General features: G+C 43.6%; 4 protein-coding genes and 2 pseudogenes across 7 annotated transcripts; 3 read left to right on the top strand and 3 right to left on the bottom strand.

Moving 5' to 3' along the window:
- Nucleotides 1-5,380: 5,380 nt before the first annotated feature.
- On the top strand, nt 5,381-90,258 carry TESK2 (testis associated actin remodelling kinase 2; the record flags this gene model as incomplete). The annotated part of the gene is made up of 11 exons (XM_080921530.1): nt 5,381-5,460; nt 30,778-31,077; nt 45,529-45,650; nt 62,594-62,642; nt 80,209-80,355; nt 87,455-87,537; nt 88,081-88,165; nt 88,366-88,449; nt 88,638-88,724; nt 89,141-89,258; nt 89,543-90,258. Exons 2-11 carry the CDS (start codon nt 30,859-30,861, stop codon nt 90,256-90,258), a joined length of 1,710 nt encoding a protein of 569 aa, XP_080777656.1. The 5' UTR covers nt 5,381-5,460; nt 30,778-30,858.
- On the top strand, nt 38,170-38,678 carry LOC308424544 (small ribosomal subunit protein eS10-like; annotated as a pseudogene). The gene has a single exon. The product of its transcript is annotated as a small ribosomal subunit protein eS10-like (transcript).
- Nucleotides 90,259-91,101: 843 nt separating the features above from the next.
- TOE1 (target of EGR1, exonuclease) lies at nt 91,102-94,626 on the bottom strand. The gene is made up of 8 exons (XM_080921532.1): nt 94,503-94,626; nt 93,679-93,821; nt 93,548-93,588; nt 93,309-93,405; nt 93,030-93,188; nt 92,530-92,789; nt 92,172-92,334; nt 91,102-92,092 (listed from the first exon to the last, which is right to left on the bottom strand). The coding sequence occupies exons 1-8, from the start codon at nt 94,552-94,554 to the stop codon at nt 91,472-91,474; spliced, it is 1,536 nt and encodes a 511-aa protein (XP_080777658.1). The 5' UTR covers nt 94,555-94,626; the 3' UTR covers nt 91,102-91,471.
- A 55-nt stretch (nt 94,627-94,681) lies between these two features.
- Nucleotides 94,682-106,184, top strand: MUTYH (mutY DNA glycosylase). 2 transcript variants are annotated; one of them, XM_080921533.1, is made up of 15 exons: nt 94,682-94,810; nt 101,352-101,463; nt 102,517-102,665; nt 102,747-102,786; nt 102,909-102,982; nt 103,077-103,118; nt 103,200-103,271; nt 103,348-103,461; nt 103,539-103,636; nt 103,716-103,860; nt 103,943-103,997; nt 104,138-104,329; nt 104,426-104,562; nt 104,650-105,042; nt 106,006-106,184. In XM_080921533.1, exons 2-14 carry the CDS (start codon nt 101,358-101,360, stop codon nt 104,953-104,955), a joined length of 1,530 nt encoding a protein of 509 aa, XP_080777659.1. In that variant the 5' UTR covers nt 94,682-94,810; nt 101,352-101,357; the 3' UTR covers nt 104,956-105,042; nt 106,006-106,184. The 2 variants fall into 2 exon arrangements, with proteins under 2 accessions (XP_080777659.1, XP_080777660.1); XM_080921534.1 differs by lacking the exon at nt 94,682-94,810 and adding an exon at nt 97,456-97,492.
- A 564-nt stretch (nt 106,185-106,748) lies between these two features.
- HPDL (4-hydroxyphenylpyruvate dioxygenase like) lies at nt 106,749-108,168 on the bottom strand. Its single transcript, XM_080921538.1, has one exon. It carries the CDS (start codon nt 107,972-107,974, stop codon nt 106,859-106,861), a length of 1,116 nt encoding a protein of 371 aa, XP_080777664.1. The 5' UTR covers nt 107,975-108,168; the 3' UTR covers nt 106,749-106,858.
- Nucleotides 108,169-111,154: 2,986 nt separating this feature from the next.
- LOC308424283 (small ribosomal subunit protein uS17-like) lies at nt 111,155-111,625 on the bottom strand (annotated as a pseudogene). Its single transcript has one exon. The product of its transcript is annotated as a small ribosomal subunit protein uS17-like (transcript).
- Nucleotides 111,626-143,644: the final 32,019 nt, after the last annotated feature.

A 143,644-nucleotide genomic window follows, 5' to 3' on the forward strand; every position in this document is an offset into this window, starting at 1 on the left:
TTCTGATCCTCTTGCTAAAACCTAAATACTAAAATTACATGTGTGTGCTGCTATACCCAACTTGTTTGCTAGCTGGCTGGCTTGCTGCCACCCACCTTTCTTTTCCTTGTAGTAGCAGGGACTGTTGAACCCAGGGCATCATTAAATGCTAAACAAGTACGTTAACCCCTGATCCATGTTTATTCAATTTTATTTTTAAAAAATACTTATGTATTTTATGTAAGTATACTGTCTCTGTCTTCCAACATACCAGAAGAGGGCATCAGATCTCATTACAGATGATTATGAGCCACCATGTGGTTGCAGGGAATTGAACTCAGGACCTCTGGAAGAGCAGTCGGTGTTCTTAGCTACAGAATCACCTCTCCAGCCCTCAACTTCATTTTTAAAAACACCTTATGCATATTTCACATAGTTATCTGAAATCATTAAAAATAAATAAAGGTTGTGGTACTAAACCCTGTAATCCTAGCACTAGAGAAGTAGAGACAAAAATCTGGAGTTTGAGGCCAACTTGGGCTGCATGAGACATCCTTGTCTCAAAACCAACAATAATGACAACAAAATGAAAACAGTCTTATGGCTAGCGGGGTCCTTAGCTTACTTTTTTATTGCTCTGACAAAACACTAAAAGCACCGGGAAGAGGAAAGGGTTATTTTATAGTTTATCCATCATTCAGACCTGAAGAGAAGTCAAGACAGGGACCTGGAGGTAGGAACTAACATGGCAGAAGGCAGCTTATTGGCTTTTTTTTTTTTTTTTTTTCAGAGCTGAGGACCGAACCCAGGGCCTCGCGCTTGCTAGGCAAGCGCTCTACCACTGAGCTAAATCTCCAACCCCTCAGCTGGCTTTTTAATTATAATCCCAGACCATTTGCCTAGGGCTGGCACCTCCCACAGTGGACTGGGCTCTTCCACATCAACCATTAATCAAGAAAATGTCCTCATAAACTTGTCTACTGACCAATCTGATGGAGGTATTTTCTTAGTTGATTTGCTCACTTCTTGGGCTGAAGAGATGACTCAGAGGTTAGGAGCATTGGCTGTTTTTTCTAGAGGTCCCAAGTTCAATTCCCAGTAACTACATGGTAGCCCATAACCATCTAATGATATCTTGTGCATTCTTCTGGCATGCAGGCATTCATGCAGGCAAAACATTATTTACATAACTAATTTTTGAAAATAAAAGAGATTCTCACTTCTCATAGGCATCAAAGGACAGTTTTACTTTCTCCTCTCCTGGACTTTATGTTTTAGAGGGTTCAGGGTTTCCTGAGAATCCGCAGCATTTCAGAGTCCTCATGAGGCCTTTTCTAGTTGTAACTGTAGACAAAAGATAATGTCATCCATCCACCAATTAGGTCTTTGTATGCATTTGCCTAGAACTAAATGTGCAGTCAGCTTATGGGAAGGTTCCAACTCTTAGTTCAGGCTGGCAAGAGGAAACAGTTATCTGAAATAAAAATAATAAAACGATGAGGTAGTAAGACTGGAGCTACTTTTAGTAACAGGGTATATTTAAATATCTAGCCCAACTAATAGCCAACATTATAGGGAGAGGGCCTTGGACATTGAATATTTCAGGGATGTCTTCCACATTGTGTGTGTGTGTAAGCGTGTGTGCACTTGCACCTGATAATGCTGAGCATGAATATGTAGGAAGGGTCTCTCAGTAGGTATGAGAGTGCACATCTTTAATCCCAGCTCTCGGGAAGGGAAGCAGGGGCAGGTGGATCTCTGAGTTCAAGATCAGCCAGAACTGTATAAGACCTTGTCAGAGAGTGAAGGAAGGGGAGGAGGGTTTTTTGCTTTTGTTTTATTATTTCATGTGAGTGGGTGCTTTGTCTGCATGTATGTCTGTACCAATGTGCTTGCCTGGTGCCTGCAGAGGGCAGATGAGAGCACTGGACCCTCTGGAACTGGAGTTAGAATTAGCATAGATATGCTGGAAATGGAACCAGGACCCACTGGAAAAGCAGTCTGTGCTCTTAACGTCTGAGTCATCTCTCCAGCCTTGTCTTTATTTATTATGTATTATATATTTACTTAGACTGGCTCAGAACTCTGTGTAGTTCAGATTGGCTTCAAACTTGTTTCAATCCTGCCTGAGTCTCCTGATTTCCAGGATTACAAGTGATACAGTGATATGCTGAGCTTCAGACCCAGCTTTATTTTATTGATTTATTTTGGTGTGTATAGGACAGAATCCTGTGTTGTCTAGGCTGGCTTAAAACTCTTTATATAGCCAAAGATGCTTTTAAAAAAAAGATTTATTTATTTATTATATATAAATAAGTACACTGTCATTGTTTTCAGACACACCAGAAGAGGGCATCAGATCTCATTATAGATGGTTGTGAGCCACCATGTGGTTGCTTGGAATTGAACTCAGGACCTCTGGAAGTACAGCCAGTGTTCTTAACCACTGAGCTATCTCTCCAGCCTGCCAAAGATGGTTTTGTTTTTTTGTTCCTCCTGTCGCCATGCCCCAAATGTTGGAATTATAGGTATGTACTGCTATACCTGGCCTGTTTGTGTACGTGACTAAGAGTGTGCATTCGTGTAACAGTATATATGTTGGGATTAGGAGACAATTCTGATGTTGGTCTTTGCCTCCCACCTCCCTCATGTGCTGGGATTACAGACTCCTCATGTTTGCACGGCAACTACTTTTACACACTGTGTTATTTTCCATCCTTCCTCTATTTTTTTTTTTTTTTTTATTTATTTTGAGGCCAGGAATCCAGTATCCCAGGATGGCCTAGACTTCATATCTAGCTGAGGATGACCTTGAACTCCCGACATCCTCCCTCCACTTTCTGAATGGTGGGTTGATAGGAGTGTGCCAACACATCTGGGCTTCATGCATACTAACACTCGACTGCATCTCCAGCCCCAAATTAAAAAAATAAAGTTATCTAGACCCACTTTTTTTTTAAAGAAAAAAAATTTTAAACATTTTTGCATAAATGTATACAAATACAATTGTGTCAGTGCTTGGCTTTTTTTTTTCTTTTTTTAAAGGTTTGATACTCTGCATTAAGGTCTTACTAGTTACAATGAGCAAAAAGTACATGTAAAACAGAATGTAACCCGGAATTAGTCAACGTTTTCTTGGTGTGTAAGGATTGAGCATGACTTTTTTTTTGTTTTGCTTTGTTTTTTTTTTTGTTTGTTTGTTTGTTTTGTTTTTTTCTTGAACTTTACACAGTCTGTGAGTTGTTTCTGGGGCCTAGACCCACTTTTAACACAAGCCTTTTTCACCAACCCTCTTTCTGTTTTCCCCTGGACAGTGGCATTATTTAACTCTGATTGCTACCAGTCGTATTTATCAACTGTGCATATCAGACTCTGGGAGACACACTTGCCTGGGTGTCAAACAGAAATGTTAGTCAACATTGGAACAGTAATGTCTGAACTGCCACCAGGTGGCAGCACATAATTTATGTCAGAATGACTCTGAACAGAGATTTAGAGATTCTGTGAGGTACTAATTACTATTCCTCAAACAATTCCCTGTTTAGGTTATGCTTCTGTTCAAGGACAAATCACACAGCATTAAAACAAAAAGATAATCTTGTTATTATTTAAGCTCACGTTCAGCCTCTTCCAATTTTATTTCCTACTAGACATTTTCTTAAACTCAGTTGCCAGCAGGACCACCTTCATTCCATTGTTGTTATTACTGACCGTGCTGGGGATCGAACCCTGTACCATATGGTACATGCTCTACACTTGCTTTCTAGTTTTATTTTAGTCATTGATGTCCCACTTGTAGGCTGATGTCTATATGCAGGTGAGGGCTGGCACTAGTTAGGTCAAGGAGATACATGGTTGGATGGCAGAGAGTGGGGCGGGGACAAAGTTTTGGTAAGGTAGAAGTGGGGGATTCAACATGGAAGACAAGGATGACCCATCTCCTCCTCATGGCCCTGAGTAACCATGGTTAGATATGTCTACTTTCTAGGGATAGATTTCTGTAGGTCAATGTATCTTATCTAGGTGGGGAGGATTATATCTTTGTCAATTGGTTGTTAGCTTATTGTGTGGAAGGATTGTGGATTGAGAATTTAACATATAAATCTGTTTGATAAGTAATGGATTGCTGAGTCATGATTTTACCGGGCTGTGGAGGACAGTGTGTGAAAGCAATTGGCTGAGGGGCAGCTGGATCGTGCCTACGGAATGAGATGAGTGAGTACCAGGAGTGGTAAGTAACCGCCTAGGGGACTGCATGGTAGAGAAAGAAACCAGACAGGGATCCCTCAGAGTGAGAGCTCCCTGGAGGGAGACCCTGTGGGACAGGTAGTAACAGACTTTTTAATATTTACCGCAACACCCACATACTAACGATTTCTGAAATAGGGATCCTAAACTTTTGGGAAATGGCCTATATCCCACTGTATCTGTCTATTGAAGTCTGCTCAGCTGTAAGATTATAAACCTTTAAGATCCATGGTTATGGAAAATCTGAGGAAATCTGTACCAGATGAACAGTTGGATAGAATTTTTAATCCCCCCGAAGATCTTTTATAATTCTTTTCCATCTAGCTGGTGATACCAGTCCTCTAAGCCTTTCCTGAATTCAATCTCTTCCTTTGGCATTTCGTTTATGTTACACTTATTGCTCTTTCTAAAGTCGCTTGGAACTATGTGCTAATTTTAGCTCGTTAGTATTCTGCGATTCTGCAGGACACAGCATTCCATCCTGTAGGACACCTTATTCAAAAGCCGCGCCAGTCTAGTGCTTGTTTAATTGGCTTAATTAATTACCAATCACTTCTGTTTGGGAGATTTTGATTGGTCTCTCTTGTGTCCCGCCCTCTGAGACTCTTTAGACCAAGTTTTCCCCAAGGTGAATTCTCTGCTCTCTGGTTCCGCTTTTTCAACACACTGTTTCTAATGTGTTTACCTCTACTTCCTTTCTATTGGTTCCCTTCATCTTCTAAGAGTTGGCGCCGAGCGTTACTGATTGGCTTTTCTGGATGCCCATTGTGCCCACCCTCGTACCACGTGGCCTTCCTAACTTTAATTGGGCAACTCTACTAGCTCGTTTGTCAAAGATTGACGATTGATTGGCTGCTCTGAGGGAGGCCTGTGGAGGGGGCGGAGTTCTCGGGGCCCCGCCCCCAGTCCCCTGCCCCCAGGCGTTTTAGACAGTCACCGGCGGGGAGCCGAGAGTTTCCAGCTGCCCTCTCAGTCCCAGCGGTGATCCGCCTCCCGGCCCCGCCGAGCAGGCGGGTGGGGGGAAGCAGCCCAGACCGCAAGGCCATGGCCGTAGCCTCCTGCTCCTGCGCCGCCACTGGCCCTGAGCAATCGCCGTCTTCTGCGCGAGGGACCCCCATCTCCTCCGCAGGCTAGACAGCCGCGGCCGGGAGCTGCTATGCTCGCTCTGGGCCGCTGCCTCCCTTGCCCTCCGGCCGGCGCAGACGCCCCCTCCGCGGCTCAGTCGTGCCTCAGGTAACGTTGGGAAAGTGCCTGAGGACCAAGGCTCGGCATCCCTGCCGCGCGCGCAGCCTTGGCTTATGGGTCGCTGAGCACTGGACAATCCAGTGACTTACTTGAGATTCTCAAAGAAGCAGGGGACTGTCTCTCGCCCCTCTCCCCCCTTTCTTTCCCTTCTCACTTCCCTCAGAGTCCCGGGACAGTCCCCACCTCGTCTTAGAGGCCGAGAACCCACTCGAAGTTATACTCGCGTTGAGGTTGGGTCTGACCTTTCTCACTTGTGAAGTTGTGGATTTCTTCATATCCCGCCCCCCTATTGAGTGTGCCTCACTGGTCAGTACCCTCAGCTCCTGGAGCTGTGGATTCCCTCCGAAGCGTGCTCATCTCTCCTAACCACCCTGACTCCTATCCTAAGAGACTTCTCCTTTTCAGTCATTTACTTTTTAACCCTTCTTTTTGAAGACTCTTATCTAAACTACGATTCTGATTTAGCTGGAAATAACATCCAGATTAGTCGAATTGAAAAACTTCAATTTATACCTCTGAGAAAGACTTGTTAAAGAATTTGGACTTTATTTGTTGACACACGGAGCCACTGAAAGTTGTAAGCAGGAGTCTGATATAGATTATCTTTGGAAAATGTGAAAGACTGAAAGTAAAACCGGAGGGCAGAAGGCCCAGGTAGGCAGGGAACTATTGTGCTTCCGTGCCTGAGAGAGGATGAGTGAACTGGAATAGTTGTAGGAAATGAAGAGAATGGCATGAAATTCCAAGAATTTTCAGAATAGAATGTAGAGGGTTTTTGTTTTGTTGTCTGCTTTTCTGAGCAAGAATCTTTCATTGGTGTATTATACTGGTTTGGTGATGTTAATGGAAACAACGTAAAGAAGCAATTTTGAATAATGATAAATATGGTTTCGGACAAGTTCAATCCGAGTTTTTCAAATAGGGGTGGAGAATTGGTCATAAAACTGAGAAAGTTGGGCTCTAAAGACGTAAATTGGGATTATATAGGAATACTCGAAACCTTAGTGCCTCCTGGTAGTCCAGAAAGAGGATTGGGCTGAAAGACCTGGATCCGAATGGCAGTGTCAGAGAAGCCAAAGGAAGGCAGTTTCCAGGAGGGAGAGGATGCCCAGGGCTTCAGAGGTCAAGTAGAAGGGGAGTGCAAAGCCAGGGTGTTATCACACTAGACTGGCCTTATTTTTGTTGGGATCTGTTATCTGTAGATAAATCAGATTTCTCAGGAACTGTGGTAAGTTTCTGACGTGAGCATGATAACCGCAGGAATCATCAGTGGGAAACAGCAAGGATTTTCTTTTTTTTTTTTAGATTTATTTTCATTCTATGTGATGGGTGCTTTTTCTATTGGTTTGTTTTCAGACAGAATCTCACTGTGTAGTCCTGAATGACTTGGAACTCACTATGTAGATCATGCTGTATGGTGTATAAGTAAGTGTTTGCCTGTGTGTATGTTTGTGTTCTACATGTGTGATGGTGCCCTCAGAGGTCAGAAAAGGGCATTAGGCCCCTGGGACTGGGGTAATGATTGTTGTGGCTGCCATGAGGGTGCTAGGACTCCAACCCAGGTTCTCTAGAAGACAAGTGCTTTAAACCACTGAGCCTTCTCCAGCACCAAGGATAAAGGAGTTTTCTTTCTTCCTTTCTCTCTTTCTCCTTTCTTCCTTCTTTCCTTCCTTCCATCTTTTTTCTTAAACTCAAATCCATCTGCCTCTACTGGAATTAATAGGGTGTGCCACCACCAGATTCTACATTTTCTTCAACACCCTAAGAACAGGCAGACAAAAAACAAAACAAACCCCAAAAGATTGAGTGGATCCAAAACTGGAATTTGCAAAGCAGAAATATAAAATGGGAACTACGTTACAGGGCTAATGATAGTGTGGCTCTAAGAGTGACTGCAAAGTCTGAATTGGAAGTTATAAGATGTAAAATCTGGGGTTGAAGAGGTGGCTTAGCTTTTAAGAGCACTGGCTGTTCTTTCAGGGGACACAGATTCAGTTCCCGGTGATTACATACAACTATGTGTAACTCCAGTTCTGGGGGAGCCAACACCCTGTTCTGGCTTCCTTGGGCAACGCATGCACAGGATACACAGACATACATATAAACAAGACACTCATGCATATAAAATAAATGCTAATGTACTTAGAGAAGGAGGAGATAACCAGAACCGTGACAGAAGATTGGATTTGGTAAGAATACATGATTGGAAAATTCAGAATTCTTTCAAGGCCAAGGAAGAAAAAAAGGTGTAAGTGTCTGTGCTGTTGAAGGAAAGTGGTGCTATCGGTTATTAAAATGGTTCAACAGCGCTAAGGGCTGTGTTGACTCTGCCATCTGTAGGGATGTCATAATTACCCAATATGATAGCAGGAAATGGAACACAGCAGGTATTATAGGTGGGGCCTATCATCACCAAGGAGGGACTCACATGTTAGAAACTAGTATTCAGAGGTACAGATGTTTGTGTCTAAATTAACAGTGAGGTTCTCAGGCATCTGAGTGATTTCAATGCGAGGTATGTTATTCTTTATAGAGATAAATGTTTGGGATGGTTCCTCAAACACTCTCCTGTGTGATTTGGCATATGAAGGTCTTGGTTCTGGTTTAGACATGTATTTGCAAGGAGGCTAATAATCTGCCCTCTCAGACACTGCAGTGGTGTTTTCTACTTACAGTTTTAGTTAAGGATAAGAAGAAAATTGTTTCCTGCTTCTTTAGAGTAAAAAGGTGACTCGTTTTTAAAAATGTTCTTCTCCCTGTATTAAAGTGGTTATGAATACATCGTTAATATCTCACATTTCATTTTGTTCTGAAATATGAATGTTTTATTAGAGTTTGAAATCTCGGATAAGGACTTCTATGGGAGTTTTTTATCTTTCTAGTAAATGGAACCTTATTATGTTGTTCGTGTGGGTGATGGTGAATGTTTTGGACCAACAATGGGTATTGTGCTATTTTCTGAGTCATCAAATGAAGATGACTTCAGTGTGGTCTCAGTAAGGTTATTTTTGCTGAGTGTTCAGAGGGGCAGGTTGTTAACATATTTGTAATGTATCAACTATCCACGCTTGACATTTTTTTTTTTTTTTTACTATTTGTGTGTGTGTGTGTGTATGTGTGTGTGTGTGTATAAGTAGAGGACAACTTGGAGAAGTTGATTCTGACCTCCTACCACATGGGTCTTGGAGAATAAACTCAGGTCATCAAGTGTGACAGCAGGTACTTGTACCCATTTCTCTGGCCCTCTGGTATTTTATAAAGGCAATATGAAAAAGGGAAAATATTGGACATCTTCATGGTAAATCAAAACTGAGACCGTGTTATTAACTATATGGTTATAGGTAAAATACTTATCTTCTGTAAACCTTGGTGCTTTGTTTTGTTTTTTCAGTGTAATGTTTGAAGCTGGTGCTGTGGAGCTCTCCTGCAATCCTAGCATTCAGGAGAGTGAAGCAGGAAGGAGCATGTGCTTTGAGTTAGCATCCTGCTCTGCAGAGTCAGGTTCTGTCTCAAAAAATAGCAAAATAGTGTACTTTCCTCACTTTTCCTTAATAAATGCTTGTTCTGCTGAACACACACACACATACACACACACACACACACACACACACACACCAAAAAAACGTCCAAAAAAGTTCCTAAAAAAACATATATATATGTGTGTATAATGTATTTTATAAATATGGTACTTGAAAATATATTCAAATAGTTAAATATGAAACTATTTACATATAACAGGATTTTAAATATTTATGTATTTTGTATAAACAGTCACAGTCTTGTGACTGCTGTGTCTACCCAGTTCCATGTTCCCTTCATGCCTCTCAACCATTTTCTTAAAACTCTTTGGGTGCTCAGAACTGAAAATGGACCCAGATTCTTAAGCATGCTAGTCAGGTGTCCTGCTCAGCTGCCCTTTATAGTAGTAGGCCCTCAACTCACTCCCATTTTTATTTTTGAAGAAGGGATTTTTAAGGACGACCTTCAGCTTCTGATTTCCTGGGCATACAGGCCAGACCACCACAACCCAGCTGTCTGTGCATTCTTTTAGACGTCATTTAGGCAAATGCTTCCAAACATGAATATATAATCTTTCCTAGCAAAAGCTAATGGTTTCTCAAAGTTTTGGCTGCACTCCCTGGGCCTGTCTTTCTTTTAGTATATCCTGGGGGTGGGGGGGCTTTTCTGATTAGTACTTTGAGAGCTTTCTCATTTATAAAAAAAAGTTTAAACACTTGCCTTGTGTCCTGGGGAATTCTTTTGGGTGTAGATAGTTGTGGCCATGCATTCTGGCATTCTTAGTATTCATGAGGCTGAGGCAGATAGATCTTTGTGAGTTTAAGTCTAACCTGGTCTCCATATCAAGCTCCCTGATAGCCAGGACTACATAAAGAAAAACCTTATTTCAAAAATAAAACAAACATCCCCCTCCCTTTCTAGAAAAAACCTCTTTTGACCCTGAGATATCTTCATAGAGCTCTGTGTGTTATGTCTGCATCAGGGACCTTCGATTTTATATATATATATAAAATAGAGAGAGAGACAGAGAGACAGAGAGACAGAGAGAGGCTGAGTTAAGTTGTACAGAGTGGATGGACATTGGAGAGCAAGGGGTTCACCTCTGGGGCCCCAGGGAAATCTGAAGACACCTAGTATGCTTTTTAAGTTGCTGTTGGCTGAACCCAGAATTTGAATGGAGGAGGATTCATGCAAGACAGAGGAAGGCATCAATGCTTCTTGGTGGGGTAGAGCAGTCTTCATAAATAAATGACACTGGTCCCTGCTGAGCTCGTCCCACAAGCCTTCTCTACTTGGCCTAGGACTATTCAGTATTTAACAAAGATTTTCCATAGGCTGGTGTCTGTGTGTGTGTGTGTGTGTGTGTGTGTGTGTGTGTGTGTGTTTGTTTGCATTTGGGGCTATCAGCACCTGAAGGGGAAGGTTACACACAGCAAAAGGGAGGCCAATGTAGGCTATATGAATCCCTGTTTCAAAAACCAAGACAAAAGCAACAACAAAATGGGCTGGTGATGTGGCTTGGTGGGTAAATATTCTCACCACAGAGTCTCACAGCTTGATCTCAGGGACCCACATGGTAGATGGAAGGAGAGAACCGATTCCTACAGATTGTCCTCTGGCCCTCCCTACACACAGATAAATGAAATGTAATAGAAAAAATGTTTAGAGAAACATCAAAAAGTCATTGAATTGGTATTATAACTTGTTCCCTATTGTGCACATCCCTTTAGCCTTTTACTATTCTAAGCAGTGCTGTAATGTGGACCCTGAACATGTCATTTTACATGTGTGCAAGGGGAATTGCAGAATAGATTTACAAAAGCAGAATTTTTAAAGTTGATATATATTTACTACCAGGAACTGCTCAGTTTCCTTCCTCGGGTATTTTCCCATCTACATTGCCTGTGCCATAGCTAATGCTTAACCAGTGTTTTGTACAGTGAATACCATTCTAGGAGGTTTATGTATATTGCCTCATTTAAACTTAGTAAAAGACTGTTGAGGTGGGCACTGGTACTATCTGGTTCATTGCGGCCGAGCTGCAGAGATGCCTGTAAGCACTGTGACTGGAGGCCCAGTGCTGTTAGGCTTGTGCCTGTTGTTATCAGTCTAGGAGTATTGCCAATGCGATAGAAACAAGCGATAGATAACTCTGAGTGGCTTAGTTGTTTTATTTTAATTATGCTGAGATGAAGCATCTTTTATGTTCAAGTCATAACTTTCTGATGGGTCAGGGATCTCTATCATTCTGATATTTGCCTTTCTGACGTCTTCTGTCTTCTATTCCCCTATAGAAGTTCTAGATTTCTGTGCTGATAAACTTTTCGATCTTCTTTTATGGCTGTTGGATTTTAAAATATAAGAAGACAGGCTTCCCACATTTCAGTCCTGCTGTCTAAATCTGCCCAGCTGGGACAGGGACACAGAATTGTAAGGGTCAAAGTGCTTTGTGAACTGTAAATCATTAGACAGATAAAATGTAGTGTTGTTTATTAATTTGTCTTCTGAACAAGTTGTACAGAGGCTGTCATGACTTCCTCTGTATTAAATAGAATAGAACGATATGATTTTTGTGCAGTATAGGAAATTAGGAGCCGGGTCTGATAGTACAGGCCTTTACTGGGCACTTGGGAGGCAGAGGCAGGCAGATCTTTGTGAATTTGAGGCCAGCCCGGTATCAAAGTGAGTTTCAAGACAACCAGGGCTCTGGAAAGAAACTCTCTCAAAAACCAAAACAAAACAAGAAAAAGAAGAAGAAAAAATTCTGATGATTTTATTGTTAATGTTTTCCTAGCACAGTTTGCATGGGCTCTTTTTTTCAAAATGATTTCCACAATGAATTCATTGTGATAATCTTGATAAATTTGCATATTTTATTTTTTAATATATTTAAATTTTTTCCATTCATTAGCTATGTATGGAAGCAACACATTTAAGGAGAAAAAGCAATACAATGTATACATCATTACTGAAAATTTTATGGTATCATATCAAAAAGGACTTTAGAAAAGAATTTCTAATTTCAGGAAACTTTTACATTCAGAAATAAATCCACAGAACACCACATTCCTTTCTTGACTGTCAAGTACCAGTGCTCTGGCTTTTGGAATGATTTCAGCCACTAGGTTATTAGCCATAATGTGTTCTGGTTCTTATTCTTTAATTACTTTTACAGTGTGCCTTCAGTTGATCTTACACATTCAATTAATTTAGTTGTTAGCAACTTTAAAAAAGACATTTAATAATTATGTGCTTGGGGATTGGAGAGATGACTCTGTGTTTAAAGTCATTGGTTACTCTTGCAGAGAGCCCAGATTCAACACTCACGATCCACATGGCAGTCTCACAACCATCTGTAACTCTAGTTTTAGGCCTCTGATGCTGTCTTCTGGCTTTGGTGGTCACTGTGTACATGTGATTGATATACAGACAAAATGTGCAGGCAAAACACCAATATACACAAAATAAAAATGAACCTAAAAATGTATGTGTGTGTGTGTGTGTGTGTGTGTGTGTGTGTGTACATGTGTACTTATGCCACATGTGTTCAGGTGCTCAAGGAGGCAAGAAAAGAATGTTAGCTCCCCTGGAGTTGGAACTGTAGGTGACTGCGAGTCACCTGACATGAGTTATGAGTTCTGAACTCAGGGTTCTCTGGAAGAGCATCAGGTGTTCTTAACCTCTGATCTCCTTCTTTAGCCCTTCTGAGATCATTAGAAGTATTTTTCTTCTTCTATTTCTATTAATGTGTGGTTAGTAGATGCCTTTATTTGTGCATCTTTATTCATCTTGCTAACTAGCATCATTTTGGGCTATCTCTTTGCACTGAGACCATTTCCTACCACTCTTTTCAGCTGAGTGGGCTTTTTTTTTTTTTTCCCTTTTTTTTTTCTTTTTTCATATTTTAGTTTTTTTTTTTTTTTTGTATTAGAATGTGACTAGAGGTTTTGAATTTTTACTCTCACATTAGCTAAGGTTCATAAATATATATGCTGCTTATTCTGAGTACAGTTCCTGCTGGTTGGCACAAATTTATAACATTGGGAAACTCAGAAAAATTGTGATTATCAAAGTAATGCAAGTAATGCATATCCACTAATGAATTGGAAAATATCAAAACCAAAGGCAAAGGAGAACACTGGGAAGCTAGTGTAGTGGCATGTGCCTGTGATCTCAGTACAGGGTCTTAGGGATCTTAAGTTTGAAGATAGCCAAGAGTACATAGCAAGATGTCTCAATCAAGCTGGGGATGAGAAAAGAGTTGGAAGCTGAGAGGATTTCAGAAGAAGATAAAAGTTTCTCATAGTCTGCCTGTCTTAGTGTTCTGTTCAGGTGAAGAGATACCATGACCAAGGCAACTCTGATAAGAATAAACTTGTTTTCTTTTTTCAAGACAGGGTTTTTCTATGTAGCCTTGGCTTTCCTGGAGCTCAGTAGACCAAGCTAGCCTTGATTTCAGAGTTTCAACTGCCACTGCCTCTTGAGTGTTGGGATTAAAGGTATGTGCTACTACTATATTTAATTGGGGGCTTGCTTATAGTTTTAGAGGTTTAGTCTATTGTCATGACAACCATTAGCCTGGGTTCTGGGTTAACAAAATATGGAAGACCCAAAAATTAGCATTATCTACTAAACCACACACACAATGAGAGAGCAAACAATTGGGCCCTACAGGGGTTTATGAAACCTCAAAGCCCACCTTCAGTGACACACTTCCTCCTACGAGGCCACACCCACTTGTCCTTCTGATCTTTTCAAGCTCCCTGGTACTAAGCATTCAAATATATGGAACTGAAAGGGCCATTTTAAAAAAAGACTTATTTATTTATTTTATGTATATGAGTGCTCTATCTGCATGTACACCTACTTTCGTGTCAAAAGAGTGCATCAGATCTGATTACAGATGGTTGTGAGCCACCATGTTGTTGCTGGGAATTAAACTCAGGACCTCTGGAAGAGCAGCCAGTGCTCTTAACCACTGAGCCATCTCTCCAGCCCTGTAGGGCCACTCTTATTTAAACCACCACACTGCCCAGGATTCACTAAGTTAGTAGTTGTTTTGAATCTCTATATATCCTCTTTTGTTTGCATGTCTCTCAAGGGCTTGCTTGGCATGGTGTATGGCCTCTAGGAGATGCTAAATAAAGAATTTTTTGATTAAACAAATGAAAGAATAAATATATGTCAACCATGAATTCTAGCACTCTGGAGGCAGAGTTCGAGCCAATCAGTAATACAGAGTAAATTCAGTATAGCTAGGGCTACACAGTGAAATCCTGTTTCAAAAACAAAAACAAGAAAAAAGAAAGAATGAAAAAATTTTAAATATAGAGTTTGAATCTCCATAAGGTGAGATAGCTCAGTTAATAAAGTGCTTATGGTACAGGCCTGAAGATTTGACTCAAGTTTGATCTCCAAATCTTATTTAGAAAGCTGGCATGTATCTATAATCCCAATGCTAGGGAAATAGAGAAGATAATCCCAGAGGCTCTTTGACCAGTCAGTCAGTCTAGTAAAATCAGCAAGATCCAGTCAGAGACTCTGTTCTCAGACAGAAGTAGACATGCGCATATGCACATGCACCAGAGCACACTTCAAACACTTGACAACAAAAAGCCAAACTAAATACAAAACAAAACTCGAAAATTTAAACTCAGTGTCTAAATTTTACCTTTCCCCCACAATCGTACATTTTGACTTCTATCCAATACTAAAATTTATGTACCATAATTCATTTGACAATGAGCGCGTTCAAGTTCTGGTCTGTAAGTAGCTCATAGTCCAGAAGAAAACAGATAAGCAACAGTTAATGTACAGTAAGATAACCGAGATAAGGATTGGAGCAGGACTGTATATCAAAGCACAGACAAAGGACATTGAAAGGTCAGAGAACGCCTCTCATTTCAGTTGATTCTATGTGGAAGAAACCAATAAAAACACACCGAGGAGAAAAAAAATGTCACATGCATGGGCACTGGCGTGCGTGCAAGCCTTACAAATAAGCAGCTCAAAAGAGAGAGGCTTCATTCTGGCCTGCAATCTCAGGTGAAGCCAAGGTGGGAGGACTTTGAAGCAGCCGGTCACATCTGCTCATAACCAGAAAGCAGAGAGAATAAGTTAGCATGCTATCATTCAGTTGCCCTTCTCCAGGGTCAAAGTCAGGAGTGGTGTTCTGCCCAGGACATGGGGCTTCTCACCTGACTAAGGCCGTCAAGATGGTCCTCAGGGGCATACCCAAATGAGGTGACTATCATATGATTCTAGATTTTGCCAAGTTGACAGTTAACAATAAGCACATAAGTAGATTGTGTCTATGGATAGAGTCAAGATGGATGAAATCGGAGGTAGGGGGCAGGAGAGATAGTTCAGCAGTTAAGAGATTAACTACAGCTGGGTGGTGGTGGTATGCACCTTCAATCCCAGCACTCTGAAGGCAGAGGCAGGCAGATCTCTGAGTTTGAGGGCAGCCTTATCTACAGACTGAGTTCCAGGACTAGGCGCTAGAGAAGCCCTGTCTGAAGCCCTCCTTCACAAAACAAACAAAACAATAGGAACAACAAACAAGCAGATATCTTTGAAGATTTTACCCTTCTTTGTTGAGACAGAATCTTGAGCTGTAGCTTGGGTTGGACTCAAACTCAGAGATCCAACCTCAGCCTTCTCTTTGGGATAACAGGTGTGAGTATTATGCCCAGCCCACTAAAGATTGTCTTGTGTGATATATGAAAACTTTTTATAGGCTGTAGTTCACTTCCAGCTAGTCTGAAATGCTGTTCAAGTCATTCATATCTATGAAATAGTGGGGGATATTATTAAAGAAAATATGTTTTGGTATTTATTTACTGGCTGCTGTTTTAACGATTACCTTCAGATCCAGTATTCAAATAACATAATATAGACTACAAAGCTAGTGTTTTTCCTTTATTGGAAAAAAATCTATAAGAATCTGGACAGCGGACAGGGGATGTAGCTTGCTTGCTGGAGTATTTGCCTAGAGTGCGTGAGTTCTGGATGGCTGTATGAAGCTGCTATGGTGGTGCCTGCCAGGAACCCTGTTATTTAGGAGGTAGAGGCAGAGGGTCAGAAGTTTGTTGTCATCCTTGATTGCACAGCTTAATTTTTTAAAATTGCATTTCTTTATTCTGCGTGGGTGGGGTTTTAGCGCATATGAGGATGTCAAAGAACAAAGTTCAGGAGTCAACTCTTTCCTTAATGTGGGAACCAGAGGTTGAACTCAGGTTGGCAGGTCTGCTCCATAAGCACTTTTACCTGCTGCGCCATCTCATTGACCTCATGTGGGCAGTTCATAGAAGGAATTCCTAGCCAGATATGGTGGTAATTTAGTACTCAGAAGGATGAGGCAGGAGGGTTACTATGTGTTCCAGGCCAGCCTGGACTGCAGTGTGAAACTATCTCAATAAAACAACAAACTAACCAAATAAATACTACAGAGATTCCTCTAAATGGTTAAGACATTTGAACTAATTTACCTCCAAATGCCTTTGTAATTCTCAGCCCAAGTTTCTATTTTATATGGTGGCCCATTGCCTGGCCTGAACCTGGTGGGTCTAGTTTCATAGCAAATATGGTAGTTACTCAAAAGAACCAATACACTTTTAAGAACTATCTTTTGATCTGTCTGGCACTGGTAGGTACTATTGTGATGTTTGCAGCTAAGTAGGGGATGTCAGTTTTCTGCTAGAATGCCTTTGGTTTGAATGGCAATTGCAACTTACTATTTCCCGCAGGGTGTCGAGCTCAGCAGTATTGATTTAGCTTTAATTATGCAGCCATCCTGGAATGTGTCTCATGTGCTGTGTGGGTCCATGAAACAGACAGCTGCTGAGCTGACCTGTCGTGGAGATTTGCCATGTGTTGGGTCTTGAAACACAGCTAATGTGCTTGTCAGTGTTCCTAGTCTGGACAGTGAACGGCCGATTTACTTATCACACAGAACAAATTCTTACTTTATTTTTAGATCAGTTAAAGAGTTTTTATGATTTTAGAAAAAACAAAATGATAAGGACATCGACATATTTTTTTTCTATTCTTTATATCTTGGTTGTAAAATTTGCTATTCACTTTGAGAATCTTCCTCACCAACTTTTTTATTTGTTTAGTTTTTGGTGTTTGTGTGTGTGTGTGTGTGTGTGTGTGTGTGTGTGTGTGTGTGTGTGTGTTGTGTGTTTTTCAAGACAGGGTTTCTCTGTGTACCCCTGGCTGGCTGACCTAGAATTTGCTCTGTAAACTAGGCTGGCCTCAATTCATCACCAACTTTACGGATACTGATTCTGTATTTGGGTGGACATTGAAGATTCTCAGTACTGGCTGGCAATATGCTGTCCTGTTATCAGTTGATAGTGCTTCAGTATATTGTAGGGTTTGATTTGTGTCTTCACTACTGTGAACTGTTGCTTACCTTGTTTTTGATGTTAGTATATAACAAACCTGTGGATGTAGGGATATAGCACAGTTGGTAGAATGCTTGCCTACCAAGCACAGAGCCCTGGGTTAAATCCCCAGCAGAGCATAAAACTCTGTGTTGGCTCACATCTGGGAAGTAGAGTCAGGAGTATCAGAAGTTCAGGGTTATCCTTAGCTAAGCTACTTAGGGAATTTGAGGTCAAGCTGGCCTTCCATGAGACCTTGTCTCCAAAAGAAAGAAAAGGAAATGAACACAGTATGTTTAAACAGTATTGAAGGAACAGCAATGAACTGGCATCTTTATCCCCTGCTAGTTTGTCATCCATTTCTTAGAAAATCTGTTTGTGGGAGGGGGAAACGGCAACAACAACAAACGATCCTCCGCATTAACAAAACCCCCAAACAAACAAACAACAGTTTAACAACAAAAAGAAGTTTGAGGATCAATGGTAGTTTTTGCTTTATAATAATTGACTGAAGTCTTTTAAAAGCCTTAGAACAGTGGTTCTCAACCTTCCTAACACTGCCACCCTTTAATATAGTTCCTCATGTTGTGGCCAGCCCCAACTATAAAATTATTTTTGTTGCTACTTAATAACTATAATTTTGCTACTGTTATAAGTCGTGATGTAAATATCTGATATGTGACCCTCAAGGGAGTCTCAACCCACAAGTTAAGAACCCCAGCCTTAGAGGTTGCTGGCAAGATACGTTTGTATACATTTTAGTCTCTTTGTTCAGGGAGGCTAGAGACTAGTAGTAATTTCCTGTAATTAACAGGAATGTTGCTATGTTTGTGGAGGGAGACTATACTACTTTATAGTGGTAACTTAACTCTTGAACCCCGTCTGTATTGATTATCTTCCAACAGGCCTTAATTTGACTATCTCTCCTTTTTATTACTTGAGACAGAAATCTCCCTGTGAATCCATGGCAAGGGAAATTGCTTTATAGATCAGATGCACCTACCTCTCTCCCCCATTGCTTGGATTAAAGATGTGTGCTACCACACTCAGTGACCTTACTCCCTTTTATGGAAGATAATGTATACTTTGCAGAGATATTGTGAAGATTAGAGGAAACATACATAAAATAATTGGTTGGGGCTGGAGAGATGGCTCAGTGGTTAAGAGGACTCTTCTTCCAGAGGACTTTGGATCAATTCCCAGCATCTACATGGCAGCTCACAAGTGTTGGTAGCTCTAGTTCCAGGAGATCTGACACCCTCACACAGACATTCATGCAGGCAAAACACCTATGCACATAAAATAAAATCAAAAACAGAAACAATTTTCAGAATGTATGGGCCATGGCAAGTGATGCCTGCAATTACCTATAGAAACATTTCAGCTAAGAGGGTGATCTGAGAATCCTGAGAGTTTTCTTGATTCACTGGGAAATGGGTTATAGAATTGCTATTTGGGAAAGATTTTAAAAAAAAAGTATAGGATATTTACTCCACTACCTTTTTTTCAGTTGACTCCCAACTAATTTTAAAAAATGATTATTGTAGATTGTCCTAAAGCTGTTGTATTTTAATGTTAATTCCACTTCCCCAAGAAGGGCTGCCTAGTCACATGACTCCAACTGAACCTTCCCATTTTTATTAGTAAAATAGCTCTCTCTCTTTTGCTTTCTCTTGGCCTCTTGCTATCTCTTTCTCTCCCCTCCCACCCCTCCTCTCCCATTCCTCCCCACCCACCACATGCTCATGCCAGCCTCTACTCCTCTTCTCCACTTCTCTCTCTTTCTGCCTCTACTACCCTCTTAACTCCCCTTCCCCATGCCCTGAATAAACTCTATTCTATACTATACCATCGTGTGGCTGGTCCCTCAAGGATTCCCAACATGGGTCCCCCAGAGGCATCCCCCTTTCCCACGTGCCTCGCTGCACCTCCATGGACCATACCCCCCCCCCCCTTCATCTTTTTCCTAACAAGGGCCCTTCTTTTGGAACCTCTTCTGGAATATAAAATGGGAAGAGTCAGCCCATACCCTCAAACTGTCCAGTGAGTCACCGAAAGTTTTCTGGCTGGGTCATGGTGAGCTCTTTAAACATGTGATTATCAACCAGGCATAATGGCACACACACCTTTAATCCCAGGACTAGGGAGGCCAAAACAGATCTCTGGGAGTTTGAGGCCAGCCTCATCTAACTGGTAATTCCTGACCAGACAAGGCTACCTGTACAGTGAGACTCTTGTCTCAAGATATTTTATATTTTATCTTGAGATAAAAAATAATAAATTATTGCCAGGTGTGGTCATAAAAAAATAATTAGTAAAATAAAGGAAAGCCAGTGACTGGGCAGGGCAAGGGAAGTAGAGAGGGCTGAGAGCTCTGAGGAGGTCAGAGGACTGAGGTTAGAGATCGTGGCAACATGGAGGTTCCCAAGGACCAGCTAGACCCAGGTAATATTGCTTGGTGTTAAGAAGCTATGAACATTAAGGATTTTACAGGTCTAGTATCTCATCTCATAAAGAAAGGCAGTTTGTATTTTTTCTATTTGATGCAGTCTTGTTCTGTAGAGGGTTTGTGGATTGAGAGTTGAATATTGTGTTTGTGGGATTTTGGGGTATAGAAATACTCCAGGACAGAGGCAGAGAACAGGTGGTAGTAAACCGCCAAGGGAAGGGAGTTGCATGGACGAGTTAGGCCCTGTTGGTGGCTCAGACTGGGCTCCAGAGGTGTGTGGGGCTCCAGAGGTGTGTGGGGCTCCAGAGGTGTGTGGGCTCCTCAGGGTCGGGCCTGAGGAGTGAGATCTCAGGGACAGTAAAGAGATAACCGTTTTTTATTTTTTAATATTTATTACAACAAATTATATTTACATTTTATTTATTTAGTGTCTGCCCATGCACACACTCCTTATTTGTTTAGGTAGAGGGTATGGACAACTTCTTGGAGTCAGTTCTCTCCTAGGTCTTGGGGACAGAATTCTGGTGCAGGTCCCTTTACCCACTGAGCTGTCTCACCAGCCCCCATCACAACTTTTTTTTTTTAAAGATTTATTTATTTTATGTCTGTGAGTACACTGTGACTGTCTTCAGACACACGGGAAGAGAGTATCAGATCCCATTACAGATGATTGTGAGCCACCATGTGGTTGCTGGGAATTGAACTCAGGACCTCTGGAAGAGCAGTCAGTGCTCTTAACTGCTGAGCCATCTCTCCAGCCCTCCCATCACAACTTTTAATTCTTTTGTTTGTTTGTTTGTTTTAGAGTGACACAAAAGTTTATTTAGCAAAACGTTTTGTATGAAAATGTACGTGACCTAATTCACAATCAAACAGGCCTTTGGGAGGGATGTGGACACACTGCTGAACACTGGTCAGACTCTTTCCAAGGCTTCTAACATGATGACTGTTTCCTCGGATGACCACTGTTGCCCGGTAGTTGCTATCACCACCCACTCATCAATCACAAGGTTCATAAAGGGATCAAAGCCCGCCCCGTAGCCTTCCTTGTACGTGCCTTCCACCGCTTAACTTCAAAGTTCAGGAGGGTGGGCTTTGCTCATGGTGACTCCTCAGCCGGCTTGGCACAATGGGGAAAGAGTCACAACTTTTCATTCTACCTGCTTTGTTTCTTTTAAAAAGTTTTTAAGGCTGGGTGGGGGTAGTATCCATCCACCTTTAAACCCATCACAGGGTTGATCTTTGTGAGTTTGAAGGCAGCTTAGTCTACAGAGCTAGTTCCAGGACAGCTGGGGCTGCACAGAAGAAAAAAAAAAACTTTCTTGAAAAATTAAAAAAAAAAGGAAATGTAGTTTTTGGTGTTTTGCCTGCATGTGTGTGTGAGCACCGTGTGCATGTAGTGTCTGAGGAGATCTCAAGAGGGTGTCATATCCTCTGGAGTTACATACCAAAGGTTGGGAGCCAAATGTGGGTGCTGCTGAGCCATCTGTCCAGTGCAATCTCAATGTAAATGAAATAACTTTAAAAAAGAGGCTAAGAATTTCCCTCTCTCCCTTTTCCCTCTTTCCTTTCCTCCATCCTCCTCTGCCCCTCAACTCTCCTGTCTTCTGTCTAAAAGTCCAAGTTGTAACACAAGTACAAAAAAATGTTTGGCCAGGTGCAGAGGCAGGAGGATCTCTGAGTTTAAGGCCAGCCTGATTGTGTAGCAAGTTCTAGGTCCTCCAGGGCTTTATAACTAGAGTGTCTTAAAATCCAAACAAGAAATGTGTTTGTTTCCTTGTAAGTCACATAATTTTGGCATTTTTTTGAAAGACCACTGAAGGCCATTTTCTATTTAAGGACAAAAGCGATGGAGCTTTTCCAGTACAGGCCTCTGAGCCTGGCCCTGCTGGCATTCCAGGGAGGGCAAGTCTTTGTTGTGCAGGACTGTGCTCTGCACTGCAGGACATTTAGTCTCTGGCTCCTGCCCACTAAAATGCCAGGCTTGCCTACCCCACACCCCCAACCCTCCTCGACAAGGAGATCCAGCCTCCCTCAGGCAGATTTTCACATGCCTCTAGTTGAGCAGCAGTGAGACCCTACCTGAACTATTATATGAGGAGATGGAGTATTACCAATTTTTGTTTTTAAAAAAGTCCACATTTTGTCTGGGCGTGTGCTCAGTGAAGAATGCTTAACTAGTATGTGCAAGACTCTGGGTTCCATCACCAGTAAGAAGAAAGTCCAAGTTTTTACAAGCTTAAAATAACTCACACGTAGCTGTCAGGTTTGGCACATGTTTGTTGTTAGCACTTGGGAAGCAGAGGCAGGTGGATGTCTGAGTCTGAGGCCAACCTGGTCTACAGAGCTAGTGTTAGGACAGCCAGGGCTCCATGAGGAAATCTTGTCTCCAAAAACAAAAAAAGCTCAAAACAAACAAATCTCTCATACTGAAAAAGTAGTCTATATAGTACATGTTTTTCTTCTTCCTTTCCTTCTCCTCCTTTTTTCTCTTAAGATCTCATGTGACTCAGGATGCCCTCAAACTCACGATAACCGAAGATTCCTTGAATCTGTAATCATCCCACCTCCATTTCCTGGGTTCTGGAATTACAGGCGTGTGCGCCACATCTGGTGATGTCAAGGGATGAACCAGGTTTTGGACATTAGGCAAACAAAAATGAATGCCTTTCAATCATTGCATCTTTCTGGTAATTGTAAGACTTATTTTAATTGTCTTTTCCCCCCAAAATTTATATTTTGAAGGGTACCAAAAGTGTCAAAAGGTACTATTCCAGGTCTGGAGAGATGGTTCAGTGGTTAAGAACACTAGCTGCTTTGGGTTCAGTTCCTAGCACCTGTATGGCGGGTCACAACCATCTGCTTCTAGCTGTAGGAGATACAGTGTTCTCTTCTGACCTCTGAGGGTACCAGGCGCTCACCTACACACATGCAGGCAAAACACTTCACATAAAGTAAAAATACCCACACATTTTAAAAAAGGTGATACTCTGGAAATAAGACCTAAGACAAGTAACCCAGGGTCAGAAAACATCTTACTTAACATTTCATACATTACAAATAGTATATTTTCAGACTTTCAAATTAATCACTTTCAGATTTTAAAACTCTGGGTGGAAGGAGAGAACTGCAGGTTATCCTCTGCTCCAACTCCTCCCCCCAAGGAAAGAGTTATTTATTTATTTACTTTTAAACAAGGTCTCACTATGTATTCTTTTTTAAAGATTTATTTATTTAATATATGTGAGTACACTGTCTTCAGACACACCAGAAGAGGGCATCAGATCCCATTACAGATGGTTGTGAGCCACCATGTGGTTGCTGGGAACTGAACTCAGGACCCCTGGAAGAGCAGCCAGTGCTCTAACCACCGAGCCACCTCTCCAGCCCCTCACCATGTATTCCTGGCTGTCCTGGAACTCACTATGTAGACCTCAAACTCTCAGAGCTCCAACTACTGGGATTAAAGGTACACGCCACCATGCCTGATAACTTTAAACACTTATTTTGTGTGCATATGTGTGTGTGATTGTGTATGTTCACATACCCAGAATAAGAGAACAGGCACCTCCTCTGTATAGGTCAGAGAACAGCTTGCAGAAGTTGGTTCCTTTTACCATGTTACTCCAGGGATCAAGTTCAGGTTGTCAGCAGGCACCTTACTCACTTTGCTGAGCCTTGTCAGCAGCCTTTTGTGTGGTGGTAGGTTTGTGTGTTTATCCATACCTTTCTGGCCTTTTATGGCTAATTAAAATTTGTCAAGAGTGCCAGGTGGGATGGTGCTTTTAATCCCAACACTGGAGTATCTTTGAGTTCAGAGACAATCTGGTTTACGAAGTGCGTTCCAGGACAGCCAGGGCTACACAAAGAAGCCTGTCATCAAAAACCAAAACCAAAACCACACAGCAGCAACAAAAAAAAAAAAAGCAGTGAAGGAACTGAAGAGAAGGCTCATTAATAAGAGCACGGAAGTACTCTTGGGAGTTTGACACCTAGCACCCAGGAATTCATGCCTGCATTCACATGCACATACTCATACACAGACACATGTGCACACACACACACCACCATATGAGAACATACAGCCCTCACAAACTTGTACACTACACCATGCATGCCTATATAATAATGAAGTAAAAATGAGTAATGAATTAAGGGGACTGCACTGTCTAATTCATCCTACCTGCCTAGTGATTAATATTTATGACTTGTATAAGTTAGACTCTCGTGTAAGTTTCCACAGTGCTTTTGAGACTTTAGTGTAGGCTGTAAATCCTTGGACTGCAGTGGAACCGTTACAGAGTAGTTTGAGGATCTGGAGGCCTGGCTCCATACTGGGCTGCTGTTTATTCGCCAAATTGTTTTGTGTTTTCTTGGCCTACACATGTTGAATAACTGTTATATTAGCAACAGACTTAAGAAAAAGAAAAAAAATGAAAATATTTTATTTTAAAAAGTTTTAAGCCAGGACTCTGGGGGGAGTGGTGTGAGTACCTTTAATCCCAGTGTTTAGGAGGCAGAGGCAGGGGGATCTCTGTGAGTTGAAGGCTAGCCTGTTCTACATAGAGAGACCCTGCCCTAAATAAACAACCCAAAAACAAAATAAAAAATGTAAACTGTAGAAAAATACAATTTAACAAATACTACTTATATAAGTATTTGTCAGGTCTTAGAAACCTGGGACAACTTTTGGGACCTGACAGTATTATCATAAATAAAACATTTATTTTAAAATTAATTTTTTGGAGACAGGATCTCTATTTATTGGTGTTGTACTATATCGAACTTAAAAAAAAAAAAAAAAAAAAAAAGAGAGAGAGAGAGAGAACTTGTGGGAGTTGATTCTTTGTTCCTCCACGTGGGTCCCACGGAGTCAGCTCGGGCTGCCAGGCTTGGTGGCTCGAGCCCTCGCCAGCTTGTAAGGTTTTGTTTTTGTTGTTTGTTTTCCAGACAAGGTTTCTCTGTGTAACTGTGGCAGCCCTGAAACTTGCTTTGTAGACCAGGCTGGCTTTGAACTCAGATTTGCCTGCTTCTGCCTCCCAAGTGCTGGCATCAAAGGTATGCGCCACCACCACCTGGCAGGTTTTGTTTTTAGTAAAAGGAAATAAAACACAAGCATTCGAATCCTTTTTATTTTCATTTCATGTCTCATTTTCCCCTATCAAAGCAGCTGCTATTTGGAATTCAGTCTATATTAGTGATTTTTCTCCTTGCTGTGAACAGGTACCTCTCAAAAAGCAACTTAAGGAAGAACTTGTATTGGCCTACAGTTCTGAGAGGATGTTGTTCTTGACGGTAGGGAAGGCATGGTGGCAGGTAGCTTTATAATTGTGGGAGTTTCCTGCTCACATCTCATGGATAAGGAAGCAGAATCCTGGTTCTCATTTGTTTTTCACTCTGTCCCCCTTGCTCATATGTTCCAAGGTGACAGTCAAAAGGAACTATCACAAGCCCATCCTTTATTAATTTGATACACAAAGCAGTGTTTCTCAACCTCCTTAATACCACAACTTTTCATATACTGTAGATTGTCTTAAATCTGTTTGTATTGTAATGTTAATTCAACTTCCCCAAGAAGGGCTGCCTAGTCTTGTGACTCCAACTGAACCTTCCCATTTTAATTAGTAAAATAAAGGAAAGCCTGTGACTGGGTGGGGCGAGGGGGGTGGAGAGAGCTGAGAGGTCTGAGGAGGAGAGAGAATAGAGGGTGAAGGTCATGGAACATGCAGGTTCTGTTCCCAAGGACCAGCTGGACCCAGGTGGGATTGATTGGTGTTAAACAGCTATGAACATTAAGGATTTTACAGGTCTAATATCTCATGTAGAAGGTCAGTTTGTATCCTTGTCTATTTGATGTAATCTTGTTGTGTAGAGGATTTGTGGATTGAGAGTTAGATATATAAGCCTGTATGAAAAGTTATCTGGCTGTAAAGTTGTACTTATGTGGGATTTTGGGGTATAGAAACACACTGGGACAGAGGCAGAGAACAGGCGGTAGAAAACCACCAGGGAAGGGAGTTGTGCAGAAAAGTTGCTACTATGAATATATTGTAATATAAATATCTGTGTTTTTCCAATGGTCTTAGGCAACTTCTGTGCCTAACTTCTGAAGGGTTAGGGACCCACAGATTGAGAACTGTGACTTTAATGTGTAATATTCCACTCATGGCCCCTCTTGGCCCAGTGTCAATATATTTTTTTCTTGCTCAGAATTTTCTTTTTAATTTTTATTTCAATCCAGACCATTTCTCTTTTTGCCCCTCCCCTCCATTTCTCCTCATTTTCTCTTCAGAAAAGGGCCTCTATGGGTATCAGCCAGCCATAGCATGTCAAGACGAGGCATGTAGTAAGACGAGGCATCTCCTCTTCTATTAGAACTAGACAAGGTGGCACCTGCTTCCTTCAGTGTTCATCATATGATGCAAAATGTCCTTAGGTCATTGTTTACAAGTCCCCAAAGCCTAACCCTGTTCACAAGTCTAGAGTCTCTTCTGAGTCTCAAGATGTATTCTCTGCCTCTGTCTCTCTTGGCTGGGTCTCCTGTAGCTCAGACTGATCTTAAGAATCACAGTATACGTAGCAGCACAAATATCAAACCATGTAGTTTCATGGCTCCTCATGACATTGTCTGGGCCCCAGTGGACTTGAATAGCCCTGACCCTTCAGTATGCCTACAGTATACACAGCCATCCTCTTGGGTAAGCTGTGCTCAGTACCTGCCTTACATTTCTGGTGCCTCCAGTATATAGTCTCCACTGTAAGTCAGGCTTTATCCACAGGCCACTCAGTATTCCCAAGCATAGACTCCAAACCTGCTGCATGCTGCTTAGCCTCAGTAGCTCTGCTAACTTGGTGCCAGCCTCCATGATTGCCTATTGTATCTGGAATGCCTGAAAAATCAGCATCATGTTGATAATGCCAAGTTCTGCCAGCTCTTAATGTAGCCAGGTAGGCTGGGAGTGGTGACACACACGCCTCTAATCCTAGCACTCAGGAGGCAGAGGCAGGCAGATCTCCGAGTTTGAGGCTAGCCTAGTCTACCTAGTGAAAAGCAGGACAGACAGGGCTACACAGAGAACCCTGTCTCAAGAGAAAGAGAGAGACAGAGACAGAGGGAGGGATGAGGGGAGGCGGAAGGGGAAGGAAAGGGAGGAGATGAGAGGAGAAAGAGGAGTAGCCAGGCCCTCTAGAGACTGCAGCTGCAGCCATCCCTGTGGGTGAACCTGGGAACCAGCTTCTCCGGCAGTAGTGCTCTTGCAAGCCCACGGAAGGCTCTGTCCTCTCAGATACACTCAGGAAACGTACTTTGTTACACCTTGGAGCCCTCGGTGTGTGGTATCTCATTTCCTGCTGTGCTCCTGCAAAGTCTCAAGTGTCTCCATAATGGTGCTAATGTTAACTGTTACAGCTGCTTGACTCAGTCTGCCCACCCTCAACTTTCATTGGCTTCAAGTTCCTTTCCTTAGTAAGCTGCACTTCTTTCTTTCTTTCTTTCTTTCTTTCTTTCTTTCTTTCTTTCTTTCTTTCTTTCTTTCTATCTTTCTCTCTCTCTCTCTTTCTTTCTTTCTTTCTTTCTTTCTTGCTTTCTTAAATATTTATTTTATGTGAATACACTGCAGCTGTCTTCAGACACACCAGAAGAGGGCATCAGATCCCATTACAGATGGTTGTGAGCCGCCATGTGGTTGCTGGGATTTGCACTCGGGACCTTTGGAAGAGCAGTCAGTGCTCTTAACCTCTGAGCCATCTCTCCAGCCCTAAGCTGCACATTTCTATCTATAACTTGACGGGATCACTTTTTTTTTTTTTTTTTTTTTTTTGGCCATAGTGCACATTTTCATGTTTTTATTTGCCCTCCCCCAATTAAGTTGAGGTAAGTACTGTAAGCAACTGTACCTTGGTCCCTTTGTTTTCTGTTGTCTTGAAATTCCCTCTTTCAGACAGAAATTATTTTAAATGTAGTCTCTGCAGTTCTGAGGATACGCTCAGAAGCATAGCGAGTAAAACATGAATGGAATGGCCTCTAGCTCAGTTCCTGGTAGAGTCCTCCTCTCTGCATCCTCACACGCACGGTTCTCGCATTTCCGTGGCATGCTGGTCTTCTGAGGACCCATCAGAATGGCTCCTTGAGGTTTGCTTACAGCATTCTAGGGCTTCTCTAACCTTTAGCATCAAACTCTTTAACATCCCTCCTACAAGCCAGTTCAGAAGGCTTATGGTTAATTTATTATAGCAATGGCCCTATTTTCCCACATTAGTTTTCTGTATTATTTCCTCTCCAGGTGTCTGATCAATAACCGTATGACCATTGTGTGACTTAAATTAACTAATATATATATAAACTCTGTATAGCATAATATAGCCATTGTTTTTGTTTCTATTTTACAGGTGAGCACTAGACATGTAACAAGGTTAAATTTATCTACAAATAACTACAAGTTAGGGAGCAAGAGTTTAAACTTGAATTGTTTGCTTTGAGGACCATAAGGTTTATTACTGTGCTAAATATAGAGTATACTATGTATATTTCCTTTGCTCCTTCTTTTAAGACACGTTCTCCTGTAGTAATAGACTGCCCTAAAAAACTTGCTTTGTAACTGGCCTTGAAATCCTGAATCTCCTGTCTCTACCTCCTAAGTGTTTACATTATAAGCATGCATGTAACATGTTATAGCTCTTTTTTACTTAATAGAGAGACAGGAGCTCATGTGGTTCATGCCTGCCCAACTTGCTATTTCGCTGAGGCAGACCTTGTTTATTTGTTTGTTTGTTTGTTGGAGATGTACTTGCTATGTAGCCCAGGCTAGCCTTGAGTAATACTTGGCCCATATTATTCTTGGCCTCTTCCTGCTGAGCTTGTGTGTGTAACTGTGTGTGCTGGCTAGTCTTATGTCAACTTGACACACAAGTAGAGCCATCTGAAAGCAAGGAACCTCAATAGAGAAAATGCCTCCATAAGACCCAGCTCATTGTGGGTGGCTTCATCCTTGGGCTGGTGGACCTGCAAGCCATGGGAAGCAAGCCAGAAAGCGGCAGCCCTCCGTGGTCTTTGCATCAGCTCCTGCCTCTCAAGGATCCTGCTGTTAAGAATTCCTGTCCTGACTTCCCTTGGTGATTAACAGCAATGTGGAAGTATAAGCCAAATAAACCCTTTCCTGCTCAACTTTGCTTTTTGGTGTTTCATTGCAGCAGTAGAAACCCTGTAGATTGTCCTGAAGCTGTTGTTTTTTTAATGTTAATTCCACTTCCCCAAGAAGGGCTGCCTAGTCACGTGACTCCAACTGAACCTTCCCATTTTAATTAGTAAAATAAAGGAAAGCCAGTGACTGGGCGGGGCGAGGGAAGTAGAGAGGGCTGAGAGGTCTGAAGAGGTCAGAGGACGGGGTTAGAGGTCGTAGCAACATGGAGCTTCCCGAGGACCAGCTGAACCCAGGTGGGATTTACTGGTGTTAAAAAGCTATGAACATTAAGGATTTTGCAGAAGGGCAGTTTATATCTTTGTCTGTTTGATACAATCTTATGTAGAGGATTTGTGGATTGAGAGTTGAATATATAAACCTGTATGAAAAACTATAGGGCTGTAGAGTTGTGTTTGTGGGATTTTGGGGTAGAGAAACACTCCAGGACAGAGGCAGAGAGTAGAAGGTAGAAAGCCGCCAGGGAAGGGAGTTGCGCAGATGAGTTGAGTCGTGGTGGCAGCTCAGACCGGGCGCCAGAGGAGCGTGCAGCTCCAAACTAAAATCCGGCCTGAGGAGTGAAACCTCAGGACCCACAGAAAGATAATCGATTGTTATCTTTTAATATTTACTTACTGCAACAAAAACCCTAACTAAAACATTGTGTTACTAAAAACAAAATAAATTCTCAGATTTTTCTCCTCCCTCTTCAAACATATTTGAGCTAGTTGTAGTGGTAAGTGGATGCTGAAATGCATTCCAGAGGCTGAGGCAGGAGAATCTGGTTTGAGGCCAGTCTGGGATTCTGACTAAGACACCTTCTCTCAAAAAAGAAAGGTAGGTCCTATGAGCAAAGATACGCTATTTTTCAAAATAAACAAAATTTTTCAGTGTATTGTGCTATACTTATAACAAGACTCCTACCAAGCCAGCCTAGCCCAGAGGTAAAATCCTTTGCCTCCCTCTGCTTAGCTGTGATTGTAAAATCAGATCCGCTGAACTGCAACAAGCTGTAACAAGTGATTCCGAGCATCTAACCCCAGCATCTGTGAGGTAGGGGCAGGAGAATTAGGATTTCAAGGTCATACGGGCCCCACAGCAGGGTTGGCATAGTAGGAAGGTCAGCTGGTTGCCTCCTCTGCCTCTCTGAGCTTTCACCACAGCTTCTGGCTCCTGAGTCCTCATTTGGTAATATCAACGTTTGAAATTTAATAGGTTTTATTTATTTATTTATGTATTTATTTATTTATTTAGTGCATGTGAGTACACCGTCTCTGTCTTCAGACACCAGAAGAGGGCATCAGATCCCATTACAGATGGTTGTGAGCCACCATGTGGGTGCTGGGAATTGAGCTCAGCTTAAGAGCAGTCAGTGCTAAGTCACCTCTCCAGCTCTGGAATTTAGTTTTTTTTTCCCAAGGGACTTCACATATGTGAAGTTGATATAAAACTAGCCAGGATAACAAAAATTGTAACTCCAGTTTCAGGGGGTCTGAAGGCCTCTTCTGATCACTTTAGGTGACCAGGAAAGCATATTGTAACAAGAAGGTAATCTCTGATCTTTACATTCTAGTCACATTAAGGATGGATTTATTGCAGCTTGTTTTTTTTTTTTTTTTGTATATTAGTGTTATTTTGAAAGTAAAGACATAGACATTTAGATCTGGAAATTAGCACAAATGGAAATATTCTTGCATTGAGAGTCTGTTAATTTTCTTGTAGTCATGAATGGTTTTAGTAAAGTATGTGTGTGTGTTTTTCCCCCCTGTAGTATCACACTGGAAAAGAAGTAAAATTGGACAAAAATTATGTGTGGACTTTCTTCTTAAGTGAAGAAGTGATTGTTGAGATTATGGATCGGAGCAAGCGGAACTCAATTGCAGGATTTCCCCCACGTGTGGAGCGTCTGGAAGAATTTGAAGGAGGTGGTGGAGGGGATGGGAACACTGCGCAGGTGGGAAGAGTTCCATCGTCATATCGTGCGATTATCAGTGCCTTTTCCAGACTGACGAGTTTGGATGACTTCACCCGAGAAAAAATAGGATCTGGGTTCTTCTCTGAGGTGTTCAAGGTGAGTGATGTCTCAGCTTGTCTTGTGTGGTTCTTCTGATGGTCAGAATCGCCTCAGCATTACTAGTTGTGTTTTGTTTGTGTGCTTGTTACTGCTTTTTAAAGGAGGGATCTCAGCATGTAATCCTGGATGACTTTGAACTCCCAAAGGTCCAGCTACCCTCCCTTCCAGGGTGTTGGGATTCCAGACATGTCCCACCACACTGCCAGCCTCAGCCTGAGTGCTGGATTATGCAAGCTTAGAACTGCCAGGTGTACTATTTCGGGAGCCCTCATTCACAGAACTTCTACTTGTTTTGATTTTTTTAATTGTTACAGTATTTACAATGAAATCCAGGGCCTTGTACATGCTAGGCAAACATTCTGCCATCCCTCTTTTGTGTCTCGTGTGTGTGTGTGTGTGTGTGTGTGTGTGTGTGTGTGTATACATCCTATGAGAGTGTAAGCATGAATGTTCTGGCTAGCCTCAAACTTGCTGTATTGCCAGGGCTGGTTTTAAACTTGCATTGGTTCTAATGCTTCTGTGTATGTTACAGTCTCTGGTATAGGACAGTATTACTGTATCTGGCTGTCTTGTGTTTTAAAATATACTGTTTTTGTTTTTTATCAAGCATCTAACTTTGTTTTCATTGAATTTATTAGCTTTAATCTTATGTATATGGGTTTTTTGCTTGCCTGTGCACCATGCCTGGTGCTCATGGAAGCCAGATAGGGCATCAGATTCCCTGGGACTGGAGTTACAGACCGTTGTAAATTGCCATGTGGGTGCTGGGAATTGAATCTGGGTCCTTTGGAAGAACAGGAAGTGTTTTTAATTGTTGAGCCATCTCAACCCCCCAAACTTATTTTTTCAAAATCATGTTCATATGCATTTTGGTTCGAATATGGTTTGTGCATTCAAAACTAATGATAAAGTTTAATCAAATGCATTATAAAGTGTTACTTCATCTATGGTGTTTAGAGGTGTGGCCTTTAGAAGTGATCAAGTTTATGTAAGTCATCAGTGTAGGGTCCCTCATTGTTCTATAAGAAAAAGGCCAGCTCTTGCTTTCTTGCTCTCCTGTCTTCTTGGTCTCTTGCTCCCCCCACTTTGTCCCTCCTCTCCCCATTCCTCCCCCACCCCCCAGGAAGTGCTCATGGCCAGCCTCTGCTTCTCTATTCCTCTCCTCCCCTTCTCTCTCTCTGCCTCTACTACCCTCTTAACTCCCCCCATGACCTGGATAAACTCTATTCTGTACTAAAGAAAAAGACCAGAGAATGCACATATATTCCCGTGATACCTTGCCTGCTTTAGGACTTTGTTAGAAAGAAAGCCAATTGAACCTGAACCAGAACCATGAGCCTAAATAAATCACCACCACCTCCTCCTCCTTCTCTCGTACCTCCTCTTCTCCCCTCTCTTCCTTCCTCTCCTCTTCTCCTCTTCCTCCTCTTCCTCCCCCCCTTCTTCCACTACCTCTGCATACATAGACCAGAGGTTGGATATTGTCTTCATCCAATCTTCATTTTATTTTTTGCTTGTTTTTAAGATGGTCTCACTGTGTAGCTTTGGCTAATCTGGAACTCATAGAGATCGGCTGTGTCTTTACCTCCTGTTTTTATGTCAGATTAAATGCTTGTAACACTATGCTGGGCTCCACCTTATATTTATTTATTTCCACTAATACTATTTATTACTTATGTATTTATTTTTGAGACAGGGTTTCTTTGTGGGATGCTGGCTGTCCTGGAATTTACTCCATAGGTCAGGCAGCCCTCATCTGAGATCTGTCTGTCCCTGCCTTCAGAAATGCCATCTTTAAAGACATGCACTGCACCACCACACCCATTATACTTTGAGTTTTTGAAACAAGGTCTCTCTATGTAGACTTGGCTGTCCTGAAACTGGTCATGTAGAATATCTGTCCTTGAACTCACAGAGACCCACCTGCCTTTGCTTCCCTCTGTTGGAGTGAAAGGAGTGAGCCACCATATCTAGCTTTCTCACATGAGTGTTGGGGATCAAACCCAGCTCTTCTTGCTTATGTGGCAAGTACTTTGCTAACTGATTCCTCTCCATAGCCTCCTTCCTTTTGAAATTTTGTAGTTTTATTTTATATTAAGTGGTGTAACTGAATGTTGGCTATTTTGTGGGTTCTTTCTTCCACCCTTCTTCACCCTTTCAAGCCCCTAATGCTAGGTAGGAGAGAAAAAGGACAAAGGGGAAAGGGGGTGACAATATCCTTCGATTACTTCCTGCTGATTAGGGGCATCGAGTTCCTTGGGGCAAGATCTTTGCCTTTAGGATATCTAGTTTCTTGTTTTCATTTCTTCAAACATGATTACTTAACGAGCTACAGCAGACCTCACTGGACATGGCTACTTAATAAACTGCAACAAACCTCATCCAACCACCAGCTGGCCAACCAGTCCCTCCTGTCGGGGCTCTGGCATTACATATCCTCTGAATAGTCACCAGAATTCCAAATGTCACTCAGCTTGCAAAAACTGTCTTCATCTGCCAAAACCACCTCCCTAGTAGAGCAGGAGGCAAATCGTAGTCAGCTGCTGTGGACACCTGGGATTAAAACAAAGGCAGGTTCTTATAATATTTCTGTGGTTTTAGAGAAACCAAGGTCCTCGCTACTGAATAGTGTTAAATTTTTCTAGATGGCTGCTCTGCCGTGCCTCTGACATTTGTTTATGTGTTGCTGCAGCACTTGAGAGTGAGCTAGAACCCAGGCGAGACAGGTTCCCTGCCACTGAGCACTATTTAGCCCAAGCAGACTTTGAACTTGAGTCGTCTTGTCTCACTTTCCACGTAGCTGGGATTATAGCTATACCACCAAGCCTGGTCCAAAACTTACTATGTAGTTAATATTTTTCTTCATTGATTAAACGTTGTCACCTTTTTATATTAAAATCTCCTGTACACTGTGATTTGGTCTCTTTCCGAACTTTGAGTCATTATCCCATCTATTCATACACCAGTATACACTGTTATAATAACTTAATCAAGCGGCTTTGATGTTTGATTAGTTTAGTTCTCTTCTTCATTTTTAGGATTTTCTTGTTTTTTTTTTTCTTCCTTTTCCTTTCCTTTTATATTTTTAGAGGAGTGCTGGGCTTACACACAGGCACATGCTAGACAAATGGTCTACCATCGAGTTACTTCTGTAGCTCCCTTATTTATTTCTTATATGTGAATTTCAGAATTAGTTTTTAAAAACCGGCTCTTGTCATGTCAATTGAAATTATGTTGTAGATTAATTTGGGTGCAGTTAATAGCTTTTCTTGTTTTGTTCTTTGTTTGTTTGAGGCGGGGTTTCTCTGTATAGTATTGGCTATGGTAGAACTCTATCTGTAAACCAGGCTGGCTGCTTCTGCCTTACAAGTGCTGGTATTAACACTACCACAGCCTTCTTTCTTTCTTTCTTTCTTTCTTTCTTTCTTTCTTTCTTTCTTTCTTTCTTTCTTTCTTAGTAAATGGTATTAAGATTTTCTGAGCATGTTTGAAATAATGACTTCTGATATCTTTGTCCTGTTCCTGACTTTAATGGAATGCTTATAGTGTCTTCCATTTAAACATGTTAAAGTAGATATTCTTCATCCAGTTAGGGATCTCTTTCTTTTTAGATTAGCTTATGTGTATGAATGTTTTGCCTGCATTATACAAATGTACCCCATGTGTTTAATTGGTGTTTGTGGAGGCCAGAAGAGGGCATCTGGTCCCCAGATATAGGAGTCATGGTTGTCTGAACTACCACGTGGGTGCTACTAACCAAACCCTGGTCCTCTGGAAGAATAACAAGTCTTCTAAACTGATGAGCCATCTCCTTTGTCCCTATCTTCAACCTCAAAACAACAACCAAAAGTCTCCTGGGCTGTAGATAAGGCTCAGCAAGTGAAGGCCTTGCCAGCAAGCCTGACAGTTTTTGTTTGTTCCCTGGGACCCACATGGTGAAAGAAGAGAACTGATATCTACAAGTTGTCCTTTGATCTCCAAAGAACTGACATAAACCGTGTAAACATTCTAAAGTGAAACCCATCACAGAGTACTGGAACAAAGGGGATGAAGCAAGGACGGATGTTGGATCTGGGTTGCAGCTGAAGGACACAGCACTTGTTTAGGGTGTATAAGGCCTTGGCTTTGATTTCCAGCACTGAGAAAAACTTAAATGAATATTGAGTCTGCCTTTTCAGAGTCTGTGCTGTGGTAGTTAGTTCTACATACTTTGAACTCATCTGGGTTTTGGGGTGTCAAATACTTGGTCAGATATTACTCTGTTTAACCAAGTCTGCTCAGTCGGTCAGCAAGGTTCTCCAGTGGCAGAGCGAGGACTAAAGAGATGATTAGACAAAACTGCAGCAAGACCCCCAGCCAGTTCTGAGGCTGAAAGGCAGGTTTGATTCTTCCAGTCTACTTTTATGCCATTTTAATTACATTCAAGTAATAATAAGTTCAGTTCTAGGTTAAGGGAACAAGCAAGACAATGAACACAAACAGGAACAAGTGAGGCCATAGCAACATCCCATAATCACTGTTTCTAAAGACTTGTAAAGATGACCAGGATTATCTGAGCCCACTTCCCTGTCCTGGCCCAAAGTCAAACTCTTGCCAAGCGACCCCAAAAACTCTCCTCATCTGGATGTGTTAGAATGTCTTTCTGAATTGAACTGTGAACTGTGTTCGGTAGTCTTCTTAATATGCATAGTCTTCAACTGATCAACTGAAAATCTGAGAAGACCAAAAAGGATGATTGAATGAGCTGACATTTGTCTTTGCCTGACTTTGTAATGGAGATGACAGTGTAGCTCTTCCTGGGCTTTGAGCCTATAGCTGGTGAAGAAACTGTCTTGAGCAAGAATCACAAAGGATGGACCCATGGCGGAGTCACATCATGAAAACTTCTATTTATTTTTAGCATACCTCTTAGTTTTCTGTGGCCTGCTTTCTTATATTTTCTTCTTTAGTTTCGAAGAAGTAACCATGGGGGGATGGAATCCTTTGAGAGTATGACTCCAGTGAGCCAAGGACTTCCTATGTAGGCGCCACCTCCCCATTTTTCTTAGGCCGGCCTCAATCCTCCTGTGTAGTGAAGGATGACTTTGAGATCTTGATCCTCCGGCCTTCACTTTCCTATGCTGGGACTACTGGATTGAGCCACCAAAGCTGCTCATTTTTTTTTTTTTTTTTTTTTTTTTTCCTAAGCAATCATTCATTATTTATGTATACTTGAAAGAAATGCACACAGTGGTTTCTTTCTCTATTTCTTAACAAGATTATGAAGAGTCTGAAATATTTATGGATCAAAACACAACTGGCTTACACATGAACTATAAAGAACACTAAGTCTACATACAGCTGTGCTGTAAGAGCAGGGATGGTTTTAACACATGTTTTTATTATCAAAACAATTTAACTTATCTTATGAGCCAGTGCTGGATGATGAAACCCTTCTTGGTTATTTTTAACATGCATCTTAGTTTTCTTCTATCTCCTAATTTCTTTTCTTCTGTGCCTGAGCATTGAAGATGTAACAACTTGAGGGGATGTCAGCAATAGATGGGCTACAGAGGACCCATCAGTTCTTAAAGACTAAAATTATTTCCTGAAACAGCTGTTCAGATAGCTGCAGCCCCCTTGCAATCCATCTGTGTGGGCAGCAAGCTTTGGTTCTACAGCAAGATTCGTCTAGGAGGCAGACATCGACAGGAGTGTGGTAAATACCCAAAGACCACAGTGGGCATATTGAATGCAGTGTTAATTTATTTTTGATGGCTGCTTTTGTGCTATAGTGGCCAAGCTGAGTGGTTACTAGAGACCACAAGGCCTCAGAGCCCTATTATATTATGTTTACAGTCTGACCCCAAACAGAAAGTTTGCCAACCCATGATCTAATAGTCATAGTATATGTCTGAGTGAAAGTTAGGTTTTGTTTTAATTATAAAGTACAGATGGTTATAGGACTTTAAAGGTCAAGTTAAATGAAAGGTGTCTGCAATAATGAAAAGAAATACTTTACTCCCGATACAAGTGACACAGGCAATTTAATGACCTTCAGCTGAGAAGACCTAGCAAGAAGAAGAAAAAAAAGGAAAAAAGAAGAGAAAGGGGGTTGGGTGGCGGGATGGAGCCAGCTGTGCTGTCATGTGCCTTAAGTCCTGCTCCAACAATCTGGAGGCAGGGTCAGGTGGCTCTTGAGTATATGTAGACTCATGTGTGTATCCTTCTAAAAAACTGAATTCAGTTTTGGAATTTAGAGCTCTGCAGACATTAACAGTAGGCCTTCCTTAGCTGTATTAGCTGCTTAGGTCATACTGTCATTATCTAACTCTGCAGAGAACTGGTTCCACAAAAGTTTTTTGAGTAGCTCAGACTACAGACTTACACCTGTGGGCTGCCTTTGGCTATTCTGTGTTTGTTTCTGTTTCATTGGTGCCAAGCCCAGCTCTGCCACCTAGAGAGAACTCATTTAATACTGGCACAAGAGAAGACGTTTATATATGCATCTGTACGTGTACCTGTATGTGTGCATTCATTTACATAAGAGGATTCAGAGCCTCACTGTGAATTTGAATCTCAACTGACACTATAAATGTAATTTTAAAAACTTAAAAGGGAAAAGAAATAATGCTTACTCTGTGGAGTTGAAGATATTGCTAAGGTTCTATATGTAAAGGACTTCTCTTTTTTTTTGTAAAGGACTTCTTATATACATTTTTCAACAAACTATTTGTTGATTTCATATACTTGTTTAAGAGCTGTTGAGTTCTTTGTGTTAGGTATGTTAACTTTTATACATTTTCTTGTTTAACATATATAAGAACCTTATATTTCCTTGTTTTAAACTTTATTTTTATTTATGTATTTTTAACTGTGTAAGTGTATGCCATTTGTGTGTGGATACCCCGAGGAGGCTGGAAGAGTTTGTCATGTCCCCTGGAGCTGGAGTTAATGGGCAGTTAGTTGTAAGCTGCTTGACATGGGGTACTGAGACTCTAACATAACCACTGAGCTCCAGCCCCAACACTTCTAATTTATAATGAAGAAACTGAGGTTTAAAGATAATTACCCTTTCCAGCCTCTGCCTCGGACCCTACAGCTGCCGCAATGTTGATGCCTAAGAAGAATCGGATTGCCATCTACGAACTCCTTTTTAAGGAAGGAATGATGGTTGCCAAAAAAGATGTCAACATGCCCAAACACCCTGAGCTGGCAGACAAGAACATGTGCCCAACCTTCATGTCATGAAGGCCATGCAGTCTCTCAAGTCTCGAGACTACATGAAGGAGCAGTTTGCCTGGAGACATTTCTACTGGTACCTTACGAATGAGGGCATCCAGTATCTCCGAGATTACCTGCACCTACCCCCAGAGATTGTGCCTGCCACCCTGCGCTGCCACCCTGTGCCACAGCCGTCCCGAGACTGGCATGCCTCGGCCCAAAGGTCCAGAGGGTGAGCGGCCTGCAAGATTCACAAGAGGGGAGGCAGACAGAGACACCTACAGGAGTGCTGTGCCCCTGGAGCTGACAAGAAAGCTGAGGCTGGGGCTGGCTCAGCAACAGAATTCCAGTTTAGAGGCGGCTTTGGTTGTGGACATGGTCAGCCACCTCAGTGAAGTTGGAGATTATGTTGTATTGAATAAACTTTAAAGAAAACAAAAACAAAACAAAACAAACAAACAAAAAAAAGATAATTACCATCTTTCCGGGTAACATGTACATGCTGAAGCTAGGATTTTTGAATTTCTGGGAGTGGAAAGATGCTCAATGGATAAAATACTTGATATGCAAACATGAAGACCTAAATTTGAATTCCCTGTACCCACATGGAAAGCTGGGCATGGTGGTCACACTCGTTTCTTCAGCCCTTAGTGGTAGAACAAGGAGGAGCCAGGGGATCTGTTAGCTAGCCTGTTTAGTTCAAGAGGGAGCCTCAGGGTCAGTGTGAACTGGGTGGTCATGGCTCCCACCTTTAATCATAGCACTCAGAAGGCAAAGGCAAATAGATAGATCTCTGTTGGTTCAAGGACAGACTGGTTCACAGAGCTAGAGAAACCTGTCTCAAAAAAACAGAACAAAACAAAACAAAAAGAAAAAAAAAAGGAAAGGAAAAGAAAAGGATGGAAGGGCTGGGGAGATGTCTCAGTGGCTCAGAACCATTAGTAGCTCATGTTCCAGAGGATCCAACCCCTTCTTCTGGCCTCCATAGGCACTAGGCATGCACGTAGTGGACAGGCATGAAAGCCAAGCATTCATGCCAAAAATAAGATAAATCTTAAAACAAAAAGATACACAGTTGAGGAAACTCTGACCTCAATGTGTATTCATTCCTATAACTAACTCTCTCTCTCTCTCTCTCTCTCTCTCTCTCTCTCTCTCTGACTATCCAATTAATTAATGAAAGATTTTATTTAATTTTTTTCTCAGGCAATCAACTGCTTTATTAATTTTAATTTATTTTCATTATTTCTAGAATCTGAGAGTTTATATATACTTTTTACTTTATTATAGAGCTTATAGTGATTCATTTTATGTTGCAGGACCAAGACTTAGATGATTTGGGGCAGGGGCACACAGTCTCACTATGTAGTTCTGGCTCCATGAACTTACAGGGATTCACTTTCTAGTGCTGGGATGAAAGGCATTTGCTACAACACTCCACTCTTGATTTTTGTTTTGGTTTAGTTTTATTTTTTTTTGAGACAGAGTCTATTTCGTTCTGGCAGCCCTAGAACTTGATATGTAGAAAGACCAGTTTGGTCTTGAACTCACCAAGATCCACCTGCCTCTGCTTCCTGAGTGCTGGGATTAAAGGATTTTGCCCATGACTAGCTCTCACACTTGATTTTGAAGTTTACTTTAATTCTCCAAATACCTGGAATAGTTCATTTCTGAAATGTCTGGTTTAATAGAGGAAACATACACATACACACACATACACTCCATCTCTTCATCTCTCTGTCTCTGTCTTTCTCTTTCTTCTTTCCCTCCTTTCCCTCCCATTCTCCCTCCTCGTGGAGATGAAGAGTTCTCATTTTCTCCCTGTTATATTTTTCTAAACTGGCAACACAAATGCCACCATCTAAAGGACAATAAACTTACAACCTAAAAGAACCCAGTGTTTGCCATCTGTTTGCTACTGAAATATTGATTTATTCATGTTTCTGGTTATGCATTTATTATTTAACGCATATAAAGCTTGTCATGCAAACTCTGTTTTTGTAGCATTCCCAAGAGTTGTGGTTTAAGGAAAGCAGGGGAACATTTTCGCAGACAGTGTTTGTTCTGTGATGGTTGTTGTAATTGGGAAGGTGGAGGTCTTATTTGTGCTTTTAGGGGTATGCAACCATGCCAGTTGTGTGCATGCTTAAATGCCGTCTACCAGGAAGATGCATGCTGTTAGAGGCTAAGTTTTTATATTCCCTCAACCTTTGTCTGGTAATTTATACAGTAGGTTTCAAAATGCTAGTGCTGGGCTGAGGATGTAGTCAATAACATGCTTGTCTAGCATGCGTGAGGTTCTATCCCAAGCACCCCATAGAATGAGTAGAGTGCTGTGTGCCTATCATCCTAGCACTTGGGCGGTAAGGCAGGAGGATCAGAAATTCAAGGTCACGTTTTTCTACATAATGTGTAGCACTCTGTTAACAGCTGTTTCAGCTCTCCTTCCTGTTCTTGCTCCCTTGCTCTCCCCCCTTACCCCTCCTCTTCCCCTTTTTTTCGCCCCTCCCTCTCCACATGTTCATGGCCAGCCTCTACTCCTCTATTCCTCTCTTCTCTCTCTCTCTCTGCCTCTACTACCTTCTTAACTCCCCCATGACCTGAATAAACTCTATTCTATACTAAAAAAACAAACAAAAAAACACAGTTGTTTCAATAAACACTATAATTATTTCCTCTGTTGCTCATTTGCTTATTCAGTATATATTTAGCTAAGGATCACTAGGTTTAGGATATGTATACGATATTGAAATAGATACTGGGAATAAAATCTTGCCTTGAAAAATTTGGGGGTGGGAAACTGGAGAGATGATTTAGCAATGATGTTAGATTGTATAAGAAAGCAGACTAAGTAGGTTATGGAAAGCAAGTCAGAAATCCACTTCCTATGTATATGTGTATGTGTATATATCCCTATTTCAGTTCCTACCTCCATGTATCTGCCTTCATTTCCTGCCCTGATTTCCCTTCACAGTAGATTGCAAGTGTAGGCTGAGATAAATCTTCCTGCCTAAGGTAGTTTAAACCAGAATAGTCTCCAATAGGCTCATATTTGAATGCTTTGTCACCTGTTAGTAAAACTGTTTGGGAAGGATTAGGAAGTGTGGCCTTGTTGAGGTGTGTCACTGGGAGTGGGCTTTAAGGTCTCAACCCCCTCCACTCCCACACTAGACCCAGGTGCTCAAGTGTGCTCTCTCTCTCTCCCCCCCCCCCCTTCTCTGCTTTCTCATCAGGTGTAAAATTCTAAGCGACTGCCCCAGTACCATGCCTTTCTGCTTTGTGCCATGATTATCATGGGCTAAGCAAGCCCCCAGTTAAATGCTGTGATTTGTAATCGTCTCCTTGGTCATGTGTCTCTTTATAGCATTAGAACCGTGACTAAGATACTCCAAATATTGCTTTTGGTCGTGGATGAAAGTAAGCACCAGGCATGGCGGCATCCACAAGCGTGAAGCAGACAGGGCAAACCTCATATGGCAGGAGGGTTTAAACCTTAAATAGTGATGTACTTCCTGAACTTTTCCAACAGCACTACCAACTGTAGATAAAGTGTTGAAATACACAAATCTATGGCCAATATTCTCTTTCAAACTACTAAGAATGGTAAATAGGGACCAGAGATAGTAAATATTCTATTTAAAGTGTTTTCTGTTTTTTCTTTTTAGATTTACTTATTATGTATATGAGTGCTTTGCCTACATATATGTTATGTGTACCACATGCATGCCTATTGCCTGTTGGAGTCAGAGGGAGTCAGATCCCCTGGAACTGACAGGGTTTTTCTGTGTTGCCCTGGTTGTCCTGGAACTAACTCCCTCCATAGACTAGGGTGGCCTTGAACTCAGAGATCTACTTGCCTCTGCCTCTTGCTGTTGGGATGAAAAAAGTGTGCACCATCATTGCCTAGCTTAGAGTTTTACTTGATCAGAGTCATTTGGCATTATTTTTGTAATCTTTGTTTTAGTTATATTTCTCTTTCCCAAAATTAGTTTTTGGTTTGTTGAAGAGTTTCATAGAACTCTATAAATGTTTTGTTTTCTGTTTTATAATTTTGCTTTTGTCTTTTTAAAAATATTTAATTTGTTTATGGTATGTATGTGAATACACTGTCACTGTCTTTAGACTCATCCGAAGAGGGCATCAGATCCCATTACAGGTGGTTGTGAGCCACCATGTGGTTGCTGGGAATTGAACTCAGGACCTCTGGAAGAGCAGTCGGTGCTCTCAACCACTGAACCATCTCTCCAGCCCTGTTTTTGTATTTATAGGTATACTTATTTGGGGTATTCTTTATTGTTCTAGTGTTTGGAAGCTTACCCTTAACTCACTTTGTGATTGTTATTCTTTTGAGACAGGGTTTCTTCTAGCCCAGTGGGCCTCAACCCCACCTTGAAGTTCTGTTCTTCTTGCTCTGAAACTGACTGGTCTTTGGCTACTTTGTGGGTTCTTCTTTCTTTTACCCTTCTCTACCCTTGTTCCACCCTTTCAATCCCCCCTAACACCAAATAGGAGAAAAAAAGGATAGAGGGGAAAGGGAGTGAGCTATTGTTAGACTACTTCCTGCTGATTGTCAGATTCCTTGGGGCAATGTTGATCTCTGCTTTTGGGATGTCTAATTTCTTCTTGTTTTCTCTTTTGCACTACAAACCGTCAACAACAGCAGTCAACGGCAACCAACCAACAACCCACCAGTGACCAACCCTGAATCTTAAGGCTCTAACATTTCTATAACCTCTGAAAAGTACACAGAATTGCAGCCATCTTACTGTCATAGAAACTATCTGCAGCATGATCATGCCCTTATTAGACCTGAACTCTTAAGGCACCAGGTATAGATGTGGTGTGTGTGTGTATATATATATATATATATATATATATATATATATATATATATATATATATATATATATATATATATATATATATATATATATATATATATATATATATATATATATATATATATATATACACACACACAGGTAAACACTCATACACAGAAAATAAAATAAATACACCTTATGTGGCCCTGGCTGTCCTGAAACGTGGATATGTAGACCAAGCTGGCTTTGAACTCAGATCCACCTGTTTTTGTTTCCTAAGTGATGGGATTAAAGGTATATGCTACCCAACTAAAATGACTCTTTAAAATAAGAAAGCAAGCCAAACATAATCCCAAACTTGGGGGACAGAGGCAGGCATATTAAACAAAGGCCATCCATACTGACTGACATATCCAGTTCCAGAACAGCCAGAGCTATATAGTGAGATTGTGTCTTGAAAATGAAACAAAACAAACAAAATAAATTAAAAATGAGAGGAAAGAAGACAGACTGCTTATTTCTAAATGTTGCATGTTTTATTATCTAATATTCTTAAAATTGAACGTGTTGTTAAAAATTCACAGTGAGGAGGGGAGGTGGCAATGGCTTTTGTTTTTAGTCCCAGTACTTGGAAGGCAGAGGCAGATGAATCTCTGAGTTTGGGGCCAGCCTGGTCTAGAGTGAGTTCCAGGATAGCTAGGGCTATAAAGAAAAACCTTGTCTCAAAAAGCAAGAATTGAAAACAAACAGAAATTAGAGAAAGCCAGGCAGTGATAGCTTACATTTAATTCCAGCACTCAGAGGTAGAGGCAGGTGGATCTCTGAGTTTGAGGCCAGAGAAACCAGGAATTTTTCAGGATGTGGGGCACATCCTTATATTCTAGGATTCCTTGCAAGGTGGAGACCATCCTGGGCTGTATGATGACGTCAGTACATTCAATGCTGTACAGCAAGACTATTTCAAAATGGTAGCAAAACATCCTGTGACAGTAGATGGGGAGACCCAGTGACACACACAGATGTGCTCTGTAAATTGTGCTGGAAAAATACTGTCAGTGAGATCTTTGTATAAAGAGGCCTCTTTTAACTTATCCCTGTCGGATCTAGAAAGGAAAGCCACTTTTCTCCAATCACGAGATACATGACAACAGTATCATTGATGCCCCAGAAGAGAGTTGGCTTCCAAATCTCTAGAAGGATCTAGATGAGGGGAGAGCCTGCCAGCATTTTCCTTCGTTTTTCTGAGGATGGCTTCTGTAGCTTTCCAGCTTTTCTGCTGTGGCCTCTGCAAACCATTGTTGCTTTAATTACAAGATAGAGATAAGTGTCCTGTATTAATGGATAAATTAAGCGTTGGAGTTATTATAGTTACTTCATTAAGCCCTTGAAGGGTGAAAACTAAAATCGAGGTAATGTAATACTCCTGAAATTCATAAAGTAAACATACATAGCTTTGCATCCCAAGTCCCGCTGCACCAGTTCCGAAATTAAATTTTTAAAGTTGTATTTATTTTGTGTGTGTGTGTGTGTGTGTGTGTGTGTGTGTGTGTGTGTGTGTGTGTGTGTGTATTTGAGCCATGCCCCAGCTCTGTTTTTTCCCCCACTTAGAGATACATTTTTATAGCGCTTAGTGTAAGCTGAAAGTATGTCATTTTTATGCCTTATAAGGTGTCTTATAAAGACAGTTTTATAGCTCCTGTTATATAAGGCTTACTCATACTGTTTCCCTTCCCCCGCACTTAAGACTTTACAGGAGGGACTGTTTCCTTCTAGTGTCCTTACTGGACCATGTTGGCCTTAAGGAAGTAGTATAAACTACTCCCTCATTATCCAGGTGTGGTGGGCTATGTCTTTAATCCCAGTACTAGGAGGCTGAGTCAGGAGAATTGTATGAAGCTACAATTAGACAAGCTGCATTGTAGATTTCCAGGCCATCCAGAGATAAGTAGCAAGACCCTGCCTAAACCCTGCTAGATGTGATGGCATATGTATGTGTAAACCCATCCTAGAGGTGGAGGCAGAAGGATCAGGTATTCAAGTTCATCCTTAGCTATATAGGAAGTTTGGGCTAACCTGGGTCTGAGTCTGGATCCTACCTCTCCCTTGCCTCCCCCTCAAAAAAAAACCCATAAAAATGAAAATAAAAGATATAAAGCATAGTATTTCTGGCCAGCTCAGTGTGGAGCAGTTTTGGTCTTGGATGAAATAATTCATCTTTATTAGTGGAGTAAGAAAAGTGTAAATTGTTTTGAGACTAGATCTCACTGTGTAGCCCAGGCTGGCCATGCACTCATTTCTGCATCAGCATGCAGAATGCAATATTTATTTTTATCTAAGCTGGTACTAAAACACCCTGGTGTGTCCTGCGTATGCACGTTGCTGTCCCACATAGCTGCAGCTTTCACTCTACTTGACTTTGTAGGTTCGACACAGAGCTTCTGGTCAGGTGATGGCTCTCAAGATGAACACACTGAGCAGTAACCGACCAAACCTGCTGAAAGAGATGCAGCTCATGAATAGACTCTCCCACCCCAACATCCTCAGGTAATGGATTTTCCTTTCTTCCTGGATCAGTAAGAGGCATTTCTGGATGCTTGCTACAGTAGTACTTTATCTTGTAGAATCCATCTTGCTGAGGTTTAGCTCTAGGTCTTTTTCTCTTCATTACAACTTAATTTTCTGTAATTAACAACATGTTGTGAGGCAACTTCCCCTCTCAAGTTGCTTTTTTCTCATCAGAACATTAGTACTAGCTCATTAGAATAATTGTTTCCTACTGTAATTAGTAATTTGTCAGATAAAAGACTGATCTCTGTGTGTGGCTATTTAATTTTCTTAATTGCTTTATGAGGACTTACAATTAAATCAGTGAATTAAAAGAACAGCAATATTATGGCATAAAACTGTCTACCCTAAACTGTGAGTACTCCCTTAGGAGACACAACTTGCTGTTGAGAATTGTTTTTACATATCATGGGCTTGCAAGCCAGGATGCCTCTGTGGGTAAAAGTGCCCGACCCAAACCTGATGACCTGAGTTTGGCTTTCTGGGTTCCACTTGGCAGAGGGAGAAAATACAATATTGGCCCTACTTTCAGCTAGACTTTGACTGACCTCTGTATATACTTAACATGTAGTGTCTTGTCTGTCTCTCCTTTTCCACGTCACACTTGTGCGTGTGCATGCATAAAGTAAATGGAAATTAGAAAATTTAATCCTAACACTCAGGAGTCAGAGACAGATTGATCTCTGAGTTTGAGGCCAGCCTGGTCTACAAAGAGAGTTTCTAGGACATCTGGGGCTACACAGAGAAACCTGGTCTCAAAAAACAACAACAACAAAACTTTTTATAGATTATTTATTTAATTAAATAACTTATTTAAGGATTTAGTATATATATATATATATATATATATATATATATATATTTTTTTTTTTTTTTTGGTATGAGTGCTCTATATGCATTACACCTGTATGCCAAAAGAGGGGGCATCTGAACCTATTACAGGTGGTTGTGAGCCACCATGTGGTTGCTGGGAATTGAACTCAGGACCTCTGGAAGAACAAGCCAGTGCTTTTAACCGCTGAGTTATCTCTCCAGCTCCCCCCGACCCCCCGATGTTTTAAAGATTACATTACACTGGTTGGATATATATAGCTCAGCAATTAAGAGCACTGACTGCTCTTGCAGAAGACTGGGTTCCATTCTTACCACCCACATAGTGGTTTAAAGTAGGGTTTATATATATAAGATGCTTGTAATGTTAAAAATGTGGGTCTCAAAATCCTATTGACTCTCAAGTTACAGGTGTGCATTACCATAAACAGGTTATATAAGAAATTTCTCTCTCCTCCCCACCTCTTTCTTGACAAGGTCTCATGTAGAGCCCACACTGGTCTTGAACTCATTACGTAGTTCCTCCTGCTTTACCATCCAAGTGTGCTAGCATCACAGGCATGGACCCCATACCTAGCTGAGTGTCAGTCTTTAGCCTGCGGGTGTGTATGCCAGCACCAGCATCAGCCAAGAGACTGGAACTGGAGTTACAGAATGAGTCTGGGGTTGGACCAATTCTTGTCCAGTGGCCAGTGCTCATAATTACTTAGCCATCTCTTTAGCCCATCCTTTAAGTGTTTTAAAGAAAGGCTGTCCTAGCTGCTGGGTGGTGGTGGCGCACACCTTTAATTCCAGCACTTTCAAGACAGATAGAGCTCTGAGTTTGAGACTAGCCTGGTCTACAGAGTGAGTTCTAGGACAGTCAGGGCTACACAGAGAAACTCTGTCTCAAAAAACCCAAAAACCCCAAACCACAATCACAACAACAAAAAAGTAAAAAGTTAACTGGTAAAGTGTATATGAGGATTCTAAAAGAAATGAAAAAATATTAAATTTCTCATGTATTTAGAATAACGAAGAGATATGAGAAAAAGCCCTAGTCAGGTCCTTAGAAAAGCCACTGGGGAAATGGAAATTAGGAGGACATGGAATTGGGTTACAGATCTTGAGCACAAGACATCCTGGCATGAACAACTCTATTCACAAGAAGCCCAAACTATCAATTCCTCTGGGCTCAACAAAATGCTTCATTGTTTATTTAACTGTAACTCAAAACAACTGCAATTAAAACCCATCCATCTCACCTATGCCTGAAAATAAAAATATACATGCAAACCAAGTGTCTACCTCCCATCTCCACCCCGTGTTACGTGTTTCCACGGATTCTTTACCGGCCCATTGCTGGGATTGCAAGTATGTGTCACCACTTCCTGCTGTTCTTTTCTTTCTAAATGGAAATTTTTGTAGGGAAGATGATGAGAGGGAAGCTTCCTAAGGAGGTTAGGGTCAAGGAAAGGAGGAAAACAAACCTCCAGTAGCTCAGCTTGCTCTCTTCTGCCGGCATGCTTAGCTCTGGCAGCAGAGGGATAAGGTATGCCCAGAGGATCAGATGCCACCCTTCAGCGGGTCTCACAGCCTCCTGTCCCACACAGATGGTCCAGATCAGGCATTTTCTTCTGTCTTTTCTTTCATAGGAAGTTTCTCTTTTCTTTAGTTCTGTTTGGAGTCAGGGTCTCACTGTGCATCCGTCGCTCTCTTGGAACACTATAGAGCAGGTTGTCTTAGAAGTCGGACGGAGATCCACCTGTTTCTCTCTCTCTTCTGGGATTACAGGTGTGCGCCACCATGCCCGGCTCACAACAACCTTTCTTCTTTTCTTTTTCTTTTTGTTTTGTCCTGGAGACAAGTTTTCTCCGTGTTGCCCTGGCTGTCCTGGAACTCGCTCTGTAGACCAGACTGGCTTCGAACTCAGAGCTCCACCTGCCTCTGCCTCCCAAGTGCTGGGATTAAAAACCTGTGGCACCACTGCCAGGCTGCCATTCTTGTTTAAATTTTTTTACACGTATTTTATTTATGGCTGCATATGTGAGCACACATGAGACATGCACGTGTGGAGGTCACAGCTTTCAGGAATCGGCTCTCTCCCTCCACGAGTGTTGCAGTGATTGATCTCAGGTCATTGGTCTTTGTTGCAAGCACCCTTACATGCTAAGTCATCTTCTTGTGCCCTACTTCTGTTTGATGCAGGATGTTGCTAGCCTTTGCAGTCCTCCTGCCTCAGCCTTCTGCTAAGTTCTTCAGGTGCATGCATGATCTCACCGAAGTTAACATGACCTACTACTAGTTTTTTGTTGTTCTCTTCCGGTGCTGTTAATTGAAGGAAGAACTCACGAAAGTATTCCTGACTACTAATATTTGTTCAAAGTTTCATCAGCTCAAGCTGGGCATAGTGGGGATTGCTTGTATTCAAGGTGGAGGCAGGAGGATTAAGAGTACAAGTTTAGCTTTGCTGTAAAAATAAAACCCTATTCATTATAATGGAGAATGTGAATTTTTTTTTACCCAGGTTTCCGATGATTTCCCCAGGTCAGCTGTGGCATAGGTTATCTATGTTGAGTACAAAGGATATAGGAAGCTGCTGTCTCCCAGTTTGTTTAGGAAGCAAACTGTGTGTGTAAGATGGAGCTGCAATGCAGCTCTGTTGTAGAATGCTTGCCTAGTGTGAATGGGCTATGTGTTCAGTCTCTAGCACAGAAGAGAAGGAAGAGGGCAGGGTGGGGGACAACGAGGAGAAAGATTAGTATCAGCTACTGCCCCGAGGATGGTTATTGAAATAGCCATCTTTCCAGTTAGCCAACCTGAAAAATCCCAGGCATCCTCAGTAGCCCTTTGTTCCTTGGCATGATCCTGACTCTTGAAGACATGTGCATCTGTTCTTTTGTTGTCCTTCACCCCTCTTCACTTTCACCTGCAGGGAATTATTTCCCTCTCTATTCTGTTTCTATGCGTTCTGAGGCCCAGCTCCTAATTGAACATTCTTCCCCCATTCCTCTTCCTGTGCTGAGGGTGGGGTGTCGAGCCTCTTGCTATACCCCAGATACTGTATCTTACTTCTTAGAGTTTTTGATGACTCAACATTGATTTTAGACCTGAATCAGAAACCTAAGGGAAAAAACAATCTGATCTGTTCTTTCTTGATTATCTTCTATTCTTTATTCTTTCTAATATATTTAACACAGCTTAAATGTTTCCTAAGTGTTCTCTAGGGCCTATTATTCAATCTCCGGACTTTGGTTTTACTGCCAAAAAAAGGATTAGGAATACATCAGTGGTATTAAGTCATTGTAACTTTAATTTTTTTTCAAACATTCTTTTTAATGATCGTTTTTAAACACTTTAACCTTCCTTTTAGCGCATCACCTACCAGAAGTAGTGGGAAAGAAAGGATCCAGGGGAAGTGGACCTGTTTAGAAAGGTTCTCTGGAGCAAATCCTGTCAGTGTTGTCTGGAAATCGGCAGTCCAGTTCATGGGTCCGCGGTGGCAGCTCCATCCACTCGCAAACACTTCATGGATACACCAGCACTCCAGTTTGGTGAAGTCGGAATAGCAACCACAAATCACAGTGGTGGCACTATCTAGCGGAGACAGCCAGGCTCGAGTCAGCAGGAGGGACCAGGAAGAATTCCAGAAGTTCTTCTCTATGCCTCTCTCAGGAAAGCGAGGATCAGCTAGCCCTGTAAGCAAGCCAGGCTCTCCCTCTGCATACTCCCCAAACATGTCCTCCATGTGTCTTCCTCAGCACATGAGTCTGTTTCAGCTGACATCGTGGCACACCACCAGAAGTTTTTTTTTTCAAGGTTCTCTGTTGCAGTAAATATTAAATATGATGTGGCCTCACTCCGAGGGTGCCGCTCTAGAGTGGAGCCCAGAGCACGGACTCTGTCACTTGGTCCGCAAGCCGCCTCCTCCACATGATTCCTTTCTCAGGTGTTTCACTCCACCTGCCCTGGTGCTTCTGTCCCAGATGGCGACTGCCCCCAGCGTGTTTCTTTATACCACCACCCAGCACAAACATTGCTCTAAAGCCTGGTAGCTTTTCATGGTAGATTTATGTATTAAGTTCTCAATCCACAAACCCTCTACACAGTAAGATTAAATCAAATGGATAAAGATACAAATTGCCTTTCTATAAGGGATAAAAAGACCTGTAGAATCCCATAAGAATATTCATATCTACCTATCGACAATTACGGCCACCAGGATCTAGGTACTCTTTCTCTAGCTCCATCTTGATTTCTCCCCTCAATCTCTGCTCCTTTTCTGTTTTCCTACCTTTTCTCCACCTATCTTTCCACTGTCCAATCATGAATCACCTTAACATCAATCCACAGTTCTCTCTATGGAGTCCCAACAAAAGGAGCTCAACAATGCAATACAAGATGGACCAATAATAGTGCAGGTTGTTAGCAACCTTCATCCCATGTCCTTCCATGTGCTTGCTTTAGCAGATCATCCTTTCACCTGCGTCTCTTCAGCTAAACATTCCTTCACGAGTCTGCTCCAGTCAAACACCATCCAGTAGACTTTTCAAAGAACTCTGAAGCTTCCACTTCAAGTCATACTAAATTAAATGTTGACTCTTAAATGATAAGGCTTGAAAATTTACTGTATTAGAGAGAGAGAATGTATGTGTGTGTGAGTGCGTGCATGTGTGCATGTTTGTATATGTGCTCCAGGATAAATGGGCAGTGTTTAAAAATGATGGATTAAAGGAGACCTCTCAGATTTTATCATTATAATCCTAGTATCTAGGTCAAAGAGTCTTCAGAGATGAAGAAATCTCAAGGTACTCTTCCCTCAGTCTCTTGAAAGAGGCTTGGTCACGGTCAGGAACTCCTATAACCAAACACTCTGGAGTTATCTGGAGGAGGAGGATTGGCGAAAGTTCAAGGCCAGCTTGGACTACACCGTAGGGCCCTGTCTCAACAGGCACGGCAGACATTATAGTGCAGCCCTGTAAACACTGCACTGGAGTAACGGGGGTGGGAAGATTAGCCAGTCTGGGCTACATAGTGAGTTCCAGGACAGCCTGGGCTTTTCCACCTGGCCTCTTTGTTCCCAAAATAATGACTCTGAGACTTAATATTTCATGAATAAATGCCTAGGCCAAAAGTTTTGGCTCATTTCTACTAGCTCATAACTTAATTACCCATTTATTCTATTCTAAGCTCCACCTCATGATTGGTTACCTCCCCTCAGCTTTTCCCGAACCCTGTCTCTCTCTGACAGTTGTCCCACCGCCCAATCCACAACACTCTGGTTTCAGGGGATCCGATGCCTTCTTTTGACCGTTTTAGGCACCACACGCACACGTATGTAAGTAAGTGCAGGCAAAGTATCAAACACAAAATAAAGTAAATCTAAAAAAGAAATAAAGACAACTAGTAGCAGTAGATAGGTTCATAAAGGTAAACGAGATGGGTCTTTACATTCCCCTCCCATGAATAAACAAATGTAAGTTAACAACAAAACAGAATTTGAGGCAGACTGTGGGTATAGCTCAGTGAATAGAGCTTTTGTCTGGCACACAAATGGCTGTGGGTTACATCCCCAGCACTGCAGAAGCCAGGGATGGTAGAGCAGACAGGGAGTAGAGACAGGATTGGGGATCCAGGCCAGCCCAGGCAGGTGTCCTAAACTAGTTAAAATCTTGTGTGCAATCATTCTTTCTCTGAATCACTTAAAGAAATGACCATGCTTGTTTCTATAACTCTCTTCCTTTTAGCCCCCTGAACGGTATATGATGTACCTGAATGGTACATAATGTATATGTAACAAGTAGTAAAACAAAAACTAACCCCCAAAATGTGCCCAGCAAGCAAACAACTCAACCATTTGCTAGTTTGTGCCTTCGTTTCAGCCACCTGTCGTCAGTGTCCTTACCTGTAAAATGGGAACAATAACATTTAGTGCCTATTAGTATTTTTATAAGAGTTAAATGAGGTAATCTCTATGAAGTTTGCGTTTGACACTTTTTGTTTTATAAATTTTGACACGGGTCTTGCTTTGTAGCCCATGCTAGGGGTGAAGTTGAAATTCTCCTCAGTACTAGGGTAACAGGCATAAACCCCTAAAAACCCCCATGCTTTGTGCTTTACTTAACCTTATGTTTTAACAGTGTTCTACATCAGCATTGCTTTGTCTGACTTCCTTGAAGAAGGGGTCAGCATGTTTATTCCTTATACCCCTTTTCTTTGTCTGGCTCTGATGATGAATAAAATAATAGTTCTAAGGGTACAACTCAATAGCTGGTTTGAACCTGGAACCACAAAAAAGGGACCTAGTACATGTGGACTAGACTGAAGTTTTTTTTTTTCTGTAAAATTTCTACTGTATTTTTGTGGTATTTTATTCATCCATTCATCCATTTATTTTTGCGGCATTGTCTTCCAGTGAGAGAATCTGTCAGAGGAATGGATAATATTTGTGGATGACACCTGAGGATATGTTCTGACCTCCATGTGCACTTGAATATACTGTCACCCAAACACATGCACAAGTATATATGCACACATACATATAAGGGCAAATCCTAGGCTGAGAGGGTTGAGGGTGGTGGCAGACATCTGTAATCGCAGTATTTGAGATGTGAGGGGGAGAGGTTGAGGTCAGTGTATGCCCACGCCACTCTGGTGATGAACGGGAAATAACCTTGACTGAGCCAGCTCAGTGGAGTGTCAGCTGTGTAAGGTTCGGTTGAGTTTTCCTTATGAATGCTCATGTACAGGACCTTGCACAACCAGTTTTCCATGCTGTACAATAGCCAGAGCACATTTGAACTGTGTAGTAAACCTTTACCCAAGGGTATTACAGTCTTTTATAGATCTAGAGTCAGTATCTTTGGAGACTAGAGATCTGGGTCATTGCCTCTTCTACCTCTTCCTCCCTCCCCCCCTTTTTTTTGAGACTGGGTTTCTCTATATAGGCCTGGCTGTAGACCAGGCTGGCCCTGAACTCAGAGATCTGCCTGCTCTGTTGGAATTGAAAATAGGGGCTGGGGCTGAAGAGATGGCTCAGTGGTTAAGAGCATTGACTACTCTTGCAGAGGTCCTGAGTTCAAATCCCAGCAACCACATGGTGGCTCACAACCATCTGTAATGAGATCTGATGCCCTCCTCTGGTGTGTCTGAAGACAGCTACAGTGTACTTAAATAAATAAAATTATAACTAACTAACTAACTAAATAAATCTTTAAAACAAAAATCGGGGCTGGAGAGATGCCTCAGCAGTTAAGAGTACTTGATGTTCTTACAGAAGACCAAAGCCCAATTCCCAGTACCATCTTGAAGGCTTTCACTTGTAACTCCAGTTCCAGGATATCTAATGCCTTCTTCTGGTTGTTATGGGCATCAGACATTTTATATATATATATATAACTTAAACTGTTGAAAATTTCAAAAGTGGGCTAGAGAGATGGCTCAGGGGTTAAGAGCACTGACTGCTCTTCCAGAGGGCCTGAGTTCAAATCCCAGCAACGATATGGCAGCTCACAACTGTCTGCAAATCCAGTTCTAGGGGATCTGACACCCTGAAACACCAATGCACATAATATAAGATACATTGTAATAAAAAAATTCAAAATAGCATAGCAGGTTGTCCTTTCCATTTTGTATCAACTCTTTTCTGTTTTAAATACCTTATTTGTTCCTTGACAATACATGTATATATTTTGATCATATTCACCCCCTCCTGTTGTATAATTCTAATAATGACTTCTGTGTTTGAATTTTCCTCCTCTGAGAAATGTGTGATAGGAAAAACCGCCTTATCAACCCTTCCTCTCTCCTCCGCCTTATTTTCTTCTACTGGGCATTGACTCAACCTACAGCTGACTCACTGCTGGGACCACATTCCTGGTCTGTTTCTATTTTAACGTAAATTAACTAGTAATGTTAACCATTCCCTAGCTTCAGCTTGATTTCCTTGGAGAAGTTTCAAGATGTTTAGCCTAGGCTGGCCTTAGATGTCATAACCCTGCTGCTCTTGCCTTGGGAATAGGGAGATTGCAAGCAAGCAGTGCCGTGCCTAGTATGCAGTTTTAATTCTGTCTGTAGCTTTCATTTGTTCCCCTTACCTTACAGCATTTATAGTTTCTAGGGATTAGAGTTTGCCCTCTCTTGGGAACTGTTAGTCATCTGCTGCAGTGTCTCATTAGGAAAACACTTTTGAGCATGTTCCCTTGTGCTACTACTAACTCATAATTAAATGTTAATAAAGCTTGGGCTGAGAGGTAACTCGGTTACTGAGAGTGCTTACTGCTCCTCTAGAGGACCCACCCGGCTTTGGTTTACATATGGATGTTCTCAGTTGTCTTTAACTTCAGTTCCAGGGATCCAATACCTTCTTTTAACCTCCACTGGCTCCTTTATGCATATGGTACACTCGCGTGCACTCGTACACACACACACACACACACACACACACACACACACACACACACACACACACACAAAGCTAAATTTCTCTTTTTACAAAAAAGTTCTAATTTCTTTTCTATATCCTGATGACCTTGGCTATTCCCCACCCCCACGCCCCCACGGCTTACATAGCCTAGGAAAGTAATCGTCCTGGAATAAGAATTTTAAATTTTAGCCTGGCAGTGGTGCCACCTGCACTTGGGAGGCAGAGCCTGGGTAATAGACTGAGCAGCAGGGCTACACAGAAAAATTTCTGTCTTGAAAAATAATAACAAGGGGCTGGAGAGATGTCTCAGTGGTTAAGAGCACTGACTGCTCTCCCAAAGGTCCTGAGTTCAATTCCCAGCAACCACATGGTGGCTCACAACCATCTGTAATGAGATCAGATGCCTTCTTCTGCTGTGTCTGAAGACAATGACAGTGTTCTTATATATAATAAATAAATAAATCTTTAAAAAAAAAAAACAACCCCAAAACAAAAGGGGATTTTAAATTTCAATTAAACTTAGTAATTACTAAACATTAACAGGGAACTAAGCTACCAGTTTGGTGGTCTTAATTACTATAGTAAACAAGATCTCCTAGCCTTAAAAGCATGGTTTTTATTCCTGTTCTGGTATGGTGAAATTGGGTGAAGGAAGGAGAGGTACTCTTTTTCTGCTAGGAGAGAACCTCAAATTCCTCCATTGGATCTTCTACACCTGCTGATAGATAGAGAAAGCTTAGTAGAAGATGACGTTGAGGTGTTCTGGGATAGGCCCAGGTGTGGCACCTTCCTCCCACATATTATGGTGATGACCAGCTGTGATTACAACTAGAAAATGGCTATATAGGAAGGAAACATGAAGCCATCTGATGATGTAGACTTGTCTTCCACATACAGGACCCCTGGCCTGCAACTCCTGTTCAGTAGAAGAGCAGCTAGACATCAATAGATACGAGGTAGAGGTGGGGCCTACTAAGTTCTTCAGTAGAACTCCAGAAGTGTCCATGTGTATGAAGAGAATGGGTAACTTTGATGAAAACATCAGAGAAATGGTTGCAATTTCATCTGTTGAATAGATACTATGGCTGGAAAGGCATTTGTGTGTGTGTGTGTGTGTCTGTGTCTGTGTGTCTGTGTCTGTGTATGGCCATACTCTAGCCCAGCAAATAGCATGTTTATTACAAAATATTAACACTAATTAACACTATTTGGAGATTTTTGTTCTTGGTTTTTTGAGACAGCGTCTCTCTTTGTATCCCTGGTTGTCTTGGAACTTGATATGTAGATCAGGCTAGCCTCAAACTCAGAAGATTTACCTGCCCCTGAGTGGTAGGATTAATCAAATGTACTACCCTACCTGGCTTGTTCTTAATTGAGTTAAAAGACTGGTGGAATTTTTGAAAAGTAGGTTTCAAAAATACTTATTCAAGCAACAGTATGAAAGTATGAGAACTTAGACCCTAAGCAGGAGTGGCAAGTTATATGACCACAATAAAGAGTGTTGGTAGCTGTGGTGGCAGATAAGAAGGGCTGGGCTGGGACATTCCGACCTTGTGTGCTTTTCATATTATTATTTTTCATTGTTTGGTCTCTGGAGACAGAGTCTCTTCTTGCCCTGACTGGCCTTGAACTTTGAGTAGATCTGAGAATACCTTAAAACTGTTTGTCCTCTGAGTCCCCCTCCTGAGGCTGTGGACATGTGCCACCATGCCCTGTGCTCAGACTGAGGAACATGTTTAGGAACTTGGTCCATAATCAGAGCTGTAAAGCCTTTGATAACCAGGAGGTTAGTAAGCAAAGGGGCTGGGTGTGTTCATCCTTTATTTAACTAATTATTTTATTTTTATATGTATATGCATTTTGCTAGTATGTGTTATTTTATGTGTATGAGTGTTTTGCCTTCTTATATGTAAATGTACCACATATATGCAGTGTCCATAGAGGTCAGAAAAGGGCATTGGATTCCTTAAAACTGGATTTAGATATAATTGTGGTTTGGGAACTGAACCCAGGTCTTCTAGAAGAGCAGTTATTGGTCTTAACCTCTGAGTTACCTCTCCAGCTCCAATAAGAAGTATTTTAAAAGAATTAAGATGGAGAACAATAGGAGGAGACCTGATCTTCACCTCTGGTCTCTGTGCATACATAGAATAGTGTTACCTGTATATATGCACACACTTGCATGCACACACACCAATTAAATAAAAATAAAACAAGAGATTAAACATAAAAATAAAACGAGATCCTAATTTTCTTCTTGGTATGAGTCAGTATGTAATATAAAACTAAAAATAACAAAGTTGAGCCATCACTAACTTTTAAGAACTTGCCTAAAAACACACTCCTAAGTCCTGGATTGATGGTACATTTCTTTAATCCCTGTACTCGGGAGGCAGAGGCAGGCAGATCTCTGAGTTCAAGTCCAGCCTGATCTACAGAGTGAGTTTCAGGACAACCAACTGTACAGAGAAACCTTGTCTTGAAAAAAAAAGAAAGAAAAAGGGGGAAAAGGAAAAGAGGGGACTGGAGAGATGGCTCAGCAGTTAAGGGGTTAAGAGGTCCTGAGTTCAATTTCCAGCAACCACGCGGTGACTCACAACCATCTGTAATGGGATCGGATGCCCTCTTCTGGTGTTTCTGAAGACATCTTAAGTGTATTCACATATAAAATAAATCTTTGAAAAAGGAAAAGAACACCCTTCCATCTTGAGTCAGTTAAGTAAATGCTAGTTGACTTGGTTGAGGTGGGAGGAGGCAATCATTCTGAAGCTAGATCCAGCAGGAGCAGGAGTTCAAGGTCATCCTCAGATACTTTGTAAGTTCAAGCCCATCCACCCTGTACTACAGAAGACCTTTTCTCACAACAGCAAACACAAAACAAAAAAAGGGGGGGGGGGAGGAAGAAAGGCTCAGAATGAATCAGGAAGAGTGTGATTTTATTCAAGTGCCTCATTTGAGACTGGGGTTCACTGTGTAACCCACACTGACCTCAGCTGAAGTGCTGGAACTGCAGGCACTCCCACCACATATATCTAGTTTGCTTCTGAAATTTTAATGTGAAAATGAACTTGTGAATAGAACAGGCTGGCCTTAGAGCTGGATGACCTTGAACCCGGGTCTTCTTGCCTTTCCTTACCTTTTGGAGGCTGGTATTATAAGCATACACCACCACACACAGTTCATCGGCAGGCAAGTGCTCTACCAATCAAACTACATTCCCAGTCCTAGGAAAGGTCAGGTAGAAAAGCAAAACACTGGGCTGGAGAGATGGCTCAGCAGTTAAGAGCACTGACTGCTCTCTCAGAGGTGCAGGGTTCAAATCCCAGCAACCACTTGGTGGCTCACAATCATCTGTAATGGGATCTGATGCCCTCTTCTGATGTGTCTGAAGACAGCTACAGTGTACTTATATATAATAAATGAATAAATCTTTAAAAAATAAAAAGGAAATAAAAAGAAAGCAAAGCAAAACTCTTAACTGATATAATGATGCTGTCATGTGATGTCTGTGCCTATGCGTGCGCTCTGTGAATGGTAGGAGGTTATTGCCTGACTTCTTTATAAATACTAATTAAATAAACCAAATACATCTTGGCTTCCCCAACTTAGTACCAGCCTGAAAATGTTCCTCCTTTCCTTTTCTTTGTGCCTTTTGAGACAAGGTTTTAATATATAATGGTGGTAAAATACTCTTATGAAACTTGATTACTAATTTGGTGGTTTTTACTTCATACTTAATAAATGCTTACACAGAACACATGTGTGTTCCACACTGTCCTTGGGAGCAAATGAGCTAGGATCCGTACTCTTTTGAAAGAGATATTTATCAGTAGTGTTTGTACTGTGTATGGAAACCAGAAGACAGCTTTGTGGAATTGGTTCTCTCCCACCTTTGTGTAGGTTCCAAGGACAGAACTCTGGTCATCAGACATCAAAGCAGGTGTTTTTACCTGTTGTTTCCCGAGCTCACAGTCTAAATTTCTTTTTTGCAATTTTTAAAAAATTTTCAATGTTTATTTTATATGCATTGGTGTTTTGCTCGTATATACATCTGTGTGAGGGGTTTGGATCTCCTGGAACTAGAATGAAACATAGGTAGGTGTGGGTGCTGGAATTTGAGTTCTCTGGAAGAACAGTCAGTACTTTTTTTTTTTTTTTTTTTTTTGGATAGTCTCTGTATTTAAATTTCAAATGTTATACCCCTTCTCCTCACTCCTCTCCCTCCTCCCCCTCAACTTGATTCCATGAAGGTGCTCCCTCTCCCAGTCACCCTCTCTACCTCCAGTCAGTACTCTTAAGCAGTGAGCTGTCTCTCCAGCCATCCCCACTTTTAATATTTTTAAATGTTTATGTATTTACTTGCAGTGTGTGTGTATGAGTGTGTGTGTGTGTGTGTGTGTGTGTGAGTGGGGGGGTGTGGAAGTCAGAGGACAACCTGCAGGATTGGTTTTGGAGATAGAACTCAAGTTGTTCAGCCTAGTGGCAGACACTTTTACCTGCTGAGCTACCACACCAATCCACGCTGTATTCTCTGAATATTCCAAGTGGGGGAATCAGTTATGCTGAAATATAACTGTTGGAATTAGGATAGCCACCCCCCCCCCCCCGCAGTGGGCAATGGCTCCACCCACAGGTGACAGGAACGTAGTAGCACATCAATTGCCATGGAAACAGCCATGGAAACAGCGAAAGCATTCCCAGAAGACATCAGTTCAGAATTCCATCTCCACCTGGGAGCAAGTGATGTTACTACCGGTACAAAAGACCAAAACCCCTCGACCTTTCTTTTTCCTCTTCTCTTGACTTTGACTCCTGCCCCATCCCATTCTATTAAACCTCTCCACGTGGAACCATATTTGCTTGGTGTGGTCCATCCCGGCATGGGCCGAGAAATCTAATTAACAGCAATAACTATTCTTTCTAGTGCATATTATGATTCCTCTTCACAATGGCTATAGGAATTAGGCAATTGTAATATTCCTGTTTTGTGTGTGAAAACACACACACAGTAATGATGGCGATGGTAAATAAGTAAATGAGTAAATAAGTAAATTTAAAAGCAGAGCTCTTGAGTATGTGATGGAGTCAGTCACTCTGACTTCAGACTCAGATGATCTCAGTTGATGCCAACCAGCAGTTACTCAAGAAGGAACGTGTTGGCAGCGCCGTGGAAAGGAGAAGGAAGAGCTGTTATGCTAATAACCTAGGTCAGTCATGGGATCCTTTACAGAGAAGACGAAATTTTAGCTGATCTTGGAAGGATGATTTTTCAGTACTGTCTTAGTCAGAGTTCTAGTACTGTAAAGAGATAACATAACCAACTCTTCTAAGAAAAGACTTGCTTACAGCTTAGTCCATTATCATGGTGGGGAACTTGGTGCTGGAGCAGTAGCTGAGAGCTGGCCGTATTCTGATCTGTAGGCAGAGTATATAGAGAGAGACAGACAGACAGACAGAGTGCAAATGAGCCTGGCATGGGCTTTTAAAACCTCAAAGCCCACTTCTTGTGACATTCTTCCAACAAGGCCACATCTTCTAATCTTTCTCAAATAGTGTCACACCCTGGTGACTAAGCACTCGATATATATGAGCCTCTGAGGGTTATTATTATTCAAACCTCTAAAAGTATATCCATGCCATCTCAAAGAGGGCACTTAAACGATTAGTAAATTCCATTCATGCTAGTGAATAAATCTTGGATTAATGTATGACAGATACCATGCAAGGTACTAGAAAGGTACTATAAAACTCTGAATTTTCTACCATGAAGAAAGATACCACTTTCAAAATGAATGAAATGAATGACAGAGCCAGGGTCTCATACCTGTAATCTCAGCACCAGGGAAACTGATGTAGGATGCCTTTGTGATTGACTGAGTTCTTTTTTTTAAGATTTATTTATTTATCATATATAAGTACATTGTAGCTGTCATCAGACACACCAGAAGAGGGCATTGGATCCCATTACAGATGGCTATGAACCACCATGTGGTTGCTGGGATTTGAACTCAGGACCTCTGGAAGAGCAGTCAGTGCTCTTAACCACTGAGCCAACTCTCCAGCCCAGTCCAGTTCTAAGGCAACCCTGAGTTTTATAGCAAGGCCCAGTCTCAAACTGTATGTCCCCAACTTTCCCTCCAATTTGCCTTTATACCATACTAGCTTTTAATTACTCTGGAATGGATCGATCTATGTATTTGTTTGTTTATTTGCTTACCAATTTGTGCTGGGGATTGGACCCAGGACCTTGTCTTTGCTAAGCCATTGCTCTACCACTGAGCCATAGCACTAGCCTTAAAGAACTGCCAAGGGAGCCAGCTGTAACGGTGCACACCTTTAATTCCAGCAGAGACAGGCGTATCTCTGAGTCTGAGACCAGCCTGGTCTATACAGTGAGTTCCAGGACAGCCAAGGCTTCATAAGGAGGGAAAAAATGCCAAGGCACTCTCTATCAAAGGCTTCCTATTTTATTATTTTGTTTATCTCACTAAGAAAGTGAATCTAGGTGAGTGCTCATGAGGCTCCAGCCCTTCCTTGCTGTTTTAAAGACTTGTTCTCTCCCTCTTTACCACTACACCACTGCCTTTTCCTCTAGGTATGCCTCAACCAGACATTTAAGAATATTTATCAGTTAGGAATCCTTAACACTTTTAAAATTACAATTATGAGGGAGGGAGAGTGGGAGGTAGGTAGATAGATAGATAGATAGATAGATAGATAGATAGATAGATAGATAGATAGAGATAGAGAGAGAGATAGTGTACAGAGAGGGAGGTAGAGAGAGAGAGAGAGGAAGAAAGAGAGAGGGAGAGAGAGTGTGTGTGTACACTTGCTGTGCATGGCAAATGGAGGTCAGAGGATACTGACTTAGTCAGGGTTTCTATTGTTGTGACGAAACACAATGATCAAAACGCAAGCCGGGGAGGACAGAATTTATTGGCTTAAACTCTGCATTGTAGTCCATCATTGATGGAAGCCAGAACAGGAACCTGGAGGCAGGAGCTGATGCAGAGACCATGAATGGGTGCTGCTTACTGCCTTGCTCTGCATGGCGGCTTGCTCAGCCTGCTTTTTTATACAGCCTGCTTTCTTATAGAACCCAGCCTAGACATGGCACCAGCCACAATGGGCCTGGCCTTTCCCATTAATCAGTAATGGCCCTACATCTTATGGGTTCTCAATTAAGGTAACTCTAGCTTATGTCAAGTTGATATAAGACTAGCCAGCATGGATAACCTGCAGAAATTAGTTCTTTCCTAACATCATGTGAATCCCAGGGATTGAATTTGTCACTGGGCTTGGTGGCAAGTACCTTTGCATGCTGAGCCATCTTGCTGGCCTCAGTCTAATATCTTTTTAAATTTGTGTGTGTGTGTGTGCATATTTGGTTTTTCATGACAGGTTTTCTCTGTATAGTCATGGTTGTCCTGGAATTTATTTTGGAGACTAGGCTGGCCTGGAACTCAGAGATATGCCTGTCTCTGACTCTCCGGTGCTGGGATTAAAGGTGTGTACCACCATTGCCTGGTTCAATCTAGCATCTTATTTAAGATTGAGATGCTTCACAGGGGCTTCACAAGTATTGCATTGTTTCCTATCCCTGGCTAACTCAACTGTTTATTCCATATGGAGTTGTATTCATGTCTTAATTCATTTTGTTTGAAAGAAAATCTGTTTTGTTTTTCAGGTTCATGGGTGTGTGTGTACATCAAGGACAGTTGCATGCACTTACAGAGGTATGACTTCCATAAGTGTGCTGAAGTAGCTCCTTTACGTTTGTTTCCACATCTACGATCTATTGTACTCACGTATATAGGTAAAATGCATGTGCGGTTATATTTACTTTGAAGTGGCAGTGAGTTTGTTCGTTGTTTTGAGACACCAGCTTAGTGCCTATGTTCTTATATTCCCTCATTTGGTGAGTGCTCTGAGAACACAGGTGTTCCAATGTAAAACTGGTTCTTCTCTGGCTTTCTTCTCCCTTCCAGGTGAGGGGTGGCATGGCTTGACTGTATGCCGTTTCCCGGCAACAGATTCCCAGACCACTGGGAAGCATTTGCTATAGTGATCTGGAGTCACCTGCTCTGGTTTCCTGATTCTTTATTATTGGAGTCAGTGATACAGGTGGGTGGGGGCATTGTGACACGGGTCACCTTGGAGGACCAAAGCATCTCTTAAAAGCTTCCCAAATTCAGATACCAAGTTAGTAGCAGCATAAAATGGCTGATTTCTTCTTGGAAACATTCCTGGGGTCTGGATAGGTCCCGTTTATGTTGTCTGTCTTTCTGTCTCTCTGTGTGTGTATGTGGGCCATGTCTGTGTGTGTGTGTGGGCCACAATTTCACGTAGAATTTAGAGGACAACTTACAGGGGTTGGTTCCCTCCTTAGACTATGTGGGCTTGAGGAGTTTAGCTCAGGTTGCTGGGCGTGGTGGCAAGCACCATTAACCAACTACTGAGCCATTTCACTGATCTGGCCTGTCTGTCAGTCTGTCTGTCTGTCTGTTTCTCTCCCCTTTCTCTGTATTTTTGTTCTGTATTTGGTTTGTTTGTTTTTTGAGGCAGGGTTTCTTTGTGTAGTCCTGGCTGTCCTGACACTCACTCTGTAGACCAGATTTTTTTTAAAAATTTTTACTTATTGTATATGTATGTGCTTGTCTGTCTGTCTGTCTGTCTGTGTCTGTATCATGGCTCAGAGGACAACTTTGTGGAGTCACTCCTTCCCAAGTTTGGAGGGATTCCAGAGATTGAATCTCTCTCTCTTTCTGTGTGTACAACTTGTGGTAGTCCGTTCTTTCCATTGGTTCTAGAGACTGAATTTAGGTCATTAAGGCTTGATAGCAAGTCTCTTTACTTGCTGAGAAATCTTACTGCCTCCACCCATCTGTTTTATTGAAAGCTCGCTCGCTCTCTCTCTCTCTCTCTCTCTCTCTCTCTCTCTCTCTCTCTCTAAGAAAAATGTTTTATTTTTTTAAGATTATACACACACACACACAGTTTAGTTGTCTTCAGACACACCAGAAGAGGGCATCAGATCCCATTACAGATGGTTGTGAGCCCCCATGTGGTTACTGGGAGTTGAACTCAGGACCTCGGGAAAGAGCAGTCTTAACCACTGAGCCATCTCTCCAGCTCTAAAGTTCTCTTAAAGAGAACCAACTCACAAAGGCTGTTCTTGATTCCACATGTGTGCAACAGCACATGCCATCTTTCTAAGAACAAACAAAAACCAAACAAACCTGTTTTTTCCTAAGCACCTTTAGTCCCAATATTTGGGTGGCAGAGGCACTGAGGTGGATCTCTATGAGTTCAAGAGTTTCAGGATAGCCTCGGCTACCTAGAGATGTCCTCCACCCCACCCAAAAAAAGTTTCTTAAGCATCTAAGTTTGATAGTCTTTGCTCTAGAATATTTTCACATTTTTCATCAAGAACTAAGTACCAACGTGTAAAGTGAAGAAACATAGGCAGGAAACTTGTTTAATGGAATTTGCAAGAGTATTGGTTTCCTGTTGAGTTGTTGCCTGGTAATTGTCCTTAATACCTCAAGAAATAAAGTTCCACACACCTTGGATATGTTCCTTTCTCAGTTACTGAAGGCAAGAATGTAGACTCTCAGGTCAGTCCCAGCACTGGAGGCGGAGGCAGGCCTGGGCTACACAGTGAGTTCCAGGCCAGCTAGGACTACATAGTGAGACTGTCTCAACACAGAAAGAATACAGACTTAAGGGAAGGAATGGTGAGGAAGATCATGGCCTTTGCCATCTCACTGCCTAGGTTTGAATCTACTTGTGCCTCTGTGGTTTGTGTGTTAAGTGGAAATAGTAATGGTTTTGCTGTAAGGAACTGAGCCCTGGAATAGTTTACCTTCAGTAGGGAGGATGCTGAGGAGTGGGTGGTGAGGCAGGAAAAAAGCTGGACAGCTTGTTGGTCTAGAATGGAAAAGAGGGAGTTTCAAGGAGGAGGGAGTAATTAAATGTGACAAATGTTGCTGATGAAAGGGTGACCTTCCTAGGACACTGAGATATATGATATAAAACGCTCATTTACCACAGTGCCTTGCTTATAAAAATTGCTTAATGCCCACTAACTATTAAAACTTGTATTTCTCACTGTGGCATCTCTCTTTTGAATTCTGGCTTGTCATGGTTTTCCATTACTGTTAAATTTTGGAAAGCTTTTCACTGAATTATAATGTAATAGAAGATACACATTTATAGAAAGTATGGCTTGTTAACTTTTTCCAAATGCATATGCTCAGAATTAGCTCCCCAGATCTACGAAGATTTTCTGTCTATTTCTGTTCTGAGAAGTAAACCTACACATTTTTTTTTTTGTTTTTGTTTTTTGTTTTTTGTTTTGTAGCCTGCATCCCAACCCCACTGATTTCCTTAGAGGTCACAGTGGCTGACACCCATAATCCCAGCACATGGGAAGTAGAAACAAGAGGATCAAGAGTTTAGCCTTTTAGGGTAGTTAGTTAACTTGGGAAATGTTTGTCCGTGTGGCGTGTGTTTCTGCACTGCCTTGGTCAGACTTACATAATCTTTGAGCTTAAAGTGAAAGGAAACTCTATGGGTTCAGTGACCTAACTCATGCATTATTTATGAAAAGGAGCAGCTAGACCCCAACTCCAGTTTCTCGGTGTGTTGTGATATCGCCACTTGTTCTTTCCTTTCCTTGTCTTTGTATGGCCTCATACAAAGTACTCCTCTGACCTAAATTGCCTTGAGGAGGATGCACGGTTGTCAGTCGCCCTGTGTTAGGTTAACCCTGGCGGCAGAAGCATGTGTGTCTTTCAAACATGGGGCAGTTCTGGGGAGGCTACTGTGACCCCTGGTAAAGAAGACTACTAAGAATATCAACTATAGTAGCCTCTTCGGTTCAGAGATCCCTAAAGGACTAGCCATGGTGAACATAAATAACAACCCTTGAGGAGAGTGCTGGGGGTAGAAGGCTCTAGGTTCAACCCCTAGTACCAAAAACACACCAGGGAAACAAACCACCACCGCAACCACAAAACTACAAAGGAAGAAGATTTCACTGTTCACACAAGCACCTTGAGGGAGTCTGCTGTGGGACAGGCATTTTGCTAGCTGCGTGGTCTGCACAGCAAGTTCAGGCCAGTTAGAATTAGTAAGATTCTGTCTGAAGAAAAAAAAGCGGACTGGGAACCCTTCAAACAAAAGCATGGAGGATACGTTCTGACTTTTCTCTTTTCCCAGTCCTATCTTGCTATTTATTGCCTTTGTCTTTCTGTTAACATTTCTTTCCACTTTAACCTCCGTAATATTATTGTATGCTTAGGTCCCTACTAATATTTTGTAGCTGGTTTTCCTGCCTCTATTACTTATTTTTGTTTTTGTTGTTTTGACACTGTGTAGCTCTAGCTGTTCTGAAGCTCACTATGTGTAGACCATACCAGTCTATAACTCAAAGAACCACTTGCCTCTGCCTCCCTAGTGACGGGATTAAAGGTGTGAGCTATTAGCCTGGCTTTCTGTTTTTCTTGACTTCATTTTGATATGCCCAAATTGTCTTCATCAGGAATAACTTAATAGTTAAATGCTTCTGTTTCAAATTTATTTAGATTTCTGGATCATCTATAATCTGGTTTCAGAATATGATCTCCCCCTTTAGTTAGGTGGGTGTTTTTTGCTGTCTTCTATATACTCTGATTTATAGGGCTTTAAAAGTCTTTATCTCTTTTCTCATTCTCTGAGCTGTGTCAAGTTCCAGGTTGTCTAATGGAGCTTAGCATACTGGAGAGGACCTATAAAAACTCCCTGTGCCACTAGGTCACCAGTACATAGGTAAGACATATGCATAGCTATGCAATGAGACTCAGTTCTGTGAAAAGCTGGCCCCACTGGAGGGGGCCTAAAAATGTCATGAGGGGCTGGAGAGATGGCTCAGCTGTTTACAGCTGCCTGTGACTGGCTAGAGGGAATTCAGTACCACCTTTTAGCTTCTGCAGACATCTGCACACATGTGACCTGCACTCACACAGACACACACACATACACATAAAAATAAATCTTTCTTTTAAAAAGTGGTATGAAATGTCACATGTCCTTTTTCATAATTATGTTTCGTTCTTTTTAAATTTATTTATATGTGTGGTGTTTTGCCTACATGTGTGTCTCTGTACCACATGCATGCCTGGTGCCTAGGGAGAGCAGAAGAAGGTGTTGGATTCTCTGGAACTGGAGTCACAGATATCACGAGCTGCCACGTGAGTGCTGGGAATTGAACCCCTGTCATTTGGAAGAGCAGCCAATTGTGCTCTTAATTGCTGAGCCATTTCTTCAGCACTAAAGTTTGTTTTCCTTCTACTTGCAAAATGTTAGAACATATTTCCGCAAATACGTGGCATCTCCTTTGCTCTTTTGCTTGTGGAAAAAGTGGCATGGCTGATTTTGTTTTGTTATAAGATACTTAGCCCTGGCTTTCCTGGAACTATCTAGACCAGGCTGGCCTCAAACTCACAAAGACCCACTTGCCTGCTGGGATCAAAGGTGTGCACACCACACCCAAGCCTCACCACCTGAGATTAACACCTAGGACTCACTGGCTGGAAGGAGAGAACCAACTCCCACAACTTGTCCAATGTGTTTGTAGTGAGTTACTTGTGCACACAAACCATAATTTTTCAAAAGGTTCATGTGTGAATCCAGAGGAGTGTACAGAGTTTTTGCTCCGCCGCATCAGGCTGAGGAAGCGATACTCTTGAGCATGGCTCAAACAAGTTATGTTTCTGATAAAATTGTTTAGGATTTGGAGATGGGAAATCAGATTGGATGAAGCTACTTGACTTGACTTAGTTCATGTCTTGAGGATGGGTGTGTAGATCAATGGTAGCTGGCTTGTCAGTCTTGCATGGTACCCTGGGTTCCATCTTCAGTGCTACACACTGGGCTCAGGCCTGAGACAGAGAGTGTCATATTGTTAGCCTATAGCAGCTAAGGAGTGAAGATGTGCTCCAGGAAGGACAGGGTGCTTCAGGAAGGACAGGGTGCTCCAGGAAGGACAGGGTGCTCCTGCTGGTTCCTGTTTTCCTTATTCCTTATTTCTTTTTCTTTTCCTCCTTTCTCTCTCTCTTCCTTCCTTCCTTCTTTTTTCTTTTGAGACAGGGTTTCTCTGCATAGCCCTGACTGTCCTGAAAGTCACTGTGTAGATCAGTCTCAAACTCAGCCTGCCTCTGCTTCCTGAGTGCTAGGATTAAAGGTATGGACCACCATGCTGGACCACAAGACAGGATTCTTGATTTTTGCTCGGAAGAGTATTTTAGACCAAATGAATAGTTTGTTGATTTACTACACTTATTTGTGTTGTTTGTGTGTGCATATATGGTCAGGGCCATGACACACATATGGAGATCCGAGGACAACTTGTAGGAGTCACTTTTCTGTTTTCACCACGTAGGCGCCAGGGATCGAACTCAAGTACAGTTCTTTACAAATGTACAGGTTTGTACATTTTTGCCTACTGAGTCATCCTCCTGGCCCCAACTTTATTTTATTTACATTTAATTATTTTGGTTATTGACACAAACCAACCACAGTTCTCACCATATGGGAAGAAAAAGAAGCCGTTTTGAATGACCATGGCTCAGACACATGATTTATGTTACCCCAGATTCCAAGTTCTAACATTTTCACAAAGTCTAACATTTTCACAAAGTTTTTTTAGTTTTACAGAACAAAGACAATCCTAAATCAAGACAAGTTTACAGTGCATTGTTGGGTGTATCAGAGGTAGGTACATCCAGGGAGGGGAGAAACTTTGCTATAGCTACAAGATGCTATCCCAGGACATTCTTAGCTTTTGGATTGGTAGAAGTTAGTTGGCTGCTAAGTTAATAGATTCCAAAAGTTAATCTATTGTCATAAAATTCCAACATGGTGTAGGGGTAGGGGGGAAGAAATGGCTATTTTGGTTAGCCAGAGTTTAGCCCAAGAAAAGGTCATTAGCTTCTGGCCTTGCAACATTCCAATCCCTGAAATTCTAGTCAGCCAAACTTTCAGGAATTTTGTTCACTAGGTTATCTGTGTGTGAGGGTGTGCTGGATTGCTATTGGTTCCCTCTGCTATGTTTTTGCTGAGGATGAGACTCAGGTCATCTGTCTTGGTGATTTTAGCTATTGTCATTTTCATTGGTTCTAATGGCTGATGCGATTCAAGACCTCTACATTTTTATCTTAAATTTCTTTTTTTTCCTGGTAATTTTATTCAGCACTGAGGATGAACTGATAGCATACTAAGCAAAATTATATCACTGAGCTCCAAGTCCAGTTCCTAGCTCTTACTTTATATATTTTAATCAGTAAACTGGGAGGGGAATCCATTAAAGGAAACTTTAAATCTGCTTCAATTTATTTCAGTTTTTTTTTTTTATTATTCTTCAAGGATTTTATAGGATGTATTTCTGTCATAGTTACTCCTCCTCAACTTCACCCCTCCCAGATCCTCCCCCATTTCTCTACACCTCTCACAACCTCATGTTTGTTTTTAGATCATCCACTGGCTTTTATTTAGCATTAAATGTGACAAACTCTGCATTATTAAAAAACAAGTAATAACATTTGAGTTTATATTGAATTTGACGAGTTTTATAGTCTCTAGAGTATTATGGGGAAAAAATGTCAGCTGAGAAAGAGATGTAATTATGGTATGCAGATACTCCTGGCCAAGGAGGAACCAATCTACAGGTTAGGTTCGGGTGTGCTGTATACTAAAGCCCTAAAGGAAGTGCAATTCACTTACTCTGGGTAGAAGAGCTTTCTCATAGTGGGAAGATGGCAAGATGGCAGAAACCCAAAGGCATAATTAGAATTTTTGTTTTGTTTTGTTTTCCAAGAAGTAATAGAGATATTTGAATCATGGCACTAGGGTACCTTTGAGGAAGACACCCTAACCAGAATAGGCTTATTGAATCGTTCTTTGTTAATATGTGCAGTTTTCAACAATTTTAAATATAAGATTTATTTATTACATACAACTAAGTACACTATAGCTGTGTTCAGACACACCAGAAGAGGGCGTCAGATCTCATTACAGATGGTTGTGAGCCACCATGTGGTTGCTGGGATTTGAACTCAGGACCTCTGGAAGAGCAGTCAGTGCTCTTAACCACTGAACCATCTCTCCAGCCCTCAACAATTTTTAATCACCATTTAATCCTAGGCATTGAGCCACTGCTAAGGCACAGAATTACTAGGGCCATGCCCTTCAAGGAACACTGCCTGTTCCTCAGCTGGAAGCCATCAGCCTTCAATAGTTCCTAAATTAGGGGTGTGGGCTCATGAGCTTTTCCTCCTTAAAATGTTAACTGGCTTTGTCTGGTTCTAGCAGGTAACAACAGTTTCTGTGAATGCATGAGCAAAGCATTCCTGTCGTGCTTAAAACACACTGGTTCATTCCAGTTCTCTTGGCTCTGTGGCTCTTACAGTCTTCCCACTTCCTGTTCCTTGATGGTTCCCCAGCCTTGAATGGTATTGGCGGTTCAGATAGTGACAGCCCATTTGTTTATTTTTAAATTGTTGTTTTTGTTTCTGTGTTTATCCATGCCATATATGTTAGTTAGGGTGCCCACAGAGTCCAAAAGAAGGCTGAAGTTAGTGGCAGTTGTGATTCACCTGACATTGTTCCTGGGAACCAATGGGTCCTCTGGGAGAGAGCAATTAGTGTTCTTAAGAACTGAGTAATCTCTCTACCCTTGCTTCCATTTTATTTAAGTGCATTTCATTTTTTTATTCAACAGTTTATTGGTGAATTTATACAGGCAAGGAGGGTCAAACCTGTGATTTTAGTTCTTGGGAGCCTGAGGCTTAAGGATTGTAATTATTAGTAGCAAAGATATTCAAGGAGAGACCCTTGTGCCCCTCCCTTATGGCTTTAAGACTATTGGGACAATGGGCCCCCAGGAATTTCATGCTGTGAGAAGCAAATGGCAAAAGCCCGGTGCTATTGGAGGAGGAACTTCTTGTTTCCCAGGAGATTTTACAGAGTTCTGACTTGAGCTGAGACATTGTGGGTCAGAAATGGGTGCAACTGTGTCTTGGCCAGGACAGCATACCTTCTGCCTTTATTTATCCCTAAGCAGCTATTAGGACCAGAAGATGGACTTGAGGTGGTGGCATGGGGTGGCGAAGGGGGGAGTGGGGTATGGGGTCACCGAACCTCTTTGTTCCTCTTTCCAGCATGGCCACTTTGAAGAAGTCTCTTTTCACTGTTTTATTGAGGACTGGTGGCCAATCCTAAATTGTTGGAACTATGAGGGCTTAGGCACTGACACTAACAGCTTTGATAACAGAATCACAGTAGCCAAGCCTACTATGTAGTGTAGTGAGTACCAAGCGAGCCCAGGTTTTGTAGAGCAAAACCCAGTTTGAAAAGCAAAATTTAAAAGCATATTATTCATCTTCCTGGATCCTATTAAATAGGCACCTCAGCTGCTTGTCCTGGGTTTCCAAGTTCAGAAATAATTGGTCCCTACCATCAGATTTTTACTGTGCTTAGCAGGAGTAGAAATGTGTACAAGATATAGAAATGGTATTAAGTACTAGATGGAGTATCAGGAAATGTTTCCCGGAAAAAAAAGGCCCCAGCCAGGCTTGGAAGGGTGAGTAAAAATTTCACAGAGAATAAAAGGATATGGGAAAGCAGAGCACATGAAACATTTCACCATTCTGAACATATTATGGGTTAGTAAAAGCTATTTTGTAGCCAGAACTAGTGTGTCCTCTCTCTTGACTCCTCTCAAGCAGATGGGAGCGAATCTCCTGGAGCGGTGGTTTAAGTGGCAAACAGGCCTCAGCGGATGTGCCCATGTATGCTTTCTCACTGGCTATGGATGCTCTAGCAGGGAACAGGAGGCTGCTTTGGAGCATAAGCCTCCCACAGGGCGCTCCCGGGGCGCCTGTCCTGGAATTACCCACGCCAGTAACAAAGCTTTCTTTTCTTCTTTAAAGCAAGCCAGCGGGATGGGATGTCTGCTAGCCTTTGTGCTGAGAGCAGACCAGCAAGCATCCAGTGGCTAGCACAAAAGCATTGTTAGACTACGTGAAAAAGTAGGCCGGCACCCAGGCCACTCTCTTTAGAAGGCCCATCCAAAGAGCAGGGGTCCAACAAGCCTGTGTTTGGCCATTTCGACATCTACACTAGTTTTTGATTTACGGCTGACACAGTACGTTAGATAGGATCCTGAGATCTTTTTCGATTGCTGCTCAGAACATCTCAGTCTGGAGATTCCTGAGTTGCCTTTGATTCTTTTTCCTTGGCTAACATGCCTGCTCTTAGTCCTGGGGTGGGGGTTGGGGGCTGGAGATGCCTTCCACACTGTTTCCCATTGCATCCAGAGTTCTTTATCAGAGATATCAGGTGAAATCCGGTTTCTTGACTTCAGAAAGGATTTCAGGAAGGGCCAGTGTGAAGCAAAGGTGGAGTTTATTAAAAGGAAATTGTAGCATTGGCTTAAGCATGGGGTTAATAGAAGGGGAGGAAGACTAGACTCCCACCTCATTGAATTTACAATAACTATACATGCCATTTTGGTGGGTTCTGAAGTTGTATCCTCAAAAAATTGCTAAGGAATTGAAATTAGATCACAGGGTGACTCTTGAAGTGTTTGGATAGGATTTCAGTTGATGAGATCATAGGGTGGCTTGGGAATTTAGGATGTTTGTGATGAACTAGCCTTTATAAGCCATCTTGTTTGTTATTGTTTTCTGAGATAGGATTTCTCTTTGTAGTTCCAGCTGTCCTGAGACTAGCTCTGTAGACCAGGTTGGCCTTGAACTCACAGAGATGCTCCTGCCTATTCGAAGTGCTGGGTTTACAGGCATGTACTAACCATCTTAAAAGCCATCTCATAGTAAAGACAAATTAGGTTCATTCCTATTTATGATTTTACCTCTTGTTTCTCAAGCACTGGCTATGTATGCCCCACTAGTAACCTCAAGGTGGGTTTTTGAACTGATGTCTTCTGGGAAGGCTTTGGCTGTTTCCTTGGGGATGGATGTGCCAGGTTCCTGTCACCTGTGGGTGGCGCCATCGCGGGGGGGGGGGGGGAGCTCTCCTAATGCCAACACTAACTTCTTATGTTTATGTTCTGCCCACCATCCCCTATTTGGAAGCTTCCTACCCCTGAGCTATAAAAACCTTGCCTTACCAGGCTGGTGGAGGTGCACACCCTTACTTAATCCAAGCACTTGGGAGGCAGAGGCAGATGTCTGTGAGTTCCAGGCCAGCCAGGTCTGCAGAGCATGTTCCAGGACATCCAGGTTACACAGAGAGACCTTTCCTTGAAAACAAAACAAGATAGCAAGCAAGCAAACAAACAAACAAATACCCCTCAAAACAAACAAACAAAGTCTTCCTCTTGCCTTGTGATGACCTCTTGAAACCCGCCTTAGGGGGTGGCAGCCTGTGTACCAGAATAAAAAAGCCTGCTTTCATTAATTTGGCCACAATGATTTCAGTCAGTGGTCTTTCTTCTTACACCTTTGGGATTAACATTTTCATTGCAAACAAAAGGCAATAGTTCTGTTTGTGAAGTTCTCAGAAAATATCTAGGAAAAAAGGCCAAACTCATATGCCCTCAGGCCCTAAAGCATGGTTTATTGCCATTAATGGTCTTATTTGAAATTGCCTCTAAATAAATGGAGCATTATCACTGTGTTGGCATCTTCACACAAATGTTACTATGGTAGGATTATTATTTTTTTTTTATTTTTTAATATTTATTTACTTGTATATGTATACATCCTAGAATTTTTAAAGTTATATTTGTGTGCATATTATGTACATATAAGCACACACAGATGCCACAGCATGAATACAGCATGAATACAGCATGAACACAGCTTGCAGGAATCCGTTCTCTTTCCAGCATGTGGGTTCCAGGAATCAAACTGGTTGTCAAACTTGGTGGCAGTTACCTCAACCTGCCTGGGCTTGGATTCACACTCCTGCCTCAGCCTCCTGAGAATGGGGGAACACCATACCTAGCCCCAAATGATCTTTATAAAATGCACCCTGGGTTGATTAGTCTACAATGTGAGTGATATATATATAGTGAGTATATAGCTCTGAGGGCTAGAGAGCCACATCAAAGTTCTGACAGGGCCATTTGGCCTCTCAGGGCTGTTGAGGAGTCCTTTGCTTTTCCTTGGTTCTAGTGGATGATACCAGTCTTTAGTGTTCTTTGGCTCCTAATATGTGAACCCAGTTTTAACGTTTAGTATCATGTGATATTTTCTCCAGAGGATCTGATGCTCTCCTCTGGCTTCTGAGGAGTCCCTCATGTGCACACATGTGGTGCACATACGTGAAGACAAAATACTCATACTTAAAGTAGTTTCAAAGATTAAAAAGGTAGACAGTCTAACTGTAATTTGTGGGCTTTCTTGCTATACCAAATTTTAGTTTTATCTTATTGTTTAGTTTCATCTCCTCGAAGAACAAAGAAATCTAGTCTAGTCTCTGTACTTTCTTACTCTGAGGTTCTTTTGCACTGGATGTCTTTCTTACTCCCAGATCTACCTATGGATTATTAGGAAATGAAACTGTATCCGGGACAGTCAGTGAATGTTAGATGGGTGTGGAGTAGGAAAGGGTATCTCATTGTAAAGAACGGACAAATGTGCAGGTTACTTGGTTAATAAGAAAGGCTTTGTAATCTATACTCAGGATTGTGAGGGATGTTGTTGTTTTTGAGATGGGGGTCTCATGTAACCTCAAGTTTGCTATATAGAGGTTGGTCTTGAATTCCAATTCCCCTGCCTCTGCCTCCCAAGAACTATTTTTAAGCGTGAATGGCTGTTTTTTGTGCATATATGTCTAGGCACCATGTGTTTTCCTGCAGAGGCCAGTGAGGATGTCAGATCCTTTAGACATGGAGTTAGCACCTGTTTAGAGCCCCTGTGTAGGTGCTGGGAATTGAGCCTGGGTCCTCAGGAAGAGCAGCCTAACTGCTAAACCTTCTCTTTTGTTCCTTACTGCTCAAGTTTTCAGTTTTAGTCCACGAGTAATAGAAGATCTTTGAATAATTTACCAGTGGAGTAGCTTTAGATTGGCATTATATATTTCAGGAATTATATATAGTGTTTGGGAGGTAGAGGCATAAATATTGCATGTTTGTTCAAGGTTAACCTGGGCTACCATCTCTTCTGGATGTGATCTGACTGAACTGTGAACTAATCTTAAGTGTTTTCATTTAATAGATGTTCAGCCTTTCATGGGTAAATGGAAAGAATGTATGGACTTTCTCAGCACAGTCCTGTTGCTTAGATGGCAGTAAGTGACCTCTGCCACACAGTTGGCAGCATTTACCCCCTTGAGTAAGTGCTCTGGGTTCAGGCCAGATGAGTATATTTGTTGAAAAGTAGAAATGAATTCAAGAGTCTGAAAGAGCTAGGCTGATGGCACACGTTCTTAATCTGGGTACTCAAGAGGCAGAAGCAGGTGGATCTCTGTGAGTTCTAGGCCAGTTTGGTCTACAAAGTGAGTTACAGGACAGCCAGGGCTATTCCACTGAACATTTAACAAGTACTGACGTCATTTAGTAGGTTCTGAAGTACCTATAATTCTCACTTGAGAGGAAAGGCAAGAAGATCAAGAGTTCAAGTTTATTCTCAGCTATCTGGCAAGTTTGAGGCCAGCCTAGACTAAAGAGACTCTGCCTCCAAAAAAACAATAAAAAATTAAAATGTTAAAAATTCTCGAAGGTATTTAAATATGTTGTCAGTGTTGTCTTGCTCCATGGGAGAACCAAAGGGACTGCCTGTGAAAAATGAATGCACAGCATGTGTGCTTCCCACCCAGGAAAGCACTGCTGTCCTAGCCTTGGCTTTCCTGCAGAGGGTTTGCTCAGAGGCTGCACAGCTGAGTCTGCATTGGGAGCTCCTTATGGGGAAGTGGACGTTCCTGCTAATGGGGCACACAGTGTTTAGCAATCTAGAAATCTTCCTTGTTGGCAGATCTTAAGCTTCCTTTCTTCATACATGCATGCATGGGTCTTGAGACATCGAGAAGTTGTGGTTTTTGAGGACTCAGAAGCTTATCAGCCCCATCAGTGAGTTCTCCAGCATCAGGCAAGACAAATGGATTGTGGAAAAAAGGAAATTCTTTTCTGTTTCCCTCTCTGGACCTCATTTCTACTTTTCTGTCCTGCCTAGGAAAGCCAGAGTCTATTAGTCACTATGACTCCTCATAGTGACTCGTCTTTTCTTTACTCTCCACCTTCTGGCTATGGATTAAGTTCTTCCCTCCCCCTCTTCCTGCCTTTCTTTTTAAACGGGATCCTTCTATGTAGTTCATGTTGGCTTTGAATCTTATCTTTCCTTAGCCTCCCGAGTATTACAAGTAAAGATGTGAGCCACTACACCTAGTTACATTCTTGGGTACTGACACATATTTGTAAATATGTGTTTCTCTGAGTCAAAACCTTCAGAAAATACAAATACAGTCTTAGTGGCTTCTGCCTGATGTTCAGCCATGTAACTTGAGTGGTTCCTAAAGACAGGCCTTCCATGTCATAATGCCATCATATGAAAGAAGTGAGCTCTGGCTCTAGCTGTTTGGCTCTGGAAACTATGGAAGTTAGCCAGCACGATCAGATGTTAGCCTCATTGCTCCCATGTACAAGTGTGGAGTTTATAAGTTTGATTTCTTTTCAGTAACAGACCCCTCTATTCTGAACTTGGGCAGATTCACTCAGAGTGAGCAGTCGTGGTGTTAAGGCTTTCCTCGCACCCTGTTGTAAGATTTCCGAGGTGGACCACAAAGAGGATTAAGCAGGTTAACAGGTTTTCCTAGCAAGACTTAGGAGGCATATTTTTAGCTATTCTCTGCCTCATCAAGCTTCTCTGCTTCCTATAGAAGGTCTGATGTGCTGTCCGGTGCTGCCCCCAACTGGTTTTTTTTGATGCTTCTATCACCATGTTTTTTCAGTCAAACAAAATGATTGTGAGTTAGGAAGATCAGGTGTGCCTACCTGATATATGGAGAATTGGATGAAGAACAGCTAACCTTATTAGTTGATTTCTTTTGCAAAAATGAAATCATTCATAGAAGGCATATTTGGACAAAAATTCAATTCAAATCTCTGTGTGTTTTAGGTTCTCTAGTTCTTTGTAAGTTCAGTATCATTCAAAAAGCATTAAGATGCTCATTTTAATTGTAGAATTCATCCTTGGAAAGAAGAAGGAGATAATGTATCTTGAAAAGGTTGAGTAAATTCTTTTTTAAAATATTTATTCACCTATTTTATCTATATGAGTGCTCTGTCTTTATACCAGAAGAGAGTATCAGATCACAGATGTTTTCGAGCAGCCATGTGGTTGCTGGGAATTGAACTCGGGATCTATGGAAGAGAAGTGCTCTTAACCACTGAGCTATATCTCTCCAGTCCAAGTAAGTTCATTTTTGAGTTTTGTGTTTTGCGTGGAGTTCTCTCATTCAAATGCTATGACCACTGATTGACTCCTGTGTAATGAGTGTAGTTGTAAAAAAATGTACTCTGGAGACAGACTCAGACAAGGGATGCTCAGCCCATAATAGATTTATCTTGTGATCTATCTTGTAGGATCATTGTGTGGATTAAACGAGATAATGTATATAAGAACTTTAGAAGTGTTTAATGTAGTATAAGCATTATATAAATCTTCATTGGGAGTTTTGTTTTGGGGCTGGAGAGATTGTTCAGCAGTTTAAAGCAGAGGATTATAGGGTTCAGTATATCCACATGGTTCTCAGTATCCACATGGCAGCTCACAACTGTCTGTAACTCAGAAGATGTAGCAGCCTCACACAGACATACACACAGGCAAACTCTTTGTCCTTAGAGGCTCACTGTGTAGCATTGCAAGGCCTGAACAGAGATCTTTCCTGTGGTGGGATTAAAGACATGTACCAACACACCTAGCTACTTTTTCAGTCTTTTAAAAAAAAAAAAATCATCACAGGAGACCGAGAGTTGATTCAGAAAAGCACTTGTCTTGCAGAGGCCATGTTTAATTCCCACTACTTATATGGTGGCTCACAACCACCCATAACTCCAGTTCCAGGAGCTTCAACAGCCTTCTCTAGAAGTACCAGGAACACAGGTTTGCTCATACATGCATATAGGCAACACACACATACATAAATCTTTTTTTAAATTAAAAAATAATCACAGACTTGTGTGATGTCACATACATGTACTACCAAGTTGGGGAGGAAGGATCCTGAGTTCAAGGCTAGCCTAGGTTGTATGGTGAGGCTAGTACCAATCAAATATAAAGGCAAAAACCCTACCAATGCAGTGCTTCAAGGATATGTGGGAGTGAGGGAAAGCAGCAGGTTTCTTGGAAGAAGATGTTCTTCAGTTCTTCCACGGCCCTGTCTCCTGCTCAGCTCACTTTGGTCTAATTCTGGTCTTAACCTCTGAGTTGAAACTGAACTGGTCTTAGCTTTCCTTAGCTTTGGCATGGCAGGAAATAACACCCTGGTGTCCTAGTTGCAAATGAACATTTCTTTCCAAGCATTTCTTATTTGGTATATGCAGCTATTTTATACTGTTGGCCATTTCCTTTTTGGCTATTCTCTTCCTTTAGCTTCTGTGGTGACATTCTGGCATGGCTTTTGTTTTTTTTTTTGTTTTGCCTTGCTTTTAGACAGGGTCTCACTGTGTAGACTTGTCTGGCCTGGAATTCATTATGTAGAGCTGAGAGAACTACCTGCCTCTGTCTCTTCAGTGCTGCAGTTAAAGGTGTGTGCCACCCAAACCTGACTCAGGGCTGGGGTCTAGGAACTCCTAACCCTCCTGCACTTACTTCCTAAATACTGGGATTACAGACATGTGCACCATGCTTTCTTCCTTCATCTGTCTTCCTCTACCTTTGAACTTTACCTCTCCTTCGAATTCCAGTTTCTCACCTGTGTTATCCCAGGGCTGTTGCCTCTGTTTCTTGGCATCAGTGATGACTCTAGCTCAAGACTGTTATTTCCTGTGTTTTTGTCTCCTGCTCCACTTAGTTCTCTTAAAAACATTAAAAAGATAAGGTCTCACTTTGTATCCGGCTTAGAACTCACTGAGTAAGCCAGGTTAACCTTACACTCATGGTAATCCTCCTGCTTCTGCTTTGTGGATGCTGAGGTTACAGCTGTAGGACAACGTCTGGTATAAAATGACTTCTTGTTAATAAGATGTTTGGTAGGAGTGGGGAGCTGGAGAGATGGCTCAGTAGTTAAGAGCCCTTGCTGCTCTTGCAAAGGATGCAGGTTCAGTTCTAGGCATGAATGTGGGGCAGCTCACACTCAAACTCCAAGGTATCTGACACCCTCTTCTGGATTCCTCAAGTACCTGACACATTTGGCATCTCTCTCTTTCTCTCTCTCTCTCTCTCTCTCTCTCTCTCTCTCTCTCTCTCTCACACACACACACACACACACACACACACACACTACACACACAGTATAATAAAAACAAATCTTGCCTGAAGTGGTAATATATACATCTAATCCCAGCACCCAGGAGGCAAAGACAGGCAGATCTCAAGGAGTTCAAGGACAGTCTACAAACTTAGTTTCAGACCAGCTAAGACTATATAGTCTCCCAAAGGGGGGGGTGGTCTGGAGAGATGGCTCAGCAGTTAAGAGCACTAACTGCTCTTCCAGAGGTCCTGAGTTCAAATCCCAGCAACTATGTGGTGGTTCACAGCCATCTGTGATGAGATCTGGTGCCCTCTTCTGGTGTGTCTGAAGATAGCAACAGTGTACTCATATACATAAAATCTTTTAAATAAATAAATCTTTTTTAAAAAAAAATTAGAAAAGATTCAGTCATGGTAGTACATGCCTGTAATCCCAGCACTTAGGAGGTCGAGGCAAACTGGATGAGGAGTTCAAAGTCATCCCTGGCTATATAGTGAGTTCAAGGTCAGACTGGGCTACATGAGACACTGCCTCAGAACAAAACAAATGGCTGGAGTGGTGGCTCAGTGTTCAAGGACACTGCTGTTCTTGCAGACTATCTGGGTTCAGTTCCCACACATGTGGTAGTTCCAGGGGATCTGATACCTGCTTCTGGTCTCCATAAGTATTAGCCAAACATGTATGTGATACACATGTGAACATTCATACACATTAAATTTAATAAAACTTTCATTTGACCTTAGCAAAAAGGCAGAAAAGCAACAGAATAAGTAAATCCTTAAAAAGTAAAGGAACAAATGTAGTTTCTAGGTGTTCACTCTTTCTGCTTTTACTACCAGCTTAAATATTTCTGATAAATACTTACTGGACTTTTTTTCTCTTTCATAGTATATCAACTCTGGGAACCTGGAGCAGCTGCTTGACAGTGACCTGTACCTGCCTTGGACTGTGAGAGTGAGACTGGCCTACGACATAGCGGTGGGCCTCAGCTATCTTCACTTCAAAGGCATTTTCCACCGTGACCTCACATCAAAGGTACAAAGGCTTTACTTTTGTAACTGTTGAGAAACACAGCGGTAAAAAAAAAAAACCCTATGTTTATTAAGGAATCTAGAAATATGGGGATCTCTGTTCTAGATTTAACTTTTAATCAAACATAACCCATTATTTGTTATAGTTAATCCTTAGAAAGCATCTATCTGGACTGAGACTGTAGCTTAGCTGGGAAGGTGCTTGCTTAGGATGAACGAAGATTTGATCTCCAGCACTAGATAGAATCATGAGAATCAGAAGTTCAAGATCAGCCTCAGCTAAATACAGTTCAAGGCTAGCCTTGGGCTATTTAGATCCTTTCTAACAATCAAAACCGATTGGTCTCCGGCTGCTCATAGCAGCCACCTTTGAATGTGGAACCAGGCAGTGCCCACATCTTGAGCCTTTACATTTGACTTTAGTCTCCTGAATGTATGTTGTAGGAGCTCTTGGAACACTCAGGGGAGCTGTGGAGCCAAATCAGTTTTCTCTCCCATGGCCTCCAAGAAGCAGCTCTCAACTACGAAGCAAGTTCCGTGAGAGTGAGACAAGTGGAGGCATGTTTGGAGTGCTGCGTGGGCCACTGTGTGCTGACCCATTTCCTATTGTGCGATTGAGTTTCTACCTTCCTGCCAGGTCTTTGATGTTAGCTGGTCACTGCAGTATTGTTTTGTTGTCCAGTCTGCTGTGTGACCAAGTTAGAAAAGAGTTTCTTTCAGAGAAAGTTGGCCTTGTTACAAAGCAGGAACTGAAGGACTGAATGTCCCAGGATATTTCATGACAAGGCTCCCCCCCCCTCACCCCACATCCCCCTGAGACAGGGCTTCTCTTTATGCAGTCCTGGCTGTTCTGGAACTTAGAGATTTGCCTGCCTCTGCCTCCTGGGATTAAAGGTGTGTGCCAACACCGTCTGGATCCATAACAAGACTGAAAATTATTTGCGCTAGTGGAAGGACTGTATGGCTACCTAGCATATGTAGTTTGATACCTGTCCACGAGCCACATTAAAGTCTTCTAAAGTTTGTTAGAGGGTTTGTTTTGTTTTGAAGGTTTAATTTTATATGTATGAATATATCCTAACATGTATGTATATGTACCATGTGCATGACTGGGATGTAGAGACCAGAAGAAGGTATATCAGATCCCCTTGAATTGAAGTCCTGTCTACCGTAAGCATATGGGAGCAGGGAAATAAACTTCTATCCTCTGCAAGAGCAGCAAGCACTCTTAACTGCTGAGCCATTTCTCCATACATATCTAAGAATGGTTCTCACCTTAATACCTGCCCCAACATATACATGTGCACACACATGCATATATGCATCTAGCCAAAATGAGATCTTTGGCTTTCTACTAAAAGTATTATCTCTTATAAAGTGGAAGAAATTTACAACAAGTTATCACCCATATCTACATGAATGTTTCCTATGCCTGGATTCATGGATAAATTAATAGAAAAGGGGAATTGCTAACCTATAGTTATGTAGAGTCTCACTGAGAAATACATAACTAAAGGAGTTGGGTGCATGCCTTTAATCTCAGCACTTAGGAGGTAGAGGCAGGTGAGTACCTGAGTTTGAGGCCAACCTGATCTACATAGTAAGTTCCAGGACAGCTAGGGCTACACAGGAAAAAAACCCTTTCAAGGGAGAAGGAGAGGGAACTAAAGAACAAGACAGTATTTTGTAATCAAATATTCAGTTGCATTGCTACCTTTTATCACAGGAGAGATCACTCTAGGCCAAGGTGGTGTCTGGAGAAAAACTCCCTAGTACTCAGCAGTTTAGCATGTTCTGTTTCTGCACCCTGAAAATACTTGGGTTAGTGCCTTAGTTAGGATTTTACTGCTGTGAACAAACACCATGACCAAGGCAACTTTTGTAAGGACAACATTAACTGGGGCTGGCTTACAGGTTCAGAGATTCAGTCCATTATCATCAGGGTGGGAACAAGGCAGCATCCAGGCAGGCATGGTGCAGGCAGCAGTGTACTAGCATACATAAGATAAACAAATTTTTTAAAAGATTTATTTATTTATTTAATGTATTTGAGTGCACTGTAACTGTCTTTAGGACACACCAGAAGAGGGCATCAGATCCCATTACAGATGGTTTTGAACCACCATGTGGTTGCTGGGAATTAAACTCAGGACCTCTGGCAGAGCAGCCAGTGCTCTTAACCACTGAGCCACCTCTCCAGATCCCATAAATAAATCTTTTAAAAAGATAAGGGCAATCCTTGTCTCTGCCTCCTGAGTACTGGAATGGTAGGCATGCACCATCTCACACACAGGGTCCCTGTTTCTAGGATATACCTCCTTCAGTCTAGACTTTAAGGTGATACTGAGGATACTTGGAAATGGTGAGATTAAATGACTTTTTAAAGGTCTAATGCTGGTACAGAAGTTCTCTAGAATGAAAAACAGATTCGTTTCTGTTTTGCATTGCTTGGAGTTGAACATAGAGCTGTATTCATGGTAGGTATGTACTCTACCAGTGAGCGATAGATATCACTAGCCCTCCTTTTTAATGTAATTCTAAGTGGCCTCAAATTTGTTGTATAGCCTAGGCTGATCTCAAATTAAGCAATCCTGTTTCAGCCTCCTTGGTGCTGGAATTAAAGGTATGAGCCACCATGCCTAGCCTTGTTTGCTCTTTTGTTGAATTTTTTTATGATTTTTAAAAATTATGTACGTTGGTGTTTTACCTGCAAGTATGTCTGTGTGAGTGTGTCAGATCTCCTGGAACTGGAGTTACACCGGCTGTGAGCTGCCACATGAGTGTTGGAAGTTGAACCTGGGTCCTGGAACAGCAGCTAGTGTTCTTAACTTCTAAGCTATTTCTCCAGCTCCTGTTGTTAACTCACCCACATACAAACATACATAATTTCAAATAATAAATATCCTTAAAAGCACAAAGGTATCAGAGGGTGGGAGCAGACTCAGAGATGGATGGTTTCGTGGGTAAAAGTACTTGCCACAAGCTTTGATGACTTGAGCTCTACCCAATTGGTAGAAGAAACTCACTCCTGCCAAGTTGTTCTGACTTTCATGTGTTTGCTATGTGCATGCCTACACACACACACACACACACACATTCACACAAACATATCCACACAATCACACATACACACAACTTAAAAATATGCCAGCATTTGATGATTCATGTTTGTAATCTAATCCTGACATTCAAGGTGAGGATGAGGCAGGAGGATCACAAGTTCAAGACCAGTTTGAGCTACATGGGAGACACTGTCCCAAAACAGGAGTCAAGGAAGCTTCAGAGAAGCAGGGAGTGGTTGTTAGGGCACCTGGAGTTATTATTACCTATTATTACCTTTTTTTGTCCTTCTGAGGCAGGGTCTCACTATTTATATTTAGCACTAAATGTCCTGGAACTCACTGTATAGACCAACCTAGCCTCCAATTTGCAGAGATCCTCCTGCTTCTGCTGCTGAGCACTAGGATTAAAGGTTTGTGTCCCTACACCTGGTCAGAGTTTCTAAAAACTAAATCAAACAGCAAGTAGTATATTAGACCAAGCCCTGGCAACAGGAAGTTTATGAACCATGAAGAGGATGAGGGAAAGAATGGATGTGAGCTGTTACTACATCACAGGCTGTGTGTGACCCATGCCTGGGGCTTTAGCTAATGGGTTGGCTCAGGACCCATCTTTTCATAGACAAAGTCAGAGATCTGGAGTGCTGATCCAGCAGAACTTGGGGAGAGAGTCAGTCAGGACAAGCATATGAACAGTCCTTGGAAGCCGCCACGTTATTTCTCTGGGGTCCAGGATTGATTGTGATGAAATAATAAGAGGCTCCTTTTAAAGCTCAGAGATTGGTGATCTTATTCAAGATTAGAATAAGCAGCTAATGTGTACCTGGTGTGCAATAAACAGGAGATAACTCAGCCAGACTGGAAACAGAGAGGGAGGACTGAGCTAGGTCACATAGGGCCTTGCTGGCCCCACAAATGTTTCTGTGAGCCAAGAATTCCTGCTGCCTCTGGAAGAGGTAGGTGTGGGTCTCCTGAGCCTGGAATGTCAGGGCTATTTCCACTACAGCTATCTGGGGAGAGCTAGTTGCAGCTCCGAGTTATTTATAGGTCATTTGGGGTCATTCAGCGTTTATTCAGTACTATGTTCTTATCCTCTCCCACAAACTGATTACTAAGAATCTGCTCTTGAAATGTTCTTCTAGACTGTCAAAGGAATAGCACAGAGAGTTAAGAGAGAAAGGTGAAGGCTGAATAGGTCAGGGTTGCTAAGGTTACCTTAAAGGAAGGTGTGGTGCAGCTAAGGGTTCAGTGGTCGAGTAGGTAGAGCACTTTGCATGTATAAGCATTGAGTTTAACCCCAGAACCATCAAATACACAGGGGTGGGGGAGGGAGGGAGGGAGAGAGAGAGACAGAGAGAGAGACAGAGAGAGAGACAGAGAGAGAGAGAGAGAGAGAGAGAGAGAGAGAGAGAGAGAGAGAGAGAGAGAGAGAGAGGTGTGCATTCACAAATGTGTAGGTCAGAAAATATTCCAAATGGAAGAAAAGAGAAAAATATAATCAAAGACTTAAAGGGGTTCTTCAGGCTTGCTAGGTCCAACTTGCATGTGACATGTTTGGGAAGGTACGTTGCATAGCGGCACCAGGAGCAGGGGTGTGAAAAATGGGCCACATCATATTTTTGATGGGCAGATACTGGATACTGGACCAAGAGTCATATAAGCTAAGCTCACCTGTACTGCTGAGATATGATCCTAGCCAGGTCACACCGTTCTTATGTCAGGGGGTTTGGCTAGGTCAATGAAAACTAGTGTATGAACTTCATTAGTTGTCCTCCCTCATTTGGCAAGATTAGGGTTGGGACTTGGTAACTGTATACCAAGGACACAAGAGAAGCCAGTGGCTTGATAGTCTGTCTTTCTTCAGTACATTATAGTAAGCTTTTATTTATGCTTTATTTATGTAATTATGTATTTACACAGGATTTCTCCATGTAACAGTCTACAGTACAGTATAGTAAGATTTATTTATTTACTTGAGACAGGATCTCTCTGTGTAACAGTCCTGACGTTCTTGGGACTCATTCTGTAGACTAGGCTAGCGTTGAACTTACAGAGATCCACCTGCCTTTGCCTCCCAAGCGCCTACATTATAGTAAGCTCTAAGACATAGTATTTCTGTTTTATTCACATTAGTATCTCTGATACTTAAAGACCATGCTTAGTACTTAGAAAACAGGCATATTGCCCGGAAAACTGTTGGCTCAGCAGTTAAGTATATACTGCTTCTGCAGAGGACTTGAATTCAGTTCCTAGCACATGTGTCAGATGGTTTACAATCACCTGTAACTCCAGTTCCAAGGGAAGCAACACCCTCTTCTGGCCTTCACAGGCACCTGCACTTACCCTTCCCCATATATACGTAGTTGAAAACAAATCTTTAATAGAAGTTAGCAGTGACATCCCTTTAATCTCAGCACTTGGGAGGCAAAGGTATGTGGATCTCTGTGAGTTCTAGGCCAGCTTGGTCTACAGAGCAAGTTCCAGGACAGCCACACAGAGAAACCCTATCTGGGGAGTTGGGGGGGGGGGCACAACAGGAATCCAAGTCCAAAATAGTGTTTTTGTCTGGGCATGGTGGCTCGTACCTTTTACCCTAGCATCCCAGAGGCAAACAGATCTCTGTGAGCTGGAAGCCATCCTGGTCTACAGTTGAAGTTCTAGGCCAGCCAGGCTACATAGTGAGAACCTGTCCTGCCAAACATACAAGTAAACAAAATGTAATGGTCATGTCTGAGTTCTGGGCCTCTTCACCTGCTAGGGCAGTCCTAGCCCACTGTGGTGGAGTGTGGAAGTTCCCCATCCACTTTCTCACTTCCCTGAATGGGAAGAATGCTGCATGTTTTCCTCAAGTCACACCACTATAAGCATGGCTGACCAGAGTTCATTGCCTACCTCCAGCTTTTCCACTGGGGAGATGTAGTCTCCCATTACTGTCCTGTGAGCCTGCTTCTGGTGTGCTACAAAAAGGAGAAAAGAGATTCTGGATCATCACTCAGAAAAGTATATGGGATTTTAAGCACACTTTTTTTTCTTTTGGATCAAATAATGACCATTATATACTAATGTTCCATCCCTTTGCTTGTGGAATATGTTGCTTACAAAAATATTTAGATGAAAAACAAAATAAAAAAATTGTTTGAAGCCTGAAATGGAATCTAAGGCAGTCACTCAGGACCCAGGATTATCTTGTCTCACTTGGCTGTTTTGGAGGGGGGAGAGAGAAGGTGTATTAGGGTTCTCTAGAGCAATGGTTCTCAACCTGTGTGTCATGACTTTGCCAAACCTCCACAAATATTTATAATTCATAGTAGTAACAAAAATTAAATATGAAGTAGCAATAAAAATAATTTTATAGTTGGGGGGTCAACCACCACATGAGGAACTGTGCTTAAGGGTTGCAGCGCTGGGAAGGGTGAGAACTCCAGTTTGAGGAACAGAACTTTCAGAATAGAGTAGAATCCAACAATGGCTGTCTGCCAACAGAAGGTCCAAGAATCCAATAATAGTTGTTCAATCAGATGTCTCAGCTGATCTTTGGTATACACCAGAATGTCAAAGTAGGTTCTAATGCCAGTGAAGGGGTGGGCATGTCAGTGAGAGAGCAAGCTGGCAAAGAGGAAGCTTCTTCCTTCTATGACCTTTATACAGGCTGCGAGCAGAGAGTGTGACACTGATTAGAGGTGGGTCTTCCCACCTCAAAGATCTGGATTAAAAGTGGCTCTTTCCACTTGAAATAATTTAGGGAAAAAAAATCTGTCACAGGTATTCCCAACCACTTGGGTTTTAGTTAATTCTATTGCACAGGGTCCCATCATGTACCCTGGCTAGCCTGGAACTTGCTGCCTCCCGGTGTTGAGATTAAAGGCTTGTACACCCAACCTCATTTGCTATATTAAAACCCCCAGTTTTGACCTTGGGATCAGGTTAAATGTGTGGTTTACCAATAAACAGGACAAGATATTCTTGTAGGGAGACATGAGTGTTAACTCTATGGCTGGCTAATCCCTTCTAAGCGACCTTATTTTCTCTGCTGTGGGAACCCAGAACTGCCTGATAAAGAGAGATGAAAACGGTTACTCTGCAGTGGTAGCTGATTTCGGCCTGGCTGAGAAGATTCCTGATGCTAGGTGAGTAACCCTAATTGGATGCTAAGACCACAGGCAATGGCCAAACTAAGGGAAAATCCAGCTTTATTCCAAGAGGCTGACCTCAGATCTAGCCACAGCTCAGGTTCATTCCTTGAGTTGACCCCTCCAAGTCTATACCTGCCCTTGGGAGCAACAGAATCCCAACAATCCAATGATCTGCTTATTTTATTATAGTCGGGCATGTGGCACACACCTGTAATCCCAGTGCTTTCCCGGCAGAGGCATCACTGCAAATTTCAGCTCAGCAAGGGCTTTATGAGCCTGTGTCTCAACAACCAAGACTTAAGGGCTGGGGAATTGGCCCAGTTGGTATAGTGCTTGTTCACCTCAAATGCACAAAGTAAGTCCCAACACCACATAAACCAGGCTGGGTGGTGCAAGCCTGAAATCCCAGAACTCAGAGGTAGAAGCTAGAGGATAAATAGGTAGAAGTCCTCTTCTATTACATAGTCTAGGCTATGTGAAACCTTGGTTTGGTTTATTCCCATTGTACCAGGCACTGGCAAAGCTTCTTTATTTCAGTGTAGGGAGTGAGAAGCTAGCTGTGGTGGGTTCACCTTTCTGGATGGCACCTGAGGTTCTCCGAGATGAACCTTATAATGAGAAGGTAAGTCCACAGATTTTAAGGCCTGTTTATCCTTTGTGGCTCAGGTAAGGATTGGGATCATTTGTGCTAGCATCTGGTGACTTGGATAGAATATGGGTAACACAGCCTGGGCCTAGGCTGTTAAAGAGATGGGGGTAAGGCAGGGAAGGTATCCCATTCCTCACTCCGCTGAGGGAAACTGAGGTCTGACTACTTACCAGGCAGACGTGTTCTCTTATGGCATCATCCTCTGTGAGATCATCGCCCGCATCCAAGCTGATCCGGACTATCTTCCCCGCACAGAGGTGAGCTGCCCCATGGATCAAGCATTGCAGGGATGGATTGGCTTGACTATGGAACTGTTTTATCCTTGGGGTGGAGTTGCTGGAACTACTTTGTAACTACTTTTCTGAGGCAGCTCCCAGCCTCTGAGTGTGTGTATAATTAATGACTTTGTGTCCCTTGAATATTTCTCCACCTTATTCATCCACAGAATTTCGGGCTGGATTATGATGCTTTCCAGCACATGGTAGGAGACTGCCCGTCAGACTTTCTGCAGCTCACCTTCAACTGCTGTAATGTGAGTGTCTTTCTTTACTTGGCTTTGGTCAGGTACTGGCTGAGTCCTTTTCATTTAGTGAGGACTATAGGGAAAGGCTACACATTGGTCTCATAAGGGGCATGCCCTCACTTTTCCCGGATATGTAATACCAACCATATTTCCCACTTTGGCCCGCACAGGCTCTCCAGAGAGGCCTGGACCAAAGAAAGAAAAGGCTGTTTTCTATTTTTCAGTCCTCAGCCCGCAGGGTAAACCCTCAGCTGCCCTTGACTCAGGTTTTGTCAGGTTTTATTTGTTGGAGTATAATAACCAGCCAGTTCTAATGCAAGAGAAAACTTTAGTTACCTAACCTGAATCTTAAGATCCTAGAAACAGATTCACACTTTGGGGGGAGAAGTGGGGCTCGGACTCATGACTGGTATGGATGCCTACAGATGGATCCCAAACTGCGCCCATCCTTTGAGGAGATTGGGAAGACCCTAGAGGAAATCATGAGCCGCTTACAGGAAGAAGAGTTGGAGAGAGACAGGAATCTGCAGCCCACAGCTAAAGGTAAGAGATCAGATCGTGTCAGATCCCCAAACCTGACCCCACAGGGAGGGGTGAGACCATGAGACATTCCCTCTGGGGAAAAGTCCTCCGTTCAGAAGTAGGAGGGCAGTGGTGATGGACAGTAAGTACTAGGCTCTCTACTGGTGCAACTTGTCACACTGCTTCCCCGTTTGCTCACTCGTTGATGAAATGGGACAATTACTTCTCTCACTTCCCTCAAGAAAAGTACTGAGTAAAATGTTGCTTATATGGACTGAGAGTAACCCAGGCTTGCTATTCTTCAGGACTATTGGAGAAAGTGCCTGGAGGGAAGCGACTGAGTTCGTTGGATGACAAGATTCCACATAAGTCTCCACGTCCAAGACGTACTATCTGGCTGTCTCGAAGTCAGTCAGACATTTTTTCTCGTAAGCCCCCACGTACAGTCAATGTCTTGGACCCCTATTACCAGCCACGAGATGGTGCTACACACATCCCCAAAGTCAACCCTTTCAGTGCACGCCAAGACCTCAAGGGAGGGAAGATCAAATTCTTTGACCTACCCAGCAAATCTGTTATTTCCCTTGTATTTGACCTGGATGCACCAGGGCCTGGAACTACGCCTCTAGCTGACTGTCAGGAGCCTTTGGCCACATCTTCCAGACGGTGGCGGTCTTTGCCTGGTTCACCCGAGTTCTTGCATCAGGCTTGTCCATTTTCGGGCTGTGAAGAATCACTATCTGATGGGCCTCCACCACGACTCAGTAGTCTCAAGTACAGAGTAAGAGAGATCCCACCATTCCGGACATCTGCCCTATCCGCTGCTTCAGGCCACGAGGCCATGGATTGCTCTAACCCCCAAGAAGAAAATGGTTTTGGATCTAGGCCTAAGGGGACCAGCCCGTGCACTGGGGCTGCCTCTGAGGAGATGGAGGTGGAAGAAGAAAAGCCACCAAGAGCTCCTGTCCACTTCTCTGTCTCTGGAATAAGCTTGCAAGCCCAGGGAGAGCAGGACGGGTGAGAAGGGGGCAGGACTAGTCCCTGCTTCACCTTGGGGATGGACTTTCAGCTGAAACTACTGGATCCCCTTAGTGCACAACCTGGCTTTTCCCTGGAGCTCTCCTGCACAAAGCAGGTAGAGCAGGCAGGCAGGCTGGGAAAAGCCTGGCTTAAAATTGAAAGCCCAATGGCTGCATTATGAGAGGTGTTTTAATAGGGCCAACCTAATTCTAAGCCTCTGAAATCCAGCAAGAAGCTTTGGCTCCCATGGACCACAGTGCACATCCTAGACAGGACCAAAAAACTTAGTTCTAGGCTGGGCTGGCAGGGACCATGTAGCCATCACCCCAGTTACTTTCCTACTCCAATTCTGGGGCATGGATGGAAACTGGAGTTGACTAGGAGGCCGTTAGGGGCATGGCTGTTTCTCAGACCTGAAGACTGGGATGCTTCTTGCCAGTATGTCTAAGACACTTGAATAATTGCTGTTTGCACTTACTGTATGGTCAGGCCACATCACTACATCTCTATGCAAGGGTGAGAGACAAGGCAATGTGGTGGTCAAGGATCTTTTATCTAACCTATTCAAAGACATTTTCAGTTGATTAATGTATATTTTCATATTTATAAAGGAGTCTTAATGTTTTGCCTCAAGACTTTCAACCTTGGTGTTGGGAGTGGGGCTGGTTTCGTAGGCCCTAGGGCCTGCTCTCTGTATGCATCAACAGGTGATACAACCTGTTTGTTAATGGTTTATACTTGGACTGATTTTCTTTCCTCCTGTAGCTGGAGCTTTGGGAACAGTCTGCCCGTACAGAGCCGCAATAAGAAATAACCAAAGAATGAAGTTGGTCAGATATTTTCATAATTCATTTCTGTTGATTTTTTTAAAAAACTCTTCCCAAAACACTTTCAGATTAAAAAAAATAATAAAGTTGATGTTGCAAGTGCTAGTTAGCCTTATTTGTACCCATGTACCCAGGCCTCTAAGTTAGCAAAACAAAACAGAACTGAAGTACCCAGTGTCTGCCAGGACCTGCTTGTCAACTCTGTAGCAGTGAAATGTGACATATATAAGCTCTGTCTGACTTAAAATTCACTATGTGGGCCATGAACTTATAACAATCCTTCTGCCTCAGCCTTTAGGTGGCTGGGATGATAAACACGAGAGCCACTACACCCTGCCAAACATCTCCTACTCTTAGCTTCTCTCCTTGGGCCTAGTTAGTTATCAGTCAGCTGCTGCCCCAAGCGAGCTTCATTTTCTGGTTGTGGGCTTTGGAAGGACGGGAAAACTGGCTCTTGGTCACTGTGAGGGGTACAGTTTTGCCACTTAGATATACCTTGTTGTGACATTCGGGAAGCCAAGGTTCAGAGCTGCAGAGCTGAAGTCCCTGGCTCAGGCCCACATAGGCCATCACATAACCTGTCATAAAAGCATCAAAACCAGCACGATGCAGTCCATCCCCAGGCACAGGATTAGGACTGGCTTGGTTTGCCAGCTGCTCTGAGGTAGGCACATCCGCTGTTTCAGAACTTGTCCTCTCAGGAGCCACCTCCAAGCCACCTTTGTGAGCTTGCTTGGAGCCAAGCTGATCCCCAGCTTCACCTTCTGCCACTTTTTGTTCAATTTTCTCGGTCTCCTGGCTATCTTCACAGACCTGCTTTGTGGGGGGCCCGTCTTCAGCTTCCTCCAAGGTCTGTGTCCCTGGTTGGCTCTGCAAAGCCCTTTTCCGTTTGTCCTTACGTCGCCGCCGTCGCCGCTTATCCTCTGCCACAGCCTCATCAGTGTCAATTATAAGGTCAATATCGTGTGACTGAGGACACTGTGGTCCTAGAGGGCACCAGCCATAGGCCTGGAGGTCGGAAAGAGTGTAAGAATGGGTTCCATCCATCAGAACCTTCCTGCCCCAAGAAATGGATATATGCTCTCACCGAGAACTTGTCACAGATGCCAGTGGCATGAGAACGACGGCAGCTCACAGGGGACATGCAGCAGCGGTAGTCAATGTGGCCTCTCATGCTAGGTGGATAGCTGCAGAATTCCAGGGCAAGATGTGGACTGCCGGCTGCCCGCTGCTTCCAGTTCTCCCGCTCACTGCAACAGCGCAAGAAGGTATTGCTCCACTAGCATATGAGCTCCAGGAGAATGGGGGGTTGTTTTTTGTTTACTGCTGAATCCTTGGCACCTAAAAACAGTGCCTGGCATATGGAAGGTACTAGAGAAATAATCTTAAGTGAATGACACAGGCTCACACCAGGCCCCACCCCTTTCCACAAACCATGTTCTCACCATTTCCGGAAAGCGTATTCTAAGTAGGAAGCTACAAATCGAGCATGGAACTCTGCGGCATATTTGGTGTCATAAATGCCTGCTGGGAACATCTCACACAGGTCAGCAGTGAAGGTTCCCAAGTTCTCAGGCAAGTGAGCGTAGAAATTCTGGTACAGGAACACCAGGTCTATAAGCCCATTATGCAGCACCAGCGGCCGCCGGGCCCGAATTAGTTCAAGGAACAGTGTCCGTACTGACTGGCTCTGGCTCTCATCTCCCTAGGTGGAAGGGAAAGGGTCAGTGGGAAGGACAAAGTGCCCAGTCAGCAGCCTGTGCAGCACACTTACCCCAGGTTCCCACCTGGAAACTACTACTCATTATCTAATCCATGATGCCCTTCCTCCAATGTCTTGTTTCCCCAACCCCATACTCACACACGGATGTCCCCCAGGCCTATGGAAGCAAGAAATAAACCACGGAGGACTTAAACTCAAATCTAGAGCAATCTGGAGACCTACCTTGTCATTGCCCTTATGGTAGGGGATACCCTGAGCATACTGCCGGTTGAAGTTGAAGCCATGCTGTACCAGGAACTGCACAGACTTTGGTTCTATAACATATTCCTCCATGCACAGTAGGGTGAGATTGAATACCTGAACCAAGTAAGAATTTTCACCCTGAAAAACAAGAGGATCTGCTTTACCAAAACTTGGGGAGGAAATAAAAACCTCAACATTCTTTAATATCTCAACTCTTATGTCCCATGCCTCAGACCTGGGATGAGGGGTAATTCATACCTTATCTGGTTGCTGCTTGAAGCAGGCGAGGCCCAGGGACAAGACAGAACGGGTTCTGGCAGCATGACACACGGCCTTATAACGTTCCTCGATGCACCTTAAGAGTTGGGTGTGGGCATAGCTATGACTGAGTTAGTTTCACAAAGGACCCAAGCTACCCGGGGCCGGCACCGCCTAACTTTAGGGTTGAGATCTAAATATTTGTCAGAGCTGGGATTACAGACAAGGCTCATACTTACTGGTTCAGCAAACTCTTCCTATCCCCAAGCCCACTCAGCTCCTATGGGTGGGTAAAGGAAGACTGATTATTCCTCACACCCATCACTGAACCCTTCACAACCACCTGCCTTCCCTTTCTCCCACACCTCACCGTGTCCACAGCCACAAAGCTAGCTGTCTTTAAGGCTAGCAAGAGTGATGGCCATATCTCCTTGAAGTTGTCACTCTGCACATCTACCACAGGAACCCGAACTACAAACTCCTCTGTAGATTGTGTGTTTTTGTTGACACCACCTGGGGATTGATGAGTTTAGAGGTTTTTCACAAGGTCCCCGTGGATCACACACCAAGCTAGATGTGGGAGAGGGGTACCCACTGACAAGCTTCCCCTTAAGATTTTCCATCTACCGGCTCTAAACAAAAGCCTTGAAGTGCACTAACTTTGGATTTTCCAGTGCCTTTATGTGAGACTGGGAAATCACCTCTTTTGTGCATTATATCAGGAGAAAAGTGGACTAGAGAACCTTTGAGGGTTCTTTATCCTCCAGCCTGTAACCCCAGAACTAGAAAGCATAAAGCTGAAGAATCTTGAGTTCAAGGCTAGCCTGAACTTCAGAGCAAGCAAGCTCCTATTTCAAATACAAACAGATCCCATAAAACTACATCATACATGATGCCCCAACAGCTACCAGAGTGCTTCAAAGTTAGACCCAAGCTCCACTCAACGTGGACAACTACACACTGCTCTGGAATTACGATTGACAACCACCGGCTCCATCCAAACCACACCTCCCAACACACCGTTCTGCAAGCCAATAGTTCGGGTTTTGCAGTTGCACGCGCTGCACACTGGGATTTGTAGTCTAGGAGCGCTGAGGCAAGAAGCCACGGGCCTGTCTCTGTACTACCGGCCTGAGGCCTTTCCCTCCACAAGACCCCTTAGGCTTCTATGGCTACCCCTGGGAAGCCACTCACCGTCAGAGGACGTTGGAACTGAAGGCACACCACCGTCACTGTCCGCGGCCATGACGCTCTTCGCCCCCCGCCAGCCTTCTGTAGGTACGCAGGGACTTCCGCTTCGTCTCCCGGAGGGACTCCGATCTAGGATGGGGCGGGGTCTCGGTGTCTGGGTCTCCTAGGGTCAACTTCCGTTCCCCGTGGTCCCTCGGAGTGTGGAGCGTGGGCCTTGCGCGCGCTGAGTGTCCATTGGCTAGACGTCCTTACTGAGCGAAGCCACGCCCCTTGGTGTTCTCTGGAGCGGCCGGCCGGAGACTGCGCAGGAGGTAATCTATGCTTCCGCTTGTTGTGGCGGGAAGGTAGAACCTTTAGATTACAGCCGATTGTTTCACCTATACAACCCAGAGTTGGCATGGGCAGTCCGGGCTTACCAGGTTCTGGGTTGGGGGAAAGAATGCTTCCTACGCTGAGCTAAAATGTCTAGAAGTTCGGGAGAGAGGGGTGCAAGCGTGGCCAAGTAAAGGGGACCTGAGCGTGGCTGTAAGTCCAGAAAGTATAAGGAAGTGAGAGGGAAGGAAGCGTTCTACAGGACACAGGTAGATAAGTGGTAAAGCGACCAGGAACATTTTAAAGATAATCCACACAAGTGAGAACATGCACTGGAGTTAAGGCTTTGGTAGTATGATGGCAAGGAAGAACCAAGTTGTCTAAATTTGACCCACGGTAAGACAGGTAGTAACAATATTGGAAATCAGTCCCATCCTAGGGCGTGTTCTCTGGCCCCACCGACCTAGATTTTTACTTATTCAACTATATGAGTAGGGGAACTGTCTTTCATTAATATGCAGCATTGCCTGACACTTCTACCATCCCATTAATTTATTTAACAACTTTGTATTGTATATAATAAATATATTTGGTGTGGGCTCTGAGGAAACAAGATAACTCTCATAGAGGTGTGTGTGTGTGTGTGTGTGTGTGTGTGTGTATGAGGGGTGTGTTCTTTTTTAGCAGGTCTCAGCCAGGAGTGATACCACATGCTTTTAATCTCAGCACTAGGACACAGAGGCAGAGCAAATACCAGGACAGCCAATGGCTACATAGAGAAAAAAACTCTCAAAAACAAAACAAAAAAAGATAGGAACTCAAAAGCTGGCTTGGAGCTTCTCTTAAAAAGAAAACAAGGCTGGGTGAGGTGGTACACTAAATCAATTTCTTCGTACAGAAGGCAGAAGCAGGCAGATCTCAAAGTTCAAGGCCAGCCTGCTGTACTGAGTGAGCTCCAGAACAACCAGGGCTGCACAGAGAAACTCTTGGGGCTCCAAAAAACAAAACAAAAAAAGAATCTCCACACCTGGAGTGCTGGATTATAGGTGTTTATAACCACTCTGGTTTGACTTTATAAAAATCTCCACTGGGCAGCCACGTGGTATCTGGGAATTGAACACAGAATTTCAGGTACAGATAGTCACTGACTTACGTCTTCATGCAAAGTTGTGTTCTTTATTATTTTTTTTAACATTTTTTGTTTGAGATATATATATGACACAGGGTCCTTGTGCCCATGTTTGTTTAATGTATATGAGTATTTTCCTGAATATATGTATGTGCACTGGGAGAGTCCCTGGTGCCCATGAGGCTGAAAGAGGGTGTTGGATCCCCTGGAACTGGAGTTACAGATGTGAGGTACTGGAAATCTAACTCTGTGCCCTCTGCTCTAATGCCATTAACCACTGAACCATCTTTCCAACTCCTAGGCTTATTTTTTTTTTTTTTTGAGATGAAACCAGAGTTCAGAGTCATCCTGCTTAGCTTCCAAAGTGCTGTTTTATTTTAAAGTAGAATAAGAAGACATGGACCAAAAGGATCAAAGTAAATTTGACATTACAGTTGGTATAAAAGCTGCAATGGAAAATGCCAGGTATGGTGGTGACAAAAGCCATTAACCTTAGCACTTAGGAGGCAGAATTCCAGGCCAGCCAAGGCTGTATAGTGAGACCCTGTGGCAAAAGTAAGATAAAAAGTTAGGCAGTTGGCGCATAGTGAAAGGTGAGGCTCTGACCTCTGGATATCAAACCACATTGCACACCAGGCTGGACTGCCTTATAGGGAGAGAAGTTTAACCTGTAATTTGGCCACCAGGCTACGTGACTACCTCAAGGGTGGTGGAGGTGGTCATAAGGCTTACATGCTCTGGGATATGCAGGCACAGCACAAGAAGGAAAACAGTCTTACTCCTGCCAGGGTTTGGACACTCCTCAACCTCACTCTTGCACTGGTCTGGCTCCCCAGGTCGCATGTCTTTCCCATTGAATAAGAACCTAGGGCACTGATTCATAGATCTTCAAAGTGATACCATGAGGAGTCTTGAAAAGCCAGTAGTGTGACCTGAAAGTCCTCCAGAAGCTACCCAACCTCCCCATCTTCTCTCACCCCATCCCTTATCTTTCCTCCCCTCTTCCTTGCATTATAACACACTAGATTGTTTGCAATGCCTCAGGCTTCCTGGCCAGTCTCTTCAGGACTCATCCTTTATTTGTTTAAGACAGGGTCTCACTTTGTAGCCCTGGCTAGACTGGAACTTACTGTGTAGATCAGGCTAGTCTGGAGCTCATCGATATCTGCTTGCCTCTGCCTTCCAAGTACCTGCATTTAAAAAAAAAAGTGTCACCATGCCTCCAGAAGATTTTAACTATTTCCGTTTTGTTTGTTGAGATAGGGTTCTCTGTATAACTCTGGCTGCCCTGGAATCTGTTCTGTAGACTCAGTCATCCACCTGCCTCTGCATCCCCACTGCTGGGATTAAAGGTGACCACCCCATACCCTATGATCCTTTTTTAAAAATTAAAATTTTACACACTTCACTTGAGTTACTTTTCCTCTTTATGCTAACAGTTACTTTATTTTATTGCCTTTTTAATACTGGGTTTCTCTGTAGCTCTGGAACTTGCTCTGTAGACCAGGCCTTAAACTCACCGAGATCTGCCTGCCAGGCGCTGGGATTAAAGGTGGGCATCACCATCAGTCACTACCAACCAGCTAGTTACTTCTTTTAAGTATCTTATATAATTTGTTTACGTGTATTGTTTAGTGTCTGCCTCTGTTAGAATAAGTTGTCTTCTGGCAGAAGCCTTCAGTATTTGCTGAGGTTCAAGGGTCTCTGCACCCATTATGACCTCCCAAAGCTCGTCGGGAGGCAAAAAGGTAGTTCACACAAGTATGTAGCCAGTGTTTGGAATTTCACCCCCAGTGGATTTTTTAGACATATTTAAGCACAGTGCATTTTGGTGAAAGATTTCCTGGTGATGACTCAACCCCATATGTACAAAGACATCAAAACCCTTTGCAAAATACAAGTGAGATCGTCCATAGAGATGGGTTTGAAGATTTACAAGCTCATGATAAGTGGGGAAGGATTGGGTATCGTCTCAGCCACACAGATGGAGCAGAGGTTACCAGGCTATTAAATGGCTTCTCGGGTTGAAAATGGGTTATAGATCTCTCCCTTTGCAGAAAGACCCCTGCATGTTTAACATTCCTGGTTCCCCAGTGCTTCTCTGTGAGCACAAGGACCTCTAGCTCCTATACTCAGGTAAATTGTTTGGCACACACTAGGCAGTCTATATTTGTTCAGGGATTTGTGGGAAGCCATTGTGTATGGAAGTGGACAAAAGCATTCCCATGTGTGTTTCCTTTTGTAATGTCGGTTTGAAAGACCCCCCGGATTGGGGAAGCCCCTCACTCTAGTACTGGGAAAACACTAACCAAAGAACTCACAGAGATCCAATCTTGCTGCAATCAGGCAAGAGGTTTATTCGGGGGTGGGGGGAGGTAGGCCAGAGCTCTGGGGACGACACATATCTCACGCAGGAGATAGAGGAGTCGACCCCAAACTCAATTAGGGGGACATATTTATAGGGAAAATTACATAGGCCGTTAGCAACAAGCACATAACAATTTTATTGGTTTATTCAAATTGGCACTCTCTGTCTGCTTTTGGATATGATTCAACTCTAGACCACTCTGTTTTGGGGCACACTGACCTTCATACTAGTTTTTCTCAGGATTGCAGAGTCAGACCTTATTGAGACCAGGTGGTCTGTGGTTTTTGTTCTCAGCCTTGAGACATACTTGTCCTCAAGGCAGGGTTAGTGGGCGTAACTTGAAATTTTAACTCTTTTCAGGTTCATGCAGGCTAGCATCACTCTCAAACTCACTGTTTAGCTGAAGATGACCTTGAATTTCTCAACCTCCTGGGATTACAGATGCCAACCCAGAGACAATGATCGTGTCTTGCTTTCTTCCTCCAAGAACAGGGTGTAGGAGGAATTGTGAAAGTGAATGAGTGTGGCAAGGAAGTTGGAGAATGTGTCCTCTGTTGTAGGCATGGTCCTGGGGAAGAGGAGGCCTTCACATAAAGGCGGGAGGAAGGCAGAGCAAATAGAGGGAAGTTTGTGTATTTCCCCCTCGGAAGTGAAAGCAGGGTCATTTGATGAAAATGAGGTGGTGCTGTCAGGGGAAACTATTCACAGGTTTGGTAGGATTGCGGCACAGCAGGGATGAGATCAGATTGCTTCATTTTTCAAGACTCTGCTTCCTGGGCTGAATGGAAGTACTAGTCCCTACCTGCTGGAGCCATGGCTCAAGTGGTCAGTCCAGTAAAGTACTTCTTGGGGCTTTAAAAAGTCTCTTCTATTGACTTTATCTATGTCTAATCTGTGTGTTGTATATGTGTGAGCCCCGTGCATGTCATGGTCATGAGGCACCCATGTCTGTTCAGTGAACCTGCTGTTTGCTGCTTGTAATGTTTTTGCAATTACAGAAAAGATAGCCAGGAAAGCAGGCTGGCAGCAGTCAGCCTGATGCATTTTCTCATGACTAATGGCCAGCCAGTAACATTTACTAGCCCAGGAAGCAATTTGGAATGAAAATAGTCCGTCTGCCTTCTTTAATTGACTTGCCATCTGCTCTCAAGCAAATCTTTCCCCTCATTCTTAGTTTCTCATTTCTGTGAAGTGAACTAGGTGGTTACAAATGGTTAGTATGACTATGCTAGATATCTAAGCAGACAGACTTCCTACTCATCTCATACCTTAGACACCAAACAACCCATAACCTCACATACATGATGGTAGGCATCAGGTATATACAAGTGCTCCTTGAGTTTGGGCCCAACGCTGCCCAAACCCTTTACTTTTCATCTATCATGCCCTGAAGCCACTGGCTCGCCTTCTCTGGTCATACATCAGTGCTAAAGTTAGCTAATACCAAACCATGGGCATTAGTTACTGTTCTATTGCTCAGACAAGACACCATGACCAAGGCAACTATTATTAGAAAACCACAAACCTTTAACTGGGGACTTGCTTATAGTTTCATAGGTTTAGTTCATGAGCATCATAGTAGGACGCAGTGACTGAGAACTTTGCAGCTAGACAGCAAAAAAAGACCTGGCCCTGGTGTGAGCTTTTTTTAAACTTCAAAGCCCACCCCCCAGAGACATACATGCTCCAACAAGGCCACACCTCATAGTCCTTCTCATACAGTTCCAATAACTGGGGCCAAAGCATTCAAACATGATCCTATGGGGACCATTCTCATCTACACAACTATAGGCATCTTGAAAGTGCTGAAGGAAAGCTAGACACTGTCCTTAGTACGGTTTCTATAGCTGCAAGGAAAACACCATGACCAAAAGAGCACATTGGGGAGGAAAGGGCTTATTTAGCTCACACTTCCACCTTGCTGTTCATCACTGAAGGAAGTTAGGACAGGAACTCAAACAGGGCAGGATCCTAGAGGCAGGAGCTGGTGTAGAGGCCATGGAGGAGTGCTGCTTACTGGCTTGCTCCACATCCTGTGCTCAGCCTGCTTTCATATAGAACCCAAGACCACCAGCCCAGGGATGGCTGGTGGACCCTCCACTGATCACTAATTGAGAAACTGCCTTATAGCTGATTCTCATGAAGCATTTCCTCAACAGAGGCTCCTCCCTCTCTGATGACTTGCTTGTGTCAGATTGACACACAAATCCAGCCAGTACAGACATGTTGGATATAGTTATGCACGTGTGGGAGGAAATGATAGGAGGATATATTGTGCTTCCCTAAAGGAATAGAGCTGATAGACTATACATATTAAAGGGGGATTTATTAGAGTGGCTTACAGGCTGTGGTCTAAGTAGTTCAACAGTCTGGTGGTTGTTCAGACTAGTAGACTGGATGTCTCTCCAGTCCCAATGTGTGCTGAAGTCACTGACTCCAGTGACTATAGAGCCGCTGGTCTTCAGTCTGTGTTTGAATCTTTGGAGTATGTTCTAATACCAGGGAAAGAATGCCTTAGCAACAGAGTGAGGGCAAGCAGGCAAAAAGCAAATTTCTACTTCTTCATCCTTTGATGTGGGTACCACCAAGAGGGATGGCCCAGAGTTAGGATGTGTTTTTCCACTTCAGTCAAGAAAACTCCTCACAGGCAAGCCCAACTATTTGGATTTTAGCTGATCCCAGATGTAGTCAAGTTGAATGTTCATCACAGGAGATCAGGAGTATGAAGCCAGTCTGGGCTACATAAGTGAGACCCTGCTTCGAAAGACAAAAAAACAGGGCTGGAGAAATGGTTCAACACTGGCTGTCCTTATAGCAGAATTCAGTTCTTGGCATGCATATGGTAGCTCACAAACAACTGTAACTCCAGTTTCAGGGATCTGACACCCTTTTTTAGCCTCTAAGGGTAGCTCATGGTACTTGTATGCATGCATGCAGACAAAAGACAAAAAAGAAAAGCAATAGACATTCTGAGTGATCTAGGAAGAGTTGGCTATAATTCCTAATTGTGGCTGACCACATTGGCTACCTCTGTCTGTTCCAGGTTATCATGAAGAAGTTACGAGCATCTGTAAGGAGTCACAAAAAGCAACCATCCAACCACAAGAAAAGGGAAAAATGTGCTCTTAGCCCGGCCAAACATTCTGGCCTCAATGGTAAGGAGCATGGCCCTCACCAGAGTTTCAGGGGACTAGTTTCACTGGCCAGAAAAGAGGGCAGACTCAAGCTTGCTGTATACCAAGGAATTAAGAAGCGAATTCTAACTGTTTCACGGTGTAACTTTGGGCCAAGTGCTCTGGGTGTTTTATTACCAGTAGTCTAGAACAATTTCTTTTATACATTTCCTCTCTGTCCTGTGCCTTTCGTGGGATCAAATGAGTTTATAAGCCCGAATGTGATTTATAAATAGGAATGCCTTCTGCATAGGTACATATTCTGCCTGTCTAAAACTGTTGAATGTTTGTTTGTGGCTGGGAGAAAACAGTGACTCTGACAAAACCAAAACTAGAATTTTGGTCAAGGCTTCATACCACTAGAACTCTGGTCTGCTTGCAGGCTTAAAGCCTGAGCAAGAGAGTAGAAGCCCTAAGTGGGAACTGACTGCTACAGGTTACTGTGTTCCAGGGCCCTGCTGCACCTGTGCAAAACTGATCCATAAAGGAGCCAGCGGACGGCTCAGTGAGACAAAGCTTCTGCCACACAAACCTAATGACCTGTGTTTGACATCCAGGACTCATGGAAAGGCAGGAGGAGCGAACAGACTGAGAAAGCAGCCTTCTGACCTCCACATGCACACCAGGGCACTGATGCCCACCCATCACATCAGAATCACACACACAATCAGAACAATCAAATAAATATTAAATACTGAAGAGCCAGGCATGGTGATCACCCTGGTAATCCCAGCACGTGGGAAGTTGAGACAGGATTAGGAGTTCAAAACTGGCCTTGACTACATAGCAAGTTTGAGTCCATCCTGGAGTGTAGGAGATCCTGCTGAGGCCTTGCCTCAGATAACTGAAAAGGGTTTCGAAAGATGACTCAGCCATCAGGCTGTTCACAACCTCTAAGAACTCCAGCTCCAGGGAATCAGAGACCTTGAACGCGCATGCACACACACACACACACACACACACACACACACACACACACACACACAGAGTTAAAAGTAATTCTAAAATTACTGAGTTCCCCTGGCTGCCCTGCAGGCCTGGCCAAGCAGAAGAGAGAGGAGTTACTGCGGGCATCTGACTCCCCATATCATCTCTTCAGCGACATGGCCGATGTCGCAGCTTTCCGGAGGAACTTGCTCAGCTGGTATGACGAAGAGAAGCGTGACCTCCCTTGGAGAAAATGGGTAAGTGGGACAGAGACAGTGGGATGGGAAGTTGGCACTTCACCCTTTGATAGTGGTTTTCACCTTTGGTTTTATTGACAGGTAAAAGAAGAGGCCAACTTGGACAGGAGGGCCTATGCTGGTCAGTACAAAGGCTGCTTTGCCTGGAAGTCCTTGGATTTAGGGGTTGTTCTTAAGTTTGAGGGTAAGAGCTTGGAGCCAGGGTGAGTTAGCAGTACTCTCACACTAATCCCCCTTCCCCAGTATGGGTGTCAGAAGTTATGCTGCAGCAGACCCAGGTTGCCACGGTGATCGACTACTACACCCGATGGATGCAGGTGATGCCAGGGAGGGAAGGGAGAGCCCAGCAAAGGCTTCCTCCATCACCCTCTTTCTTGACCTTGTTTCTTTCTTGCCTGTTTGGATCTACAGAAGTGGCCAACGCTTCAAGACCTGGCCCGTGCTTCCCTGGAGGTGAGAACCACCCTTGGGTAGGGGAATAGAAACAACTGAGGGACAGACCACTGAACTTTGGCCTCTGGCCTCCGCCTACAGGAGGTGAACCAGCTCTGGTCTGGCCTGGGCTACTATTCTCGAGGCCGTAGGCTACAAGAAGGAGCTAGGAAGGTAAGTGGGTGGGTGCACTGAAAAGTAGCCCAGGGCCCCAGATATCTTAAAACTGTGAGCTTCCTGCTCCCATTAGGTGGTAGAGGAGCTAGGAGGCCATATGCCACGGACGGCAGAGACACTGCAGCAGCTCCTGCCTGGTGTGGGGCGGTACACGGCTGGAGCCATTGCTTCCATTGCCTTTGACCAGGTAAGCCCATAACCCAGCTATCCTTATGTGAACACCCCTTCCCCCATGTCTAGTCTGACTCCCAGGCTCCTCTGCAGGTAACGGGTGTAGTGGATGGGAACGTTTTACGGGTGCTGTGCCGTGTCCGCGCCATTGGGGCTGATCCCACCAGCACCTTTGTCTCTCACCACCTCTGGTAGGATAATGGAGTGATGGGAAATTGGGAAGGGTCTCTCTAAAGGGCCTTTGCTTACAGAAGTGCTTCTTACTTTTAGGAACTTAGCCCAGCAGCTAGTGGACCCAGCCCGGCCTGGGGACTTCAATCAAGCAGCCATGGAGCTGGGGGCCACAGTGTGTACCCCACAGCGCCCTCTCTGCAGCCATTGCCCTGTGCAGAGTTTATGCCGGGCACACCAGAGGGTGAGCCTCCAGAGGAAGAGGTATTAGAATGTCGTAGTAGGTGACCCTCGTTCTGTGACACCCTCTGTCTTCTATGTTTCAGGTGGAGCAGGAACAGCTCTCAGCCTTGCCAGGCAGTCCCGACATAGAGGAGTGTGGTGAGCACCAACCCCAACCCCAGCCTTTCAGGGAGCTCCCTTTTCAAGCCTGGGTGTGATTCTGCAGTGAGACGAAGCCTCCCCCTGGGCTTGGCCCTAAAGTCCCTTGGCCTGACCAGGGCTAGGGATCTTTGTTCCAGCTCTCAACACTGAACAGTGCCGGCTTTGCCCCCCTCCCACAAACCCCTGGGACCCCACCATGGGGGTGACCAACTTTCCTCGAAAGGCCAGCCGCAGGCCTCCCAGGGAGGAGTACTCTGCCACCTGTGTTATGGAGCAGCCCAGAGCCATTGGAGGTCCCCTCATCCTCCTGGTGCAAAGGCCTAACTCAGGTACCCAAATATCGGGACTGGAGGGCAGTGGCATGAGCAACAGAGACATGAGAAGAGGCAGTAGAGGAGGATGACCCCATATCTGGCTGCCATCAGGTCTGCTGGCAGGACTGTGGGAGTTTCCATCGGTCACTTTGGAGCCCTCAGAACAGCATCAGCACAAAGCCCTTCTGCAGGAACTGCAGCGCTGGTCTGGACCCCAACCCGCTACTCTTCTCCAGCACCTGGGGGAGGTAGGTTAGCGAAGGTGTCAGGAAGGAGGGATTGTGTGTTCACATTCACAAACCTGGTTCAGTCTCTTTCTCCTACCCCCATCGCAGGTGGTGCACATCTTTTCTCACATCAAACTGACTTATCAAGTATATAGTCTGGCTCTAGGACAGACCCCAGCAAGCACTGCACCTGGCGCTCGATGGTTGACCTGGGAGGAATTTCAAAATGCAGCTGTGTCTACGGCCATGAGAAAGGCACCACCTTTATTGTCTTCATTGTCCTCTTGTCTGTCTCTTACGTGCTTTACTCGAACTTGTTGCTGCCTAGCTGAGAAAGAAGTGTACACTGTACACAAGCCTGCTGCGGCTAACCACAGGCTGGGGTGGGACTCCGGGTATCGGTTCTTTTTGTAGAAGGTGCCAGCCCTGTCTTGTTCCCTCTACCTCCATCTTTGCTAGGTGTTCCGCATGTATGAGGAACATCGGAGAGGGACCAGCAAGGTGAGTCTCAAAGGTTCCTCCTGCCATCTCCCCCCACACCTGTTTCTGTTAGCATTCTGGGATGAATATTATCCATTCCAGGTTTTGCTGGAGGCAAGGGACAGTTTGTAAACTAGGAACTGATTGTACAGTGCAGATTACAGGGTAGGGGGACAAGAATTAGAGTGGGCTCTGTCAAAGTATGCCAAGTGTTTGTGCTACGTTTTGTGGAGTATTTGTAGGGAGCTATCTGTGAGAAAAGAATTAAGGAAAGCTGCCTAGAGAACATAACTGCTAATTCGGGTCTTAGAAATGAATAGCTGGCTTCAGTCTTGGGAGGGGAGTCAGCAGTGAATGGAACAAGGCGGGGTCTGCACTGGGTAAGGAGCTGCAGAGGGTGGGGCTCTGAGTCCATCAGTCAGGACATGAAATCCTGACAGCCAACACATTTTATGTGAAGAAGACATTTATTTTTAAAGAAAAGATTTATTCTTACTGTTTTTAATTATGTGTATGTATGTATCTATGTGTGTATATGTACATTCAGTGTAGTGCCCACTGAGGCTGGATTTGATGCTATAGGTGGTTGAGAACCACCTATACAAGATGTATACTGGGTCCCCAACTCAAACCCCCTACATGAGCACTATACATTCTTGACCACTGAGCCATCCCTCCATCCTCACCCTCACTGTGAAGCTGAAGATGGCCTTAAACTTCTGACCCTCCTTCATGATGGGATTCTAGGCACATGCCCACCACACTCAGTTTTATCCAACACTAGGATTCAAACCTAGGGTTCCGTGCTTGTCAGGAAGCCTTCATCAACTGAGCTACATCCCCACATTTGTATCTTAACAAAGTTCTCTTGGGTACCTTTTAGGGAGTCGGTTGAAGGGCTTGAAGGCAGGAAATTTCTCCCTAATCTAGTGGGTAGAAGAGTCATGGTGTACTCATTACCTCCCACCTTTGAATTTTGCACAGGGTTCCAAAAGGTCCCAGGTGTGTACTCCATCAAGCCGGAAAAAACCCAGCCGCGGACAGCAAGTCCTGGATGGTTTCTTTCAGCGTCCTATCCCCTCAGACAAACCCAACAGTACTACCCAGTGATATTCTGGGACTCCCCACCCAAAATCCAGTCTAATAAAATGCTTATTTTTGTAGTCCCTTTGGAGAACTTTATGCAATTTCTCTAGTCCCTTCACTTAAATTTGAGAAACTTCTGGGTGAGCTCCTAGACAGCTCAGGGGGCTAGCTAGATGCATCCTGAACCAGATGTTCTTTCCCAGAAAGGAGCAAGGGCAGCTGGAGGGAGCATCTGTGAGCACAGACATCCATCACTCCCATCTGAATCTCAGGTCAGCCCTGATTGGAACTGGAACATCACCTTACAAGGCAGTTGGGCTATTAGTCTGCACCTGCCACAGGTGCTCCCTAGGGAGGTCAGCACAAAGGAAGATTTGTATTAAATTCCTTCCTCAAAAACGGAACCATTCATTCAGGGTACATTTCACGTGTAATGAAACTTCAGAAAGCAAAAGGGCTAACAGTCACAAAACTTGAAGTGCAGGAAGACAAAGAAGCTCAGGAATGTGGTTGTGTCTTACGACCCAATTCCTTTATTTATATTACATGGGAGTGTTAGATGTTTTAGCGGTTATTGCAATTTTAAATCTCAGGTCCGATACAGCTGGGGATGAAGATCACACCAGGCCCTGAGGCAATGATAGCCTTTTTATCTGGGTGTAGTTCTGTGGAGGTGTGTCAGTTCCAGCAGGCCGGTGCAGTACTCCTCTGAGCACCAAGGACAAGTGGCAACTCCCAGTTCTAGCCTGGGTTAGGCTCCCTGGGCCCTGGCAGCTTCCTCTTGTACTGACTGCCATAGTGCACGAATGTTGTTCTGGCCAAAGCCTGTGGCCCCCTGTCTCTGAATCAGCTCCAGGAAGAAAGTGTCCTCATCGAAGAGGGACTTGGTGAAGACCTGAAGCAAAAACTTGTCTTTATCACCATCTAGCAGGATTCCCTGCCGTTCTAGAAGGCTAGGCTTGTGCCCTGCAGCTAAGATTTGTTCCTCTTTGCCGGGCTGCTGGTAATAAGCTTCTGGAGGTGTCAGGAGCCGGCCTCCCGCCTTCGCAATTCCTTCAGAAGCATCTATGATGTTAGGAGTGTACAGTCCTACGTGCTGCAGCCCTGGCCCCCCATGCCGGGTTAGAAATTGCTCTACCTGGTCCTGTTTGCTGGTGAGTCCCGGTAGGGACTCTGCCAGCACAAGGGTGGGGACGGTACTGTTTGGTGGAGTCTGCAAGGCAGTGAGCCGTAGTCCCCCTCGCCCAGACCCTGCAGCCACCTTGAGGCCCAGTTCTGGATCCTCACCTGGGCTCAGCGGCAAGTGATGAAACCCTAGGCAGTCGTGGAACCAGCGCATAAGTGTAGGGGAGCTGCCGGAGGCGCAGGCCAAGGTCAAGTGGTCCATGTGGCTGATCCAGCCCGGGCCTGGTGTGCAAGGCAGAGGTCTGAACCCCGGCAGGAAAGATCCGCGATAGCCAGCACGCTGCAGCAAGGTAAGGCTTAGATTACCAGCCGGAGAGCTGACCACTGTGTAGGTGGCTGTGCCCTGTGCATCTCTCACCCTAGTGGGTGGTACCGGCATGGTGCAGCCCCGAGCCGCTAGCGCCCGGGCGGCGCCGTCCACATCCTCCACGTCGAAGCACAGGTTCGTTGCGCTGGGCACCGAGTGATGCGGATCCAGGCCGTACAGTGGCTCCCGCGGTCCCGTACCCTCATTCACTAGAAAGACGGCGTCCCCGCTGCGCAGGGCCAGTTGTCTCCAGCCGTCTGCTTCCCGCACCGCCAGGGGCTGGAAGCCGAAGAGGCGTTGTAAGTCTCTCGCTAGGGGCTGCCCAGCTGGCACATGGAAGGCGATGTGACACAGATGGCGGGCGGGCGCAGCCATGGCGAGCCCAATTGCCGGCCACCCGGGTCTGTTCTGGCGCCTCTCACTCTTTGAGAATTCCAAGACTCAGTCCAGGAGTAGCTGTTGGAAGCCGGTGGAGTCCTGGTCTATCCGAAGAGCGCGTTCCTTGTTTTTTTCTCGGCAGAGGTCACGAAGTCAAACTTTGGAGGACTGATCCCTCGCTGCAGGGCCACTGCAACCAGAAGCCGGCAAAGGACCACAGGCTCTGTAAATTGTATGAGAGCCACGCGGGCGCTGTGCGGGGCGGACTAGGAGGTCGGGGTGGAGCCTGAGACTCCGCCCTTGACACTCCCTCTCGCCCAGAACCTGTCCCCGGAGTACGTTGGGACGAAGGGCAGTTCCTTCCCAGGGCCTTGGACCAGGTCACACCCTTGGGCAATGAACCACCCTTTCCGGGGCCCAGAAAGTCACAATAGCCACCTTCACTCTGTGACCGGCGCACTCTTCCCGCGACCTCAGAGCTAAGGACTGCCGGGATTGGGGAGGAACCCCAATCCTTTCTCTACAAACAGGCCTGGTGCTTTTTCTTTACAATTCAAAAGTCTGCTTTCAAGTCCGGGCTCCGTTAACATTTTACTTTTTTTTTATATTAAAATATTTTCAGTTACAGATTTTCAACCTCCAAGCAGGGTGGAGAAATTGATAGAAGAGCAAGCATTTACATCTCTCTCCGTCTGGGAATCTCCACCTCACCTGACTCTCCAATTCTACTTCTAAGTGAGATTTTGAGGGGTTAGAAAACGACTAAAACGCCGCCGCCTTGTGTTTTGTTTGTTGTTCCTGTAATGAACTACTGCTCATTGCCTTAATAGGCCTCCAAAAACAGCTCAGGACTTCTTAAAGATACCAGCAAGGGGACCTCAATGAAGAAATCAGAAGTCTTGTGGGACTTCTGCTGGAAGGTCATTGAAGTAAGCTTAGAGGACATTGAAAGGGCAAAATTCGAGAGAAAACCTCAGAGAAGAGAAGCCAGAACAATTGTGCTGAGAAGACATTTGGGAAGGTCACCACGCCCAGAAATTACTTTGTCAGGCGTTGAGAGGCTGCCATTGGGGGACTAGACTTAGAGAAGGAGGCTTGTCACAGTGTATAGGATTGCAAGTAGGAGGTCAGGACCTCTTCCTCCAGCCAGTGATCAGAAGAACATGGATTCTAGAACTAGGCAGACCTGGGTTAGAAATCTATCTCTAACATGTGCTCACAGGACTTTAGTCATGTTGGATAATTTCTCAAAGCTTACTTATCTACAGAAATGAGATTCCCCTCACCTCAATGCTAGGGATCGATATCTAGGGTCTCACACAAGCTAGGCAAGCACCCTATTTAATTACACATTACCTCTGAAGCAGATTGCTGTGGTTGAGACACTATAAGTGTCCAACCAACAGTAGCTATTGTTTTATTTCCATTACACAATGTCAATGTAACTTCCCAGAGGGTATTGTGTGTCTTTGGACAAAGACTGCATTGAAAACGTCCAAAGTCTAGGCAGCCAAGTCAAGGAGCAGCTCTGATAATGGCCCAGAACAAGCCTTGGCTCCTTTCATTAATACCATGTTCCCTGCAGCTTGGTCTTCACAAAATACTTCCTATTGAGAATGATAGTTAACGAGGGTCTCACGCTGGAGCCTTAAACAGCTGCGGATAAACGACAGACTAGACAGTGAAACGCCAGGGGCCTCACCTTCCTCCCACCTGGACTGAGGTGGCTATTAGTGGGCTTAGGTCAGATGACACAAACAAGAGGGTCACAAAAACTGTAGATTCCATGGCAGCACATAGTAGGACCACTCCCAGAGCGTGTAGGAAGGCCCTGGTTTTGGTGTGTTCTGAGAATCTGGGAAATACGACCGGGCTGTGAATGCAGGGATGAAAAACTGGTGGGTGTTTTTAGTTAGGGCTCCATAATCTATATCCTCCAAGCCTTTGCTTTCAAGGGCTCCAAGTATAAACAGGTGAGTACAATAAGGCCACTGGACCTTAGCACCCCAAGTGCTTAGGAAGGAGACTGCAAGGATTATGGAAATTAAGTGGAGGGTATGGTGGGTCTGTCCTGAAAAAGCATAGGACTTGACACAAGTAACAGACTGGGTTTTCAAGGAACAGTGAAGGTGGTTGTGGCTGTGGATGTTGGTCCCCTGTGGTGTACAGATCGCCACCTACTTAGGGATTGGGGGGGGGACCTTCTCAAGACCTCACCAAGGATTGACGATTGCCCTCCTGCTGGGGCTATTTGTGTTGGTGTCAGCAAAACTAAAGGGAAACAGTGGACTCCACTGGAAAGAACAGGCAAGGTCGTAGCAGAGCGGGAGCTTCCGGTCTCTTAAGTCCGCTAGGTCAGGCGAGGTAGGGGTGAGCTTGGGCTATGAAAAGCTGAGTTCAAGTCATAGAACAGCGCCGAGGCTGCAGGTCTCGACTCTAAACCTAGAGGACAACAGTAGCTCGCTTGGCTTACTAGATCATCCGGGCTCTAGCTCCGGGTACTCTGCTCAGGGACCCACAGCCCCCTCGAAAGGGTCGCCCAGGATCCAGCCAGCAGCTCCATCCTTTAAAGATCCAAAGGCCGCCTCTCCCCCCCACCCCACCCCCGGTCTGCTCCGTGCTCTTTTATCTTTCCCTTCCGCCGGAAGCGGCTCCGGAAGCTACCGCAGTTTTGGATCCGCCCCCATTCTTTTCGCTTGCTTGCCGAGGGTTGGCGCAGAAGAACCTCAGGGAAGGTGACCTCAGTCATTTTTTCTCAAGTTGTGCATATACACAGACTACATATTTACTAATGCATTAAAGCAACAACAACAAAATGTACAGAGTCACGTGGCCCAGACTAGTCTCTAATTCGTTTTGTAACTGAGATCACGGTTACTGAAGATCCTCCTGCCTCCAGAGTGCTGGGATTGTATGTGTGCACCGCGCCTTGTTTATGAAATGCTGGGGATAGAATATGGAGCCTAAGACCGGATGCGTGCTAGGCAAGCATGCCACAAGCTGAGCTACATCCTCAGCTCCAACTTAACTGTTTTTTGTTGTTTTGTTTCTCAAGACAGGGTTTCTTTGTGTAGCCCGGGTTGTCCTGAAACTGGCTCTGTAGACCAGGCTGGCTTTGAAATCAGAAACCCGCCTGCCTCTGACTCCAGAGTGCTGAGATTTTAAAGGCGTGGGCCACTACTGCCCGGCCCAATTTAACCTTTTTTTTTTTTTCTTCTGAAACTGCTTCTCGGTGCCAGCAGCCTCGGTGACCTTGAGCACACTGAATCGAACAGTCTTGCTCAGGGGCCTACACTCTCCAATAATGACAATGTCACCGATCTGGACATCGCTGAAACAGGGAGACAGGTGCACAGACATGTTCTTGTGACCCTTCTCAAAGCGGTTGTATTTTCGAATATAATAAAGATAGTCCGAGTGGATGACAATGGTCCTCTGCATCTTCGTCTTCCTCACACCACCAGACCTCAGATGGAGACATTACTAGCAAAGGGGCATTTCTTGTCTATGGCTCTCGATGGCCTCCTTGGGCGTCTTGAAACCTAGACCGATGTTTTTGTCGTACCAAGGGAGTTTTTCCTTGCCAGTTTCTCCCAGCAAAATACACTTCTTGTCTTGAAAGATTGTAGGCTGCTTTTGGTAAGCATGTTACGCTCCACCTGAATGTCTATCATCTTCCCAGCAGTCTGAGAAAAGGAGAGCCAATTTAACTTTTAAAGTGTATAGTTGGGTGGGAGTAAGAATAGTAAAGCCGGGGGGAAGCATCCCCGACTTTTTTACTTAATTGTAGAACAGGCCCCTAAGTGAAAGGAGCCAGGCAGGAGGGAGGGAAGGAAAGAAGACAGGCTGTAGGTATAGCTTCAAGGTAAAGAGCCTCCCTATCCCTGGGTTAATACCCCAATCAGTAAAACCAAAATAGAGAGTCAAATACTGTACAATTCCACTTACATGAGGTCTATTCTGGAGTTGTTACGATCATAGACACAGATGAACGGTGGCCTCCAGAACTGAGGAGAGGAAATGCGGAGTTGGGATCTTAGGAATACAGTTGCAGTTGTGGTGGTGGCCACGCTTGGACAATATCCTGTTTTCGTTGTTTCTTTGAAACAGCATCTGACTCTGTAGCCCAGGCTGACCTCAACTTCCTGGCAGCCTTCCTAGCTCAGCCTTCCAACACTAGGATCACAGGTGCCAGGCACAAAATACAGCTCTACATGTATGTGTGTGCCAGCACATGTGTGTCACAGAAGTTCTCTTTATCCACCGTGTGTTCCAGGCTGGAACTCAGGCTTGGTGGCCAGTGCCCTTACCTGCTGAGCTTCCTTGCTGGTGCAGCTGACATTTTAAAATTACACATATTAGCTTAGACCTAGTAACACAAGCTGTAACCCCAGCTGCTGGAGAGTCTAATTCAGATCTTCAGAGCGAATTTAAGGACAGCTGGGCACTTGGCTAGCATGTGTGAGGACCCAGATTCTATCTATCTTCAGTATCACAAAGAAGAAGAAGAGTATGTATGTATACTGGTAGACAAGTACTTTTAATAGTTTGGGTAAATTTATCTGTAATGTGCTAATTTGACTTTTCCCTGCCACTCCTATAAGGCTCCAACTTCATCAATGTATTTTATATTATTCAGTACTTGATTTTCAGCCCTTACTGCCATGGTTTCATATCATTGACCATTCGCTCCTTTATGTCTCTGCCCCAGTTTCCATAAAATTTCAGATCCTTGGGACTTTTCCCTAATGACTAGCATAAGAGCTGGTGTGTGTTGAGAGGTCAGTAAATATTTATGAATGAACCAACTAAATGAAGCCCTAAAGGGCCAAATAGGTTATTTCAAAGCTGCAATTTCTCATATGACCTCTAGGTGTCACCATTGGTCTCATTTTAACCACCTCTTGCCCTGGTTTCCATGAGAGGGAGGGGTAATGGACAAGATTCTTTTTCTAGGTTTGAAATCTCCCTCATCTCTGGAAAGCCTGCTTTGATAGGATGGTGACTAACCGTCCCAGATTCTCCAGGGCTGAATTTTAGACACTTCAAAGAAAACTGAATGTGAAATGTAAGCTGGAGCCTGGATGGTGATTCCCTACTACTCTTGTACAGGATAGCCTCAAACTCAGGAGATTGACTGGGAACTCACAAGTATCAATGTTCTAGCCTCCCTAGCTGCTCGGATTACAGGCATGGCCACCAAGACAAAGCAAAGATCCATGCCTCTAATTTCAGCGCTGGGAGGCAGAGGCAGGTGGATCGCTGTGAGTTAGAGGCCAGTCTGGTCTACATAATGAGTTATGGCTAGCCAGGACTACATAATAAAACCCTGTCTCAAGACAAACTGAGACAATCCCAGATAAATTGAGATTATGTTTATGTAGAACACCTCATCCAGAGTTTGAGTTCATCAAATCACTACAAATGCGAGGCCAAATTTCTCTTCTTTCCAGATACTCTGTACAATTCATCTATCCATTCAAAAGTTGTATTTTATTTATTATTGTTGTTGTTAGTGTGGATACAGTGTGTGTGTGTGTGAATGTGTGTGTGTGAGTGTGTGTGTGTGTGTGTGTGTGTGTGTGTAAGCCTTTTTTTCACTCACTGAGCCATCACAATGCTTTCTGCTGAGTTTTGGCTACAATTCAGTATTAAACAAGAACTGGTTGTATACAGACTGAGTTCTGAGTTGGATGGACAGTGGTCACACAGGAGTCTGACAGTCACATATCCACTCTCTAGGATGTATAATAAACCACATTTTGCATCTTTTCATGTTAAAAAACAAAATTCAAATACCCCTCAAACATTTTAAATTAATTAATTGAGACAGGATGTCCTGAAACTTACTGTATAGACCAGGCTGGCCTTGAACTCATAGAGATCCATCTTCCTCTGCCTCTAGAGTGCTGGGGTTAAGGGTGTGTGCCACCAAGCCTAGCATTGCCCTGACTTCCTTTGATGATAGACTACAACATGGAAGTGTGAGCCAAATAAACCCTTTTCTCCCAGAATGCTTTTAGTCTTGGTATTTTATCACAACAATAGAAACCTTAAGACAATGACCTTGAGAAAATCATTTAACCCCTAAAATATTAACTTCCTCAACTGACAGAGATAATATGTTCACATCACAAGTTTGTTTGGAGGTCTAAATTGGCTGAGCTATGTATTTAATCCCATAAAAGTTGACTGAGCAATTGCTGCATGTCCCATCAGGCTTATGTTACATTGTAAACATAGTGTGCTAGCCCTCCTGTGGCCCCTTGGCTATGTGTTTCCATTGTCTGAGCTCTAAGACAAAGGCTGAGGCTGGAGAGCTTTAGTAACTTGCCCACAGTCTCTGAGCTGTCAAATGGTGGGATGGGATTTTTAGACCTGGGCAGTTAGGATCCAGTTAGTTCCCAAGCGCGATCTTCTCAGCCAGGATGCCATATGGAGCAGGGCTGAATAATGAATAGCTATTATGCTCATTGTAAGTTAGCCTTAAGTGCTTTTTATATCCGCGGTGCTCAGTGTTAATTATTAGTGTATTTGGATGCAACATTTATCCTTTTTGTTCCTATTTTTTTTCCACAGCCATGGCAACAAAGGGCCCTGTGCTCTCTGTAGAGGAGCACCCTGCCTTTGTCCTATCCAGTCCGGTGCTCTGCGAACAACAAAAGATGTGGCCGCCCGGCTGGCTTCCCCACCCCCACCAGAGCTCTGAGACTGAGGCAGGTACAGATCAGCAGACCAGGAGCAGGGCTCACAAGTGAGGTCATGCTTAATAAACTTGATTAATTTCTTTGAGCAGCAGCCGTGCAAGAGGACAAGGGTGAAACAAGAGACAGTAATTCATCCTGATTTCGAGGCACAGGAACTCAGCTACAAGCAGCAGAGATTTCGTGAAGATGCTGTTGGGGCTCAGCCGTGGAAGCAGCAGGAAAACTCAGTGACAGGGACATATTTGCTCGTGATGACTTAGTGAAAAGGTCACCCGTTCCCAGGGACAGAACACAGACTCTCTAAGTCATTGAACTAAGGCACTGTCTCCTGCTTGGATCCCTCGAAATGCCTCCTCAGCATATCAGTCTGATAACAGTAAAGATAACCCTGGCTGTAAGGCTTGTAATGCTGTGTGTAGAGTGCTTTAGGACAGTCTAAGAAAACTGGATATGGTGGCTCACCCCTTTAATTGCAGCACTTGAGGAAGCAGAAGCAGGTGGGTCTCTGAGTTCAAGGCCAGCCTGGCCTACAGAGTGAGTTCCAGGACAGGGACAGCCAGGGCTATATAGAAAAACCCTATGTCAAAAATTCTGAGGGAGAGAGAGAGAGAAGAAGAAGGAGGAGGAGGAGGAGGAGGAGGAAGGAGGGAGGGATTCCAACACCTAGGCCCCTTATAAGCTTGCCCTACTCTGAGTCGGCTGTATAGGTACCTGAGTTTTGTGGAATCTCTTTTCCAACAGGCCCGAGGCCTCTCCACAGCAGGAATGACTGACCCAGAGTTTCGGCAGAGTTGGAGTACGAAACTACAGGGCTCTCTGCACCCCTCGCGGTGAACAAGCTCAGGACCACGTGTACCTTTAGCTCCTATTGCTACATCTGGCAAGAAGACCTCTAGAGACCACACGCACTTGTCTCCTCTCTTCTAGCCCAGCTGGTTAGTGCGAGTCAGGTATTGGTGTGGGAATGAGTTTATGCTTTGGTCTTCCTGGTGAAATGCATAGGGTTGTCTTAGGCATGTTCAGTTGCTCTAACAGAATATCCTAGGCTGGACAGCATGAACACTGTTCTTTCAGTTGAGTCTGAGATCAAGGCATTAGAAGACCCCATGTCAGGTGCTGTCATGCTCTGGGGGCCATCTACTTGATGGGATTCCATATGGCATAAAGGAGCTAGAGAGCCGTCCGGTCCTTTTTGTAAAAGCACTAATCCCTTTGATGAAAGTTTTACCCTTCACCCGCCCCCTCCACGAAGGCCCCATCTCCTGACCTTTTTACCTCGGTGGTTAGGATTTTACTTTGGTGGCTAGATTTTATCAACAGCAAAGATGACATCATGGAGAACTAGGAATCTTGTCCTTAACAGCACCCTGTCTTCCAACCCCGGAGACCACTGTAATGCTAAGCTTCCTCAGGGAAGGTCAATCATGGTCATTACCCGAGCCATTTCAATCACAATTTCCATGACTGTGTAGAGAGCGCTCTTGCTGGTCAGACTTGGGTAGCATCTTGATGTTTTGTGGGCCCCTTCCTAGATTAAAAGTTTCTTTGGTCGTGTGAAAGATGGAACCCGAGGCCTCGTACACATGCTGGGTGAGCACTGTACTACTGGGGTGGATCCTCATTTCCCAAATTAAAAAATGTTTTATTACATTATTAATGATTTATTGTGTGTGTGCATACCCACACGTGTGCCTGCGTGTATGCTGCAGTGCGCATGTTACTGCAAGAGGACAACTTGCAGGAACCGCCTTTCTACCATTCGGGCTCCAGGAATCTAACAGGTAATCAATCAGCCTGTGTGGCAAGTGCCCCTACACCCGCTGAGCCACCCCCACCCCAAGCCCAAGTTAGATTTTGGAACCAAATTGGCATAAAGTTAAAAATATTGTAATTAGGACACTGTTGGCTTAAGAGATAGTTTTTCTTCAGGCATATTAAAGTATTTCTGTGAGTCCTGAATACTGAAGGTACTAACACAACCCTATCAGGCTGCCTGTGGACACAACTCCCAAGTGAAATGTTTATCTTCACACCACACCCTTTGCTTTGTTTGGCTTGTTTATTTGAAACGTGTTCTCAAACATCCCGCTGAGGATGATCTTGAACTCTTGGCCCAGCTAAGGGTTATTTTTCCCCACCCTACCCTATCACTGGAATACCGGGCTCCTTCCGGCCTCACTGAAGGCAGAGAGGATTTTCCTCAGTCTTGACCTTATAAAAGGCAACATCTGTGATTCCTTGTTGGATCCCAGGACATCACACACACACACACACACACACACACACACACACAGAGAGAGAGCAGGTGTTTGAAAAGTCTTTGTTAGGTAAATGAATGAATAAGCAAATCTATCTGTTCATTTTACCCATGGAAATGTTAAGTGTTATTCCAGTTGCTTAAGTGTCTGAGAGAGGTATAAGTGACCACGGGCAGAAGGGAAAGTCAGAACTGTGGCGCATCCGTCCAGGAAGTACAGGATCTACTGTGCTATTGTTTGTTCATGATTACAGTTTCTTCACACAAAATATATTTTTTGGTTTACAATTCTGTGGGTTTTCCATCCAAGATGGAATTTCTCTGTGAGCCCTGGCTGTCCTGGAGCTCAGTCTGTAGTCCAGACTGGCCTAGAACTCAGAGATCCACCTGCCCCTGCCTCCTGAGTGCTGGGATCACAGGTGTGCTGCCACCGCCACCTCGATGGCTTACAGCGTCCTGGTGAATTAGGTGTGGCTGATCGTACGGAACACCCACCCGATGGAGTCCTGTGCTGCCTTCCTATCATGTATCTTCCCCGAATGCGTCAGAAAAGTTTGAAGCTTCATCGCCCACACTTCTCTGCTGTTAGTGTTCTGAGTGGGACTCAGTGTCCTTTAAGCAGATGCAGTCACGCCGGGCCTGAGGAGCTGAGCTAAACAGGGAGGAGTAGAAGGAGAGCCTGCGGGATTTATCTTGCTGCTCCAGATGACTAGGCCTGGACATGCAGGAAATGACGTCTTCATTTGCTGGGACAAAGGCACGCAGTTCCAGAGCTCTGGGGTCTGCCATTCTCTCATTCTAGTCACATCGCCCGCGAAGCCCAGCGTGTGGTGTGGAGGGGAGAGTTGTTTCTGCAAGACCAGCTTCCAGATGGTCTTCAGCCCAGGTCCCGACACTGGGACTCAACTCATACTTTCCAATAAACCCCTTTCTGTGCAAGGGGTGAGTTATTCTCTCTGCCACGGACTCCTAACCAAAGAATCTGCAGTTACCATGCAACCTACAAAATTATCTGTCTTTACATGCATTATTATACAATGTAACAATGTTTATGAACCGTCACAGTTTCAGACAGAAATACACACTCCTGCAATAATTTCTGTATCAGGGGCTTTTTGTCTTTTTTTTTTTTTTAAGATTTATTTATTTATTTTATGTATATGAGTACACTGCCGCTGTCTTCAGACACACCAGAAGAAGGCATCAGATCCCATTACAGATGGTTGTGAGCCACCATGTGGTTGCTGGGAATTGAACTCAGGACCTCTGGAAGAGCAGTCGGTGCTTTTAACCACTGAGCCATCTTTCCAGCCCATCAGAGTTTGTTTGTTTGTTTGTTTGTTTGTTTAATTCTTCCCACATTCCAGGGCCAGAGAGATTGCTCAGTGGTTAAGAGTACTGATTGCTCCTCTAAAGGACCATGATAGCTAACAACTCTCTATAACTCCCAGGGGGATATGACACCTTTTTCACCTCTGTGGACACTGCGTGCATGTGGTACTCAGACACATGTAGGCAAAACCACTTATACATATAAAAGTAAAAAACAAACAAAATGCCCACCAGGTGATGGCAGCACATATATCTCTGCCAGCATAAATATTGAGAGACAGAGAAGGACAAAATCTCTATGAATTTGAGACCAGCCCAGTCTACAGAGTGAGTTCCAGGACAGCCAAGGCTACACAGAGAAAAGCTGTCTTGAAAAACCTAAATAAATAAATAAGTAAATAAATATTTCCGTTGGCTCTATTTAAGAGAGTGGTTCTCAACCTGTGTGTCTTGACTCATTTGGCAAAACTCTATCTACAAAAGTATTTACATTATGATTCAGAACAGTAGCAAAATTACAGTTACAAAGTAGCAACAAAAATAATTTTATTGTTGGGGCATCACCACTACATGAGGAACTGTTTTAAAAGGTTGTAGCATTAGGCAGGTTGAGAATCACTGCTGGAAGAGGCAGATGGACCAAGGCAGGACTAAATTCTAGAATTCTGAGGAAGGTCTATAAAAGCCCATCATGGCTCAGACAAGTTGAGTACACTGGAGAATGCCAGGCATGTTGTTTTGTATGTAGAGGATGTCCCTAGAACATAGCAGCTTGTGTAACAGAATGTGATGTCTTTTGGGTACAGCCATCTTGGATCAGCCACTGTATTATCTTGTGAGACCCAGCAGTGTTGCTCCTGCAAATTCATAGATTGTGAGTGGAGGGAGATAGATCCTGTGAACTCTAGAGATAAGTTACTGTATCCATTGTAAGAATGACCTGTAGTGCTTTCTAGGGCTGAGGAAATGGTTTAGTTTATGAAGTGCTTGCTTTACAAGTGTAAGGACTTAGCCCAAACTAGAGCCTTAAAATCTACATCAGAATCTGGCTAAGTCATACCTCTAGTCCCAATACTGGGGAGGCAGAAGCTGGAGTTTCCCTGGTGCTTATTGCCAGCCAGCAGAGCCATTTAGTGGGAGACCTTGTATCAAAACATAAGGTGGAGGGGCTGGAGAGATGGCTCAGATATCGAGAACATTAGCTGTTCTTGCAGAGGGCCTGGCTTTGCTTCCCAGCACCTACATGGCAGTTTGCAACTGTCCATAATTCCAACTGCAAGGGATCCAGCTCCCTTCTTCTGAATTCTTCTAGTATCAGGCTGGAATATATCCGTGCAGGCAAAGTCCTCATACATATAAGTAATAAAGATATAATCTTTAAAAAACAGGGTGAAAATTGACAGAGTAAGTCATTAGACACAACTTCTGTTGTATGTGTATACACACACACACATGAACATGAACATGTGTCCCCACAAACAAACACACACACACTGTGCTGATTTAAAACACATTAGACCAGGGGACAACAAATTATGACCCACAGGGCAAATCACTCCACCTGTTTCTGCAAGCATGGTTTTCGTGTCATAGCAATGGCTGCCTTTCAGCAAGGAGCGAGCGCACCACTGACCTGCAAGGCCCACAGTAGAGTTCACAAAAGCTGTGAAACTTACTGTCTGGCTCTTGATTAGTTGCTAGTCACTTAAAGAAGGTGGAGGCATTGGCACCCTTGGCATCTCCTGGGTGCTTGTCTGGCCACCCTCTACCTCCACCTGCTGGGTGAGAATCTACTTTTTAACTAGATCACCAGGTGACTTTGGGACACACTGACGTTTGAGAAGTGCTACGATAAACTGCTCAGTGGGCACAACCAACCCAATTGACGCTCTCCCCAGACACAGTCTGAGCTGAGGCTGGTAGGCATATGCAGGGCCCCAGGCATGGTAGGTTAGTAGGTTAGTAGGTTAGTGTGTCACTCACTATCTCAGCATCTGATGCCATGATTTATTTTTCTGACATTCTCAGGTCAGAGTGCATTGGTCATCAGCCAGAATCCTTTTTTTTTTTTTTTTTTTTAGGAACATATTGCTTTTTTTTTTTTAAAGATTTATTTATTTATTATATATAAGTACATGGCAGCTGTCTTCAGACACACCAGAAGAGGGCATGAGATGGTTGTGAGCCACTATGTGATTGCTGGGATCTGAACTCAGGACCTCTGGAAGAGAAGCCAGTGCTCTTAACCACTGAGCCATCTCCCCAGCCCCAGAATCTTTACTGGACAGAGACTACAGTCTCTCAGCTATCTGTACCTACATCCATAGAGGGCAGAGCCTGTGTCAGGCATTTGACTATAGCCGTGGACAGACAGATCAGCATATCTGTGGCCTTCACAGAATTATGGAGTTTTAACACTTCCTCTGGGTCTTCCTAAAACCCGGAGGTGGCTCTTTGACTCTCCACTCGAAAACCAGTGGTTAGAGAGATTAAATGATTTACTCAAAGTCATATGTGTCTGGTGAGTGGCAGAGCTGAAAATTGAAGGTCTGTTTTCTGGCAGGATAGTTTATGTGTTGCTTTCTGCATTACTGCTAGATAGGATTCTGGGAGATTGTGATCTAAATTAGATCTACAGCCAGCAAACCAGTGTTTTATAGATGGGAAACAGAAGTGCAATGTTGTTATTTCTCACTTCCCGGATGTAAATGAGCTGATTCTGAAAGACGGAGGAAGACTGGAAGTGAGAGGCCTACACTTTTCTCCTGGCTCTTGCTCTTTGGAAAGGATGAGAGCCAGCCACCTTTATCTGTGAAGAAGAGAAAGGGTGACTCCAGCATCTATTCCTTTTAGATACCTAAAGTGGGGGGGGGGGACCTCTGAGGCTGTCAGTAGGATACGGAAAAACCCTGCCTTGGGGAGAAGAGGGTTCAGGGTTCATGTATCCCCTGTGTGAGGTCCTGTGTTAGCTGCTTCCTTCACTGCCAGTCAAGGGAAGAAGGCGTCATTTTGGCTCATCGTTTAAGAGGGGACATGGTCTGTAATGGAGGAAAACCCAGTGGCAGGGTGTGTGGTGGTCACATCCCATCAGCAGGCAGGGCCACTGGTGTTCAGCTCAGCCAGGGGAAGGGCTGCCCACGTTCAGAGAGAACCTTTGCTCCTCAGTCAGACTTGCTGGAGAATACCTCCACAGACACGCTCATGGCGCTCTCCTGGATGGCTCCAAATAGTGAGTTGGTAGTGAAGCATCACAGACTCCTCCCAAAATATATCCCATAGACCACCAGGTCACCTGCCTTTCCCACCTCTTACACATCCCCTTGGCTGACCCAGAACTCCTGCTTTGCCTAGTCATGCCAGTGCACTTTCTTTTATTTATTTATTTTATTATTATTATGTTTAATATTTATTTATTTATCCATTTAATGTATACGAATACACTGTCGCTGTCTTCAGACACACCAGAAGAGGGCACCGGATCCCATTACAGATGGTTGTGAGCCGCCATGTGGTTGCTGAGATTTGAACTCAGGACCTCTGGAAGTGCTCTTAACCACTCTCCAGCCATCTCTCCAGCCCCATCCAGTGCACTTTCATCAACTCTGACCCTGACCCTCACACCTGTACCTTCCCTGTATATCTGCATCCTGCCATTAGAGCAGAGAGATGAGGCTCCTGCATGTGCTCGATGTGCCAGACCACGACCCAGTGCTGTAAAGGAATGCTGGGCTGCACACAGTTGAGGAAGTGCCAGGGAAAGGGAAAGAAGGGAAACCCAGGAGTGGCAGACAGAGTAGAATGCTTGCTAAATAAATAAATAAATAAAATCCCCCAACTAAGAATCCAACGCTAGTATTTGGTGAAAACGTGCATCTTTGTTGAAAATGGAGACCCTATTGCGTAGCTGCTACAGCACTGAAAACAGTTTGCATTGTATCCGGTTTTATAAGAATCCTGGAGATGACTTAAGTATAGGAACAATGTGACCAGAGTCTATACAAACACTGTACACACCATTTTATTATAATAATAATAATAATAATAATAATAATAATAATAATAATAATAATAATAACAATAATAATAAAAACCTTTAGTGTCTATAGAATTTGGCATCAAAAGAAAAAGGAGATGGCTTGGAACCAATCCCAGCAGGTACTGGCGGTAACCTCATTCATCTACAAGCACTAAATCAGAGTACCTGACAGGTATTTTGAGATAAAACTTTCCAAGCCCAAGGGAGAGAGGCAGGTGGATCTCTGAGTTCAAGACCAGCTTGGTCTACAGAGTGAGTTCCAGGACAGCCAGAGCTACAAAAGGGAACCACAAAGGGGGGAGAGATTAAAAAAATCTGTCAGAATTAGTAACTTTTTTTTTTTTTTTTTTTAAAAACATGGTCTCACTATGTGAGCCTGGCTGGGTTGGAACTCACTCTGTAGACCAGGCTGGTCTTGCACTCCCCTGCCTGCCTCTCTCTGCCTCCCGAGGGCTGGAATTAAGAGTGTGCACCACAACACCTGGCTAGATCTTGAACAACCAAACATTTATTTATTTACTTATGTGTATGTGTGTGCCTGTATAAGTTTACGTGTACCATGTGCATGCATGCGTTCTCGGAGGCCAGAGGACTGTGGATCCCCTGGAACTAGGGTTACAGACAGTGATATGCCTCTATTATATATGAGTCCTGGGATCCCAGCAAGAGCAGTACCAGTTACTAACTGCTGAGCCATCTTCCCAGTCCCCATAGGAACTAAATCTTGCTAATTGCTGGATCTCTTCCTTATCTCGTTTCAGATCTGAACTGGGGGAACATTTGTCCTTTGTAGCAATATTTCTATCTTGGTGTTAGCAGTTGTAAACATTTCTCAATCAAAAGGTCACACGAACTTCCCAGGAATTGCCAGGGATGAGTGTATTAACTGTAAAAAGGTCTTTGAACAGTCCGGCCTGTTCAGCAGACATCACTGAGCTGGAAGACCTGGAGGACCAGGGAGTCATTCTTGAGCTGTTCAAAGTGAGCTAGTCAGGCCTGCCTGCACTTAGACAGGCTCCAGGATAGAATGACAAAGGATTCCCAGAAGCTGGGAGAAGGGAAGTCAGAGGTCAGAGCACCAGCCCAGCTGAGAGAAGACTTTGTTAAGGCTGTCCAGGCAGGACTCTGTCCCAGGGAGACTTGCCCCCTCAGCAGACTCCGGAGGAATCAGAGGGGGATCCCAAGCAGTATGGTGAGAGAACAGGAAGATGGGCAGAGAAGAGGAGAATGTCAATTAAGGCTCCTTAAAGGGGTACAGCCGAAGCAATGGGGGCTCCATCCTAGTGGGGACTCTTCAAAGAGGTACACAGAGTTGTTCTTCTAAGAGGTTCAGGAAGCCGGGATATTTTTCCTACCAGCCCCACCCCATGGTGGTTGAGGATTGCTCCTGGCAAGCATAGTTATTTCATACCGCTTCAGCCTGCCTGGCACATGGGTTGGGCCCTCCTAGAGCCAAAAGAAGCTCTCAGGCCAAAAGATGCAGGTGTTCAGGACCCAAGCGATCTACTGTTCTCAGAAACAGCAGGCACACTGTGTTCCAGGCCAAGGTATCTGGGGAGGGTGCGGATGCCTTCTGCTATGTTCTCTGCAAATGTCTGAATAAATGAGAAAACGGAGAGGGTGGTTTTGAGCAAGGCCAAGGAACAGAGTGTAGTGAGTCTGGGATGACGAAAGCAAGTGTGTCTGTAAAACAAACAAACATTTTTCAAAGTGTGGGGTTTTTGGAGACAGGGTTTCTCTGTGTAGCCCAGGCTGTCCTGACATCTATTCTATAGACCAGGCTGGCCTCAGAACTCAGAGGTCAGAATGCCTCTGTCTCCCAAGTGCTGTCCACCACTATTTGGCAAATGTGTTTTAAGAAACTTAGGTTCAGAGCCAGGTGTGGTGATACATTTAATCCTAAGACTTGGGAAGCAGATGTAAGTGGGTCTCAATGAGGTTGAGCCCAGCCTAGTTTCTAGGCCAGCCAAAAAATAAGAATAAAATTAGGTTTTAGTGTGTGTGAATGTTTGTGTGTATGTGTGTGCTCGTCCACACACACCACAGAATGCATACGGAGGTCAGAGAACAATTTATAGGACCCTCCCCCCCATCTCTCTCATGTACTTTCCAGAAACTCAGATCATCAGGGTTTGTGCCTTTCACCCACTGGGACATCTCTCTGGCCCTCCTCCATTTCATGAATGACCTTGAACTGAACATGACATTTGAGTTCCATTTTTTTCATTTGTGAAGTAAAAAATAGCAAAACCTACATCATAGATTTCTTGCCAGGGCTGGAAAGATGACTCAGTGGTTAAGAGCACTGACTGCTCTTCCAGAGGTCCTGAGTTCAATTCCCAGCAACCACATGGTGGCTCACAACCATCTGTAATGGGATCTGATGCCCTCTTCTGGTGTGTCTGAAGACAGCGACATTGTACTCACAGACATAAAATAAGAAAATAAAAACCTTTAAAGTAAATAAACAAATAAATAAATTTCTTGTCAGCTCTGAATAAAATAATTTGAGGTGCTCTGGGGCGGAGCCCTTGCTTGGGATCTATAATGCTGCCATTAAATAAATAAAAAATAAAATAAAATCTGCAAAGTTCCTGGCACATAGTAGGTCTTCTATGTATAGCATGTCAGATTACAGCAGACTTTCACAAATATCAGCTACAGTAGTACATGATACAATGTGTCGAGTATGGATGTAGGCCCGTAGTATTTAGTAGCGGCTAGATGGCCACTGGGCGTTTTGGAAGAGCTTGGCATGTGGTTGGTAGAATGAAGATTCAATGTCTTTGCTCGGAGGGAGCAGCTGTCATCCACTCTTTTCAGTCTTAGTTACTTTTTCCGCCTCTCCTTGGCTGTTATCCTCTTATTCTGCAGTGGACTGAGTTCCTGAGGGCAGGGACGTCATATGATTTATCTCGTAGTCACCCCACTGCCTCCCCGCACCCTGTGGGAGGCTTTTATTTATTTATTTATTTTCAGAAACAGGATTTCATGTAGTCCAGGGCAGCCTCAAACTCACTCTACAGCTGGGGAGGGTTTTGAATTTTATTATTCTGCCTCTACTTTCTGAGTTCAAGGATTACAGGCAGTGCCGCCATGCCTGGTTTCATTCAGTGCTGGGCATCAAACTCAAAACTTCATACATTTTTGGCAAGCGCTCTACCACCCCTGCCGTATCCCTGGACCTTCATTTGACCCCTGTTAACACAGCGAGCGCCTTCTTGTCAGACTGAGGCACCCAGGTCATGACCAAGCTGCCTTCTGCACATTCCCACGACGTTTAGAGAAGTTACTACAGTTTACGGTAGCTATTGTGTCAAAATGGTTGGCACCCAACTGAGGATGGGAAGCCCGGACAGTGCCTGTGTTTAGAATATTCAAGGCCACTGTTTGGGACATAGTACATGCTTACGAGCAATAGATGAATAATCAGAACAGGAGTATTTTTTAATTGAATTACTCTTTTTTAAAAGATTTGTTTATTTTATGTATATGACACACGTCTGTGACTACACTGTCCTTGACACACCAGAAGAGGGAATCAGATCTAATTACAGGTGACTGAGGGCCACCATGTGGTTGCCGGGAACAGAACTCACGACTCTGGAAGAGCAGGCAGTGCTCTTAACCACTGAGCCATCTCTCCAGCCCTGAATTACTCTTTTTACAACCTTGCAACTAAATACAAACAACCCTAAGGAAAACCAAGTTTTCTTTTTCAATCTACTGAAGCATAGAAGGAGTGTGGAGGTGAATATGGTGTCAGCCTGCTTAAGTATCACCAGAAGAGTAGGAGGGGCTCTCTCTCTGGTCTGCTCTGGAGCCAGGTTCACCTCTCTTGGTAGACCTGTAAAACGAAACAAAACAAACCCCCAATCACCTGCTTCTAAAATACAATGCCAGAATGAGCATAGGACAGACCCCTCCATGCTAGGAGGGAGAGACTGGAAGGACTAATAGAGGCCCCAGGTTTAAACAGGGTTGAAATCGAGCGGGATTATTTCACTAGGTTTCAAAGTCTGGGGAAAGTGCTTTGCAGATTGATCTCACCTGTGCCTAAGGAAGCTTCTTTGCTTTCTGTGCCGGCGTGTCTGATCTCAGCATCAGGGGATCTGTCTTCAGAGTTATTCTTCCTTCTTATTGAATCCCATCACATACTTATTGGTGAGTAATTCTGCCAGCTCAGTTCTTGCCTGTAGAATCCACGATGTCTGACAATCATCCTTCATTTCATTCTGTTTCTGTCTCCATGAATTCAAGATGCTGGTGTCTCTTTTCCTTTCTTAAATTTATGGTTATTTCATATGCATTGTTGTTTTGTCTACATGTCTGTCTGCGAGAGGGTGTCAGAAGCTCCAGCACTGGAGTTGCAGACAGGTATGAGCTACCCTGTAGGTGCTGGGAATTGAACTCAGGACCTCTGGAAGAGCAGCAAGTGCTCCTAACCACAGGGCCATCTCTCCAGCCCTATGCCAGTGTTTCTGTATCTACAACATTGTCAACAAGTGTGTGGGTCTATGATACATGTCACAGAGACCCAGGCTGTGATGTAAGTGAGTTCTTTCCAGATCCTTTCTGCTTGTGCTGAGATGGTCGATTAAATCTGCCATCTAAACTCCTCAGCAAAATCTGCCTAGCTATGTTCTTGGCTTCAGTTCTGGAGCATGCTGCCTGCAGAGGAAGCCGCTGTGGTGGCATTTGCCCATAATACTAGCTACTTGGGAGGCCGAGGGAGAGGGGATTGCCAGTTTAAGACTAACCTTGACTACAAGTAAGATCATCTCTAAAGGGGAGACAGAGAAACTGACAGAGAGAAATGGTGGGATAAACAAATTTCCTAAATCAAGCAGTTGTTTTTTGCTTAATAATCACCTTTTCAATTTATCTCTTTCCCCTCATATTTTGCTCTAAGCAGCGAGGAAAAAGCAGGCCACATCTTCCACATTTTTCTTAGCAGTCTCTAAGTTCACTGGTTATACTTTACTCCCCATCTAACCTTACAACACGATGCATATCATACCAAGGGTCACCTTTTCTCCCGATAATAACATGTTTGTCATTTCCGTTTGAGACTTCACTGAAAACATCACAACTTCTATATTTATAACCAATCTACAACTTTAAAGTTATGTTTCATGCCCCAGCATTATAAATTAACGAAACACACACAGGCATACACAGCAAACAGAAACTTCTCTCTCATACCTCTGGCTATTCAGTCTAGCCAGGCTGAAGTATGAAAGTAACCATTATAGTAACTGAAGAGGAAAAAAAGACCAAATATTAAAAACTGATTAATTCCTAAAACCATAGTGAACTATGTGACTGTCTGAGCATCTAATAAATCGAAGAATCCTGTATAAGATGAATCAGATAATTTAAAGCTACCTTTGTTTTGCCCATATGATATGATTTGGGGTTATGGCCAATTTGTTGGGGATATAAAGAGAAGTGTTTTGTTTCAGTTAGGATTTCTATTGCTGTGATGAAGCACCATGACCAAAAGCGACTTGGGGAGGAAAGGGTTTATTGGTTCAGATATCCCGAATTATGGTCCAAGGCAGGATCTCAAACTGGACAGGAACCTGGAGGCAGGAGAAGATGCAGAGGCCATGGAGGGGTGCTGCTTACTGGCTTGCTCCTCGTGGCTGTCTCAGCCTGCTTTCTTATAGAGCCCAGGACCACCAACCCAGGAGTGGCACAACCCACAGGGGCCAGACCCTCTCCCATTAATCACTAATTAAGAAAAATGCCTATAAGCTTGCCTACAACCTACCTGATCTTGTAGAGACATTTTCTTTTTCTTTTCTTATTTTATTTTATTTGTTTGTTTCTTGAGACCACCAGTTAAAGCTGATTTTGCCATAGAATGGGTCAGTGTGGAGGTTTGAATAAGAATGGCCCCCATAAAGCTCATCTATTTGAATGCTTAGTCCATGTTTGAAATGATTAGAAGGATTAGGAAGTATGGCTTTGCTGAAGGAAGTGTGTCACTGGGGGTGGGCTTTGAAGCCCGTGCCAGGCCTATGTGTTCTCTCTGCATAGGAATCAGGATGTAACTCTCAGTTATTGCTCCAGCATCTGCCCGCATGCCCCTGTGACCCCCACAGTGATGATAACAGACTAAACACTGATACTGTAAGCAACCCGCCAATTAAACACTATCTTTTATAAGAGTTTGGTCATGGTTTCTCTTTACAGCAATAGAACACCAAGACAGCCGGTATGAAGCAGAGTTGAAGTTTACTGAGAGAGATTCCTGACCTAGATTTAAACACAGGGGTTCATAGAAACAATAGGATGTATTGAGGTGTGGGTGTGGCTTCTCAGATGGTTGTATGTACTTCAAGGTCTTCACAGAAGTTACTTATAATTTTGCTGAGCTCTGGAGTTACTATTTTTGATGGGCTGTTAAAAAATGTGGTGGTTCATGCCTTTATTCCTAGCACTGGGGAGGCAGGGGGATCTCTGTGAGTTTGAGGCCAACTAGGCCATACCTGAAGGTCATGTCTGCTTTAGCTCATTGAATTTTCACATTCTAATGTGAACACATTCTCAAATAAAACTAGTACTGTCTGTACATGGGCAATGTTTAATGTGCTGGACTTCTTGAGGCTCAGCTGGCAAGAGGCTTTAACCAGCCTGGTGTAAGGGCTTCTTTTCCTTCCCCCATCTTCATACTTTTCCCTGTCTTTCTTTCCTGCCTTGGAACCACACAGGGAAGGGGACCTGGGAAAGGTATTTCCCAGCTTTTCTTCCTGTGACTCTTAGGGGTTCAGAGAGGGAAGTAGTGATGCTGAGTTGCTAGTCAAAGGCCTGATTCACACTTTGTCAACTTGAGCCACATCTGCTCCCTTACACACGACTAACTCCCAAGTAAAAACAGTACCGATCGGGAGAAAACCGCCATCAAACCAAACCAACCAAACAACTGCATAATAAGCCAGGCGTGGTGCTACTTGCCTGTAATCCTAATACTTAGGAAGCTGAGGCAGGAGGATCACAAGTTTGAGGCTACACTGACTGCACAGCAAGACCCTGTCTGAAAAAGAAGTAAATAGGAATCTACATGTAATAATAACAATGAAAGAAAAAAACTAAAGAGAGAGAGAAAGAGAGAGAGAGAGAGAGAGATTTTAAGTTTTAGGTTTTTATTGTTTCTGGCAAATAAGGAGATACAGTCATCGAATAATAAAGAAATAAGTAGGGCTGGAGAGATGGCTCAGTGGCTAAGAGCACTGACTGCTCTTCCAGAGGTCCTGAGTTCAAATCTCAGCAACCACATGGTGGCTCACAAACATCTGTAATGAGATCTGATGCCCTCTTCTGGTGTGTCTGAATATCGTGTACTTATATATAATAAATAAATAAATCTTTAAAAAAAGAAAAGAAAGAAATAAGTAGGTGAGGGAGGGAGGAAAACATGTATGGCTATTATAGCAGGGTTTGTTCTTTGTCTTTTTTTTAGGGGAGTGGGTTTTTTTGTTGGTTGGTTGGTTGGATTTTTTGGTTTTTGACACAGGGGTTTCTCTGTGTAGCTCTCTCTGTACATGATCTCTCTCTCTCTGTAGATCAGGTTGGTCTCAAACTCTGAGCTCTACCTGCCTCTGCCTCCTGAGTGCTGGGATTAAAGGTGTGCCTCACCACTGCCTGGCTTAGTTTGCTGTGTTTTTTGTTTTGTATTTTAATATTTCATTTCTAATTACATGTGTATGTGTCTGCCTACATGGGATGTGTGCACTTTAGTGCAGGGGTTTGTGGGAGCCCGGAAGAGGGCAATCAGCAGGAGTCACAGGCCACTGTGAGATGCCCAGTATGGACTCTGGGAATTCAGAAGAACAGTGCATGATCTTAGCTTAGCCATTAATGCAGTCCCCACCCCACCTCACAGTTCTTTTACAACTACTTATGTAGCCATATTTGATACTTAAATTTCGTCTCTCTGTTACCTATCCAATTCTCCCACTCCCTTACTGTTAACCCCGGCTGGCTGGGACGTGTGGAATCCACTCTCTGATGCTGGTACAGGCTCTTCTGTTTCTTTTCACTTCCAGTTGAGAACTTGGTTGTGGCTCTTCTACTTGATGGGATGACTAGAATGTTCATTCCTGAAGGGCTGGTGTCAGCAGTGATTGTCCCTGTATAACTTTGTGTCTTTCTATTAACTTTTCTGCTAAATATGAGAACTAGGAGCCCAGAAATCCTTAGGACTTCACAAATATTGCTTTGTTCTCATGTGTCCAACTGCCCAGAGTGGTCCCTGTTACTCACAGTAGTCAGCTAGCCTCTCCTTCCTCTGTTGGTGCAGAAAATGTTCACCAGCCTTTCTTGCTCTGGAGCAGTGTGTGCTGTGGTGGAGGCACTCTCTTCCCGGGATGGGGCAGGCTCTCACTTTGTAGCCTAGGCCAGTTAAGGGCTTGCTGTGCAGATGAGGCTGCTACTGAACTTGTGGCAGTCCTCCTGCCTCTGCCTCTCAAGTGCTGAGATTAGAGGTGTGAGCTGTCATGCCCACTGTAAGCATTTCTTCTTTGAACTGAATGTCTCTAAACATATAAAACCCCACATTACAGGGATAGGAAATAAAGGTATTAAGGTTGTTGGGTGTGGTGGCATATACTGGTAATCTCTATATTCAGAGGGAGACGGCAGGAGAATTGTGGGAAATTGAGACCTGCCTGGTCTCAATTTCTCACTCTGTCCCAGAACTCACTCTATAGATCAGGCTGACCTTGAACTCAGAGATCTGCCTGCCTCTGCTTTATGGAATTAAAGACATGCACCGTCACCCCTGGCTCCCTACTCTCACTTCTACTCCTTGGATCTCAGACCCGAAAGTTCTGACTAAGGGAAAACAACACTGAATTCTGGTCAGTTCAGTGCATGTCCTATCGGTTGAGGAGCACCATCCAGTCATGCCAGACGTCCTTTGGCACGGTGCTCTTCTGTGGCTGCTCTCACTGTTCTGTCATGGAAGCTACTGGAAGATAATGGAAGATAATGGGGTAGCAGCCCTCTGATGTTCTTCAGTGACCACAGAGGAAGCTCTTTGGTCAGAAAGATGCTGTATGAACTAGGGAATAATGAACAAGGAATCCCATAAATCCAAGGAAGTATTGCTGGTCCAGGAAGGAAAATAAATGCATTTAGAACACGGTAGAATCCAGCCAACAGTAATTGCTGCATTTCCATAACCGGCCTGCTATAAGGGTGACTGGCTGTTCTTCCTAAGGATAGCATCATAAGGAAGGTTAAGTGTTTGCTTCTAACGTTGGCTGATTGAATTCTCACCTGCTGCTGAATCCTTTGTGAAGGGAAGTTAATATGGATAATCCTTGCATAACCATCCAGCCATCAGGGCCCCTGTTCACAAGCTACTAAACAAAACTGGAAAGAAGGAGGTGCTGGGGGAAGAGGCAGCCATCTGCAGCACCTGCAGCCCCACTCACCCAGTAGTGTTGGAGGTGGTTACCATTGGTGGGAATTCACATGGGATCCCAGTGTCCTAACGTTCTTCATCCTGAGAGCTCCAATCATGGGCCTCTTCCTCAGAGTTCCCTCCATGCTCCTTTCCAAGTCACTATTGATTAACAACGATCATTACATTTCCGAAAAGGCAGACTTCTGTGATCTCTTTTCCTGGACCAGCTAAGACCCCGTAGTGATCCTTAGCCAAATGCCTAATGAGTTGCTTAAAATCCTGTACATGGGAGGATTTCCTGCTCACTTAGAGACATCCCCCAGTGGGGCTGTGATGCTCACGTTTCCAGGGGATGTCACCACACTGCAGACAGATTGAACAGGAAACCTGGCCTAGGGCTGTGAAGTGGCTCAGTCCTCTAAAGGCTTGCTGCATACTCACCGAATTCTGAGTTCAGAACTCCAGCACTCAACTTTAAAAGCTAGGTCTGCAGTGTGTGCCTGTAATCTCAGCACTGGGGGGAAAATAGGTGGATCCCTGGAGCCCACTGATTAGCTATCTTCACCAAAGTGGTGAGCTCTGAGTTAAAAAAGAAAAGAAAAGAGCTATTGAGGAAAAGACATGACATCAGCCTCTGGCTTCCACACACATGTGCACTACATACTCCCATATTCACACACACACACACACACACACACACACACATATGAAAGAAAGACAGAGAGACAGAGAGAGAGGCCAGGGGAGTATGTCATGATGGCTTACATCTATAACCTCAGCACTAGAAAGGCTGAGGTTCTAGGCCAGGCAGGACTGAGTGAAATCTGTCTCAAAGTCAAAAATAAAATGGACAGACAGGCGCACGTGCATGTGCACACACACACACACACACACACACACACACACACACACACACACACACAGAGAGAGAGAGAGAGAGAGAGAGGAAAACCCAACAGAAAATAAAAGAAAGCCAGGTCCGGATTCCTATCCCCAGTGTAGCTCTTGGTAGGCATAGACAGAGGCCCCTTGCCCTGATTGTTCTATGGGAGCCTGAATTCTGTTTGTGCGATTGCTTGTTTCCGTTCCCACAGGTCATCAGCACCCGGAGCACAGGGGCCGTGAGAATGGCTGACACAGTATATGTTTAATAGTAGATGCTCAGTGTATAGTTACAGATTTTCATGTTTGAACAAATGAGAATCAAACTGGATTTTGTTTCAGGGTTACAGAAAAGTTACAGCACATACAGAGAGTTCCCCTGTGTTCCTTACCCAGTGTCCTCCTTTGTCAGAACCTTACATGATTGTGATACAAAGTCGAAATTAAGAAACCAGCATTGCTACAGTTTTTATGAATGATAATTTTTATAAAGGCCGGACTTTGTTCCTATCAATGTCCTCTTTCTGTTTCAGGACCCAAGGCATCCCATTTCATTGCCTTTTTTTAAAGTCAGTGTCTCACTAAGAAGTGTTATCTGGTCCAGACTCACAAATGTAGGCCAGGCTGGCCTTGAACTCATAACAATCCTCTTGAACTTCCTGGATGTGCCACCATGTTGTATTTAAGTTCTCTGCCTTCTCTCTCTGGTCTGTGAAGTATCTCAGTCTCTGTTTTTTATTAGCATGACAACACCCCCCACCCCAACAGGAACGCCAGCAAGGTATTCGTGGCATAACTACCCACCTGAGTTTGTCTTATGTCTTCCTATGACTGGTGTGGGTTTACAGGTTTTCAGAAAGAACATGGGAGACAAGGAACTGTCTCTTTCATCAAATCCTGTCAGGCAGTCCTCAACCTGTGGTCACCACTCCTTCAGGGGTCATATGTCAGACATCCTGCCTATCAAATATTTATATTACAATTCACAATAGTAGCAAAATTACAGCTATGAAGTAGCAATGAAATAATTTTTTAAAAAAAGACTTGCTTATTTATTATATGCTAAGTACACTGTTGCTGTCTTCAGACACACCAGAAGAGGGCATCAGATCTCATTACATATGGTTGTGAGCCACCATGTGGTTGCTGGGAGTTGAACTCAGGACCTCTGGAAGAGCCGTCAGTGCTCTTAATTGCTGAGCCATCTCTCCAGTCCCTGCAATGAAATAATTTTATGGTTAGGGTCATCACAACATGAGGAACTGTATTAAGAGATCGCGCACCAGGAAGGTTGAGAACCACTGTTCTGTACCGTTACCTTTCTCAGCTTGGCTAGAGTAGTGTTTGCCCGGCATCTGAGTTTCACTGTCCTCTCCTCTCCCCGCTCTACCTACCCATTCATAAAGAGTCTAGCTCATATGCAAAGGGAGGGAAGATGGTGAGAACTAAGCTTCACTTTGTACAGATGAAGCTATCTACATAGGACTCTCAGATTTGCAATAGTTTCTGTGGGTCTGAGGATCAACTTTAGAAGTAGAGCGCTTAGCATAGGTCAGGCCCTGGGTCCAAAATAAAATTTTCTGTCAAGGGTGAATCTTCATTCATTAACAAAATACTTCTATCTTCCAGGACTTAAGATTAACTTGATAGGCTTCCCCTCCTGTTCCACACTACTCCTAGGGGCTCCCCGACTACACTGGGCTGGCTTGGCTGCTGTCCCTAGCAGCCACCTCATTCTTCTACTGGGACCTTATAACCAGGTGTTCTCTAATATCTGCAAGATCTAGGAGATGGAGGATAGGCTATGCTTGGAGGAAAGAGGTTAAGTAGAACAGAGGGAAATACTGATGCCTCCACCATCGGTGCAACTTCCGGTGCAGGTGGAGGGTGAAGGTTCAGGAGGCGCAGTAGCTGATGGGCTGATGTTGTGAATCACCTCTTATGAGAAAACAAGTGACACAAAAGTACATCAAAGATGACAGGAAGTAACTCAAAGGCAAACTTGAAGAACAAACCCAGGAAGAGTAAAACCAGGAAAGCAGGAACCCAGATAGCATGGTGGTGAAGATGGTGTGACTCCATTTATGCTTTCTTTAAAGGGTGGCTTAGAGATGAAAAAATGTTAACAAATTGGGCAATTACTTTGAATCTATCAACTGTCATCATATCTGGTTGATGTTTGTCATCCATATAACACCAGGGCTTTAGACAAATGGGACTAATGTCATCTTGAGCTTCTATTTTGCCCTTGATGTATTTGGAATTGAGACATGGCTTTTTAAGAAAAGGGGAAAAAGTCATTAGGTTGTCTTTAAATAAAGTGCATTTAAGCTTAAAAAATGCAAAGCAAAAATTAACGTCATGAACTGGTTAGAATTACATTTAACAATTCACTAACCTAGAAGGAATGGTGTCTAGGGTCACAGTGTTTGCCTCTAGTTGGTTGAATCTTCCTTTTTATTATTGGAATTACAATGTGTTGATAAATTAATATAAATTAGTTCAGGGATCTGTTTTGTAACTGGATAACACAGTCCCAGTCTTGACAAAACGGAGGGTAAGATAAGGTCTGGGCTGCCCCAGGGAGGAACTCAGCTGGGACACAAGGCCTAAGGCTTTTTCAGAATTTTGAAACATCAGAATAAAACTGGGGAAAAAAAACCACCTCCAGTGTGGAGGGACAGGGCATCAAGTCGAGGGGTGGGGTTGCCATCCCTCAGTCAAAAGCTCTGACCCAGAATTGTCTGAAGGGACTTCAGGGACAAAAATGGAGAAAAGCCTGAGGGAAAGGAGGTCCAGTGACAGGCCCACAATGGGATCCAGCTCAAGGGGAGGCCAGGGGCCCTGACACTGTTACTGTTACGTTTGCACACAGCACCCTAGCATAACTGCCCTCTGAGAGGCCCAACAAGCAGCTGAGTCAGATGCAGATACTAGCTCCCAACCAATGGATGGAAGCCAGGGACCCCTGTGGCTGAATTGAGGAAAAGCTGTAAGAAGCTGAGGAGGAGGGCAGCTCCATGGGAAGACCAGCAGTTTCAACTGACCTGGATCTCTCAGACACTGAGCCACCAGGCAGGTAGCATACATCAGCTGATATGACCCCTCCCCACCCCACTCCTCGCACACACAGCAAGCATATACATCAGAGGACTGCCTGGTCTGGCCTCAGTGGAGAGGCAACTAACCCTGGAGAGACTTGAGGCCCTAGGGAGTGGGGAGGCCTGGTGGGGTGGGGTGGGTATGGGTGGGGACATCCTCTTGGAGACAGGGGTTGTATGGGATGGGAATCGATTGGGGGGCAGACCAGGACGGAGATGAAATCTGGACTGTAAAAAAAGGATTAAAGAATAAAAATAAGTAAAAATAAAATAAAATAAAAAACAGGAAAAAAAAATGATGAAACACAGAAGGAACTTGAGAAAAATGTAGATGAAGGCCAAACTCCCACTGAGAGGGGAGAGCAGATTTGTATTTCCCCTGCTGGTATGTTCTGGCACAAAGAGCACTAAAAGGAAGAGCAATGAATAGTGACTCAAATTCTTCTCTTTAAACCTTTGACCACACAGCATGGCCTGGTAGGGCACTCCGGTAATCCCAGCCCTTGGGAGGTAGAGGCAGAAGGATTACACATTTGAGGTCATCTCTGGCTAAAATGAGCCTGGGCTACACACAGCAGAGCTTGTCTCGCATTACATCAGAGGTGTGTCACTTATCACCATCGGTGGGTGATTTCATTTACCTGGTTAATATTCTTTGAAGAACACGTCAGCAGGCTTTCATTAGTGGCAATCATATTTCATATTTAAGTTTAAATGATAGCCAAATCATAAAGCTAATGCCAATATACACACATGAAAAATATGCATAGTGGGGCTGGTTCCGTCTAGGTAGGTAGAAGTCAGCTAGGTACAATGACCCATTCTAATAACCTCAGTGCTGGGGAGGCAGAGGCTGTGGATCTTCATAAACACTAGAAGCCAACATTGTACCAAGCACTTTGTGTTCAACCGCTAGTATCTTTTGTATCCTTTTTCAACTCCTTCAAGAACTTATCAGCTTTGCCACTTTAAGCTTCCCTAGGCTGGGGTACTCTCACAGTTCTCCCTAAGCTTTAAATTACACGGTTTAAATGTCACTTGTTTAGGGAGGTCCTTTAATCCATTAGGTTTCCTAAGGGCTATTGTTATGTGACCCCATGTGACGGACACTGAAGTGACAGTCCCCTTCAAGAAAGAACCCTGAAGAGCTGGTCAGCTGACACCATCTGGCTATTAACTCTTTCATTTCCACCTCAGCTTCTCAGAGGTTACATCCTTTTCAGGTGGTTTAGCCAACAACCAAAACAGTGGCACAGCCCCCCACCAATTTCTGCCCAGTGTGCCCCCCACCCCACCCCCGCCTCCATAACAGTCCATCTTTCCTTCTGAGCATCCGAGCATCTGGCTGAACTGCCACATTCTGTGGACAAATCTGCATTGCTCTTCAGGGCTCTCCCTGATCAACCCTGCTTCCACCCTGGTCCTTTCTTGCTCTGAACACAAGGCATTTAGCAAGGAACCTTTGCTTTCCATAACTTCCCTTCAGTTTCAGCTTCCTGGAAGACTCAACTGCTGTATGTATTTTGCCAGAGCTGAACTACAGAGACTGATTGGGTTGCAGGCTGTAGGAGATGTGCCAGGCTCCACAGGCCATGCTGAATATTGCTTCATATTTTTAGGCCAGTGGGAAGTCGATATGTGTCTTCAAGTAGTTCGGAGCAGGATAGAGAAGATCAAAGAGAAATTTGGAAAGAGCACTCTGACTCCTGTGTGGGAAGACAAGAGGGATGGAAACAGAGGCACAATCTCAGGGCACGGAGAGACGGAGAGGCGCATCAGTGGCTAAGAGGGCTTGCTGCTCTTGCAAGACCAGAGCTAGGCTCCCAGTACCCCCATCAGGTAACTCCCAACCTATAACTCCAGCTCTGGGAACTGAATGCCCTCTTCCAGCCTCCAAGGTACACACACACACACACACACACACACACACACACACACACACACGTGCGTGCGCAAATCTTATAAACATTTTAATAATTTAGATTGATTTATTTTATTTTATATGTATGAGTGTTTAGCCTGCATGTATGCATGTGTACCATGTACCAGTCTCTTCAGAAGAGAGATTTGGATTTCCTAGGGCTGGAGTTACAGATGTTTAGGCATAAAGTCCCCTCATGAGGAACAAATGCTCTGAACTGCTGAGCCTTCTCATTGTTATAAATCTTTAAAAATGTTCACTTACTGTGAGAGAGTTGGGATCACCGCGGAAAGGTACTATGTATTGAGAGAGGTCTAAGATATTGACCCAGGATGTTATGAAATAAAGTGTAGTGGGGGGGTGCCAGGGGGGCCCATGCCAAGGTGTTACCTGAAAAATCACACCATGGACAGACATGGCATAAAGGGGGTTTATTTGGGGGAAGGGAGAGGAGTGAGGGGCTGGAGAAGGAGTAGAGGCAGGCAGCATGAGGCAGAGAAGGGGGGACAGAGGAGGATAGAAAAAGAGAGAAAGAGACCAGCCAGGAATACATGGGAACACAGAGAGCCAACTGGGGTGGTGAACAGTCCTTTGATATGCCTGCATGCACCTGGTGGCAGGTAATGACTTAAGCCATAGCTAGGTCCCTGGGAGGAGCCTGGTGGAATGGCTTGTAAGCCAACACAGGAAACTCCAGCAGGAAAGTTCTGACAGAGGATGAGGGTAGCAAAGGAGATGTAGGCCAGCAAACTTGGTGTCTCAGAAAACTGTAGGGTGTTCTTTGTTTATTTGGTTGTTTCAGCCTAGGCTGACCATTAACTAATAACCTGTGGTTATCTTCCTTAGGGAGGAGGCTGAAGTCATACCAGGGGAATTCTGTTCTTCTGGTTGTGAGAACAGTTATTCTGGTGAGAATATATATCTACTCTCTGCATCCTTCTGAAATTTTCTGAATCCTTGGGAGAAAGATAGTTCACACCTCTCTCTAGTGGGCCACAAGGGGATTGTATTCCAGGCTCACACTGAATCCTCAGTCAACAATTTACATCTAATTTCTCTTTAAGCATATCTAATAACATGGCTCAAATAGATTTTAGGGAAACTAAGCCCTTACCCTGAAGCATGCTGTCTGTTCAGCAGAGCTGATTATACATCTGAAACATAGTTGGGCATTGTTCTTCCTCCCATCACATTGAACTCTGGAGCCTTTTCAAGTCTGAGACGTTTAGATGGGAACCATTGTGAAAAGCTAACGTGAATGTTCTGTTTACTCATGGCTTCTATATAATTTATTCATGCTCTTTTATGCTAGCAAAAGTATTCCCATGTTATTTTAGTATTTCTAATTAACCAAAGTGAACATAGCTGATGAGCAGGGCTTCTCAGCTGAAGAATGCCTTTATGCTGAAGTCAGCACCGCTCAGACAGTGGAGGAGAGCATCTGTGCCTGGTTAACGTTGTAGGGCTTTGCCTCCTTGTAGCTCTTGCTTCTGGGAGAAAAGAGGTAGTCACCTTTCATTGGTCTGAATATATATCCCCAACTGATGAACTTTATATTTTAAATTTTGATTTTCAGGCCTGGAAAGAGGGCTCTGTGTTTAAGAGGGCATGCTGCTCTTGCAGAGGACCTGAATTTGTTTCCCAGCACCCAAGTAACAGCCTTTTGGGGTCGTCTCTCCTCTGGATGTAGGCCACCCCAGTGCACTGGATTAATAAACCACTTGCTTTTGCATCGATCCTTGATCTCTCGTCTCATTCATGGGAGCCTCAAATGGATAAGACTCAACTCAATTTGGGTCTTATATGTATATGTGGGTTTTTAAAAAATTTATTTATTTATTATATGTAAGTACACTGTAGCTGTCTTCAGACACTCTAGAAGAGGACATCAGATCTCATTACAGATGGTTGTGAGCCACCATGTGGAGGGCTGGAGAGATGGCTCAGTGGATTGAACTCAGGACCTCTGGAAGAGCAGTCTCTTAACCACAGAGCCATCTCTCCAGCCTGGACATGGTGTTTTATCACAAAAATAGAAAGCAAGCTAGGACAATTACTCTGCCTTTACTTCTGACTTATGTTTAAAGAGGATGGATGCCAATGCTTCACAGACTTGAAGTAAAAAAGGAATTTTATAGATTTGAAGTAAAAACTGGAGAAAAGTTGAAGTAACTTATCATATAGAAAGTACGTATTTATTTTTCCAATGTACTTCCTGTGGACCCTGAAAGGCTTCCCTGTCACTAAAGCCTGGGTATGCTAGAGAGAGGTAAAATAGTAAGATATTGAAGAATGCATTAGAGAGAGCAAGGTAGTTTTCCTTTGTGAGATAGATAAGCAGGCAGATGCTGCCTTCGAGCTGAATCCCAGGTTTCTCTAGAAACGATGTGACCCTGAGTAGTAAGTACTTCACCACCACAGACTGGCAAGCAGAGGTGTGGTCAGTGGTAAGAGTGCTTTGGCCTTGCCTCAGTCTGCTAGGGCTGCTATAAGAAGAACACTAGAGACAGAGTGACTTAAAGTACAAGCATTTTTTACATTTCTGGATGATAGGGAGTCGAAAATCAAGACGCCAGCAGATGTGGTGTCTAGTCAGGTCCACTTTCTGGTTCATAGATAGTTGTCTTTTACGGTGTCCTGTTGAGGCAGAAAACTAAGAGAAGGTTCTTAAGGTCTTTTTGTAAGTAGATAAATCTCATTTATGAGAATGTATTCCTTAGGACCTAGTCACTCCCAAAGGTCCTGCCTCTTCATTTTTTTTTTTACATTTATTTACTTGTGTCTGTTTGCATGTGTGCAGATGTCAGAGGACACATAGAGGAGGCAGTTCTCTCATTCCACCATGTGAGCTCCAGGATGTAACCCAGGTCTTCAGGCTTGGCAGCAATGCCTTCACCCATAGAGCTAATCTCATCAGCCCATACCCACCTCTGAATATCATAACAATGCAGGTTAGGCCTTTAACATACAAAATTCTCAGGCTATGTCATTAAGCATTCACCTTTTAGCAGGTCTATAGGAAACTTTGGCTTTAGCTAATTGGTCATAATGTTCTTGGCATGAAATCAATTGTTGTGGTAAATATAAAATAAAGATCACCTTTTATCCCAAGCTAACGCTGGCTCCCATAGGACCACATGGAACTGTGGGATATCTGTATCTTAGAAGTGCCACATTGTCTCTAAGTACTCACAGACACAGGTTTCTTTTGACCCAGGTGCTATGGTCCACTCTACCTGCCCTGGCCTGTTGCTTTTACCAACTTCCCCTTGGTGTGTTGTTGCCAAGCCTTGCACATACTCCTCCCAACTCCGTGGCAGGCTTTGTGCATTCCTCCACTACACCCTTTGAACTCAATTAAGTTGTCACATCACAAGAAACACCCAAATACTCTGATCCAATTGGTATAATATAATTTGCCCACCTAGATAAGTCAAATGATCTTGTACAACTTCATCCCTTATAAAACATTTATAATAACCTTATTCATATAGAGATGCATTGAGAGAAACATCCACGTCTACTTCCATGTTGCCTCCTCTCAAATCTCTGCCTACTCCTCCTCTTTCACTTTCCTAGACTTTTTCCCACCTACCCCTCTACTGTCCAATCATATATCACCCTGACAACAACCTACAGTCAATAAACATCCTGTTCTATTGGCCCCAAACCTGACTTGATTTACCAAATGAGTAAATTTTACTCCATCAATCAACTTAGACTTAAGCCAATTTATGAAGTCCCTTGGCTGAGTAGGAGGATTCTTGTCATTGAGGAGTGGTCCTTCTCTAAAAGAACCTTTAACCACTTTTTAAAAAAAGATTTATTTATTTATTATATATAAGTACACTGTAGCTGTCTTCAGACACACCAGATCTTATTACATCATAATCTCATTTCAGGTGGTTGTGAGCCACCAGGTGGTGGTTGGGATTTGAACTCAAGACCTCTGGTCAGTGCTCTTAACCACTGAGCCATCTCTCCAGCTTGGACCTTTAGCCACTTGCTAGAAGTCTGTGTGCTGGGAGAAGGGCAAAATCCAAACCTTGTAAGCTATTTACAGACACTACTCTAAACCAGTCCAGGGAGTTGACCCTGACACTGTCATTCACAACTGGAGCTGTTGATGGTGGAGGATGAAGCTTTAGCTTAACCAGAGCCTAGTTGGTGCATAGATGCAATGTATGGTCATTTCCTCAGATCTCGACTTTTTACTTGGAACAACACATTTGTGAGGATCACTGGAGCAGAAAGCTCTAATCCTATCAAAATATCAGACCAGGAGTAATATTGTATCCTTATAGACATTGAAGGTGTTTATGTACCACAAAAGGCTTGAAACAAGCTGGGATGCTGGTATCTGTTTTTCCCAAAATGTCACCAACCTATTTGGCTCCTGTAGATGTTAATGGGTCTTGAAGGCTGACTGTATTTGATCAGGTTAGAAGAATAAACCACTTTCTCCTCATTTCTATACTAGTTGTTGGTTAACTTTGTAGGTGTTTCTTTAAAATTTTTGAACTAGGAACTGAATTAATGTAATTGTTTAAGTAGCAGGGTATTGAGAGACGGTGTCTGAGTTTGAGGGATAAGGCAAATGATGGGTACAATTAGTACTCGGGCTATGCATCTCCCCATCTTACAGACAGGATGAGACATTCTTCTCTATGTGGAAACACTCGCTTTGATTCCTGGAGGTTTGTACAAAGGAGCCAAAGGGATAGATTCTACAGCTACCAACAATCCCCCTCAGAGCCCAGAGTCGCCTTCTGTGCTCTGGAGATGGACATAGTCAGCGTTTCTGTTTTGTCAGCTGCAGTAATGTTTATTAGTCTTTTTAACAGAGCTCTAGGAGGCTGAAAGGCAATAAGAGAAAGCGACATCATTTCCTGGTTCCAGTGAGCTGGGCTTTGACACCATGGAAGAGGCCTGGCTGTGCTTACATCAGCAGCTCTTGTGGACTGACTGTGACCTGCATCCTCCATCATCCATGCCTCTCTGCTCCCCAGAAAGCTGCTCCTGCCGCAGTTATGAGCAACCTGTAACATCCCCAGTGGATGACTCTGACCTCTCAGATCCTCGGCTGCATGATTTGGTAAGTTTCCCTGTCGTCCTATGAGCCAGTCTCATGAACCTGCTCTGACCTGCTGTGAGTCCAGAAACCCTCTCTGTATGAAAGTCTGTGCCTTCTAGAAAGGATCCTATAAACAAGCATCATTCTGGTGGCCCACTGGCTCTGCTGAGCTGCCAATCCAAGCAGTCAGAGTGGCGCTTCTATTGAATGGGTAGAGGAAAGGCGCTGAGTTTGGGACACAGGCAGTGTTATCTGGAAGTGTGAAGTCCAACAGAATGTCTACAGTTATCAACCGCAGGCAGAGAGCAACAACAGAACCAACAGAAGCCAACAACAGGGAGACTGGTCTCTTCTAAGACTGTACACGTACTGCTCATCAATTTTTTTTTTTTTTTTTTTTTTTTTTTTTTTTTTTTTTTTTTTTTAAGATTGGGTTTCTCTGTCTAGCCCTGGGCCCAGGCAGGATATCCTGGAACTCACTCTGTAGACCAAGCTAGCCTTGAACTCAAAGATCAACCTGCCTCTGCCTCCTGAGTGCTGGGATTAAAGGCTTGCATCAACACCTTTAAAAGCAAGGTCTTACTCTATATAGCCCAGTTTGCTTCAAACTCTCAAAATTCTTCTATCTCAGTCTCTCAAGTACTAGGACTATGGGCACAAACTCCTGAATCCAGCTCCTCCCATTTAATCTTTAAGGAATGGAAATATATTGACTGATGTACCACCATATTGAAACTAATATCTCCCTTTCCCAAGCCCCAGCTGGGGATCAAACCCAAGTCTTACCCACACCAGGCGTTCTCCTTTGCTTGATTTTCCTTGTGTGTCCTTGTTATTGATGGCTAGTGCTTTCATTCCAGTCTTTCCTGCCCTCCCTCCCCAGCTTCACAGTCTAGCTCTGGGTGATCCTGTCTTCTTCCATAAGATCCTCCACCTCCC

The sequence above is a fragment of the Micromys minutus genome (genome assembly GCF_963924665.1).
Source record: "Micromys minutus genome assembly, chromosome: 9".
Classification (NCBI taxonomy): Eukaryota; Metazoa; Chordata; class Mammalia; order Rodentia; family Muridae; genus Micromys; species Micromys minutus.

Bases quoted from the DNA above. Each gene is read 5' to 3' on its own strand.
- MUTYH (XM_080921533.1), top strand. From the start codon at position 101,358: ATGAAGAAGTTACGAGCATCTGTAAGGAGTCACAAAAAGCAACCATCC. The intron at 103,637-103,715 runs GTAGGATAATGG...TCTTACTTTTAG, and splicing joins TTTGTCTCTCACCACCTCTG to GAACTTAGCCCAGCAGCTAG. The intron at 103,861-103,942 runs GTGAGCCTCCAG...TCTATGTTTCAG, and splicing joins TATGCCGGGCACACCAGAGG to GTGGAGCAGGAACAGCTCTC.
- HPDL (XM_080921538.1), bottom strand. From the start codon at position 107,974: ATGGCTGCGCCCGCCCGCCATCTGTGTCACATCGCCTTCCATGTGCCA.
- TOE1 (XM_080921532.1), bottom strand. From the start codon at position 94,554: ATGGCCGCGGACAGTGACGGTGGTGTGCCTTCAGTTCCAACGTCCTCT. The intron at 93,822-94,502 runs GTGAGTGGCTTC...ATCAATCCCCAG, and splicing joins AGTTCCAACGTCCTCTGACG to GTGGTGTCAACAAAAACACA. The intron at 92,335-92,529 runs GTGAGAACATGG...GCGCTGTTGCAG, and splicing joins GAATACGCTTTCCGGAAATG to TGAGCGGGAGAACTGGAAGC.